The sequence below is a fragment of the Peromyscus maniculatus genome, chromosome 8, assembly GCF_049852395.1.
Source record: "Peromyscus maniculatus bairdii isolate BWxNUB_F1_BW_parent chromosome 8, HU_Pman_BW_mat_3.1, whole genome shotgun sequence".
Classification (NCBI taxonomy): domain Eukaryota; kingdom Metazoa; phylum Chordata; class Mammalia; order Rodentia; family Cricetidae; genus Peromyscus; species Peromyscus maniculatus.
The window spans coordinates 93,138,552-93,254,640 of record NC_134859.1 but is presented as its reverse complement, the minus strand read 5'-3'; the positions used below and the strand labels follow the sequence as shown (position 1 = coordinate 93,254,640).

At 49.2% G+C, this 116,089-nt stretch overlaps 5 protein-coding genes, 1 long non-coding RNA gene and 1 pseudogene across 12 annotated transcripts; 2 read left to right on the top strand and 5 right to left on the bottom strand.

The window, feature by feature from the left end:
• Positions 1-3,690: 3,690 nt before the first annotated feature.
• Taco1 (translational activator of cytochrome c oxidase I) lies at positions 3,691-14,752 on the bottom strand. Its single transcript, XM_006970515.4, has 5 exons — positions 14,269-14,752; positions 11,698-11,804; positions 10,086-10,213; positions 9,421-9,598; positions 3,691-9,050 (listed from the first exon to the last, which is right to left on the bottom strand). The coding sequence occupies exons 1-5, from the start codon at positions 14,537-14,539 to the stop codon at positions 8,850-8,852; spliced, it is 885 nt and encodes a 294-aa protein (XP_006970577.1). The 5' UTR covers positions 14,540-14,752; the 3' UTR covers positions 3,691-8,849.
• Positions 14,753-22,835: 8,083 nt separating this feature from the next.
• Dcaf7 (DDB1 and CUL4 associated factor 7) lies at positions 22,836-51,044 on the bottom strand. Its single transcript, XM_006970516.4, has 7 exons — positions 50,514-51,044; positions 41,598-41,756; positions 40,874-40,985; positions 40,299-40,417; positions 31,979-32,188; positions 29,221-29,338; positions 22,836-27,555 (listed from the first exon to the last, which is right to left on the bottom strand). Exons 1-7 carry the CDS (start codon positions 50,649-50,651, stop codon positions 27,383-27,385), a joined length of 1,029 nt encoding a protein of 342 aa, XP_006970578.1. The 5' UTR covers positions 50,652-51,044; the 3' UTR covers positions 22,836-27,382.
• Positions 32,240-33,296, top strand: LOC107401207 (protein archease pseudogene; annotated as a pseudogene).
• Positions 51,045-53,910: 2,866 nt separating the features above from the next.
• Kcnh6 (potassium voltage-gated channel subfamily H member 6) lies at positions 53,911-75,396 on the bottom strand. 2 transcript variants are annotated; one of them, XM_006970517.4, is made up of 13 exons: positions 75,260-75,396; positions 74,362-74,592; positions 69,249-69,410; positions 68,955-69,160; positions 65,811-66,236; positions 64,208-64,607; positions 63,167-63,366; positions 62,756-63,008; positions 59,105-59,298; positions 56,875-56,968; positions 56,148-56,304; positions 55,301-55,481; positions 53,911-54,315 (listed from the first exon to the last, which is right to left on the bottom strand). In XM_006970517.4, exons 1-13 carry the CDS (start codon positions 75,333-75,335, stop codon positions 54,031-54,033), a joined length of 2,865 nt encoding a protein of 954 aa, XP_006970579.1. In that variant the 5' UTR covers positions 75,336-75,396; the 3' UTR covers positions 53,911-54,030. The 2 variants fall into 2 exon arrangements, with proteins under 2 accessions (XP_006970579.1, XP_042138913.1); XM_042282979.2 differs by lacking the exons at positions 53,911-54,315; positions 55,301-55,481 and having other exon boundaries at positions 56,157-56,304; positions 56,875-56,964.
• Positions 75,397-76,407: 1,011 nt separating this feature from the next.
• LOC102913648 (angiotensin-converting enzyme-like protein Ace3) lies at positions 76,408-90,179 on the bottom strand. Of its 5 annotated transcripts, none has more exons than XM_042282980.2 (15): positions 90,005-90,179; positions 89,775-89,911; positions 89,185-89,406; positions 88,916-89,003; positions 88,649-88,792; positions 87,662-87,853; positions 87,483-87,580; positions 87,223-87,395; positions 86,611-86,834; positions 86,335-86,479; positions 84,161-84,259; positions 83,862-83,984; positions 79,218-79,402; positions 78,367-78,749; positions 76,408-76,748 (listed from the first exon to the last, which is right to left on the bottom strand). In XM_042282980.2, exons 1-14 carry the CDS (start codon positions 90,102-90,104, stop codon positions 78,373-78,375), a joined length of 2,307 nt encoding a protein of 768 aa, XP_042138914.1. In that variant the 5' UTR covers positions 90,105-90,179; the 3' UTR covers positions 76,408-76,748; positions 78,367-78,372. The 5 variants fall into 5 exon arrangements, with proteins under 5 accessions (XP_042138914.1, XP_076399666.1, XP_076399665.1 ...); XM_076543551.1 differs by having other exon boundaries at positions 87,292-87,395; XM_076543550.1 differs by having other exon boundaries at positions 89,194-89,406.
• A 36-nt stretch (positions 90,180-90,215) lies between these two features.
• On the top strand, positions 90,216-92,093 carry LOC121831668 (uncharacterized). The gene is made up of 2 exons (XR_006075178.1): positions 90,216-90,452; positions 91,879-92,093. It is a non-coding gene; the product is annotated as an uncharacterized LOC121831668 (long non-coding RNA).
• Positions 92,094-94,484: 2,391 nt separating this feature from the next.
• Positions 94,485-114,576, bottom strand: Ace (angiotensin I converting enzyme). Of its 2 annotated transcripts, XM_006970518.4 has the most exons (25): positions 114,295-114,576; positions 113,459-113,626; positions 112,617-112,710; positions 111,931-112,074; positions 111,125-111,316; positions 110,498-110,595; positions 110,016-110,188; positions 109,404-109,627; positions 108,965-109,109; positions 108,571-108,669; positions 108,224-108,346; positions 107,660-107,871; positions 106,881-107,017; positions 105,840-105,998; positions 105,528-105,615; positions 103,552-103,695; positions 103,198-103,389; positions 101,340-101,437; positions 100,989-101,161; positions 98,585-98,808; positions 98,149-98,293; positions 97,705-97,803; positions 95,633-95,755; positions 95,130-95,317; positions 94,485-94,944 (listed from the first exon to the last, which is right to left on the bottom strand). In XM_006970518.4, the coding sequence occupies exons 1-25, from the start codon at positions 114,574-114,576 to the stop codon at positions 94,712-94,714; spliced, it is 3,957 nt and encodes a 1,318-aa protein (XP_006970580.1). In that variant the 3' UTR covers positions 94,485-94,711. The 2 variants fall into 2 exon arrangements, with proteins under 2 accessions (XP_006970580.1, XP_042138912.1); XM_042282978.2 differs by lacking the exons at positions 107,660-107,871; positions 108,224-108,346; positions 108,571-108,669; ... (7 more) ...; positions 113,459-113,626; positions 114,295-114,576 and adding an exon at positions 107,150-107,384.
• Positions 114,577-116,089: the final 1,513 nt, after the last annotated feature.

Here is a 116,089-nt window from a genome sequence, read left to right as displayed (position 1 = left end):
GCAAACTTTCAAGTCTCATATTCTCACTTGATTAAGTCCCCAAGTTAATGAAGTTTCTTAATTAGAACAATTCTTTTTTTTTCTGGTGAGGAAAAATGGAGAAAAACATCAGCCATTTCCTAGATGCCAGGCATGTAATCTCACTTAATGTCTCCAGTAACTGAGCTAGACGAGCATCTTCCTTCCACCTTCTCCTCCAGACGCCTTCTTTGCAAATCTCATTTCCACTGTCTGCCCCTTAGCCACCGAAGTCAAACATCTCCATGTGCAGTTACCTTGTGCTGAGGATTCCCACTCGGGCAGGTCTTTGTTCCAAGCCCCAGAGGCACCATTCTTGAGTATCCTACAGACACCTCAAATTCTACAGGTAACTTTCCTCCATTGGTCCGTATTTCCTCTGTTCTTCAGTTCCCCCAAGGAAGACACTGAGTTATCAGTGACCTTTTCTCCATTTTCCTCCCCCAGCCACCAATCTTAACCAGGTCTCCAATCCGTCTGCCTCTCTTCCATCCTAGCCCCACTAGCCCAGATCAAACAATCAAAATCTCTTACTTAAAGTGTGTTCACACCACAGAGCCATCTTTCAGACACGTGGCCCTAGCAAACCCTATTTACAAACTTATCCCATCAGTTTTAAGATGAATCAAATAGGGCTGGAGAGATGGCTCAGTAGTAAAGGGTGCTTGCTGCTCTTCGAGAGAAGCCATCAGGTACCACCAGCACCCACACTGGTCAGCTCACAACTGCCTGTAAGTCCAGCTGCAGGGTATAGGACCTTGTCTAAACTCCACAGGCACCATGCATGCATGTCAGACACATACATACATTCAGACATACACACATACCAATAAATACTTCCTCAAATAATCTCAGCTTTTCAATCTATCCACCCCCTCCCCACATAGTCCTATGTGTACTGTGTTCTCGTATTGAATGTTCTCTGTTTCTGCCCCCACTCTCATTCCTTCGGGGGAGAATTAAGTCCACAGTTCTCCATCACTCCTTGAGGAAGCCTTCCTTACCTCTCAAACGGGGCTAAGGCCTTTGATATGCTCCCAGAGCACCTGGGACTCTTCATCCAGGCACTTACTCTGTTCTAATGTAACTGCACTTTACAAAATAAGCAGAGAAACGGAAGCTGTCCGGTGGGGGGTGTAGGTCAGTGGTAAAGACCTCACCTAGCATGTGCAAGACCCTGGGTTTGCTCCCCTAGCACTTGGGGTGAGGGTAACAAGTGAGCAAGAAAGCAGCTGTCATTCAAATTGGCATGCCTACTGTCTTTAATAGTATATTCGAAATACCTGCTGGGTGAAGTGGTGCACATTCGCCTGTAGTCCTAGCCCTCAGGAAGCAAAGGCAGAAAGATTGCCTGGAGCTGAAGGCCAGCCCCTAGGTCCATTCCTCAGGACCCTATAACATAGCATGACTCTGTCTCAAAACAACCAAGTATGCATGCGTGTGTGTGTGTGTGTGTGTGTGTGTGTGTGTGTGTGTGTGTGTGTTGAATGTCAAATGGGGACACTAGTAATCGAATGTAATTTCCTCAATTACGCTTAGTTATGTATTTATTTCATCTTCCCTCTGTGGTTGCTCTCTCTCCTCCCTTCATTGCTACTGTATGAAGGTTCCTAGCTGGGCCATGCCCTTTAGAGGCTGTCTCCTAGTTTATACTGGCTGGCCTCTGGGTATCTGAGCCACACTCACTCCCAGTGCCAGGGCCTAAGAAAGTGCTGGCCCTCTGGCAGCCCAATTACACACTAGCTGCACACTTTCATTCTTTTCTTTCAAGACCATGGTGACAATGGGACATGGAAGGAACAATAAAAACAATGAATGGATTCTTTTAGGGGAAAGATCAGTGGATTTGATTTACAAAAGAAAAATACCAGTAAACCTATCACCTGATTTATAAAAATTCTTTTTAATTCAGAGATAAAGCAGGGTACATTTTAGATTACCTGTTGAACCAGTTAGTTTACTGTGTCAAGGAATAATATGCATACCTCATAGAAGATTCTTTCAACCATGATGTCTTAAAAAGTATTAATATTTTCTTCTAAGTAAAAATAGTAGCCATGTGGTAGTGGTGCATGCCTTTAATCCCAGCACTTGGGAGGCAGAGACAGGTGGATCTCTCTCTCTGAGTTCAAGGCCAGCCTGGTCTACAAAGTGAGTTCCAGGACAGCCAAGACTATTACACAGAGAAACCCTGTGTCAAAAAAACAAAAAACAAAAAACAAAAAAAAAGTATTCATTTTAAAATCATACTGGTATAAACTTATCCCAAATAGTAGTTTGTAAATAAGCAAAAGTAAAGAAAATCCATTGTAGCCTCTTTGCTATATGGACATCCAAATACATCCAAATACTCACTGATGGGAAGAATGGTTAAACAAATTATAATATAGTAATTAATAAAATAGTATGTTCCCACAAACAAGAATAAAAAGCCTTCCTCTACCAATACCAAAAAGATCCTACATACCCTGTGATGTGTGTGCACATGTGTGGTGGTGGTGGTGGTGGTGGTGGTGGTGGTGGTGGTGGTGGTGAAGCCAGATTATAAAGTACAAAGGGTAACTGTATTTTTGAAAGATTTGTTTTTATTATTTTTAACCATTTGTATGTATGTGGGGGTGAGGGGAATATGTGCATGAATTCAGGAGCCCCAGGAAGCCAGGGGTGTTTTGCCTTATATGTGTATATGTGTACTGGGAGGGGCAGTTTGTGTATACATATGCATTTGTGTAGAGATTAGAGGATGACCTTGGGTTTTACCTTGACTGAGGCAGGATCTCTTTGTTGCTTATGGCTGTGCACTCCAGGCTAGCTGGGCACAAGCATCTAGGGATTCTCCTGTCTATTCCCCATAGGAGCACTGGGATTACAGATATGGGCACTAGCTACCACATAGGGTTCCATCTGGGTTCTGGATTTAAACTCAGGTCCTTGAATTTGCATTGCATCCACTGAGCCAGCTCTGAACACTTACTATTGTCAAGCAATAGTCCTTAACATGTTAAGCAGCCCTATAAGTTAGGCACTATTAACAACTCCTCTTTACAGGGAAGAGTCATGTATAAAGAGGTTAAGTTTTTGTTCAAGACTGGCAGAGCCAGAATTTATTCCCTAGCCAAGGCCAGCTTCAAATTCAGGGGATCCTCCTGCTTCAGTCTCCCCAGTGCTCAGATTATAGGCATATACCACCATTCCCAGTTACTAACTTAAAAAAAAAAAAGTAGGAGAGATAGACGGAAATTTTCACAGTTAAGAGTATTTGCTGCTCTTGTGAAGGACCACAGTTTGGTTCCCAGCACCCATATTGGGCATGGCTCACAAATGCCTGTAACTCCTTCTATGGAATATGATATTCTCTTCTGGTCTCCATGGACACCCACACACATTGTACAGACAGACATACAGACAGACAGACAGACACACACACACACACACACACACACACACACAGAGTAAAATAAAATTTTAAAATAAATAAAAATTACCTTTTTGAAATAAGCAAACGATACAAGAAAGAAGTTAAGGGCGCTACCCTATTCAGTGGCTGAACACAGAACGAAGTCCAAACTAGTGTGGTATTAGCACAGCATTCCCTTCGGCCATTGACTCTTTTCACAGAACATCTCCAAAGGAGTCCATAAGAATTCAAAAGAATACCCAGGAGTCTGAGGCTTGGAGTTTGAAGCTTTATTGTCTGCTTTGCTATAAAATTGAAAGAAAAATAACTTGGGCTGGGGAGAAAGGTCAGTCGGCAAAGTGCTTGCCTTGCAAGTGCAAGAACCCGAGTTTAATCACCAGAACCCAGACACAAATGCCAGCCATAGTGGCATGCCTTTAACCTCAGCACTGGGAAGGCTGACAAGAGGAGCCCTGGAGCTCGCTCACCAGCCAGTCTAACCTAACTGATCAACTCCAGGCAAGTGAGAGATCCTGTCTCAAAGTGGACGGTGTTCCTGAGGATGACAGGGAAGGTTGCCCTTTGCCTAGTGTGCGCATGAGCACGCACAGACTTTAAAAATAGTAACTTAACAGCATTGCAGAATTTCCATAGTTGATTAGAACCATAGCCTTCACTATCCCCTGCGTACACCAGAGCCTCTTGCAAAAGGGCAGCAGTTATACACAAGAACACTGCTTTTTCCCCTCCCAAGTGCTAAGATTATAGGTGTGCTATACCATGCCCAGTTTACATGATGCTAGGGATCACGTCTGGGGCAAATACTCTATCATCTGAATACATCCACAGCCCACAGCAGCACTTCTAGTAAGAGTCAATGTAAGACAGGCTTGCTAGCACAGGCCTATAATTCTATCCATTCAGGAGGCTGAGATAGCAGGATCACAAGTTCAAGGCCAGTGTGGGCAACTTAGTGATACCCTGTCTCAAAAGCAAAAACAGGGCTGGAGATATAGCTTGGTGATCTCTATAGCCTTTGCCTAGCAAGACTTTAGGCTCAGTCCTAACACACACACATATAAGTCAAAGTTGGGCTGTAGACAGAGCCTGTCATAAATACTTTCAGCTCATCAGAACACTTGAACATAACCCTAGTGTGGCTTCAAGGCAGTGAATAACTTTGTATTACTAAGATAATGATCAAAGATAAGGCGATGTAAGTCATCCCAGCCCCATTTTTCAGACGTAAAGGTGAGCCAGAGCCAGGTGTGGTGGCTCACACCTGTAATCAGCACTCCAGCGGCAGAGGCAGGAAGTTCAAGTCCTGGTTTTAAACAAAATAAAACAAAAAACCTCTTATGCTCAGACTTCCAGATGTTGTCTGTCTGCTAGTCAGGCAATAATCTGAGTCGGATGTTGGTTTTGGGCTTTAGCTTTGGTTTTTGGTTTTATTTTCTAACCTCAAACTCCAGATCCTCCTGCTTAGCATCTCTCATGTTGGAATAACTGCTATACAGGGCCACACCCAGCACCTATTGGTTTACTGGTTTCACATATTTCCCCTTGGGCCAGGGATGCAGTTCAGCTGTACAGCCTCATATGTGTGAAGTCCTGGGTTGGATCTCTAACACTGAAAAACAAATGAACAAAAATTTCCTGATAAAAATAATAACATGATTATAGAAAGGAAAACTCAGTAATAATAGCAGACATGGTCATTCATGCCTGTAGTAATCTCAGTACTAGAGAGGGTAAAACAGGAGAATGGCTGTGAGTTCAAGGCCTATATAGTGAGCTTAAGGCCAGCCTGGGCTACAGAGTAAGTCTCTGTCTCATTAACTAAAATAAAACCCCCAAATAAAACAAAGCAAAAAAAAAAAAAAAAAAAGAAAAGAAGAAAAGAAAAGAAAGAAAAGAAAAAAGAAAGAGAGATCAGTGACAACATCACAACTCTAAGATTGCCATTTCTGAAATTCTCATATATTTCCTCCTAGCCATAAATAAACAAACAACAACAAAAACCAAACCTCATATAAGCTCTTGAGAGGAGGATCAGGAGTTCAAAGCCAGTTTTGGCCACATAGCAAATTTGAGGTTAACCTAGATCATATGAGACCCTGTTTCAAAGGAGGCAAAAGAAAGAAAGAAAGAAAGAAAGAAAGAAAGAAAGAAAGAAAGAAAGAAAGAAAGAAAGAAAGAAAGAAAGAAAGAAAGAAAGAGGGAGGGAGGGAGGGAGGGAGGGAGGGAGGGAGGGAGGGAGGGAGGGAGGGAGGGAGGGAGAGAGAGAAAGAAAAAGACCTAACAGACACAGTATTGTTAAATAAATATTTCAAAACTTGAGTTGTACTATATCTAGTACATACGCTTCTTTTTCTAGTGCCAGAGATTGAACTCAGGGACCTCACACATGCTAAGCATATGCTCTGCCACTGAGCTACCCCCTAGCCCAACATACTTGTAATTTTGAATCTTTATAATATTATATTGTAAACATTCTACGATATCAATTATTCTTTTGCTTGTTTTGTTGAGGCAAGGTCTTACTGTGTAGCCTCGGCTGGCCTGGAACTCCATATGGGGACCAAGTTGCCTTAAACCCTCAGCAGTCCCCCCATTGCTGCCTTCTAAGTGCTGGGGTTACAGGCGTGAGTCGCCATAGCCAGCTTGATATAAAGTATTCTGAGAGAGATAACTTTTTTATAGTGAACGTCGGGGCTTTACTATGTAATAGGAAGGGCCATACTTTTGCCTGCCCACTCCCAAACTCTTATTATTGCTCTGAGATTCCTGGAAACCCTTTCATGATCTCCATGGGAATTTCAAAGACAATATAGCAAGGAAAACTCTAAGCTTTCTTCCCTGAAATACAGATGTTCTTGTTATAAAATTCACTTTTATACTGATGAAAATCAGACAGAATTTATCACTAAACTAAATTTTTCCCTTCTTAAGTGCCTTTACTACATATCTTCACAGTCCTGGTGACTTGTTGTTCTTCATTACATTGTATGGCTGTGACTATCTTTATTTATATGTTATGGTCTTAATTAGATCCAGAAATAGCAGGAAAGGTTCAAGTCTGTCCGTTTCTCCTTTTCCTCTTAACAGTGGGAGCGAGAAGGGCACCACCAGGGGTCAGTGCAGAGCCTCCCTCGCAGGCGCCTTCCTGAATAGTCAGCAGGGCCCGGTGGGGGAAACTGGTTCCACAACAATCCATATTAACAAATTCTTCTAGATAGGATGAGGCCTGTTCATAAGAGTAGCCAAGTTCCCTTTAAGAACAAGCTTCCTTCATACAGATTTCTCAGATTAGAAATGATCACATTCCATCAACTTAATTTATATTCAACATTTCTAAAACAGGACTATTTTATAAACAAGCACTATCAACATAAGATGTATTAAGCCCATTCTTCTTTGTTTGGTATGAGATAACTTGAGGGTTTTATTTTGTTTTTTATGAGATTTATTTTCATTTTTTATTATTTATGTGTGTGTGTGTGTGTGTGTGTGTGTGTATCATGTATATGTGAGTGCCCTAAGAGATCAGAAAAAAAATGAGAGCCATCTCTCCAGCCCTAGGTGTGAGATAACTTATACATAAAATAATTATTTTATTTTAATCTTTTTTGTGCATGTACATGTGTACATGGGTGTATATGATGTGCCAGTATGTTTGTGTGTGTAAGTGTGGGCACACATGTGCCATGGCATGTGTGTAGATAGGATGTCAGTGTTCGGCTTCCACTTGTTTGAGACAGGGTCTCTTCTTTGCTGCTATGAACATCAGGCTAGCTGGCTCACAAGCTTCAGGGGATTCTCCTGTCTTAGCCCCCACCTTTCCATAGGAACACTGGGATTACGTACACACTACTGTATCTAGCCTTTACATGACTTCTGGGGATTTGAACTCACATTCTAGGGTCCTCACATTTGCATAGCAAATGCTTTACTCCCTAAGCCCTTGTTCCAGTTCATAGGTTTGTTGTAAAATCAAATAAATGACATATCAATTAGAAAGCAGCTTATCAACATCAAGTTATCCCATTCTGACGATGTACCAATTCAGATCTTTAGATGATTTGTCCCCAGCAAAACTAAAACCCCTAGTTAGTGCTATGACTTTGATATGAGGCATAAGGGCATCTGTTTGGTATGATCTTGGGCTGTTCTGTTCTTTTTGTTTTGTTCTTCCTGGCTTTCAGCTGTCCTTTCCTAGAAGCTAAAGTATCCTTCACAGTATTAGGACTTTTCCACACTTAGTTACCTAAGGCTCCTTCAGAAAGAAATACTCTGAGCTCAGAACTGACTTAACAGCTTGTAAGTTGGTAGATGACCTGGATTCAAATGCCATTCCAGAAGCATTATGCTTGATATACTACAGCACAGGCAGTCGACACTGCTAGACTTTCTAACCCAGAAGTGACTGTTAAGAGCCAAAGGTACAAAGGCTGGGCTCTGGCTCAGCTGTCACTCTTCCTTTTGTCCCCGTCCCCCCTCCAGTTATTGGTGTTCCTATCATTTGCCATCACTGGAAAAGGAGCTAAAAGAAGCCCTCAAGCTCTCAACCCAGGTTAATGTAGCCTTTCAGGAGAACAACCCTACCTGCTGATAGGGCCATTGTTAATCAATATTCAGAACACACATGGGTTGGTCAAAGCAGATCCTGAGGAGGTCCCTTTTGACACCTGACTTCCTATGGCACTAAAGCCTTTAAGCTGACAGAAAAGGGAACAGAAACCACATGAAGAAAAAAAAAAAGATGATAAACACAGTCCACACTACCCTGGGACAGCTCCATGGGTACAGGCCCGTGTCTCCCCTTTGAGGTCCTATATCTTAGAGCAAGATCGAAGCATCAACTGAACAGCCTGGTCTCTGGAAAAGCACAATTCTTATAAAGAAAGATGTTCAAGAAATATGAACTGCATGAGCGAGTGAAAAGACCAGCTCAGTAGGCCACCATTCAACCACAGAGAACAGCCACATTTCTACTGTAAAAAGGAAAGAAAGGGGGGAAAAAAGACAATCTTAGTGTTAAAATAGAGAGACAAGTATGTGGGCCTGAACATTAGTCCAGAAGTTTGAAAACTGGACACAAACTGGGGACAACTCAAGCGTTATACCATCAATGCAACATCCAAGAATAATCAATCACTACTGTTATTATTGATGATCAATTTCCACTCTATAGTACAAGACACTTAGAATCTTGACAAGGGCCAGTCACCTGGGATCAGAGTCAGACCATCTGGCTAGTCTCACCTTGTATCCCAGGTGGCCCTGTGATACCAACAAAGCTAAAAGTCCCTTTTTCTTAAGGCTATGAGCCATGGCATCAGGTCTCTGATAGGTGCCCATCTGTTTCAGTCTCCAAGATTGCTGCACAAGCTCATGAAACCTAGGAAAGAGCCTGGAGACAGGCACAGTCTGGTTATTCGATATTGTCATAAACATGGACCACGTCCTCATGGTTGTTGAGAGCCTGGATGAGGTGAACAGCCTGCTCCAGGTCAGGTTCAGCCAGCTGCACCTTTGAGTTGGGGATGAACTCCAAGGAACAGGATACAGAACACAGACCCAGGGAGTCCAGTTTCTTCCTCACTTGATGCAGTGACGAGGCATCACAAATAAACTAGGGATAAAAGACAGTCAGGAGGTGAGAAGCCAGGAAGCAATGGCACATACCAGGCAGCACTTTGCAAAGTCCTGAGTGGAGCAAGCTGTACTATATTATCATTGGCTTGAAGCTCATAGTTCCAATGCTCAGAACCATCCTCACCAACTCAGAAGAATAGGTCCTAGCCTCCCACTTATCTTAATAACACTGGGCAATTTGTAAATTCTTTGCTTTACCTGTATACTGACACACGGGAAGGAAGAAGCCCAGAGAAGTATACCTTAAGGTATCTATTGGAGACCCCTTGGAAGTCCACCAAACACAAAGGCTTCAGCTTGTAGGGCTTGGCAGCAAGCTGAGCCATCTTACCGGGCCCTGTACTCACTTTAAAAAGGTTCTTTTCTTCTTCATCCTCAGCTTCTCTCACATCCTCGGCTCCTGCTTCGATCGCCAGTTCCAGGGCACGCTCGAGGTTCACAGCCTTCTTCTCTCTGTCCTCTACTCCAACCACAACCACTCCTTTCTTGTCAAAGAAGTGACGCGCTCCTTCAGCCAACATCCCCCTACAGGAAAGGGAAGAGATGACACATGGATGATTTGGGAAGCTCAGTCTCTACAAAGTGCTGCATTCTAACACTATCCCTGACCCATTTGGCCCCTGGAGCATCCAGAGACACCCAAACCTCTCTGCTGGGTAAGAGACTGTCCAAGAGCATCCCCATCTTCTATTTTCTGCATGTATTGGAGCCTGCAGGAAACAACTGTGCTCATTGCTTCCAATTCTATTAAGACTCCTGTCCTGGGGGAATGTTTCAAGACTGGCACATCATACGGCTACAGATGGAATGATGGGGAAAAGACCTCATCTACACCTATGGGATCCTATCTCGTTCAGAAGACATTAAGGGAAAAGCAGTTATTACACTGGATTCCACTAAGGAAGAAGCGTGCTTACAACCTGAAATACTGCTGAGGAACAATGGCATTTGCGTTGCATAGAATTGGAACCTAAAGTTTCTGTCCCCTTTGTCCCTACATACACATACTTACCCATTCTTGTTCATGATATATTTAATGTCCAAATGGCACTTGGGACCACTGTTTGATAATGCCTCAATGAGCAGAGAAGAGCCACCAGGCCCTCGACCCTCGTACAGCAAATGAACTCCCTTGTTTTTCTGCAATTAAAAAAAAAAATCCATTGTCATGTTTCCTAATGTCCCAATGCACCCATGCTAGCACCGACCCACAGGCACTAAGAAGTGACTCCATGTATGACCTCTGAAGACTTTACTTGAGCTTGGGCCCTCAAGTCTTTATTTTTGTCTCTGTCTTCCGGACAGGGGAGGGAGGCCAATGGCATCAACTTCTGACATCAGCGGACGTACTATTCCTTCTGAAAGGGAGCTTTTTCCCGTTCCCAAGCAGCCTCCCCAGCTCTGCCTCCACCCTTCTCTAACCAGATCCCACCTCCACCCCACAGTCACTCCTACTTTTATTCATCTTCCTGTAATCCAGTCCATGTGAGACCTACCTAGGGATTCTCAATGCCACTAGCCCTGGGCTGCTGGGTGCTGCGATAGAAACATCACGTGGAACGTGTCACGGGGGCCACTGAATTCAGCACTGTAGCTAAATTCAAATACTTCACAACTAGTTGCCGGTTTCCTCCAGACTCCCTAGACCTCATCCCCTGTCCACATCACTACTCTAAGCACCTTGCCTGTACCTTTCTAGAGGCTTTCAACTGATGACTCCTCCCATCCACTTTCACAAATGAAATTCAAGCTCCCTGTTGAGCTCTGGGGTCTGGCTGCCTTGATTTGGGTCTGCCATTTTCTGCATGACCTAAATCAAGTCACCAAACTTTTCTGTGCCTTAGTTTCCATTTTAGGTCACTTTCAGGATTCGGTGAGAAATGCATGCAGAGTTTTTATTAAGGGACTTGGTCAGGAACCAGCACCCAATAACTGCCAGCTGTTACAATGATTACTCTAGGGAGTGATGAGACACTTTTGTAGGCTCAGCACTTGTGAGGCTGAGGCAGGAGGATCATGAGTTCCATACTAGCCTGGGCTACACAAAAAGACCTTGTTTCAAAAGAAAACAATAGAAAGAAATTACTAACTCTTCAAATCCTTGCCTGTTCCAGAGGAAGAAGTGTTGGAGCCCAGCATCCCTCCCACTGCCACCATTACCACTGCCTCTTTCTCTGTAGCCCAGGCTGGCCTCGAACTCAGCGATCCTCCTGGCTCTGCCTCCTGAGTACTGGAATTAAAGGCGTGCACCACCACCCATACCATTGCCTCTTTTTCCTGGCTTTTCTCCCTTAGACATAAGCATCTGAGAAGAAAACAAGCCCTCCTCCAACCTAACGTCAGGGCTTTCCCCGTCTCACCTGTCCTTTCTTCTCCCTATCCTCTCCAAGCTTGACAACGCAGCTCTGCCCTCTATGGGTCTCCATACTGTCTACATCGCCTATTCCCAGTCATGTTCCTCTAACCAAAGGTCAAGGAGAGAGAATCCCCAAAGGTCTCTGGGTTGGGATATCAACCATGTTCCTACTCTTCCCTCTGATCATTTGAGGAATTTCTGGTGGCTTTCCAAACATGGAGCCCTGAGGGCTGTGGTCAATAATAACAACATGAAACTGAGGACACACCTCTGTTTTCAGCGCCGTCTCAATAGTTGACTTGGGCATATGCTTGCTCCGACACACCTCTAAGATGTTGGCCAGGTTGCTGTTGTTCTCAGGGTTGGGGCCTCCCTCTGGATAAAGGGAAATGAACGATCAAAGACATCTCACTCAGTATGGAGAAAGAAGTGATTTCCAGCCTCTCCAACCCCAAAACAATGGCAAATTACTCTCCATTAGAGAATGCTATCTAATGAAGACGGCTCAGGGTGCAAAGTGTTTGCCTTGCAAGCAAAGGATCTGAATTTGATCCCTAGATCTCACATATAAGAAAATACCAGCACCAACTTATAATCCCAGAAACAGGGGGGTAGAAACATATCCTGAGACTCTCTGGTCAGCCAGCCTGCCTATTTGGTGAACTCTAGTGTAGTGGGTAGCCATTCCAGCTTTGGTCTGGAAGTTCCAACCCCAAGAGAGGCGGCGCATCCAGATCTCGGGTCTTCTGGGCCCTCTCTTGGCCCGCCTTGTAGGCGTGATAGTTACCGAAGCCTCAATGGGGGTTGGAACTTCCACATCAAAGCTGGAATGGCTACCCACTACACTGTAGGCCAGTAAGAGCCCTACATCAAAAAATAAAAAATAAAGCCAGAGAGGTGATAAAAGTGCTTCTGTACAAGCCTGGTAACCTGAGGCCTATCCCTAGAATCCACACAAACCAGCACCAGAAAGTTGACCTCTGACTTCTGTGTGTGCGCTCTGGCATACACACACATACATGCACATATACACATACAAACACACACACACACACACACACACACACACACACACACACGTACATACTCACACAAAAATAAATAAGGTGGACAGTGGCTGAAGAATACCACCCAAGGTTGTCCTCTGGTCTCTGTATGCATATCCACACAGACCAAACACACACACACACACACACACACACACACACACACACACACACACACGGCAGGCAGAATATTTCATCTAGATAAGCACAGTGGTGTATACTTGCAATCCCAGCACACAGTAGGCTTAGGCAGGAACCTGAACTACATAATGAATTCTGGGTCAGTCTCAGTTAAGAGTGAGATTCTGGCTAGGCATGGTGGTGCTTGCCTTTAACCCCAGCACTTGGGAGGCAGAGGCAGGTGAATCTCTGTGTGTTCGAGACCAGCCTGATCAATAAATGGAGTTCCAGGACAACTAGGGATGTTATACAGAGAAACCCTGTCTTAGGGGACAAAAGTAAGATTCTGTCTCTAACAAACAAAAGATACTTAATCTAGTGATTCCATTAGAATAAGAAGAATTATTTTGGAAAAGAAGTTTCTTTGGTCAGGGATACAGGAAATGGAGCCCAAGGTCTTATCCTTGTGCTTTATCACAGAGCTACATACCCAGCCTAGAAAAAAAGTTCCTAATTCACTCTGCCTGCAGGGACAGTTATCATCTTGCTAGGTTTCAGCAAACTCCACTTCTGTCAGATGAAGTGGTTGACTCATAAGAATACCCTTGCTCTTACTCTATTAATCTCTGAAATGCTCACATGACATTGGACTCCTGCTCAGGCTATGCTGGATGTTCTCTGTAGTACCCGCCCCCCCATCAAAATAACATGTTGGTTAAATCAAAACCTTGTTAGGCAAGGGAAGCATCAGGTACAAGTTGTAGGGGTAAATTGACATCAGCGTAATGCCTTCTGTATGCTGTAAGCCACCTCAAGGTGGGGACTATCCTTGCTTTACAGAACACTGAAGTTCACTAGTTACGCCACTTCTTGAAGGTCTTTGAACCAACCTAGGCAATGAAAGAATTCACGCCTTCTTAACCTCAGACCCACACTTTTCACAGGATGTTTCCCCCTACTCCTACCAGTGCCTGAAACTAAAATGGAAAGAAAAGAAAGAAAAAAGACAGTTGCACCACTGAGCAGATACATGGTTCCAAACCAACCTTCCAAGAAAATGTCTCAGGAGCTCTGGCGAGGAAAAATTAAGCCTAGGCAAGAAATGACTTGACTCAACATGCCTGCCACAGTCTTCAGTGCTAGTAAAAGCAGCTGCAGACGGCTTGGTTTATTCCTTCAAGAAAGACACATACTTGGCTTTAAAAAAAAAAAAAAGATTTGTTTGTGTTTACCTGCATGTATGATGTATGCAGTGCCGGAGGAGGCCAGAAGAGGATGTTGAGTACCCTGGAACTGGAGTGTCAGGTGGTTGCTAGCGATCACGTGTGTGCTGGGAAGCAAACACAGGTCCTCAGCAACAGGTGCCCTTCACCGCTGAGCTCTCTCTCAAGTTCTGACTTGACTCGTTCGGTTTATTTCTATTTTACCTATCTACCTACAGACTTTGGTGGAGTCCTATCTATCTTCCTAAGGGCAGGTCTCTAAAAGGTTTTTGGAAAGGAAAACGGGAATATCCAGTGAAGGTGGGTGCTTTGAGAGTTACGGGTAGGTCACAATGGCAACTGGAAAGCGCAAAGAAAGTAATTGGCCCTAGTCCAGCTTAGGGAGGCAAGTGAAGCCTTAGGCACCAAAAGGGCCTCAGTGATCAGCAGTGGGGACCGACAGGTTCTCACCTTTAACCGCCAGGCGGATACTGAGAGTGAGTTTAGAGAAGATTCGACTCCTTTCCAAGTCCTTGGGGCCCTTGATGTGCCGGACTTTAGACCATTTATTGTGTCCCGCGGAGGCCGCCGCGCTGACACGCAGGGTCCTGTGTGGAGCCGGACCGCAGCCGGGGTTTTCCTGCGGGGAGGCACACCAAGGACCCACGCGGAAGCCGAGGCATCGCGCACGAAAGCATCGGGCAGCTGTCCCTCTCAGGTTGGCAGCAGCCCACGACATCATCTGCCTCGACCGGGGGCGGCAAAGTGCAAAGAGGAGCGGCCAAGGTCAACCTGTCTAACCTGTTACCGGAACAAGCCGGTCTGGACGTTCTGGCCGCTTCTGAGGGTCTCCTGAAACTCAAAGGCTCAGACCCACTTAACCTGCCCAGCCGTGAGTGACCCTGCTGCCGCCGGGCGTGGAGACCCTTATTGACACAGTACACTTCCTGTCCCTGGTCCGTTGCAAAACACGTCCCCAGCGCCTGCAAAGTCGGTTCCGCCGCCTCATCGTACTCGCTCCAACCTTGCCTTGCCAGGAGTGATCCGGACCTCAATTGCTCCCGGTTGCTTGGAGACACCAGATTTCGTTCCATTGAATTAGTAGAGATTCGTGTGACTAATCTTCCTTCCTAACTCTAAACAAGTCCAGAATAACAAATGTTTTGTTGTTCAAAAAGAAATACGTAGTTCAACCGGTTCCTTCTGCAGGTAAAGAAACCTCCGCCAAGGGTGCTTATTAAAAAAAGGGAAGCAACAAATGAAACAGGTCCTAAATGCCGGGAGTGGTAGCCCGTGTCTGTAATTCCAGCACTTGGGAAGCGAAGGGTCGTGACATCAAGACCTTGTCTCAAAACAAACAAACAAACAAAAAACATAAAAATATAAAACCGTAATGTATTTATTTAAAAAAGAATCCTAGCCATCAGTCAGAGAAGTGATTTGCCCAGTTATTTAAGACTTTCTGATTTAGATTTTTATTTCTATAAACAAGGATGACATTGTCTGTTTTGCCAACCCATACTGGAGAGTTGAAAACACAGCATAACCCCCTGGAGTTTGAATAAAAAAGGTATGTAAGTAGCAGCTGTAATCATGATTGGCTCCTAAACCCAAGGCTTGGGGACAGAGTCAGATGAATCACAGGGTTGGGGGAAAGGATGAAAGATCAGACCAGCCTTTGGGTCAAATTGTTATCTTCGTTTTCCATCTGTTGTTTAAAAAAAATATTGTAAATACTTTTAATTTATGTGTATGGTCGTTTTGCCTGCATGTATGTCTGTGTGCCTGGTGCAGTAGAGGCCAGACAAAACATGAAGATAGCCTGGAACTGGAGTTACAGATGATTGTGAGTTGCCGTGTGGGTGCTGGAAGTCGATTCTGGATCCTCAGAAGAGGTACCAATACCCTTGACTGTTGAGCTATCTCCCCAGCCCCTTCCACCTGCTTTCTTGACAGAGGAAACCAGAGAAAGGGGGCGCTATAAAGAATAAAGAAAAAAAAAGTAGCAGCTACTGAATCCCTCTGTAAGAGATCCCCAGGGTGAATTAAGTCCCACGAGCTTAACTCATTAGAAAAGCAGGACAGCGTGAAGGCAGTTTGAAGTTTTGCTCTCTACAGTTAGACCGGATGGATTCAAACTGTGTTTCTGCCATTCACTTGTGCAACCTTGGACAAGTTCCTTTCCTTTCTGCTTCCTTCCGCATACAATAGCCTTGAGAAGAGCGAGCAGGATGGTGGTAGCACGGGCACAGATTTTATATTATTACATAAGTATGTCCATAACTAGCCGGCTCATCCTCCATTCTCATGTTCTGATGCTGCATCTCCATAGGAGGGCATTATGTTGGCTGCTTTTGTCTTCCTAGTTCCAGAATTAGCCGGCAGCCGCCACACACAGCCTGAGCACAAATTCTTGATCACTTTTGTTTCCCTTGAGTGGTCTTCATTGTCTCACTGGTGAAATCCCTGCTTCCAACGTTCAGCTCATGGGGCTGGAGAGATGGTTCAGCATTTAAGAGTGCTGGCTGCTTTTGCAGAGGCCCCGGGTGTGATTCCAGCACCAATATGGTGGCCCAGAGCTTCTGTAACTCCCATCCCAGAAGGTCCGATGCAGCTCTGTAGGCTCTACACACACATGCTGCAGGCAAACACTCATAAAAATCCGTAACTGAGTCTTTAAAAATTATTTATATTTTATGTGTGTGTGGTTTTACAAGTGCTCTTTTTATTTATTTTGTTTTATTTTATTTTTCTTTGAGACAGGGTTTCTCTGTGTAATAGTCCTAGTTGTCCTGGAACTCCCTCTGTAGACCAGGCAGGCCTCTAACTCACAGAGATCCGCCTGCCTCTGCCTTAAGGGGATTAAGGGCATGTGCCACCACCGTCTGGCTTACAAATTCTTAACTGCAATATAGTTCACCTGTTCTTGTTGTGGAGTAAGTTCTGGGGGTCTGAAATCCAGGGCTTCTAGCATGCTAGGCAATGAGCTATCTCCCAGGGGCTCACTCTGCAGGCCAAGCCTAGTTTTGAATTCATGGTGATCCTCCTGCCTTAGCCTCTCAAGTACTGGAATTACAATCAGGAACAACTGCTCCCAGTCAGCACATATCATTTTAATTTATTACATTTTATTTACTTTGTGAGCATGTGTGTGAATATGGGTGTTACAATGCCTATTTAAAGGGCAGAGGATAACATGTTTTCTCCACCATTTAGATCTTGGATATTGAACTCAGGTCACCAGGCTTGGTGACAAGATACCCACTGAGCCATCTTGCTGGCCCCCATGAATTTTTCCGAAATTTCATAATCCAAGCTCCTGAGAGATGGACTGTCCCCTTCCTCCTTGTACTGTGCAAGTCACAGGGATTAAAACTCCTGAAACTTCTCTCAAGTCCTGCATTAAACCCAGACTTGTTTTTGTCCCATTTCACCTGGCTACATTTTACTGTTCCTTAAAAATTCAGCTGGGCATCAAACATCAGACTCCCCATTTAGGTGTGTTAACCTGCGGGTCAATGGTGGTGCACGCCTTTAATCCCAGCACTCGGGAGGCAGAGGCAGGTGGATCTCTGTGAGTTCGAGGCCAGCCTGGTCTACAGAGTGAGATCCAGGAAAAGTGCAAAGCTACACAGAAAAACCCTGTCTCGAAAAACAAAACAAAGCAACACCAACAACAACAAAAATAGATGTGCTAACCTATGTTCCCACCAGCCACCATGCATGCCTATACCTCCGCACTTAGGTTTTCTTAAATTAATCACGTGTGCATTCAGTTTGTGGGAGTGAGTTCTCTCCTTCCATCACATGGGTCCTGGTTCAAATTCAGGTCATCAGGCTTGGTGGCAGGAGCCTTTATCTGCTAAGACATCTGGCTGGGTTAGCACTTACCTGTTTCCTGTCAAAATGTTAATGTCTACCACAGTGCTATAATTCCCACACTCGGTAGTTTTTTTCTTTTTCCTTAAATAAGCTTTATTAACAGATTCTACATAATACAGGGTGTCAACTTAAAGTGTACAATGATTTTTAGTATATTCACTGAGTAGCTATCACCACAACTTAGCCCTTTTATCACTCTGAAGGAAACCCCGTGTCCTTTGCAGTTGCTCCTCATCCCCCTCACAGGTCTAGACAACCTACACTTGCTTCTGTTGAACATTTCATATTAATGAGAGCATGTAATATGTGGTCTTTGTGAATGATTTCCTTCATTTAGCATGTGTCCTAGTGTGGTGGTTTGCATGAGAATGGCCCCCATAGGTTCTTATGCTTGGATGCTTGGTCCCCTGTTGTGGCATGTTTGGGAAGGACTAAGTGGTGGCTTTGTTGGGGAGGAGTGTCACCAAGGGTGGGCTTTGAGCTTTCAAAAGCCCAGACCATTCCCGTTGGTTCTCTGCCTCCAATTTGCAGATCAGGATGGGTGTGAACTCTGAGCCACTGCTCCAGTGGCCACCCGCTTGCTGATGTGCTGCCCGCCACCATGACCATGGACTCTAACCCTCCAGAATCATGAGCATCAGTAAACACTTTCTTTTAAAGTTACCTTGGTCATGATGTCTCTTCGCAGGAAAAGTAACTAAGACCCCTGCTTATCTTTGTCAACCTGACACAGCCTAGAGTCATGTGAAAGGACATCCTCAACCGAGGAATTACCAAATGAGATTGGCATGTGGACATGTCTCTCTGTGTGAATCTTATTTAGACAGGACAGTCCAGACCACTGTGAGCAGCACCATCCCTAGGCAGGTGGTCCTGAGCTACATAAGGAGGCTAGTAGCTAAGGTGCTGGAGAGGTGGCTCAGCAGTTAAGAGCACTGGCTGCTCAACCAGAGCACCTGGGTTTTATTCTCAGCACTCATGTGGTGGCTCACAACCATCTGTGACTCCAGTCCCAGGGATCTGATACCCTCTTCTGGCCTCCACCAGCATGCAAGTGGTACACAGACAAACCCAGGCAAAACACCCAGACACATTTTAAAAAACTATTTTTGCTTATATATTTTTATTTTATATGCTTTGGTGTTTGGGCTGCACTTATGTCTATGTAAGGGTGTCAAATCACTTGGAGCTGGGCTACAGACAGTTATGAGCTGCCATGTGGGTGCTGGGAATTGAACCCAGGTTCTCTGGAAGAGCAGTCAGTACTCTTAAGCCCTGAGCCAACTCTCCAGCCCTCAGACACCTTTTTAAAAAATGGAAAGAAAAATAAAAGTAGCTAAGCATAGCCAAGCATGAGTTTGTCTCAGTCTCTCTTTTACACACACACACACACACACACACACACACACACACACACACACACACACACACACGGAGAGAGAGACAAGAGAGAGAACAAGAGCACAGGTACACTATTCATCTGTGGATTGTTTCAAGCTCCCGTTTGGTTCTTGTCTTGATTTCCCTCAATGATGGACCATGGCCTGAAGTGTAAACCAAATCAATCTTCCTTCATCCTAAGTTGTTTTTGCTCATGGTGTTTGTCATAGCAACCGAAAGGAAACTAGAACAGCATGTTTTCAGGGTTCAGTTGACTGTAACATTAATCAGTATTTCCTTCTATTGCCAAACAATATTCCATTGAATGAACATTTTACTTGTACATTCCTCAGCTGATAGGTGTGTTTCTTCTACCTTGTATTATGAATACCATGAGCCATTTCTCTCTCTCTCTCTCTCTCTCTCTCTCTCTCTCTCTCTCTCTCTCTCTCTCTCTCTCTCTCTCTCTCTCTCTCTCGTTTTTCTGTGTAGCCTTGGCTGTTCCAAGACTCACTCTGTAGATCAGGCTGGCCTCCAACTCAAAGATCTGCCTGCCTCTGCTTTCTGAGTGCTGGGATTAAAGGCGTGTGCCAGCATCATTCTACAAAGAACCCTATTTTTGTTTCTCTTGTATATATGCCTTGGAGTGGAATTTCTGTCATATCATAATCATGCTTAACCTTTCAAGGGAGAGCCAGACTTAAAACAGTTGCATCAATTTACATTCTCACCCTTAATGTTAAGAGGATTCAGCTTCTCTACATATTCACTAAGTATTTCTTTTTGTCTATAGCTATCGACATTCTAGGAGTGTGGTGTTGTTTCATGGTGGAGTTAATTTTGTTTTTATTGTTGTCTTGAGACAGAGTCTCCCTCTGTAGCTCTGGCTAGCCTGGAACTCACTGTGTAGATCAGGCTGACTTCAAACTCACAAAAATCTGCCTGTCTTTGCCTTCAGAGTATTGGGACTAAAGGTATGTACCACCATACACAGCATCCCACGGTTTTAATTGTACTTCATGACTACTGAAGTTGAACATCCCATCTTCTCGTGTGCTTTTATTTATAACATGACTTTTTTTTTTGAGACAAGAGTCTCATGTAGCCCAGGCTGGCATCAAACTCACCTAGCTGAGACTTATCTTTTGCCTCAGCCTCCTGGGTGCTAGTATTACATCTGTGAGCCACTGGGTCCAACACATTTTAAAAACGTATTTTTGTGTTTGAGTGTCTTGCCTATATCTACGTATGTGCATCACATTCATGTCTGTGCCTGAAGAAGCCAGAGAAGAGTGTCAGATTCTCTGGAACTGAAGTTATAGGTGATCGTGAGCCACCATATGGGTGCTGGGAACCAAACCCAGGTCCTCTGCAAGATCAGCAGCAAATGCTTTGAACAGGTGAGCCAACCTCCTCCCCTCTTAAATGTGTGTGTGTGTGTGTGTGTGTGTGTGTGTGTGTGTGTGTGTGTGTGTGTGTGTATGGGTCTCTGTGTGCAGGTACTTACTCCTGGGAGCCAAAGGACTGCACTGAACTCCCTGGAACTGGAATCACAGGCTGTTGTGGGTCACTTGATGTGAGTGAGTGCTGGGAACTCCCAGTGCCCCTCACTGCTTTTTCTCTAGTACCACACTGGTTTTTAAAACTTAAAAACGCAGCCTCTGTTTCTCAAGACAGGGGCTTTAGACCAGGCTGGCCTCAAACTCCCTATGCAGGGAAGGATGACCTTGAACTTCTGATCCTGCTACCTGCCTCCACCTGTCAAGTGATGGGATTACCGGTGTCCACCACCACACCCAGTTTTACACAGTGCCAAGGACTGAACTTGGGGCTTTGTGCATGAGAAGCAAGCCTTCTACCAACTGAGCCGCTCGCTCCCATAGTCCAAGCTTAGGTTATCTAGTAGCAAAAATCAATAAAACAATCACAAATAAGCATAGAGACCAAAACAAGGTTTGCAGTTGCCCTGGGTGGATGACCAAGCTCTCCACAATCTGGCAGCACAGAATAGCATGGCCTGTTGAGATTTCAAGAGATCTCACTCTCCTAGTGTTAACCTTCTAAATATGGCAGAAATCATCTCTCTCTCACAAATGGGGAGGGGTGTGAGAGCTCACACATGTAATATAAATACATGGGAGCCTGAGGTAGGAGGATTACCATAAGCCTAAGGCTGATCTGGGCTACACAGTGAGTTTCAGGTCAACCTGAGTTATAAGATCCTGTCTTAAAAGCAAAAACAAAAACAAGCAAAAGAAAACTCATCCTCTCAGAGGCTCTTTCTTCACTGCTTATCTTTCTAACATGCAAGACAAGTACAGTGGTACACAAATGTAGCCACAGAGGCCGAGTCAGTTCAAGGTCAGCCTGGGCTACATACTGAGTACCAATCCCAAACATCAGCACATAGACCCTGCCTCAAATAAATAAATAAATAAATAAATAAATAAAAAGGAGTGGGTGCTGGGGAATAGTTCAGTTGGTAGAGTGCTTGCCTACTGTGATGTTATCTTGGTTATCCACTTGATTTGGTCTAGAAACATCTAACAGGCATACTTTGTGAGGGCATTTCTAGAAAAGGTTATGAGGGAAGAAAGACCTTCTCCCAGTGTGAAAGATACCTTCTTCCAAGCAGCCCTGATTCTCAGAGGCCTGGAGGTTGGAGGGGGAGCCTTGCTCTGCCTGCCGACTTTCCCTTCTGGCTGGCAAGCACATCTACTCTGCCATTGCTGCTATCCTGCCCTGACACTGAAGAACAGCAGCTCTCCAGGAATCTTCCAGGCTTTCAGTGCCAGAACAGGACTGCTGAGGTGGGCAGCTTTGTGACCTGAGATGGTACTGGGTTTTCAGCTTCTCCAGTGAGCAGATGGCTATTACTGAACTACTCGGCCCTAGTGTATGAGCAAGTCTAATCAGTCTCTTTTCATCATATTCATTCTATCAGTTCTTCTTCTCTAGAGAACCCAATTATCTGTCCCTGGGTTTGATCTCCAGCATTACATAAACTAGATGTGGTGGTGCACATCTGTTATCCCATTACCTTAGAGGCAAGAGGATACAAAATTCTAAGTTATCCTTGGCCACAAGGTAAGACAGGATCTGTGTAACAAGGCTTGCCCTAGTTATACAGATCCTGTCTCAAAAAAGTAAATTTAAAAAAGCAAGTCAGATCCTGATTAACCTCCGTTTTCCAAATTCTCACACGAGTTAAGATCCAAAAGTTTTGCAAAGGACATGACTCGCCCTGATCTGGTTGCTGCCTTCCTCTCTAGTCATGCCGCCCACCATTCTTCCCACACATCCATTAACTGGTAATGCTCTGAATCTGACACTTTCTTATTCATATAAATTTGCATATGACTATTCTCTGCCTTAAGTGGCATTCCCTATTCCCAGACAACTCCTACTTAAGTCTTCAAAACTCAAATCAGACATCCTTCATCTTGTGACGTTTTCCTGAGGCACTCTGGCTCTCACCCTGACAGGAGTGGCCTCAGGGTTCCTAAACACAGCCCCATTACTGCAGAACACTACAAATGTGTGGACAGCCCTCTGACAAAATAGAAGCAATCTGAGGGTCTCGGCCCTCAGCCTGGAGTAGGTGTCCATGTTTTCTTAGTTGCCTAGGAAGTGGGTGAACAAAGAGGAGACACAGGTAACGAGCTGGGCCATCAGAATACTGTGTCGAATGAGGTGGAGTCCAATGCCCTTCCAGTACCTCTGAAACATGACCACAGGAACAAACTGGGAAGAACTGAATTCACCACAAGAAGAAATTCAATCTATACATGTTCAAGTTTTATTACAAAGTATGATGGGCAGAAAATATGGTACTTCTTATACAGGAGGCTGAAACAGAACGAACAGACTTAATGTATGTAGGATGAAGAAAAGTCACAGAAAGAACACTCCACTCACGGCTGCTTTTCAAGTCGCCTCTGGTGGAGAATCCTAAGCTCATTCACAGCACAGTGTTAATATTTTATTACAAGCCCTGTATACAATCAGCCCTGTGAAAATAATATTTATAAAGGAGACATGGTTACAGTACAGTTCTGCAAAGGGGCAGCTTCCTCTCCACCTGAACGAGTGATGCCACAAAAGCTTTAGAAGGGGAGTTTAAATATCTAAGAAAGTAAGTTCACACACAGAGACTAAAGGGCACAGAAACGGACCAGTTAGAGCTTAACATTGTGTAGAACAGGAAATCTCCATTTTCTACATAGAGGTTTATACAATCATGCTGTAAGTCACACACAGGGTAGGGCAAGGGAAAGCCACTGACGGAGGGGTCACAAACACACGGGACCAAAGCAAGTGAGTCATTTGACTAAAGTGATTCAAAGCTTCAGGTCAACAGTTTCCCTAACACGTGGACATTCCACTCAGGCCAAGTGAGAACACTTCTTTCAAATAGTATACAGCACAGTTCGGCTTCGCTGAGTTGTCCCAAAGGTGGCTGCTCGTACATTTTCCAGCTGTCACACAGACTGTCAACATCCTTCTTCTGGAGTTCAAACTTCCCTTAGCTTATTGTTTCTGGCTGACACATTAGTTCAAGCCTCTTGGGAGAAGGCACCTGCATGTTTCCATATTTAAAAAGTGCCATCTAGATAGCGGCCCAAGAAGCTTGTTCATTCCATAATGTCACATGCTTGACTCTGACCATTAGCAGCAATGGCAGTATGGGAGGAAGAGAGAATGTAGCGGGGCGAGGTGAACAAGCTCTGAGACATGAGATACTCAGCTGCAGCCTCCCCAGAGCAGAGAGGACAATTCTGGGAAAGCCTGTTAGGGTTCATGATGACACTGCTCAGGTCAGCTCTTCTCTCAGAAAACCAACCTAAATGCTAAGCACTCTCCACCTCCTCATGGCCGCTCTAAGGAAACATCACTTTGAGGCCTCTACTGCGGTGGTACTCTCCATCTTAAGCCAGGCGATCAAAGGAACTGCCCTATTTTCAAAATAAGGAAAGTGCGGGGCGGTTTGGTAAACTCCAGAGTCCTCCATGTCCTTACAGTCTAGGAACCTAGGGCCTAGGCTACATCGGGGAGAACATTCTACAGTGGAAAGGTATAGGAGAAAAGAAAAACAAAAGAGAAGAGCCTAGAGTGCAGTTCAGTAGAACCCTTGCCTAGCACGTGTGAGGGCCACGCATGCACGCACGCAGGCACGCGCGCGCACACACACACACTGAAAAATGAAAGGGCAAAGGGAAGATAAAGAAAGAGGGGGATCTACAAGAAGAACCATGGGTGCTGGGGACAGGGGCCTGTGATTCCAGCACTCAAGGAGACTGAAATAAGAGGATCCTAAGTTCAAGGACAGACGGCAACAGTATCATCATGTACTGTCACGGGACCCTCCTACTTAGAATTTAACCCCCAGACGTCACCTATAGCAGCCCTGCTGTAGGAAGGGCTCTCGGCCCCTAGCTGTCACCCCCTTCCTAGTTTCCCAGTGCCACATTAACAGCACTGGAAGGCCAGCCTCAGCTGAAGTCCAGGCTCACTTCACAGCTATGAGAGACTCTCAATGCTCCTCCCTCAGCCCCTCTGTGTTCTCTAGTATTTCCCCCTTTGATCCCAAGAACTCATTTTCTCCTACACCCTAAAATACCAATTTCCACTGTAACAATCATCAAAATACTGTAGGATTCTGATTTTTTTCCTGTTCTTCCTGAATTATAGTCAGTTCTCAGAGATCCGATTCTGATTTCGATAGAAAATTATCATCCAGAGAGATCCAATCTCCTGTGGGGAAAAGCCTCAGACCCACTCAGCAGTTCAGCTCTCTGCTAATCTGACTGAGCACGCAACCTCCCACCCCGCACATACAGAAAGCACAGGCCAGAGCCAAGTCCAAACAGCACTACAGCCACGCCGGAGCCTGGAGCTACAGCCCCTGGAGGAGAACACATCTGGAGGTCCTGACCCATCTCCCTGTTAGTCTAAGAACTGCAAATTTAAACAGCCTGGCTTTTGACACTTTAATACATCTGTGCTTCCGGGAGGATGGCACACTAAGTGACTTTCTGTATCTCAAGGCTACAGAAATCTCTTCCTCAGCCACAGGGCCACCAACCCATGCTCTAAAAGGAGGGTGAGGGAGCTGGAGCTTCAAAATGCCAGCACTCCTGTAACGGTGGGTGCATGCATACTTGAAGATGGAGACAGAGAGAGTTTTACCTGGACCGGATGGAGGGCAGAGAAGGCAGGCTAAAGAAAGATGACAAGCGTCCACAGAGCAGGGGAAAAATCATCATGTGGTTGTTTCCAAAGCACAGAGCTACCTCAATCAAATCTATTCTAATAACTACTACTAACTTTAAAAACTTTGTTTTCAAATTCCCGTTGACAAACCCCATCATCCAAGCCCAAGTTAAAGCCCACTCAGAACACAGAGGCCCTTCCCAGCAGGCCCTACTACTGCTCCTGACTTCCACTGTAGACTCGGCACAGGAGAAACTGGGGGCTCCTACAGGAGCAACCTGAATTAGCAAGGCTGCCACCCTCCAGGACTCTGTCCTAGCCAGCAAACACCACCCAAAGCAGAGGTAATCACAATTTGTGCTCTCTGTCTGTAAATGATGCAGGGCAAAGCACATGCTAGTGCAGGAACATTAATCTCAAGCACACAGCCAGCCAGAGACCAGAAATCAGAATGACAAATGAGGAAGGCCCAGGGGAAACACCCTGACTGAAAATGCCTTTCCTGTGGGATGAGCCCCTATGTAGTAAAGCGATCTCAGACTTTGGGCATACAGCTGCAGCAGCTGTAGGAAGCGAGCAGACTCAGAGAGTCCATGTGCACAGAACAATGAGTCAACGTTTACTTCTCCAGCGAAGTGGCCACATCATTACATTTCAGGCCTGCTACTCTCCTCATGTCAGAGAATCTAAGAAACCTTCAGGCAGCTCAGCAGAAAATTACCCTAGAGCATGTCCCAAACTCTGCCAGGGACTCATCTAAAGTCAGAACCATCCAAGTCCCCTCCATGGAACCCATTCATGTAACGGAAACAAACACCTGAGGCCTGGAGGTCAGCACAGCCAACTGCAGCCTACGAAGTCCAATACTGCTCGGAACCTAAACTCAGGGGTGGGCAAGTGTCCCAGATGGAGAGACTCTTGATGACTGGCCTTGGGGCCCAGTATTCCTTTGGAGCCATTTACTTGGTGGCCTGGAATCACCACAGCTGATTAGCCCAGCCTTTAGGAAAACTGCCTGTCTAGCTCAATCTAAAGGTCTTGTTCAGGGTCAGGACAGACGGCACCTCTCAGGAGTCTCTCATTCACAGCACTCAATCCAGAGATGGACCAGAATCCCACCAGGCAGAGGGAACTCAGCAAACAAATACCGAAGCTTAGCTTAGAGATCTTTCCTGCCTATCATTCAAGTTCTAAAAGGGAAAAATAGATTCTGAAAGCAGGTATTGGAAACACAACATAAGTTCAGCTTTCCTGGACTGGTTCTCCCTCAGCCTGGCCCCTAGTCAACTGCTCTCTTAGCTCCACCGGGTACTCATTAGTGAAGCAGGGAGGGGAACTGGAGGGTGGAACAGAGGCTTCCTATGTCTGTCCTGGGCCTGTCAGGTCTTCAGGACCCAGACTGAGAAAGGGGTGAGTCAGAAACCTTGAGAGCACCAATCAGTTCTGAATCCCAGTCGGGTGTGCCGCACAGGCAGTGACACTGGAAAGCAAACTGCTCTTGGGGTCTAGGGACCAGGAGCCACTGCAGGCACTGAGGGAGGAGAGGAAGGTACAAAGAGGGGGGACTGTAAAACCAGGAAACCAGGAAGATGAAATTCCTTTCATAAAAAAATTAGCCGGATAGATAAATATACAAAGTTGAGGTTTGTTAAAAGACACTGATGCCAGGAGGAAAGACAATGTGAAGTTGGCATTTGATCCCACTTAAGTGCTAGCATGGACACGGATGGGGACAAGACATGGACTGCTGCCTCGGGCAGGACACACAGACAGACACGGGGCACACGGACAGACAGAGCCAGTGCTTGTACTGTTCATGAACACAACAGCTGACAAACAGATATACAGAAATGTTTAATTGAAGAAGCAAAGAAGAGGAAAGCAGAGAAATCGTAAAACCCAGCCCTGGGCTGCGGTGCGCCACACAGCACAGTCCTGCACAGACAGCGAGGGGCAACTGGCCTGGACTCCTACAGCAGCTTCTGGACACAGTGGGTGTAAAGCAACAAGAGACATACTGGCCACTGGAAACATGTTCTTCTTACGTGGGGAGGGAGGGGGCAGAGGCTGAAACACACAAGCCCCGGCCCGGCAGGTGAGGCGCCAGAGACTACACACGGAGTATCTCCAGGCAGTTGTTGTAGCAGATGGCGATCCAGTCAGGCTGAGTGGAGGCCCACTGCACATTGTTGATCTCTCCCTCAGCTGTGTAGGCCAGGATTGGGTCCTCGATGGCCCGAGGCATCTGCTGGATGTCCCAGATGAGAGCCTGGTGGTCATCCGCTAGAGAAAAAGCAAGCAAGAATGTCTCAGCTCAGACAACGAGGTAACAATCTTGCATTTGGAGAGTCAGTCACAATTCGCAAAACATTTGCTCATCAAAACTTTGTGAGGGAGGTTTTATTTTAGAGATGAGGAAACCAAGATTTAGCAATATTACGATATGCCCCATCATGCCATGTAGCCATGGCAAGGTCAGGACTCAAATCTAGGTCCTGACTCCACAGTCTCAGTCCTTAAGCTCCATCCACTGCACCGTGGTTAGAGAATTAGATCAGGACACTGGATTCAGGAATCAGGACAGGACACAGGATGCAATGGTCCCAAAACATGATGTCACTTTCAGCCACTAAAAATACTTATGTGAATGAAGATGCTTCTCTGATGACTGCTTCCCATTTTTTGTATATTTACACTTCAATGAGTTGTACAGATGATTGACATAAAGTGCTCAATAGACATGCACCATTAAAAGAAATTCCATCTGTACTTCTGATCCCAACAATAAGGGACTGGAGACATAGCTCAGTGGTAAATTATCTGCCTATCATGGTCAATATCCTTGGTCCAATCCCAGCACCATCAGCAAACAAACAAACAAACAAACAAAAACCTCAACCATTGCCAACTAATGTGTTTTGCTAGGTATAGTGGCACGTGACTATAGTCCTAGCACTTGGGAGGCAGAGACAAGTGGACCGCTCAGCCTGATCAATACAGCAAGTTACAGCCAGACAGTACTACACAGTGCGATCCTGTCTCAACAAAATAAGTAAATAAAAATAAAACAAAATAATAAGGAAAAAAATAGTACTCTGGAAGCAGAAACAGGACTGCCCTGAGTGTGAAGTCAGTCTGGGGTCTACATAGTAAGTTACAGGGCAGCCAGCACTAGAGAATGAGATGCTGACTCCTCCAAGCAGTGTTCTCTCTTGAGATAATGACCAGACACTACAGTCTCTTAGAGCTATGCTCACTGTCTTCTAAAGATCGCGATTAAATCTTTTTTAAAACTTATCCTCAAGCTGAGTGGTGATGGCACAAGCCTTTAATCTCAGCACTTGGGAGGTAGAGGTAGGCGGATCTCTGTGAATTCAAGGCCAGCCTGGGCTACAGAGTGAATTCCAGGACAGCCAGGGCTGTTATACAGAGAAACCCTGTCTTGGGGGGATGGGGGGGGAGCAAATTGAAAAGATGGTTTCTAACCTTTGACTTATTACAGCTCTATATTGTTTTTATTTTAATAACAGATTTGCATTAAACAGCATATTTTTGAGAAGTACCCTCTTTGAGAAAAATAGTAAAATGAGAACTGTAAGTCAAACTACTGACTAGGTAAGCCTTTGTGAAGGTGAAAGACCCAAGGCCCAAGGGAGGTAATTCCTGGTAGTGCCAAAGACCCAGTCACAGTCAAGAGGGTGCTTCTTCTTCTAAGAACCCAGACTCCCGGGGGACTAGTACCTACCCCTATAGGAATACACACCCAGGTCTGTATCTGATACACACCGTCATTAGTCAACGAAAAATGTTCTGAGACCAACTGAATACAAAAGAGCATCTGGAGTGCGGACTGCTTCAATCTCACAAAACTGCCCTGGAAACAGCAAGAATCACACTCCTAGGGAGCCAGGGTCCTCACTCTCTGACACTTGCTGCTGTCATGGTTACCTGCGGTGCAGATGTGGCAGGATGAATGTGGGGCCCAAGCAATGCCATTGACACATGCTCGGTGGTTGTTCAGCCTGGCGACAGGTGTGCAGGGAACTCGAACATCCAGAATTACCACCTGCAGAAACAGAAAAGGGCCAGCAATTGCCGAGTGTGGCAGGAAAAAAAAACAAAATACACTATCATACACACAAATATCAAGCATAATCTTTTCATTTGTGGAATTGAAGAATATTAAAGACAGGATTTCCTAAAGATGGAGAAAGAAAGAAACAAAGAAACAAACACATCTGTGCTGAGAGACACTGGGCTTTAGACTAATGGAGAAGGGGAACAGGAACAGGCAACGTGAGTTTGGATGGTCCATAAACACCTTTGGTAAGTGCCTATAAGAAAATATGATGGTGGCGGCGCACACCTTTAATCCCAGCACTCAGGAGGCAGAGGCAGGCAGATCTCTGTGAGTTCGAGGCCAGCCTGGGCTACAGAGTGAACTCCAGGACAGGCACCAAAACTACACAGAGAAACCCTGTCTCGAAAAACCAATCAATCCTCAACCAATCAATCAACAAAATGAAATGAAAATCCGTGTTATCTTAGCTAGGGAGAATGAGCACCTAACCAAAGCAGAATCTGGAATGTAAGAAGTCTGAGGCACAAGCTTCACCCAAACCAAGGTTACCCACTGCATCCTCTCAACCAACAATCCACCCCTCATAAAACCTAGCAGACCACAGAGCTTTTGTTTGTATGTCTGCAACAGCTGGAGAGCCTGCCTAGAACACCAAGGGGTAGTCTACTTTCTTACTCAGTCCCAGTAACTGTGACTTGGTTTAAATTTTAGTCATTTATATATTACTTGTCTTCTCTTTTTTTTTTTTCCCCGAACCCAGGGCCTTGAGCTTGCTAGGCAAGCGCTCTACCACTGAGCTAAATCCCCAACCTACCTTTTTTTAATTATGAAATTAATGTTTATTTGAATTTTTTGAATCAGCTGTATAACTAATTCATGATAAATTACCAGATGGATTTTTGTATTATTTCTTTAGGACTAGAGTTTTTCAATGACTTCATATTCGGACTCTTCAACTTTGAAGTTAGGAGACACTATTTGTACATTTTAGCTTAGAAGCCTCTTGCTGACACACTGTGGCAGTACAGCAAGTCCTCCCAATGCCTATCACTTTGATCTGGACTTGATCTTATCTCACCCATGAAGTTTCAGTACAGGATTAGCCTCCTTATTAACCACCACTGTTCCTCCACAAAGAGACTCCTGACCACGAGCCAAAAGGGAGCCTGAGGACTCATGGTGATTAGTGTTCCTCACTGAGTCCCCTGCAGTCACGGGGTTCTGTGTTCCTGCACTGAGTCCCCTGCAGTCACGGGGGTTCTGTGTACCTGCACTGAGTCCCCTGCAGAGTCACGGGGGTTCTGTGTACCTGCACTGAGTCCCCTGCAGAGTCACGGGGGTTCTGTGTTCCTCACTGAGTCCCCTGCAGTCACGGGGGTTCTGTGTTCCTCACTGAGTCCCCTGCAGTCACGGGGGTTCTGTGTTCCTGCACTCAGTCCCCTGCAGTCACGGGGGTTCTGTGTTCCTGCACTCAGTCCCCTGCAGTCACGGGGTTCTGTGTACCTGCACTGAGTCCCCTGCAGTCACGGGGGTTCTGTGTTCCTGCACTCAGTCCCCTGCAGTCACGGGGTTCTGTGTTCCTGCACTGAGTCCCCTGCAGTCACGGGGTTCTGTGTACCTGCACTCAGTCCCCTGCAGTCACAGGGGTTCTGTGTTCCTGCACTGAGTCCCCTGCAGAGTCACGGGGGTTCTGTGTACCTGCACTCAGTCCCCTGCAGTCACAGGGGTTCTGTGTTCTTGCACTGAGTCCCCTGCAGAGTCACGGGGGTTCTGTGTACCTGCACTGAGTCCCCTGCAGAGTCACGGGGTTCTGTGTACCTGCACTCAGTCCCCTGCAGTCACCATCACTGTTCTATTTTCTTAGCTTTACTCTATCCGAATTTGTTTGTTTGTTTTTTTAAAAAAAGAAAAGGTTTTTCTATGTGGCCCTTGTTGTCATGGAACTCTATGTAGACCAGGCTAGCCTTGAACTTACGGAGATCCATCTGTCTCTGCCTCCTAAATGCTGGGATTAAGGCATGCCACCACCATACCCAGTGAAAGTTTATTGGTTGTTTTTGTGTGTGGGAGTGTGTGTGTGTGTGTGTGTGTGTGTGTGTGTGTGTGTGTTGTTTTGTTTGTTTTTTGCTTTTGGTACTGGGGATTGAACTCAGGGCCTTGAGCATGCTAGACAAGCACTCTGTCACTAAGCTACATCACCACTGTTATCAGAAATCCATAACACAAAGGCAGTGCAATTGCAGCGAGTTTGTGGCTAGCCTAGGATACACAGTAAGTTCTAAGCCAGCCTGAGCTACAGAAACTCTGTTTCACCAAAGAAGCAGGGAGAAGCCGAACACAGTCCTTTTTGTTGATCGGGTTCCTCAGTCTAGGTCCTTTTGTCGGTCTGAGTAGACTGATACTCTTGGGGATTATTTGTGCACTGCAGGATGATTAGCAGCCTCCCTGATCGTTACCTACTTGATGCCAGGAACACTCTATGCTTCCTCTTTAACTCTTGACAACCAAAAACGTTTCCAGGTATTTCCAAAGATCTACTGGGCACAACACTGCCACCATCTGAGAGCTACTCTTGTAAATACACTAGGCAGACTGGAGTCAAGGGGCAGGGCCAATGGGGCTTACCTCCATTCCATCCATGGCCATGGTGGCAAGGTAGTTAGGGTCCTGCTTGTTCCAGCAGAGGCGAAGCAGTGGGTGATGCTGTGGGTCTTCATAAATGATGGTGCTGTGTTCCAGATGGCGGAGGTCAAACATCCTCACGGAACCATCAGCACCCACAGAGGCAAACATGTCCCTGCCCCCTCCAGCTCGGCTGAATGCAATATCATAGACCTGTTGGTAAGAAGCTTCAGGTCTACATCAGTCGTCTCCTTTTCCCACAGGATGGAAACTTGTCACTTCCCAGTTCCTATGAACCCCAACTTACGACACAAAAGCAGGTAAGTTAGTGGCTTCTCAGAGAATAAAGATCATGATCATGCTACCACAGGTCCTGGCTGACTTCTTCCCATGCCTGACTTCCACTCTTTCCCTTAAAACCCTGTGATAAAACGAAACCTACAAACCCGAAGTCTGAAGGCAGCTATTTTCTGGGCTTTGGTGAGTGTGAACATATGATTCTATGCAATCAGATGCAGGTTCCTGACAAACTACATCATGGTTCTGCCAAGCTGGTTCTGCTATAAAACCTAGACCTGGGACCCATTTGTAAGAAAAAGGTAATTATGATTTCTGTTTTTGTGTTTTTTAAAGGGCACCTGGGAGCTGGAGAGATGGTTTGGTGGTTAAAAGTACTTGTTGCTCTTGCAGAAGACCCAGAGTCAGCTAAAAGTGGTCTGTAACTACAGTTCTGGAGGATCTGACACTCCCTCTGGCCTTCTCGTACTGTGCACACATGTGGTGCAAGGACATACATGTAGGCAAAACACCCATACACATAAAAATAAAAAGAAATAAATCTTGAAAAATAAAATAAGAAGTTGAGCATGTCAGAGACTACAGTATGACGGAGGAACAGAAGGCAATCAAGGACAAGTAATCCAAAGTATGACTATCTGGATCCCACGGCTGATGTCCAGTTACACTCATGGGATATGCTCTGGAGAAAGCATTTGAACAGTGTGCCATGGCCATGGTTACATGACAGACACAGGGACTGTGGAACCCTCCAAACAGTAGAAGTAGAAACCCAAAGAGATGACTTGCAGACTCTGTTCTTTCACTTTTTGGATGAGTGGCTTTACAAGTTCAGTGCTGATGTATACTTCATACCCGGGAAATGAAAGTACTTAATACTGTTCAAAAAATTTCAAGTTATGGTCAATTGTGTGAGAATTTTCACTGTCCAAGCGTCCTCAGGGAACAGAAGTCAAAGCAATACTAGGCAATGCAAGTCTATAATGAAGAGAAACCAGAAGTTTTTGTGATCATTGACATTTAAAATACCTAAATAAACAAACAAATACATAAGAAAGGAAAGAAAGAAAGAGAAAAACTCTTGAAGAAGTGAATTTTTTTTTTCATTTTGAGAAGATGCAATGATTTATTTTCTATAGTGTCTCTGCTAAATGGAAATACAGAACTGGGAATTTAAAGTGTGACTTTCAGAAGTGGAAAACCAGTGTGAAGCCTTATCTATGATTCCTAAATAATGAATTCTGCATTTTCTGAGGAACAGTCTTGTACCTGGTTATTTGCAGCAGTAGCAGCAGGTACCTTACACCTTCCAGTGGATTGCAAGCACTCCAGCATAGTCTCAGAAGGGAATACCCAGTGATGTAAGCAACCACTGGGACCAAATCCAATTTCATACAAAATAATTTGAGCTGGATAATAGACAGTATATGCCTGTGATCCCAATACTCAGGCTCCTGAGTTTGAGGCCAGCTTTGGCTATAAAATGAGTTGGGAGCTAGCCTGGGCAACTTAACACGGACTTGTCTGAAAAAAAGGGAAGTGTAGGGCAGGGAAAACATGCACACAGTCATGTTTTTAGGTTGCTAAGGGACAGAGCTATCCTATTTTCTAGTCAAATCTGAGTAGAACCCTTGAGAAGCTTGATTAGAAGAGCTCTGATTTTGTCTTTCCTTTTGAAGCAGCAACAGTACCTCATATTTTCTTAAAAGAAATATCTGACACTGTACCTTACATATATACCCCCTGGACATATTTGATCTTATTTATTTTCAGTGTTTGGGATTAAGCTCCATCATGTAGCCAATTGCTCTACTACTGAGTTTATAGTCCCAGCCCTATAAGGGAAATTTATTTATTTATTTATTTATTTAAGACAGAGTCTCACTGTTTAGGCTAGGCTAGCCTTGAACTTATAGTGTCTGCCTTCTGAGTACTGGGATTAAAAGTGTGTTGCTGTGGTAGGACCCTTCTGTAGGCTGTGAATGTATGCTGTTCCCATTGGTTGATAATAAAAGCTGATTTGTCCTATAGCCAGGAAAATAAGGCTTCGTAAGAAAGCCAAATGGAGATATAGAAAGGAGGTGAGGTAAGGAGAGATGCAGGGCAGTTGCCCGAGAAGCAAGATGCCAAAGGCTCTACAGGCCATGTGGCAATGTAGAGATTAATAGAAATGAGTTAATTTAAATGTAAGAGCTAGTTAGTAATAAGCCTGGGCCATCAGTCAAGCATTTATAATTAATGTAAGCCTCTGTGTGATAATTTGGGAAGCAGCTGTAGGACAGGGCAGGACAGAAAAAAGCCTACCTTTACATATGGCGCCCAACATGGGACATAGATCCACATAAAACCTGAGAAACCTTAAAAAAGGTTCTAAACGCACAGAAATGGAGCCACACTGGGCTTCCTAGTCTCTCATGCTGGCCTCAGTGCCTGTGAAATGGAGCTGGCCGCCAACCACCATAAGCGAAGCGGCATGGCAGGTTTCCACAGCCTCTCTAAAGGGCCTCAGTACAGAGAGGCGGTTCTCAGCTGCTGCACTTAGACTTGAGCTTCGAGTGCTGCATGAGAGATCTGTGGTTTTGCTCATGCAGACAGAAAAGATTACACAGTAAAAACAGATTCAGACAAAAAGGCCTCTAAACAGGTCACAGTATGTTTAAAAAAAAAAGTATGTAGCTTGGGAGAGAGAAGAGAAAGAGTATATACAGTCTTAGATTTAAAATAATAAAGTCCTTAAAAGAGAGAGGAAAGTAATATGAAGAAAATGGGACATGTAAGAATGGAAAATGCACAAAAAGTCTGTATTATGTATATTATTGTATTATCTTTAAAAGTTTTGACTGTTTAGCCAGGTGGAGGTGGCACACGCCTTTAATCCCAGCTCTCAGGAGGCAGAGGCAGGCAGATCTCTATGAGTTCGAGGCCAGCCTGGTCTACAGAGCGAGATTCAGGACAGGCACCAAAATGACATAGAGAAACCCTGTCTCGAAAAACCAAAATTTTGACTGTTCTGAGACATTTAATTATAAAAGCTGCTGGATTAAACCAACCTATATACTTTAAAAATTCTTGATTCCAAAATCCAAGTCAAAAGTTATGCCACTTTGGGGGAGAGGATATGTTTTTATTTCACAGGAAATTAGAGCCAATGGATTCATTCTGAGTTAAGGAAAATTAGGTTTGATCGAGGAAGACCCCCTGAAATCATAATTACAGATATGAAAAAATAAATCTAAAGTAACTACAAGATCTGTAACACGTATTTTACCTGCTCAGACATAAAACAAAAAATTATCTTTGACTGCCTTATGTAAAATACAGTTTATATTTGTATTAATACAGATATGTATGTCACCCTTAAAAGTTTATGTATTTTCAGAACAAGAGGACCAGACAACAATAAAAATGATGGCCCAGATGATACAGCATCCAAAACAACTTCAAGACTGTTGACTAAGATGATCAAACCTCACAGAATACTACAGCTGTGACTTAAGAATTATTTTAAATTTTCTCAGATCCCAAAAAAATTACCAGCGCCCCCAATCAGCAGGAAGTAGTCTAGAGAACTATCCCCACATTTCCAAAAAACAGATTATGGATGTTTATCTTTGTTTAAAGGGTTGATTATAAATTGTTATTGGTCAGTCAATCTCTTTCCAAAGAAGAGAGGGGAATATGATATAGAAAAGATGGAGAAAAGGGTAGGTTATTGAATCTACTTTAATCCAAAAAACAACTGTTAATCTCAAAATATTTTACACTGTTATGGATTTTAGTTTATTGATACAAATTTAAAGTCAATTTTGTTATACTGAATATATATTTCTACTCTTGTTTAAGGTATTGTGTTTATGCAGCTCATTTAAAAGTGTAATGTGCCGGGCGGTGGTGGCGCACGCCTTTAATCCCAGCACTCTTTTGGGAGGCAGAGCCAGGCGGATCTCTGTGAGTTTGAGGCCAGCCTGGGCTACCAAGTGAGTCCCAGGAAAGGCGCAAAGCTACACAGAGAAACCCTGTCTCGAAAAACCAAAAAAAAAAAAAAAAAAGTGTAATGTATAATTAAAAATAGATTGATATTTAGTCATCTATAATAGTTAAACTTATAGTCATGTTAGTTAGGTTTTCTAGGTATACAAAGATACATTTTTATTAGGTAGATAATCTTCAAACACTTCAAAGACCTACAGAATATGGCATTTTAAATGTTTTAATAACCTAAGGCTTTTCTTTACTGTGAGACATGTCTGCTCCTGGCAGCACTGATCTACTCCCAAGAGGATGATGGGCACCCAAGACACTACATATGAAGTTTGTTTTCTTTTTGGCAAAGCTGACCTTTTGGGCAAGAGAACACCCTTGCCTCGACTGCTTACAGTAAGTACGCCATGCAGTCTGGACAAGTAGGACACAAAGAAAAGCAACTGCTGAACTTTGCCAAGACAGGGTAAAACAATCCTTCAAATTTTCCTGTTTCTAAGAAAGGCCTGTCAGATATTCTAGACCTATAAGCCAAAGTTGGATGCCCCAACATTGCAGAGAAACTTTGAGTGACTGTCCAGGCAGCCAGCTGTTTCTGTTATTTCTTGCATTTTTTGGAAGTCACTTGCTTGCACTTCTAGCTTACTTAGGTAATATTATTTCCTTCCCAGGTCTTTGACGGAGTTAAAGACTAGATAGTTATAATTATAGTTTCCCTTAATTATAATAAAGGGCAAGTTAGATATGAAACTTTAGATTCACCAAGATAAGATGGATAATTAAATGTTTTCTCTGATTTTGTCAAATACAAATAGACTAGATATCATAACTATAATTCTTACTTGATAACTGTTTTGTTGTATGTAATTTTACTATGTTAAAGTTAAAACCTTCCGTTTCAGTTAGACAGAAAGGGGGAGATACTGTGGGTTGATCTTCTGCACACTGTGAAGATTTGTTACTCTGATTGTTTTAATAAACAAGCTGTTAGTTTAGCCAGACAGGATAAGGTTGTCTCAACTTGTTATAATTTTATTAAAGCCAGTCTATTCATCCAGTTAGAGAAAACAAGAAAAAAAAAAGGAAGAAAAACAATCTCATGTGGCCTAGGTTGGCCTTGAACTTGCTATGAGGTAGGGGCTGTGGTATAGAGGTCTTTATGTAGCTGAACAGCACTAGACAAAACCTCTGTCTATCCAGTGTGCCATACCTAAGAAGATAGGGTCTTACTATGTAGCCCAGGATGGTATCAATCTTTAGACTGTTCCATCTTTACCTCCTAAGTACTAGAATTATACACACCCAGGATCCCCTTTTAATCACTCTTTTCCTATTGTTTCAAAACAGTCTCATGTAGCCCAGGTTAGCATGAAAGTTTCTATGTAGCAGAAGATGACCCAGAACTCTTGATCCTGCATCTACCACTCAATGATAGGAGTGCAGGCATGTGTCAGTGTATCTGGCCCTTGTGATCTACTCTTAATCTTTACCATAGAGAAGTATTTCTTCATGGTTAGAGAAAAGGGGGCTTAGCATGTTGAACAGAAATAGATGGGCATCTATTAGCAGTGTTTGTCCCTTAGTATCCAGAGCGTCCAGAGAACTACATTTTTTTAAAAAGATTTTTATTGTATCTGTATGAGTGTTTTGGCTGCTCGTATGTATGTACACTACATGAGTGGCTAGTGCCTACAGAGGCCAGAAGAGGGCATAGTATCCTCTGGAAATATAGTTACAGATGGTTGTGAGCTGCCATGTATGTGCTGGAATTAAATCTGGGTTCTCTAGAAGAGCAATCAATGCTCTTAACCGCTGAGCCATCTCTCCAGTCCCAGACCTGATATTTTTAGTGAGAAATTCTACTTATTCCTCCATCTCAATGTCAGCTGTCATTACTACCCAAGATCCTAAAGTGTGTTTTGTGTTTGGCATCTGTTTTCCTGTTGGTTCTGGAGTATGGCTCAAAGCACAAAGCTCTATCAGCTTAAGGAACTGCTCCTTCATCAGTGCCCCACCTATACAGTTCGTCAGGGAAGAGGGAAGGTGGTAACTCCCAATGTATTAAACTCGTCTCTGCTACATCCACCAGACAGTCATTACACCCCCTACCCCACCCCACCCCGCCTAGGATTTTTCCTCAGGCAGAGCTGCCATCACAGGCTCCTTTCTAGTTTATCATTTGCTCTGATCCATTCCAGGCTCTCCTGCTCTTCTTTCCTATAGGCCAAGTTTGGCTGGGTCACAGGTTTGCTGGCTGCTTCTGGGTGGTTCAGCCAAAGAAATCCAAGGTGGGAAACTGGATGATGGGATAAAGCAGCAGCTGAGTATTTAACCTTCCTTTCTCTGTTCAGAAGCATCTCTGCCAGGTAAAGCCAGACTCTAGGAGCTACAACCTTCAGCCTATAGTTAGTGGTAGCCCCCTGCTCCTACCTTCTCAGTTCCTTCACTGCATAAGCATTCTCTTGGTTTAAATCACTTAGGTTTATTCTTGCAAGATCCTCTTCCCCCATAATGGGGGCTGAACCAAGGGCCTCATGGATGCTAGCAAGCATTCCATCACTGAGCTCTATTCCTAGACACTTTGAGTAGTTCCCTCCTTTGGGTTGGCTCCAGCAGAGAACAGAGGCCTGTCTACTTGACATTTCCACAAGTTCCTTTAGTGGTCATCTCTGCAGAGCACACTCTTAGCTTAGAGGAGTCAAGTCCCAGCGCCCTCCTACTGATCTTATCTCAGGAGTGCAACACGAAAGATCAACCCCTCAGAATGGCGACCTGGCACATGATTCATGACCTGAAGGCATCTTTTTTCTTATACAAATACCGATACCATTAGCTGTGCAGGTAAAGGGGCAGAAAAGGAAAAAAGAACACAGGCATATCTTTAGGAGGAGAGTTATGCCTACTTCCCCCCAAAATCACCAGGATACCCCCTCAGCTTCCAATAAACACAGAAGAAACAATATCAATGAGACATATTTGCCTCCAAACAGGACTGAAAGTAAAAAGATTAAGCAAACATACCAGAGTTTTCACAGAATGGTTTTAGAGAAAAACAGCTAATTAGGATCATCTGTCATGAGATTCCCCTCTTCCTGTTTCCCCCTATCTCCAAGAAGCCATCCTGTTCAGAGAGAAGGGTTACTCTAAAATTATTAACCATATTAGTTCTAGGATGTCTGTAAGAGACTTCATTAAAAAAGCAACTTCCGGCCCCACCCCTCATGGGAGCGCTGGCCTCATCCCCCACCAGCCCACAGCACTGCTGAGGCACGGCACGGGTGGTGGTGTGGATGTGGAGGAGCTAACCCTGCCCACTCCAGACACCGTAAGACTCTCTCAGCTGATGGCTTTTGGTGGTGGATGCAGGCAGAGAAAGACTCATCCTCCCCTGGGGGGCTGACCACTAGGAATTGAACCATGCTCCAGGGAATGCATAGACAACACAAAATGGACTTTTTTGTGTTTTGTTTTTTATGGGGCAGGGAGGGGGGTGTCATGGTAGAAGGAGGTGGACATGGGAAGACTAGGAGGTGAGTGTGATTGAGACACGTTAGATTCCCAAATAATTAATTAAAAAAAATACCCCCAGCAACCTCTAGTATGAAAGGAAAATGAGAGACTGTAGATGAAGTTGTTAGTGTCATTTAACGATGCCTTTGGGCTGGTGAGGGAGCTCAGTCACAGGGTAGAAGGCCTTGTTCTGCAAGACGGACAACCTGAGCTCAATCCTTGGAACCCAGAGCAGAAGGAGACAAATGACTCCCCGAAGTTGTTCTCTGGCTTCCACACATCACTGTGGTACACATGTGCCTGCACAGGCGCACACCCTTACTTTCTCTCTCATAATAATAGTAATAAATAAAACATTTTTAAAAGGTGTATTCAGTTGTGTTGTTTTCTGTTTGAACACATTAAATATCAACTTAGACAAGACACATGCCGACATTATGATCTACATAACCTTCAAAACAGTGAGAGAACAGGACGACCTCTCACCCGCAGGTACAGGAAGTGCCTGCAGAGGAGGAGAGGAAACCATCATTACCTCTTTGTCATGGGCGATCAGCTGGGTCTTCACGTGGCCGGACACAAGGTTCACTCGCCCCAGCACCTGCCCGGTCTCTAGGCCCCAGATGGTGCAGGTTGTGTCAATGCTCGAGGTACCTGCAGACACCAGAGCAAGATGAGGGAGGTCCCACTCGACTCCCCACTCTCTCTGCTTGGCCCAGGGGACAAGAGGCCACAGCATGTCCTCAGCACTGACTTGTTTCTTGTGGAGTGGGGAGAATTTCTTTAAACAGAATACCCTGATAGAGTTAAAGCTGACCTTGAACTCAAGATCATCCAGCCTGCCCCTCCCGAGTGTTGATATTAGAGGTGTGTACCGTCACAACTGCAAGACTTTCGATTTTAGCTGGAGAGATGTGACAGACACACAGAGGAAGCTGCATTCCCCATAAGAAATTAATGACTACTTTCCATAGTTAGCCCATTTCACCCTTGGCTGTTTTAGGACAAGATGTGTGCCTCAAAGTCCCCTGACCCCCATAAAAACAGCCCCAGCCCAAATCTGAGGAAATGTATCTTCATTTTCTTCAAATTGGAAATCAAAGCCCTCACCTAAAAGATAAGGATCCACCTCGTTCCAGTCAAAGGAGGTCAGGGGGGCACAGAAGTCTGAGTTCTTGTTATTGTTTAGCAAGCACTCCAGCCTCGTCTCTGTCTCACCAACCTGAAGGGACAATAATGAGACATGAGCCTGTCTACACACACACACACAGAGTCCTGCTTAGTAAATCGAAGACAAGGGGAGAAAATACTTTTATAATAAGGGGGACTAAAACCCAAAGGAACTCCTGAATTGGGACCTCTTTCAGAATGTGCCCTTCTCCTGGTTTTGCTCTCTAGGTTTTCACCCACGCCTCTTCCTGGCGCTCTACACAGCTGGACCCTAGGCTCCCAAGCACAGTGGATGCCCCTGTGCTGAGCTCAGCTGTAAAGGGAAGATTCACACACCTAACACATTAGAATCAAAAGCCCGGGATGTATTTACTCAAAAATATCTGGACTGTTATTGGAGCAGGAGGTCCCAAGTGTTCTCTGCCTCACAGAAAGAAGTCTGTCCCCATCACACCAGGTTAAATGAGTCTCAAGTTTCAAGGTTCACTGAGGCCAGCAGCAAGACTCCGCAGCAGGCATCTGGACTAGATTTCCTAAAAAACCTTCGGAGCTAAAACAAGATCAGTTCAGACGCATTTCCTTTGTTTCCTCCATGCTGGAACAGTACTACCTGTCGGTTCTTTGGGACCTCACACTGCTGTCTGCTGATAAAGCATCTGCTTACCCTCCACACGCGGAGATAGTCACCACTCGTCGCCAGAAGGTCTGGATAGACGCCTTTTGTGTCAGGAATCCACATGAGTTTTGTGGTGGGGTACGGGTGGTCAAAGGTGTTTCGGCAAATAAACTCTGAACTCTCTTCATCTAAACCAACAAGCTGAACCTGCAGCACACCAAAGTTGGACCACATGAGCACTTGTTTATCTTCAGCAGCATCAAATACATCAGTCATACACATCAGATTCCTGGTCAGTGTCGAGGTCTTAACACTGTACTACATTCAAGTTATTAGAGTGACAGGACCCTAGACTGACCCATACCACAGCCAACACTACAAAGGTAGAAAAAGACAGACAGAGATCTGAATACAGATTTTCTGCCTCTAAATCCTGAACTAACCTCACTCTCAATCTGATCTTCCCATCTCCTCCCAAGTGCTGGGATTACAGGAATGTACAATCATAGCCTATCTAATCAAGTGCTGGGGACTGAACCAGGGCTTCATGGATGCTAGACTAGTACTCCATCAACTGAGCTACATTCCCAGCCTCCTTTTTGCCTTCTTGAGTCAAGGTCTTCCTACATAGACCAGGCTGGCCTCAAACTCACAGAAATTCCACCTCTACCTCCCAAGTGCCTAGATGAAAGGCGTATGCCACCACGCCTAGCTCCATTCTATGAGTTTTAACAAATTAACTACACATATTTGGCATAACAGCATAGTAAAAAGTATTTTCACTTTACTTAAAAGGGGTATTTGAGCCGGATGGTGGCGCACACCTTTAATCTCAGCACTTGGGAGGCAGAGGCAGGCAGATCTCTGTGATTTTGAGGCCAGCTTGGTCTACAGAGCGAGTTCCAGGACAGGCTCCAAAGCTACAAAGAGAAACGCTGTCTTGAAAAAACAAACAAAGGGTTTGGAGACAGAGTTTCATGTCATCTCCACCTTGCGAGGGTTTGCTCTTTTTCTCGGGTCGAGTTGTTTTCTCAGAGTTTTAGTTCTTGGTATACTTTTGATACCATTTCTGTTCTTCTATGCTATTGCCTTTGTGTATGAATTTTTAAGAGCAGTTCTTTAAAATGTACAAAAAGTCTTGAAACTATGGGTCAGTTTGGGAAGAACTGCCAACTTGAGTTGATTTATTTACATCACCTTTAGCTTGTTCAGCAATGCTTTCAAGTTTTGCATGTGCAGATCTTCAACTCTTTTATTAACTTTATTTCTATGTAATTGCATGCTACCGCATATATATCTTTTAGGGTTTTAATTGTATTTCCCCCCTAACCTACCTAGCATGGTTTTAAAATTCCATTTTCAACTGTTTCTTGCTATTATATAAATAGTTTATTTTGTACATTAATCTTAGATCTCTAACTTTGGTAAATTAGTTACCAATGGTTTTTGTACATTTGTAAGGATTTTCCTATGTGTATCTATATACTTAGTCATCAACAGATTTTTTTTAGAAGTTAGGCATAGACGTGCAAGGTCTATGTATGTGTAGGGGAGATAAGGAGTATGGATGCAAAAGAAGACAGAAGGCTGTGTTCTGTCACTCCAGAGCAATGAAAGTGAAGCCAAGGGCAATACACTGCCAATCACTGTTAACAGGCAATTCTCCAATCCCGGAATTCGGTCTGGACGGGGGAGGAAGTGCATCTAAGCAGTCTTCCTCCCAGGTGTAAGTGAAAAACCATAGGTAGGCAGATAACACCTTAAAGAGAAACTGGAAACAGAGGGGTCTACAATCACTTCCAAAGTTGCCTTTCAAATCATGAGACATTTCCCCAAACCTCAAATATCAGATTCTGTGAACATTTCCCACTTTAAGGTCCTCTAGACCCACCATTCAAGGCCCTCTGCAACTCAATGCTAACCTACCTTATCCTCCACATTCCTCATCTAATAATCGTTTTCCACCTTCTCCCTTTCCATCAACCCCAATCCTGCCTAATATAAACACATCAGGAGTATCAGGCTGCCAGGACTCTCCTTACCATTCACTAGCTGCAGGCCCTTACTATTGTTAATCCTGTGTCCCAAACTGTAGAGTTGAGATGTTCATGAGATCTACCTGAATAATTGTGTGTAACTGCCTTTCCCAATGTATGAGCTTCAACATTTGATCTTACTTCCTCCACGAAGCACTGACAGTGTTCCTTGTCCTTTATCTTTCAGTACTTACCAACACCATACATTGGACAGCTAATCCCATAGTGCCTCAGGAGACACTGGCATCACTGTTTTATGTAGTTTCACTTAGATCTCCTTAATCTTACGCGTATGGTTTTTTGTCAGTATGTATGTCTGTGCACCATTTACAAGCATGGTGCACAAGGAGGCCAGAAGAGGCTATCAGATTCCCTGGCACTAAAGTTACAGATGGTTGTGAACTGCCATGTGGGTGCTGGGAATTAAACCTGGGTCCTCTACAAAAGCAGCCAGTGCCTTTAAGCACTAAGCCATCTCTCCAGTTCCCACCCCTAAAAACTATCCTGTTTATTGAGATTAAAGAACCTTAAATCATGCTAATAAGCCGGGCGGTGGTGGCGCATGCCTTTAATCCCAGCACTCGGGAGGCAGAGCCAGGCGGATCTCTGTGAGTTCGAGGCCAGCCTGGGCTACCAAGTGAGTTCCAGGAAAGGCGCAAAGCTACAAAGAGAAACCCTGTCTCGAGAAAAAAAAAAAAGAAAGAAAGAAAGAAAAAAAAAACCCAAAACATTAAAAAAAAAAATCATGCTAATAAAAAAAATGAAAGTAGTATCAGTCTCTGTGAGGACAGAATTGAACCAAGGTAGCTTCATATGTTTTAGGGTAAAAAATCTGTGGGTAGGAGATATGGCTCAGTCAGTAACTTGCTTGTCTCACCAGCATGAGAAACTGAGTATAATTCCCAGGGACCCACATTAAAAGTCTGGTGTGGGCACACCTGTAATCTCAGCTCTGGAGAGGTGGAGGCAGGAAGATCCTTAGGGCTTGTTGGTCAGACATTCTAGCTGAATCCAAGCTCCAGGCTCAAGATCCTGTCCCAAAAAATAAGATGAAGGGCAACTGGGAAAGACACTTGTCAATAACCTTTGGCATCCAATGCATGGTAACACACAGTTTCTAAAAAAATAAAAAAAAAATATTTAAGCACCTTGGAGTTTAAGAGAGCTGACAGCCAGACCACTGCAAGAACTTTCCAGTGCTGAACTTCTTGTGCTGACTAATGTGGGCAAACTCTTACTACATTCTACAATGACTAGTTGATGCATATCTTTCCAATTATTTTCCATATATTTGCATGCATTGGGGGTGTGTGTGGTAGGTTCTTTATAACAAAAACAAACAACAAATCCAAAACATAGACTTGTTCCACATAATTTATTCCACAACTTGAATATCTTCTCAAGTCAATACAAATAGTTCCATCTCTTCTTCTACAGCAGACTGTGGTAAACATAATTTATTCAACTGCTCATTTACTTCAGTTACAGTCCATTGTTTTACTACCATAAACAATGAATACCCTTATTTAATTGTGTATGTGTGTGTGTGTGTGCTCTTATTGAATAGATTCCTAGAAGTGTCATTGTTCTACCTGCTAACTACACAGCTGATAGGGCTATAAAGAATACTGAGAAACCCAAACCCATAAGTCATATCAACAAATGGGAAAACCAATTCAAGTGGCAGTTCTCAAAGTAAAAATGACAAAAGGCCTACAAATACTTGAATATACAAATGAAAACTGCTTACAGACTCCATCTCACCCCATCAGAAAGGCTGTCAGAAAGGAAGTGCCAACAACTACTGGCCAGGGTGGGGAGAAAGCGGAACCGTTACACACAGCTGCTGGGAATGTAAACTGATGCAGCCACTGGGAAAAGCAATGTGGAGGTTCTCCAAAAAGCTAAAATTAAACTGGACATGGTGGCTCATATCCATAATTCTAGCACTTGGGAAACTGAGGCAGGAGAGTCACTCCTAGTTCAAGGCCTGGACTACACAGTGAGAATAAGGGGGAAGAATAAACCCCTAAAAATAGAATTACCATATGACCCACTCCTGGGGATGTACCAGAAGGGTTCTCCGCCAGCACATACAGAGATACTTGCACATTCATAACTACTGCCATACTGTTCACAACAGCAGATACAGAATCAACCTAGAGGTCCATCAGCAGGTGACTGGATAAAGAAAATGTAATGCAAACACAATGGAATTTTATTCAGCTGTAAGAAAAAATGAAATTTGCAGGAAAATCGGTGGAATCCAGTATCATCATCATGTTAGGAGAAACACATCAGACTCAGAAGGACAAATAATGTTTTCTCCCATATGTGATACCTACATTTAAATTTATATAGATACACACACACACACCTGTATATGATACAAAAGTAGAAAAGGGACTATAAGACAAGAGGTCTAAAGGGAGGAAGGGGAGCGAGAGAGGGAAAAGGAAAGTATGTGGATATGTGATATGAAAGCAGAAGTGGGAGGGTTACTCGGGGAAAAGAGGAGACCAGTAAGAAAGGGGAGACAGGGAAGGGAAGTAGGAGGGACAAACAACAACAAAATATAGTGATATGTATGCAAATGTTACAACAAAACCTTCTTTACAATGATAATGAAAAAATTAATTAAAAAAGAGAATTTAAAAGTTGCTTCCATTTATACTTTTATTAACAGTAAATGAGTGCCTATCTCCACACTTCTGTAAACATTAAAAATAAAAATAACTTTCTTGCTCATCTGACAGGAAAAATGGTGCTTTATTTTTACAGCATTGTTTTACTGAGGTTGAACATCTGAACTTACCATGCCAACTCTTTCCCTCAATTCTTTAACTACAGCTCTGAGGCTTTTTCTGTCTCATTTTTTTGATGGGAGCTCTTCTCCGATGATGCCTATACATAGGCCTCCTTTTCCACCATCTATTCTATTCTTTTTCAATGTAATTTTTCTTTTTTTCTGCACAGGAGGTTGAATCCAGGTCATCACCATACATACTATTCAAGAGCTCTACCCACTCAGCTACATCCTCAGGTCTCTTTTTACCTTTTAGGACAGGGTCTAAGTTGACCAGGCTAGCCTTAAATTCGCTCTGTAGCCCAGGCTAGCCTTGACCTCATGCTTCCCTTGCTTCAAGCTCCCAAGTACTTGCCAACCTTTGCTTCCTCTTCTTGTCCCAAAAGACTGATTTCCTTTTTCTTTGCCCAACAAAGTCCTATTTTGGGAACCACAGCTCTTCTGAGTTCGGCATCTACAGCCATAGACACCCTTCTTATCCCCTCCCTAGATCCTGCATCCTAACACTCTTCCTTACATGCTTCGGGAAGGCTGGGAAAACTGCATTCTGACAACTGTCATCTGTTGACAGTGTTGCTCTCCAGTCCCGTCCTGTCACGCCTGTGCCATCTCCTACCTTCAGGGCCTTCTGCAGTCCTTCACACTTCACAACACTTTCTCCAGCATGGGAAACAAAGCCCTGGAGAGGAAAGCTACGAAGCAGGGTCATTTTTACTCACGGAAAAGAAAAGGTTGGCACTTTAAAATACAAACAAACAAACAAACAAACAAAAAACTTGCCATGTATTCCAGGATGGCCTCAAACTCAGAGATCCACCTGCTTCTGCCTCCCAAGTGCTGGGATTAAATGCATGCACCATCAACTGCCTGGCTTTTTAAAGATTGGTTTTTAAAATTTTGTTTATGTGTAAGCATGTGTTTGCCATGTAGTATTCTTTTAAACAAAAATTTTTATTAGATTTACTTATGTGTATGAATGTTTTACCTGCATGTATGCATATATACCTCCTGCATGCCTGTTGGTTCCCCTGGAACTGGTTACGAGCCACCATGCGGGTGCTGAGAATTACCCCAGGTTCTCTGCAAGAGCAACAAGAGCTCTAAACCACTGAGCCATCTCCTCAGCCCCCCATGTGATAATCTTAATCCTTTCATTTCCCAGTTTGTGTGGCTTTGGGTAAGTTGTCCTCTGTGCCTCAGTTTCTTTCTGTGTAAAATGAGGTAATAAGTCAGCTGATTTAGTTAGGAAACTTTTGTTCTTGTGCTGGGGATTGAACCCAGGGCCTCGTGCACAGCTAATTTTGGTTATATCAGCAGTTGTGGGAAAGTGATTGTGGTAGCTTGACTGTAATTGGCCCCCATAAACTCTGATGGAGTGGCCCTATTAGGAGGTGTGGCTTTGGAGTAGGTGTGGCCTTGTTGGAGGCAGTGTGTCACTATGGAGCAGAGCTTTGAGGGCTCATATATGTTCAAGCCACGCTCAGTGTCTCAGTTCACTTCCTGTTGCCAGCATATCAAAATGTAAAACTCTCAGCTCCTTCTCCCAGCACCACATCTGCCTGCAAGGTGCCATGTCCCACCATGATGACAATGGACTGAACCTCTGAACTGTAAGCCACCCTGTTAAATGTTTTCCTTTATAAGAGTTGCCAGGCAGTGGTGGCGTACACCTTTAATCCCAGCACTTGGGAGGCAAAGGCAGCAGGATCTCTGTGAGTTCAAGGCCAGCCTGATCTACAGAGCGAGATTCAGGAAAGGTGCAAAGCTACACAGAGACACCCTCTGTGTGTGTGTGTGTGTGTGTGTGTGTGTGTGTGTGTGTGTGTGTGCGTGTGCGCGCGCGCTGGTGTCTCTTCACAGCAATAGAAACCCTAACTAAGCCAGTGATTTAATGACTCCAAGTGTTGGCTGATTTGAATAACATGGACGTTTATTCCACACTTACAGATGTCCACTGTTGTGTTCCACCTGAGTACTGTGTATCCTGGGATGGATAGATTTTCTTTCTTCAAGGAGCTTGTGGTAACAAAAAAGGAGATACAGCACTTTTCTTTTAAAAAGCAAAACTTACAAGGTAGCTGGACGTGGTGGTATATACAGGTAATTTCTGCGCTTGGGAGGTAGAGGCAGGTGGATAAGGAGTTCAAAGCCTACCTGGGCTACATGAGGCTGTGTCTCAAAAATAATAACCTCATAAGATATGAATAATATATAATGTGCATTATTCACGGAAATAATGAAAGTAAATATGCATGCTTCTGAGGAGTACTTTATTTTTTTGTTTGAGACAAAATTTTGTAACTCAAATGGTTGGGAGCTCACTATGTAGCCCAGGCTAGCCTCAAACTTATAAAAATCCTCCTGCCTCAACCTTTCAAGTGCTGGAATTACAGGTGAGAGCCACCAGGCCCAGCTTGAGGGTTACTTTCTATTACATATTTGCTCCTTAGGAGGCACTGGCCATGTCCACAGTTTTAAAATGAGGTGCTGGAGATAACAGCACTCACGGCTTGTGCAGAAGACCTGAGTTCAGTTCCCAGCACTCACATGGGGTGGCTTACAACAGCCTGTAACTCCAGCTCCGGGGGACTGTGACACCCTCTTCTGGCCTCTGCAGGGACTCAATGTCTCCTCTCTTAGATAAAAGACTCTGGAAGAACTTAAAGGGAAAAAATTTAATTTGTGTGGGAGAGAAAAAAAAAAAAAAACTACGGTCATTTGATGGACATATTTTACATTTATTTCTTATACAAATTCTTAAATAATAGTTGTAGTGGTCTTAACCTTACTAACACTACCCAGACCTGGACCCTGAAACCTGGCCCCAGGTTTTCTGCCACTGTGGGAGAAAGAGTCACCAGAGAAAAGAAATACGGTTCTTATTTAGGAAAAGGAGGATCAGGGCACACTCCCTGGGATTGTAAACTGGTGGTGTATGTGTGATGTCCAGGCAATGGACATCAATCCCTTTCATCCATTTCTCAAAGGCAACCCCAAAGAAATGGGGATCTTTACCCAGAGAAACACATGTGCTCCTGAAATACTATAAACAAACTTAAAAGGTTCAAATGTTTTTATCTGAACCCCTTTCCTCTATCACTGTGGGTTGGAAATAGTAAAATCTGGTCTGTGCAATGCAAATTTGGTCTAGGCAAAGGTGTCTAGCTAAATCCTAAGCCACCCACTTCTTCCACTCCTGCCACCACCCTGTAACTTGTCTGTCTCCATTCTGACGCTCATAGGAGTAAGCCAGAGTACTGGCTTTAAAGACCACGGACCAAGGCTTTCAGGAGCTCTGATCTCTGTCATTCTGTTTCTTTTCTTTTCTCTTCTTTTAACTCAAATTAAAAGAAAAGAATGAAGTGAAGAGATTGGGGAAAGAAAATCCTTCTCATCACTTTCAAAACTATATCCCGAAGTACCAGCTTAAAAGCTCTGGCCTTCTACCAGCGTTTTGGTGAAGTGATGGATGTCCAGCAATGCTGCAAATCAACGAGAAAGGACCCACGAAAAGAACAGGTCAAATGTCATCTTCCTCTATTCAGAAATAATGGCGGGATAATGCCACAGACCGAGGTTTCCAAGGAAAGACTGGGGGGGGAGGGTGAACATCGGGAAGCAAAACCAATGACCAATGACAACCTCGCATTAGGGCTCTGTATCCAAGAGAAACACCTGAGATGGGGAAGATCTTGCAATAAATAGCCCTAACAGAAATCTCGCGTGGCCAGGAATGCACGACCACCAATCCAAGCGCCCGCATCTTCCTCCACTGCCTCTCTCCCGCCCCCCGCCTAGCAACAGAGGCACTGCGGCAGAAGTGGGGGAAACGGGAGGGACGGAGGACGCGCGGCTTAGGGGGATTTAAACTCCGGTTTGAAACCTGCTACTACCACCCAAAATATTAGGTGCCTCAGGCATGTCACAACACTATGCCTCCGTTTCCCCGGCTGTCAGAATTAAACAAGGTAGCGAGTGTGACACCCTCAACAACGGGGCCACAGAGGGACCACCCCCTTGCAATAAAAGCAAGAGAGTTCGCCAGAGAGTTGTGGGATCTGGGGCTACCGCCCACCTCGAGCATTCCCTGCCAGCTGGAAGCGGAGCCCCGGCACGACCCACCTTGTTGTTGTACTCCTCCACGAAGCTGCCCAGCGCCAGGCGAAAGCGCTTGTCGGGCCGCACGCTCCAGTTCATGGCGTAGACAGTCCAGGGCGCTTCATATTTGTAGATCTCCTTCCGTTTGCCGTGCAGGGACATGGTGGCGGCTGGGCCGCAAAGCCGGCCGGAGAGGCGGCGGGCTGGGGCACGAGACGGGCGGGGAGCCCGGCTTGGGTCAGCGAGTCCGAGAGGAGGCGGGGCCGGGGCGCGCCGGAACGGCCTAGCCCTCCAGCGACTCCTCTGCTACACTCACACTCCGCCGAGCCCGACCACCAGTTTCAAACAAGCTCCGGCAGCGACTACCACCTTCCGTTTGGGATGCCGGCCCGCCCTCTCGGAACGGAAGCCACGCGATCCCGTAGCGACGACGAGCGTTGGCTGACGGATACGTCCTTTCCAAACTGTTCCTTCTTCTTATTGGTCAACAGAGCCTTAGCACCAGCGCCCTCCTCACTATTGGCGGAAATGTTTGTCATTCTGCTTGTTCGCCCCGCCCAACTCCCGGAGGCGGGCTCTTTTGAAGTCCCAAAGATCATTGGCTAGCCAAGATGTCAGTCAGACGGATAACGGCGCAGTGCGGGTGAATGGGGGCGTGGGTGGCCTGGGGGCAAGTGTACGCCTCGGCTCGCCCCCAAGTTCTAGGCCAAGGGTCTGAAGCGTGAAGCCTGTCACTTTTTCGCTGCTGCTGCTGCTGTTCTGAATGCCTCTCTCCGCCGCGAGTAACGCGCCAGATCTACCTTAATGGAGTACCTGCTCCGTTTATTTCATCGCCCTGATCCCGGCAAACCGCAGCCTGTGCCAAACGGGAACCCTGTCCAGCCCTACGGACACTCTTAAACTGTTCAGGGCCAGGCCAGCTTGATCCAGACTCCCCTGCGTTGTCCTATAGACACTAGAAAGACTCCCGAATTCTAGGATTGGTTTTCAATGGACCTGGCTATTAGTTACTTACGTTCCTCGCTCTGCCAAACCCAACCTTAAATGTCTGTGTGCCATGAGTTTGAAATGCAGAAAAGCCTGGATCTAGATACATCGTTATAAATTTAAATGCTTTCAACGATACTGAAAGGGTTTGTATTGAATTGTTAGGCAGTATAATAAAACACAACTTAAAAATATTTTTTTATGTGTATTTGTGTGTGCCTGAGTATATGTAAGTGTACCACATGTGTACAGGTACCCACAGTAAATCCACATATATGGGGGTTTTTTCTACATTTTTTTCAGGGGTGGAATATAAACTTTCAGAGTATTCCCTAATGCTCCTCTGGATTTCTTCGCAATCTGTTGTAATGTCCTGTGATGGTTAATATTCCTGACTTAGAGACTCTAGAATGGACTAGGAGACAAGTTTCAGTGCTTGGGAGGGACTATCTAGATTAGGTTCATTGAGGTGGGGAGACTCACCTTAACTGTGGGTGATTCCCTTCCATGAGTTAGGCTTCCAGACTTAAGAGGGAGCGAGCTCTGAATGTGGGCTTTCTGACTAGATGCAATTTGACCATTTGCTTGACAGACTGACTTCCAGCCTTCAACTACTAGTCTGTAGGTGTCTCTGCCAGTGAAATGCGTCCTTTGGAGACAACAGATAGCGGGAACTTGGTTTTTAAATCTTTGTTGGTGAGTTCAGGCTATTTGTATTTAAGATTATTATTGAGAGATACTTGCCAGCGTCTGCAATTGCGTTGGTTGTTTTTCTGGATGGCTGGATTATCTTGTTTGGTTGTTCTGGCTCCTGGCCTGCTACTCATGGCTGTTCTGCCTCAACTTCCCAAGTGCTGGGTTTACAGGCACGAACTACTTTTCTTTGCTTTGTGTGCAGGTGTGTGAGGAGGTACATAAGGAGTGCATCTGTACACATGTGTATGCCAGAGGACGACCTCAGGTGCTGTTCCTCAGGAACACCACCCACCTCCTTTGAGAAGATCTCTCATTGTCCTGGACTTCACCAATTAGGCTGGATTGGCTGGCCAGATCCCTCTTCCTGTCTCAGTGCCAGGATTACAAGTGTATACCATTACTGCAGGGATTTTTGTTGTTGTTGGGTTTTTTGTTTTTGTTTTTCAACACAAGGTTTCTCTGTAGCTTTGGAGCCTGTCCTGGAACTCCCTCTGTAGATCAGGCTGGCCTTGAACTCTCAGAGATCCACTTGCCTCTGCCTCCCGAGTGCTCCACTTAAAGGCGCGTGTGCCACCACCGCCCGGCACTGCGGGGATTTTTATGAGGATTTGGGGCGTTCAGGTCCTCGTGCATTTTACCCACCAGGCCACCTCCCAAGCCCCCATATGTTGTTCTGAACTAGTGTCGAAGTCTTATTAAGGGTACAAAAAGTTAACTTTAAGGTTTCAGTTTGTGTAACACTTGTGAGTATGTGCTGATCTAATCACTAACAGACTCTGAGGCATCAGGTAGATATTGCAAAAGGAGGGGGAAATGGAGGTAAGAGTTAGATTAGAATTATATGCAGAGGAAAAAAAGAATGCTGTTTTAAAAGGTTTCTCAAGTGCAATAGTCTGGGTTGGAATTATGTTCTCCTTTTTCTAGTATATTAAGTTTGACTTTTTATTGAAATATAATTTACATATGGGAGTGCACATGTTTTTCTAACCTGAATAGATCCACGTGCTCATCACCAGATCAGAAAGCAGAACAATACTGGCATGCTCAGAGGGCCACCCATGCTCTGGTAAGTCTCTCTGCTACCGACCCAAGATCTCTCATGTGAGGACAGTAATGCCCACTCCCTGAGGTTGTCTTGAGAGCTAAATGACTATTGTCTTGATTCTCTATGGACACTTAGGCCATATCTCTGTTTCCTTCATCTGGAGATAGCCTCGGGCTATGGAGCTCCTGGACTCAGTTCCACCTTCACGTCTCCAACAGGCTGCATGTGAGAAGGATTTACACCTGCATGATGATGCTCAGACAAGTTACACATCTAGCCCAACATGAAATGTTCAAGACTTTATTAGCTGTGTGACACTGCATGCCTCCAAGGGACCCAGATGTTGTCATGGAACTCTGAACAGTAGAGGAGCTGGGGACTAGAGCTCCATCTTTCAGGTTCACCACAGAGGATACCTCTAACTCCAGCCATGTTAGAGGCTTTTGGTGAAAGCGCTGGTCAACCCTGGCCTTGGTTCTGGGCTTTTGAGGCAAAGGATGATTCTGAGCTGGGAGGTGATCACATGCAGCCCTAAGCAAGACTCCATGTTAGAAGCTTCTCCCTTCTTCACTGGCCCTGTGAAGTAACCCCCCTGCCTGGCTTGCTGGTTACATGGAACCCCCAGGGGTTGGGCCAAGTCCTGAGCCTCTTTGCTCAGGCCAACCTCACCTGGCTCAGCAGTCTGTAGTTTCTCTGCAAAAATGGTTTTCAGAGTTCCATCAGAGGGCTGTCTGGCTCCCCCAAGAGGCTTAACTCTCACCTCACTGTATATCAATTCCCTCATGGTGTCTTTTATCTTGGGGTCCAATGGCCCTAACTCCTTATGAAGCCAGGATCTGAACCATGTCTCTGGAACTCCAGCTGCTTGGGAACAGAGCTGAGGTGTTCAGGAAGGGAGGGAAAGCGGGGACCACTGATGAGTCCCTGGACTTCCAGGGGACACAGAGATGAGGCCAGAGGTGACAGGTGCCCCTCAGGCTGTTCCTGTTCTGAAGATGGTACCAGAGTTTTGTCCATTGCCACAGCCAAGTGACGCATCCTGGGGGAGAAACTCCTGGGCTTCTGAATATGTTTGTCCAAGTCACCATAGCTTAGAGTCTGGGAAAGAGGCGAAAGAGAAGGAGGTATACTGTGTATGGAGCCCTACCCCACCTCCAGGTCAGGCTAGATATTTCCTCATTTTGTGCATGAATGTGTGTGTATGGTGTGTGTGTGTGTGTGTGTGTGTGTGTGTGTGTGTGTGTGTGTGTGAGTATTGTGTATATATGAGTGAGTATGAGTGTTTTTGTTTTGTTTTGTTTTGTTTGCTTGTTTGTTTGTTTGCTTGGTTGGTTTTTCAAGACAGGGTTTCTCTGTGCAGCTTTGTGCCTGTCCTAGATCTCTCTCTCTAGACCAGGCTGGCCTCAAACTCACAGAGATCTGTCTAGCTCTGCCTCCAGAGTGCTGGGATTGAAGGCGTGAGCCACCACCTCCCCCGGCCCCACGTGTGTGAATATTTTTGTGTGTGCAGTGCATAAGTACATAAGTACACAGAGGTCAATCTCAGATGCTGTTTCTCGTGAGATATCTGCCTTGTTTTTTTATGACAGGGTTTCTTACAGGACCTGGGGCTTGTCAACTATGCTTGACTGACTGGCCAGTGAACCCTAGGGATCTACTTGTCTATCTCCCCAGCCTTGGAATTACATGTATATACTGCCATGCCCATCTTTTTACATGGGTGGTGGGGTTCGAACCCAGGTCCTCATACTCGCATGGTAAGCAGTTTCCCAGCTGAGCCATCTCCCCAGTCCCCAGTGGATATCGATCCACTTTGACCTCTGGGATGGAACTAGCAAGAGCTCTACCTGTCCTCCTCAGGGAGATGGTGGGAACCTCAGGTTCTTGTCCCCGTCTGAGCTGTGGGGTCTGTGATCACAGAACTCTGCCAGCAGCCTGTCCAGGCTGCCCCATCAGGTGATGTAAATCATAAACAGGGCAGCAGGAGATGCAGCTTCTAATCCTGCCATAGACGCACCAATGGAGGGTGGGAGAAACTCGAAGCTGCTTTCAGGGAAACCCTGCGGATCCCCTCATCTCTCACCTGTGCAGAGGGCGTATGTCCCACCAGAAGCCTGGGCTCTGGACTCCGAGTCACTGAAGCTTTGGGAAACAAGGCCAGGTCACTGGAGGCAGGGGCACCCAGGATGTAGCTGCTGTGGCCCTGTGGCTGTTGAAGTAGCTGTAGGATGCGGCTGAGGTCTGAGGACATGCGGGACTCCAGTCTGCCAGACAGAGCAGACATGTCAAAGTCAGGGCTCGGAGAGCAGCTCAAATCCCAAAGAAACCTCTCAATTTTGTGACCTGACCTCTTCCCACTGAGTGAAGTGGCAGCCTGAGACCCACCTGAAGTGACTTCCCCACTAGGGTCCACAGCCTTTGCCCAGATTCCCCCTAGCACATCCTTGTCTTTCAGGACATCAGGGACTAGGCATGGTTCATACCACATTCAGTCCTCATGATCCTTTGATGTAGGTATTCTAATTGTAGCTATTTTACAATATGGCAAACTGAGGCACCAGGCTGTTAAGCTCAGAGCTTGCGCACCCTCTAGTTTGTGGGTTACATAATTTGAACCCAGGACTGCCTTCCTTGCCTTCACTACACTATCTGCAAGAAACACCCCCTTCCCCAGGACCTCTGGAATTTGTTCTTGTACACGAATGTGTTGCTGCCCACAAGATGCTTCCTTGGCGTGTAGTAGGGTTTGCTGGAGGAAGCCATCCGAGGGATTATACTTAGTGACATAGAATTAGAAACTTAGGCTGTATGTGTCTGCCATTCTAAAACCCAACCAGGCACCCAGCGATGCCCCAAGGCTGCCAGGAGGCGGCGCCTACACCCAGCCGGATCCTTTGCAGCTGCCCCACCCTAGCCAGGGAGGTTCTCACCTGTTCATCTGGGCCTGGAGCTGCTCTAACTTACAGCCTAGTTCCCGGGGCCAGCAATCCAGGTCCTGATGTGGGTTTGGAGGACTTGGGGGCATTTGCTGTAGCAATTCAGGCCAAAGCCCAGATGCGTCTGAGATGCTTAGGGAAGGGGCTGCACCTTCAGGAGGGAAGGGGACAACCTTTGCTCCGTCTGATTCCACAGGCCTGTTCCTTCTCATCAGAGCCCAAGTGCTCCCCCTACTTGTCATGGGAATACAGTATGAGGAGTGGCTCTCCTTACCTGGGTGCCCTGAGCACAAGGTCCTGTTCTTATGGAAGTCTGGCTTCCAGGACCCAACTGGGTGTATCCCTGGGAGGGGTTGGGGGTGTGGCTCAGCTTGAATGACTGGTCAGGGTGGGGATTTCCAGCCCTGTCTCATTGCTCCTAGAGCTGCAGGCTGGGGAAGGGTGGGGCTCTCCCAGCCCCTTGATATAGAACCTCAGGCACATATGGTACCCAGCCCCGAAAGCATCACCCAGCATCCAGCGAGCTCTCCATCCCTGACTCAGAGGACACGGGCCAGCAGGGCTGGGAAGAGGGATAATGGCTTCTATCCCTTTGCCCAAGGAAGGAAGAATCTTTCCCCACCACCGAGTGGCTGAGAAACCAAGGAGAGGCAGACTAGAGGGGATACTAGGAGGGGATGGAGGCTGGGCAAGGCCCTGGGCAGGGCCTGTCTGGACTCACCTGACTGACTGTCATTGATGCCATTGAGGAAGAAGCCTTGGGAATCTTGGTTGCCTGGGGCCTGTTGGGGTGATGACTGGAGACCCCCATCTGCCTTGTAGGGAACAAGAACAACAAGTAACAGGGAGGAAAGCTGGGACAGGGTCTCGTTCTTTGTTCCTCTCTGTCCTTAGTTCTGGCCCTTGTTAGAGCTAGATGAAAAGGTAGAGACGGGTGTCTGTGCTCACCACGGGAGCTCTAGGTAGCTTCCCGCAGGCTCTCTCCTAAGAGGGCCTCTGGTGAGGAAACAAGTTTGGAGATGATGACCTCATACCAGGTGACCAAGTAGAGTCCCCTGGAAAAGTCTTTGGAGAAGGTTCTACGAATGGCAAGACCTGAGGGTAGACAGCAGAAGGGCTCCTCCCCCACTGTCTCCTCTCCAGTGTCCCAACACCTCACACCTCAGCATGGGCCAGTGAGCACTGTCTTTTGGTGAAGCCTGGGTCTGGAACCCCCAGTCTAGTGGTATCCATGGTAGCATTTCTGACTTGCCCCTTTCAGGCACCATGCGACTTGAGGGCATCTGGAGGTTACAGTTGACTCAGGGCAGCTAAGACCACGGAGACCACATCCCTTCTGCCCTAGGGTTCAGCCACTGGACACAGAGGCCACCAGATGGCTCCCAATAGCCAGGCCAACCAAGCAGGGTACTTATTGGATGCCTCCTGTGCAGTTCAAGAAGAGAACAGAGTCACAGAGGGACCCGCCAGGCAGGGGCAGCCACATAAGAAAATCCACCTTAGCCCCACACTCTAGAGCAGCGCTTCTCAACCTTCCTAACCCTGCGACCCTTTAATTCAGTCGCTTATGTTGGGGTGACCCCAACCATAAAATTCTTTTTGCTACTACTTCATAACTAATTTTGCTAGTGATATGAATCGTAATGTAAATATCTGTGTTTTCTGATGGTCTTAGGTGACCCCTGTGAAAGGGTCATTTGGTCCCCAAAGGGGTCACAACCCACAGGTTGAGGCCTGCTGCTCTAGAAGCTGTATAGCAGGCCTAGGTCATGAGAGCCCTTCTCCTGAGGCTGGGGGATGGTGGTCAAGAAATAATGGAGGTGCCAAGGCTCAGTGTACCCCTGACAGGCAGTCCTTCCCCTCTTTCTTCTAGTTGATTTCAGACTCTTCCTGCAGGAAGGCCCCTCTGAGTTCCCATTGAGTCTGTAGGGCTCACCCTCCTTGGCAAACTGGAGGTGCTGGCTAGTTTCACATCAACTTGACACAAACTGGAGTCATTTGGGAAAAGGGAACCCCAACTGAGGAAATGACCCCCACCAAAGTGGTCCATGGGCAAGCCAACGGTGCGTTATCCTGGTTGATGTGTGAGAGCCCAGCGCTCTGTGGGCGGTGCCACCCCTGGGCTGGTGGTCCTGGGTGCTACATGAAAGCAGACTGAGAAAGTCATGGGAGAAAGCCAGTAAGCAGCGTTCCCCCAGTGCCCCTGCGTCAGCTCCTGATTCTAGGTTCCTGCCCCGACTCTCTTGGCTGATGGACTACAAAGTGTAAGATGAAATGAACCCTTTCCTCCCCAACTGGATTGTGGTCACGGCATTTTATCACAGCAATACTAATCCTAAGGTACCCCAGAAAGTGGATTTCTCTTGCATACCCATGTGGCTTCTTTGGTTCTTTAAACGAATGTCACTTTATTTCTCTTGGATTGCTGAATGATAAGCTTAAAAGACAGCTGTATCACCATGAACCCTCTGGATGTCAGGTCCCATCTTTTTTTTTTTTTTTTTTTTTTTAGGTTAGTGCTGTATGATGGGAAAGCCTGGGTTTCAAAGCCAGACAACTTGAATTCATATTTTTGACTCTTCCATTTTTTAGCCACACAGCTCTGGCCAATTAACTTACCCTCTCTGATCCTCAGTTTATTCACTTAGATAACGGAGATAAGAACATCCACATACAAGGACAAGACTAAATAAAACAACGTAAAAGAAGCCCAGTACGTAGCTCACAATAGCTGCTCATTAAATTGAAGCTATCACCATAGTTAGTGCTATGTTGGCCATAGTAGGTACAGAAGCATCCTAGCAAAGGATGCAGGAGGAGCTGAAGGGAAGGGGAGGGGTCACAGGAGTCCCTTAGGCCAGCAGGCCAACTCCTTAGCAGGCTGGCTGGGTGCTATCGGCAGTTAGTTCCCTGTGAACCTCCACCACCCTGGCCCACAGGCCCAGACTCACGTCCCGCAGGTTGAAGGTGACCTCCAGCTTATTCCAGAAGGTGTCTGCAAAGGCAGGGTACATGTCCAGCACCTCCAGCAGGTCTGCTCGATGGATCTTGTGCAGGTCACAGTAGGTCAGGGCACGCACATCCGCACTAGATTTGCCTGGCCTGGCATGGAGACTAACAGGCTCCCCAAAGATGTCATTCTTCCCTGCCAGCCAGAAGGATGGTGGTCCTTCCAGGGTCTGGCTCCCTTATGAAGAGCTTCTCTCAGGGCCCCTTGACTGTGATCTTCGTACCTCCCACCTCGGAGATCCCACAGAGCTGGGGCCTGGTGCTGAGGGGGTCTGAGGACAGGGCTGCATGGGCTGGCTTTGATGGAGAGGAGGATGAGGAGGGCCTTCACCAGTCCTCAGTTGCCTCAGATCCCCTCAGAGTGCTCCTGCCCTGAGAATATGGGTTCTCTTTTTGTTTCTTACCCTCAGAACCACCTCCCACCAGAATGTCCTTTATTTTGTCTATATTCTTTAGCACAGTTCCCATTCTGGCCCAGGGTACAGGAGGCAGTCAGGACACTAGAGGTTCCTTGCTCAGTTCCCTTTTGTTCCCTTGAGCCACTGACGCTAGGGAGCAGACAACCAGGGACCCAAGGATGGAAGCTTCCAGCTCCCCGGGCAGGACCTGGAGCTTCTGTTCTTGTCTTCCTACTCTGCATTGCACAAGCAGGGCACCAGCATGGCCCAGGCAGGGCGGCCCCGGCAGGGCACCAGCATGGCCCCGGCAGGGCGGCCCCGGCAGGGCACCAGCATGGCCCCGGCAGGGCAACCCTGGCAGGGCAACCCCGGCAGGGCATCTCCCGTCCGCACTAGAGTGTCTCCTACCTTCAAATGGGCGTAACGATGTCACCTACTCCCCTGCTCTGTTTGCAGGGGCAGAGGTGGCCATGTTTGAGAAAGTATCCCTCAACGCAAGAGGCCCTAGGCTAGATCAATGCAAGGCACAAGGAGAGATGGCAGTCACAGGGTGGATGTAGGGTACATAGTCAAGGTATGTGACGCAAGCGCTAGGTCCTTTCAGAGCCAAGGAGCTATGCTGGCAATGGGTTATACACATGAGTAAGAGACTCTCCTATTAGGAACCCTTCAAGTCCCTAAGAGGCGGGCACTTAAGTTGCCAAGGTTACAGAATCATCTATCTTAGAACTGGATGCCACCAAGAGCTCTGGACCATGCAAGAGGGAGGGGCTCATACTGCCTACCGTTGTTAGGACGAGGGGGCAGGGGCTTTCAGAAGGGGTACAGTTCCAAGAGAATCGGGGGCTAGGCCCCCAGAAGGAAGGGAATTTGGGCATAAGAAACAGAATGTGGTCATGCCCGAATAGTCAAGGCTGAGGGAAGAGAGGCCAGAGTCACAAGTGCCATGGACCATAGTTTCTTTGACGCCTCTGCCTTGTGGCACTGTACAAGGGACACTAATAGTTTAGCACAGACAGAGGGATAGACGGAGGCTAGGCATGTACCACCAAGAGAACAGGATGGAAGAGAGGAGACTGGGGCTGAGAGAAAGAAGGGACTTGCCAGGGTCACATATGGAACCCTGAACCTTGATATCTGGGCAGTGTAATACCAACCCTCATTTTTTAACACATGAAAAATTGTGATCTAATGTCTATTTCTACTCGGGACAAGCTGAGAGGATTTCTTGTCTCTCACTGAAACTCAAATTGGACCAGCTTCTTAATTATTAATATTCATCATCCCTCCCATGCAGGTGGCATTCGTAACTGGCTTGGATGAAAGGCAAGGACTCAGGGGAGTCCATGTCCATGCTGTAGGCCAGCCTGGAGAATGCCTGGGTCTGCCTGACGGGCACAGGGTGGGTTCTCAAGTCACCATGGCAGTGTGAACAGAGGCACTGGAGCCACAGGGTGATGAGGCTCGTTGTCTAGCTGCAGCATGGAGGCCTGGACTCACAGAGTGATTTGACTGGGTTTACATTTGTCCACAGGCCATAGGGACCTATCAAAGGGTTCTGAGTGGGAGAGGAATCCCTGCAGATGTGTGTCGGTTGACTTTCAGAAGGCAGAAGAACCCGGATGTACCTCATGCAAGGCCTCAGGACGGAGCTCCTCACACCTGCCCAGGAGGACCAGACCCAGTGGAGGCTGGTGTAGAAAGCAGATCTATCAGCAAGGAAACTGGATGGGGGCAGAGGACCAGAAACTGTCAGGATATTCCTGCAGTTCTTAGCTTTAGCCCAGCCAATGGAAGGGCAGGGGACACTGAAAAGGCTGCCTTTGAGAGACAGTAATGGTGTCAAGTTGGGATCTATTGCACGTGGTCTGGCTTTTTAAAATTTTATTTTATTTTATTATTTTGGACAGGGTCTCTTAGAGCCTAGGCTAGCTTTGAGCATGTATCACCATGCCTGATTAGTGTAGTGCTGGAGATCAAACCCAGGCCTTCATGCGTGCTGGGCAGGCTCTCCGCTAACTGAGCCACATCCCCAGCCATCCACCTGTTTTGCGCTAAGGAGACATTGGGGCTGCGGCACAGCTCTGAGGAGTCTTGTGGCTCAGGCTGTGGACAAGGGGCTGGCCCAGGCGAGGCTGTGGACAAGGGGCTGGCCCAGGCGGGGCTGTGGACAAGGGGCTGGCCTAGGCAGGCCTGTGTAGTGAGGTGAGAGCCAAGTGCTAGCCCTGGGTGACCAGCCACCGAGGGCAGGGTGATGGACAAGGGTGGCCAGAGGGGGCTGGAAGAGAACCAGGTCATGGAGACCAAGCTGAAGTCAGAGACTGGAGCCAAGGACAAGGACGATGCAAATAGAGGATCCTGAGGTACGTAAAGTCAACAGACTTGCCCAAGGTCACATGGCAGGCAAAGGGCTGTATTAAGGATTCTTTAAGCTAAAACTCTCTGGGGCCAGCAAGATGGCTCAGTAAATTGAAGGGCTTGTGGCCAAGCCTGACAGGAACCTAAGTTTGAGTGCCAGAACCCACATGGTAGAAGAAGCCGAAAGGGCCAACTTGTTCTGTGACCTCCACCTGCTGCTGTGTTTCTGCCCACTGGACAAAACAAAACAAAACCTTTAAGGGCTGGAGAGATGGCTCAGCCAATGGCTGCTCTTCCAGAGGTCTTGGGTTCAATTCCCAGCACCAGCAAGGTAGCTCACAACTGTCTGTAATTCCAGTTCCAGGGGATTTGATACCTTCACACAGACACAGAAGCAGCAAAAACTCCAATGTACATAAAATACAAATAAATAAATCTTTAAAAAAACAAAACAAAAGCCGGGCGGTGGTGGCACACGCCTTTAATCCCAGCACTTGGGAGGCAGAGGTAGGCGGATCTCTATGAGTTCGAGGCCAGCCTGGGCTACCAAGTGAGTTCCAGGAAAGGCGCAAAGCTACACAGAGAAACCCTGTCTCAAAAAACCAAAAAACAAAAACAAAAACAAAAACAAACAAACAACAACAACAACAACAACAAAAAAACCAATAACACCAACAAGAAAAAAAAAAACCCAACCTTTAAAAACCTCTCTGCTACTCATCTTGTTGTCCTGGCCCATGGTTGGTCAGTAAAAGGTACCACGATACTCGTTAGGAAAAAGGCGGTCTGGGTTGGGCTTCTCCAGCCTCAATGCCCAGGTCAACCCCCACGACCCACCTAGAATGGCCACGACCACGTCATCGCGCAAGATCTCGATGGAGCCTCGAGAGATGAAGTAGAGCGTGGAGAGCACGTCGCCCAGGTGCACCAGTGTGTCCCCAGGCGGCGCGTGCGTGGTCTTGAACTTGACCGCGAGAGCGCGCAGGCACCCCTTGCTGGCGCCGTGGAAGGCCGGGCAGTGCTGCAGCAGCGCACGGTGCAGGTGCAGGCAGATGTCGGCCTGCAGGCACTCAGGGAAGCCTTTCAGCACCTGTGGGTGGGGGGCGTGGCGAGTCCCTCGGAGCGCAGCTGGGGCTGTGGGTGTGGGGTGCTGTGGGGGTGTGGTGTGGGGAGTCGGGGTGGGGAGCAGCCTGCACCAGGCTCACAGCCGGTGGCCCACCCACTCCCCATCAGGGCCGCAGGGCTCACCGCATTCATGTCGATGCCATTTGTGTAGGACCAGGCATGCTGGAAATACTCTTCCAGGCGCTGCCGCAGCGGGTTGGGGATCTGGTGGAAGCGAATGAACTCCTTGACTCGCAGCATCTGCGTGTGGTAGCGCGCAGTGCCCGAGTACAGGCGCTGGATGATGGCCGACACGTTGCCGAAGATGCTGGCGTACATAAGGGCTGGGGGCGGGGCGAGATGTGAGTGAGGGGCTCTGGAGCGGCTCCTGCCTTCCCAGTCCTTGCAGGACCCCGGGAAAGGCCCCCTTTGCAGAAGCGCCACCACGGACAGCACTAATGCACGCAAGGGACAAAGACCCCGGGGCTACCTGCCCTTCTCACCCTAATTTGTGCCGTCTGGCCTCTTCTGGGCTCAGAGGTCAGACTTCTTCAAAGAAAGAACTAGGGAAAATTATTTTTTCCCCAACCTCAGATTTGTTTTCTCCTTCGAGTTGCAAAAACATAATACCTGGAAAACTCTTGGCCTCCCATTTTCACACATCCCCACCCCCGCACCCCCCCACCCCGTTTCCATTTCCTTGTTTTGTTTTTCTAAATACTTAGAACAAGGCAACCTAATGTGTGAATTTCCACACCACCTCTAGAGTTCTTAAATCAGGCGTTTTGGGAGGCAGGGAGCTCTGTGCCAAGACTGTGAGCACCCAGCTTCCCAGCTGGCTCCTGGGCAGACTCCGGCTAGAGACTTCCTAACTATGGGTCTCCCACAAAGTCAAGACCTTTGGCTTCCCCTCTGGAAACTGAGTGCTTGGGAGGACCAGCTTCATGGCACACAGCCTGTGCTAAGAGCCCAGGTTAGTTCTCAACTGTCACCACCCAAATTTTTAAAAATTATTTTTAAACAAGGGCTCCATGCTTTATTTTACAGTGTGCCCTGCCAATGACTTGGCCTAGAGCAGTGTCTAAACAGCTGCTAAAATCCCTATATGAGTGGTACATACGTACACACAGATCTACATGCGGCACCCAAGGGGTAGTACCCTGCACAGGACCAGGTCACACTCACAGCCAATGAGCATGACGCAGATAGAGAAGACCTTCTCAGAGTTGGTGTTGGGCGACACATTGCCGAAGCCCACACTGGTGAGGCTGCTGAAGGTGAAGTAGAGGGCCGTGACGTACTTGTCCTGTACAGAGGGTCCCGAGGCTGGGTCACTGCCGTTATAGCGCTTGCCGAGCTGTGCTCCCAAGCTATCCAGCCAGCCAATCTTGGGCTCCAAGTAGGGCCGCTCCACGTTGCCGATGGCGTACCAGATGCAGGCCAGCCAGTGCGCAATGAGCGCAAAGGTGCACATGAGCAAGAACAGGACAGCGGCCCCATACTCCGAGTATCGGTCCAGCTTCCGGGCCACACGCACCAGGCGCAGAAGGCGCGCAGTCTTCAGTAACCCGATCAAGGTGGTGGTCTGAGGGCAGGGGAAGGCGGAGAAAGTCAGGGAGAGGCATATTCAAGGCTTACATCTGTTCTTTTGCCTCTGTGATCACATCGTCAGGCTACAGATACTCAGGAAAGTACCAGGCACTAGGCAGTAGAATGTAAGCTAAGAGCCTTAAGGCGTTCTCAGCCAAAGCATAGAACAACATTCAGGCTGCTAGGAGAAATTCAATGGGAGCAAGGAGGAGAGGTCAAGTCTGCAGGAGCAGGTCAAGGGAGACGCATAGAGATGATGCAGCAGTGCATCATGGGAATGAAGCTGGTTCTCCAGGTAGACAGGGAGGAGGGAGGAGGGAGGAGGGAGGAGGGAGGGCCACAGAGGCATGGAGGTATGAAGTGGTGTGGCCCATGTGGGAAACCAAGTATAACCCTGCACCTGAAACTCAGAGCAGGAGGTGACAGAATGGTGAGAAAGTGGGAAGGTGTGTGTGGCCACTTCATTGGGTCTGAGGATCCAGAAAGATCTTGGTTTTACCTCCAAAGGTACTGGGAGCCATAGAAGGTTCTGAGGGAGGTGTGGCAGGGTTGGCTAAGAGATCTGAGACTTGCCCTGGCTGCTGTGTAGAGGGGACAAAGCCTGGGGAAAAGGTAGGGATGAAGACTACTCCGTGTAGGCAGGGGCAGTGGGGTGGGGAAGGAAGGGGAGGACTTAGGGATGGTTCAATGGGGGGGGGGATTTGGGAGGTAGGATATACTTGATATCCCCTGTTGGATAGGCAGGGGCAATTGGAGAATGATTGGAACTCAGAAGGCAGAATGGCATGAAAATGTTCTCCATGCTACCCGCAGGAAGCAGAGTGGCCATAGAGAAGGGCTGAGGCAAGAGGGGCTGAAGGGATGCACAGGGATGCAGCCTGTGTACCCCTTTCTAACTCTATGGCAAGGATGGCTCCCAAGGTAGCATAAGGAGTAGGACTGTAGTGTGTCCATCCCACGGGGAGCAGGATTCTAGACCAACTGGTAGCCTAATCCTCTAATTGGGCTTTGCTAAGAGAGAGGGGCAGAGGGATGGTCCCTAGGGCTGGAGGCATAGCTAGTCTTTCTCTGGGGCTGCGAGATGGCGGATGTCTGAGCCCCTCTGTTTCCATCTGCTGCCTGCCTCAGCGATGTGCCCCGCAGCTGTGAGGCGGGGAGGGGGTCAGCATGGCTGCTGGCATGGATCCGGTGTGCTCACCTCATCGGAGCCAGTGCGGAAGATAAGCAGGTCGAAAGGGATGGCAGCCACCATGTCAATGAGGAACCAGCCCTTGAAGTAGTGCACAGCGATCCGTCGGGGGTGGCTGACCACCTCATCATTGCTGTTGACGTACGTGGTCCGGAAGTTGATGACAATGTCCACCACGAACATGATGTCCACGATGAGGTCCACCACCGTGAGTGGGCTGCAGGTGTAGCCGCAGGTACCGCGCTGCGGTTCATCCTGGTTGCTGAGCAGAAAGGCGGCTGAGTAGGGCGTGAAGACTGCTGTGTAGATGACCAGAAGCAAGATGAGCCAGTCCCACACGGCCTTGAAGGGGCTGTAGTGTAGGATGGTGCCCCGGTGAATGCGCGGTGCCTGCAGCTTGTACTCCGGCAGCACATCTGCACCCAGGGACAGGACCTGGGATGGAAGCCGTGGGTGGTCAGTGGGGACAGCCAACACTAACAAGTCAGGTCTGTGGGGAAGGTCTGGGCTCAGGGAGAAAGCTGTGGGTAAAGTCACAAAGGTCGTGAAAGCCAGGGTGACAAAGGATGGGCACACGAAGGAGCAGGTTCCTAAAGGGACAGGTGTGTCAGGAGGAAGCTGGATAGAGGAGGAGAATACAACTCTGCCACATGGTTGACCCCAGGAAGCTCACAAGCTTTCTCAGAAACAGCCCCTCTTAGGGTGAGCAGGGTCAGACCTAGTGCCATCTTGGTTATTTCCAAGGAAGAGCCTAGATTGAGACAGTTTGGTAGACTATTTGCTTTCAACAGGCTTTGGAGGCCTTCTGGTTCTGTTTGTTTGTTTGTTTGTTTGTTTGTTTGTTTGTTTGTTTTAGTGCTAAAGATTAAACTCAGGACCTTATTATATGTGAAAGACACGTGTTCTACCACTGAGCTAACTTCCCAACCCAAGTTTCGGGTTCTTGATGGGAACTAGTCACTTCCAGATGAGTCTTCACTCCTGAGGGTCCTCCCTGGGCCAATGAGGGTCCTCCCTGGGCCAGCTCTCAGAGCATCCCATGGAAAGAGCCGAATTTGGGTTGGAGTTCAGCCAGTCTGGACACGCATCAGGCCCTGGGCTCCACGGAGCTCCGTCTAGATCACTCAGGAGTCATGACAATCTGTACGGTGCTTCCTTTCGCCCCTGTCCCCTGGCCTCCGAGACCGTAGCAACGGACAGTTGCCAAGACAGAAGCAAACACTCCCCAGGCTCCTCCCAGCGGCCTAGCGTGAAGCAAGGCATCTGGGGTATTAGGAAGGGCATGTGTTTTGAAGCCAGACACCCCATGCTAAATTCCAGGGCTGCTATTTGTTTCATCTGCGCTTAGGGCAAGCCTTGTAACCTGTGACACTCCTGTCCCCCCCCCCCCCCCCCCCCCCCGTGTGTAAGACAGGACAGCCAACTGCATAGGGTTGTGATTAAACAAGATGTACCTGCTTGCTTCTAGGTCATCCCTACTCTGTCATCCTGCTCTGACACTGTTCCAAAGGGCTGGGGTTGATGAGGGATTGACCACTGACTCCTCCATCGTCAGTTAGTTCTGCTCTAAGGAAATCAGCTATGCAAGACTTTGATCTTGCAGACAAGATCATTATTAGTAGATGGGATCACAGGGAGAAAGAAATCGATCTAAGGACTGATTTCCACTCAAGTGGTCCTGATCTGGTGTCCAGACGGAGCCACAGTGTTCAGTTGTGTCCAGCTTTCAGCCTTTGCCCATCATTTTCTTTCCCAGGAACCCACTTGGAATCCCACATGGGCTTGGACCTTCTCTTTTCATTTTTTTTTCTCTACCCCCTTATGCAGCCCTGGCCCCACGGTGACTCAGCTCAGTAGCCTGTGTCTTTTCACCTAGCCAGCTCTGGGTCCATGTGAACTTTCAACCAAGACCCACCAAAGCCTCCCTGGCAGCTGGAACTCTGATGCAAGGTGACAGGTCACGTTGCCACACCCTGGGATGTCAGAACTCTCCTCTCTGCCAGGCCTTTTCTTAGTCCTGTCTGTGAGGCTAAATGGTCTCCTCCATACCTGGGTTCCGGCAGTGGCTGAGCTTCAGATGAGAAGGGGCAGGAAACGGATTGTCCCCTCTTCAGTCTCTTGCTCATCTGTGCCTAGCTCTTCTCTATGGCTTGACAAAGCTCATTCTGTCTCCTGAGTTGGCACTACTTAATGTCACTGGGTCCTCAGAGACCATTTGGCCTAACTCTTTCCTGCATACGATAGCTCTGGGGCCCAAAGGTAGGGGTGTCCTTTGTCCAAGGTCACATAGTGAGTCAGTGCCAGGATCCTGGTTACTTGAGTCTCCAGCAGGGCTCTATTCGTTCCCTCTGGAAGGGACTGTGGGGTCAGCTGAAACAGAGGATCCAGGAAGGGACATTTGCCTTGGGTTGACCAAGCAGAAGCTGCGCAGAAGGGGCATTTAGGAATGGATCCCCAGGATGTTGTTCAAAGTTAGCTAGAGGTACCAGCACAGTCCCACCTCTGCCAGGCATTCTGTACACACACTGAGGGTGGAAATGGCCATCACCCCACAGGCAAAGGGGCAGAGCGGGGGCTCATACCAGCCTTCCTTCCTCACTTTTTTTTTTTTTTTTTTTTTTTTTTTTTTTTGGTTTTTTGAGACAGGGTTTCTCTGTATAGTTTTGGTGCCTGTCCTAGAACTCACAGAGATCCTCCTGGCTCTGCCTCCCGAGCGCTGCGATTAAAGTGTGTGCCACCACAGCCCGGTTCTTTCTTTCTTTTTCTTTGTATGGTCTTGACCTTGTACCACTCCTTTCTTGTGATGGCAGAGCCTTAGGCATGTCCTATGGTGGCCTGTGTGCTCTCTCCTCCAACATTCCTGGCATCTCTAGGCCTAGAAGGTCCTCACAGGCCTTGCTAACCTCAGCCTCTGCCGGTTTCAGGAGCTGGGATTCAGGGCTGTGGTCTCAGGGCAGGCCTTCATGTCTGAAGAATCAGACTCAAACTGTACAGGAGGAGGCTGAGACCTCAGACTAAGATGTGAGGGGGGTTGACAAGTCACATCTCTCTCTGCTTAGTCATAGCCTCAGAAGAACTGAGGTCCAAGACCTTGGAAGGGAGGGACCCTGGAGGTCTGACACAGCCCACCACCCCTGCCCTGTAGACCCATACCTGGGTGACCTTTTCAGTGACATTCTGCGTCCGCTCTACCACCTTGTGGGGAGCGATGATCTCAATCTCTGTGGTGGAGCCCGAGCGGTGCTTCTCCAGGTTGAACTCCACGAAGTTGAGTGTAAACTGTGGGATCTGGCTGACGGTTCTGTACTTGCCCCTGCCTGGGCCAGGCCCCTGTCCACTCGGCCTGCTGTGAGAGCCCTCTGAAATCAGGGTCAGGGTCAGAGCAGCTGGGGCTGGGGGGGTGGCCTTGACTCTCTCTCACCACGGCTGTCCCCTGATAATACTCACCAGAGCCCAGGAAGCTATGTGTCAGCAGTCGCTGGGTCAGGCTTCGGCTGCTGCTCTTGGCCAGGAGCTGGGCCAGGTCCTCAAAATTGAGGATAAACATGATGACGGCCCCGTCCTCATTCTTCACGGGTACCACATCCACCAGGCAGCGGAAACTGGAGGCTGCGAACCCCATTATTGGGGATAGGGTTGGTCACTGAGGAGGCCCTTCCTGCAGTGGCCTGCCTAAGGAAGGGCCTGAGTGAAGGTCACGTGAAGGATATCCACTAGAAAGAAGAGACCTGGACAGTGACCAGAGCTATTTGGAAGAGGATGGGTGAAGCTGTCCAGCAGGTGCCCGCCCCCTCCTTTCCCAGGGCAGAGCTGCTCATTAGGAGATAATATGGCATCAGGTCCAGTTCATGCTCAGCCCTCAGCTCAGGGCTTAGCCCTGAGGTTTGCTTCTGTGGTAATTAAAATTGAGCAGATGGGGGTGGATTAAGGGGGGGGGGGGTGAGGGAGGGCATGTCATCCTCCTCCTGTAGCTCTGGATGGCCCTGGGCTCAGCTCCCATATAGCCATCCCACAAAGATGCCTGCTTCCCTGATGCTGGAAGGACTTGCTAAGAACACATCAAGTGCTGGGCATGGAGCCAGCTGGCACATTAGGCCGCAGGAGGTCCTGGTAGAGGCAAACGGGAGCTCTGGGAAACCGATTTGTCGGAGCTGGCAGGAGACTCGGGGTGAGGACCCCTAGTCTCTTAGCAGATAAGGGGTTGGGAAAAAAGGAAAGGGTCTCATCTTTGAGGATTGAGCTAGAATGACACCCCCAGGCAGAGGCTGGGACCAGGGAGTAGACAGGGCAGTGACCTGGGGGGGGGGGGGCTAAAGAGGGAGGGAGAAGGCATTGTGGAAACAGAACATCGTAGAGTCCCAGATCCAGCTGTTGGCATCATATGCCTCTGGCCACACTATCCTCTCCTTGCTCTAGAGTCTCACCATGGACTTATTGGCAGGTGGATCAATGCGAGTTAAAATGCTGCCTGTCTCAGAGTCCAGCCTGGGACTGGACACCCCTTACGTGTACTATATATATTAGGTGTCAGTTCCCAAAGGCAGGCTCCCTGGGGACAGCAGGCTCAGGTGACCATGCAAATCAGAAAGCCAAGCTGCTTTTGCAGAGGGCAGGTTTGGGTCTGTGTCATCTGGGCCAGGGGTGGTTGATTAACTGGAGAAAGCAAGCCTGAGTGAATGTGAGGGGGCAATGGGTGCAAGCTGTCTAATAGGAAGGCTGCTACTGTGGGGACCACTGGAACCACTCTTCATCAGACTCCTTACTGAGCACCCACATTTGAACCTGGGGTGCAGCTGTGCCTCCCCATTCCTCCCTCCCACTTTTCCTCCAGGGAGCAAGGAATCTCCCAGATCAGATTCCTGGACTCCTAGGCACCAGGCAGCCATCTGCCAGCTGCTGCCTGGGCCCAGGGGAGACATCCACACCAGAGACACTGCCTGCCTGTTGAGCCACACTCCTGGGCTCATAGTGCTACAGTGACTCTGGCCAGCGTGGGGCATGGTGATGTTCCTGTCCCTAAGGCCACACTATACCCCCTGTCTCTCTGGCACTGGGGAAGTCAGCCTCATAACCAAGTGGGGAAGGGGCGGCGCTGGGCGGAAGTGCAGGTGCACCAGACTTTCTATGCCTCTGGGCGTTCCCAGGGCTATCTTCACCTGGTTGTGCCCCACTGATGCAGAGTCTTTGAATGGACCCTTGTACCAGCAAGAGCTGGGAAGTGGGTAGGGTCCTTGTGTGGCTTTCCCTGTTCCGCCCACCATGCCGGCTCCTTTGGTAGTAGAGGGGAGGCTAGGAAGACTGGGAAAAATTCAGGGCACTTTCTCTACCTACAACCTGATCTGGCTATCCTTGTATCCTTGTGGGTTCAGAGCCCACGAGTAACTGGGTGAGTGGGAGAGGGAGTGAATTGTCCTTGTTTGTGCTCAGGAATGGCAGTGTTCCAGCATCCTTGCTCTGTCCCTGGAGGAAAAGCCATTCTCTGCCTGTTTCTTCCTTCCAGGATTTCTGTCAGCACATACTTCTCTGACCAAGATCGGTGAGTCTGTCTGGCCCCTAGGACACCCCACTTCCGCTCTGGCTTCACCCCCTGGCTATGTTTATCTTGTTTCTCATAACTCATATCCCTCCCCCTCTCCATCCTGACCCTCACCCCCTCTTCAACATAGCCTCCTTGTTGTCTTTTACATTTTGGGGTTCTGAGTTTGAAACCCAGAAAGAACCTCATGCATGCAAGACCAGGTCTTTCCCACCAAGCCACACCCCTTGCCCTGCCCTAATCTCTTTATGTGCACCTGCCTAGGACTGGGCTGAGAGCCCTTTGGGGCTGATGCTGTGAGCTGATGCTACCAGGAGGGTGGCTGCATCATCCTGGCTTTCCCATGCTGGCATTTGTGGGTGAGCATGTGGAAGACACAGGGGGAGGGGGAGGACATCCCCTGGTCTCACCCTTGCCCTATCCTCCTTATTAGGAGCTACAGACTAGAAAAAACTCCAGGTCTCCTCTAGTCTAGCTTGGGGACTAGGGACTCTAGTTTGGGCCCATGAGAGTATAGATAGGACTTGGTGAAGGTACGCGGAGCTAGACCCTCTGACAGATGTCCGTTAGGGCAGATGCAGGGGTTAGGGACCTGAGTACGGCCTGTGCCTCCCGCTGGACAATTATTGGTTCTAGCTATGCCATAGCCTTCCTTCCTTAGCTGTTAGGATTTTTCTTTCCTGACAGGGAAATGGAGGAAAGGCTCTGATTTCTAGGGTTCTCTGACAGGGTCATTTTTATCAAGTACCCTGGCCCATGAGCTAGCTATGCAGACACACAACTGTAGCTCGGTGGATACAGACTGTGACTTGAGTTTTCAGTAGATTACCCTTCTAAAGGGAAAGAGGAAGCTGGGCATGGTGGTACATGCCTTTGATACCAGTACTTGGGAGGCAGAGGCAGGTGGATCTCTCAGCGTGAGGTCAGTTTGGGCTACAGAGTGAGTTCAAGGACAGCCAGGGTTACACAGAGAAACCTTGTCTCAAAAAAAGTGGAGGGAATCATAAATAAACCAGCTAGAGATGTGTCCAGGACCCCTTCCTACCTTCCTGCTGTCAGGGGTTGGGGCTGGGAGAAAGAGAAGAAGTCACCATTAGGATGCCTTTCAGCAGGATTGTGTAATGCATATGAATATGACTTTATTAAAAAGAGCCACATGGTCAGAGTGGACTGTTAATGTGAACAAACATAAATTATCTGGGCACCACAAGGCAATGCAGGCTCTTTTTGGTTTCAAGCCAATTAAGGATGGTCCAGGTGGTCAAAGTCTTAGATAACAAGGCAAGAAAGGCCTGAGGGAAAATGGGGAAGGCTGGAACTATGGAGCATCAGATATGTGGGTAATTTTTCTCTTTTTTACCCAGAGCCAATCTCCAAGACTAAAGTACCTTGACAGACATCTGAAGACCTGAATCTTGATCTCAGGGGCCAAGTCTTGGCTTTTAACTCCGATCTTTTCCCAGATACCTACAGGGTCTGAAAGCCCTGACCTCCCTTCCCCAGGAGTCTCTGATTGTCCCTCACTCTCTGGGGTCAAGGAAAGAAACAGAATGGACCTACTCTCTTGCCACCTCTGCTTCTTGAAGTCCCATCTTGTTCCTCCGGGACCCTTCTCACTCCTCCGACTGTCACCTCTTCCTTGCAATGATGTGAAGAGGTGAAGTCACAGCTTTTTAAAAATATTCTGACTTTGTTAACCCTGTGAGTACAGCCCACTTAAGCCAGATTCTTCACAGTCTCCTGCTGTTCTCTGCCTCTGTGGAAGCACTTCCTACCTGCTACTCACTTGGCTAGCAGCAAAAAGGGACAGCCAGGGGGTGGCCAGGATCTGAGAAGCCCATAAACACACACACACACACACACACACACACACACACACACACACACACAAACACACACACACGCACACGCACGTTCCATGCATGCACCAAGCCTCTGGAACTTGGGCTCTTAGCACTGCTTGGTCCCAGTCTAGAGGTGCCTGCCCTGTTTGTGCACTCTGATGGTCCTCATGCTCTTTCCCAAGGGGCACCTTCTCTCTTCTGGGTGTTTCTTTCCCCCACATTCCTGCCTTCAAGCATGGAGAGAGTTGAGGTCTTTTCTTTCTTGGGATTACTCAGAATAAACATTTCCAAGGGAGGGCTCCTGACAATGGGATCTTGAGAAAGGACCTTCCACACCCAGGAAATGAAGGGAGTTATCTAAACCAGTGGTTCTCAAAATTGGCAGCAAATCAGGACCACTGGGGGATTTTTTTCCCCCAGATACACCTGCCTGGCTTCACCTTGCACCCTCTGAGTCAGCCTCTCTCCAGGGAAGGTATGTTTTGCAAAACATGCCTCCGGGTAGTTCCAGTGCAGAACCAGAGTCAGGTGGGGAGACTGGTGATTTCTGAGAAACTTTCAGTTTCCGATTGTAGTTCCACTACCCTCATCCACTCAGGACCCCGTCTCCAGGAGGGAGCCTCAAAGGCTGCTGATCTCTTGGTCCTCAGCTCCTGGCTTGTGTTTATGTCATACTTTCTGAGGACTTGGGCAGCAGTAACAACACTAAGTCCATCTGGGTAAATCACCTGGTTAAGGCAAACCCAAGACTCTCTTCCCAAAGAGCTGGACTTCAGTGAACCAGGTAGCAGCACCCATGCGTTGACTAGCCATAGAGGCCTTGGGGGGCTGGCTCCTCCCTTAATCCCCAGAGCAGACAGAGATGAGGGAAGGTTAATTTCCGTCCCAGCTGCTTGGCAGCTGGGGCTGACAGTGACAGAGTGGAGAGCCAGGAAATGGGGGAGGTAAAGCAGAGCGAGCACCTCCGTTCTAGACCAGTACCAATAGCTGGCTCAGCTCAGTCTCAGGTCCCTTCGAAGATAAGGCATCCAGTGCTCATAACCTTCCTCTACTAACAAAACCCAGGTCCAGAGTGGGGATCGGGTTTGTCCTTGGCTCTCAGCTCAGACCCTTCCCCCAGGCCACTCTGTGACGGATGAGAAAGATGGGCTGCGGAACCCTTGGTCCCACCGCGGCTCACCATCCTTGCGGTAGTAGAGGATGTCCACCTTGCACTCTTCGGCACCAAGCAGGGCCTGTGCCAAGCGAGACACAGCGCTGCTTGGAGTGTTAGGGCCGGTGAGGAAGTCACAGGTACAGGGTCGCTGCATCACCTCCACACGGGAGTAGCCGAAGAGTTCACAGAAGCCGTCATTGCAGTAAATGATGGCACAGTTCTCCATCTGCGCATTGGCGATCAGGAACTTACGACCTGGAGTGGGAGGCAGAAGGCAGGAAGACCCTGGCGGCCAGAGCTGGGAGGCTGGGAGAGAAAGACTATAGGGACCGATGGCAGCTGAGAAGAGGAGTTATGTGCAGGAGCAAACAGGGGCCAGAATGGGGAATCTGGGGGTCAGGGGAGGGAGAGTGGGGGGACCAAAAGTTCTGGGGGAAGGTTATTCCTTCTGGTAGGGAAGAGGAAAGTAGGGGTGCCGGAGTCAGGCCTGGGGGCTGTGGAAAGACCAGGACTGCTAGGGTCAGCAGGGTGGGAGGAAGGCCCCAGGACTCCTGGAACAGTGGAGGAGGCTGGACCAGGAAGCAGGACTGTGACACCGGGAGTCAGACCTGCTCACTGAGTAAAAAGCAGGAAGTCAAGCAAACCTCTAGGGGATAGTCTGGAGGGGTAAGTGGGGGAGGCCAGGATTCGGGACACCAAGAAAACTGCTGTGGGAGGTGTAAGAGCTGCCTTGTGCCCCGGACACAGAACGTATGGAGGAGGTGTTGGGGACATCAAAACGAAACATTTTGTATTCAGAATCTAACTCTTCACATCCTCTCCTTTTCCTTTTACCCCATCAGAAGTTAGTACGGAGTCTGGCCCCTCCTGCCATCCAACTAGCACGCAGATAGTCCCCCACACCCCAAAACCTCACACTTACTCTGGCCCTCGAACTTGCGGATGATGGTGTCCAGGTAAGTGTTTTGGGGAGCGACGTGGCCCCTGCGGACTGGCATCTTTCCGTAGCAGCACTTGCTGGGAGTCACCCGCGACCTGGCTCCTGGTGTCTCCGTCAGTCCTGGGGCTCAGCGGCACCGGGCTGGGGTGGGCGCCGCCCCCAGGGAGGGCTGTCGGGCCCCGCCCGCCCTCCAGCGTCTGCCCTCCCCGCCCTCCCGGGTCCTCCCCCGCCCTGGGCTCAGCGCGCCTCCTCCCTCGCAAGGCTCGCGCCCGCCCGGGAGCTGTCCGCGTCGTGGTACTGAAATAAGGCAAGAGACAGCAGCAAGGCGGGGTCTGGGACCTGGACCGCTTCGCTGATCCAGAAGGGGCTCTGAATCGTCCTAGGGAGAGGGGCAGGGATCCTGAACCTGGGATGTTCTGAAGAACTTCTGCTCATGTCCAAATGGCCAGTGGCCTCAGCATCTCCTTGAACCCTTCTGGTACTGAAGGGTAGTTTCCCAGGCAGCGAAGGGCAGAAGTTGTTAGGTTATCCCCAGGGTTTGAATGCTGGACCTGACTGTGGCAACAGGACACTTAGGCTTCTTGTTCACAAATGCCTTCCAGTAGGTTACCAGTGTCCACGCACATCTAGTGGGAAATCCAGCCGGAGCCTGTTCTAGGAAGTTCTACGAAGATGAGGTAGGATACACATGAAGGTGTACAAAAAATGTTATATTCGGCATTTTCTTCACAGGCCTCGGGCTCTTGGCTCACAGGCAGATCTTCAAGAAGGAACAGATCTAGAACTGCCTATTAGCAAGTGACCACTGATAAAAGTGTCTGAGTACTGATTAAAAATGAGCTCACTAGAAGAAGCAAATTGGAATGAGACAAAGTTTATTGAAAAAGGTTTTTTGGAGAGGAGGCAAGAAGGACCACCACTCACTAAGCACCTGGATGGACTTGGAACTTTACAGAAGGTCCCAAGACCAATTTTGAGCCATGTCTTAGTAGCAAGCATTCAAAGTGGAGCTTGCACCTTAGGCAAAGGCCCAAGGATGGTATCAATGCAAAGGGGCTGAGCCGGGTGACGGGAACAGTGAAAATGCAGAAAAAACAACAAAACAATAACTGATAAACAGCCTCCCGTGCTAATTTGAACATCCAGATTTAATTGACGGACAGCTGAGTTCTTGAGCAGTTTGATGTTCGGAAGGAAATTCGAAGAGGCATTTGAAGCAAATATTCTGGCGGAAATAAATTTTACATAGTGGATGGGGGAGGGTAGATGGCCAAGGAGGCTCAGTGAGGCTTCTGCTGTCGTCCAGGTGGGAGGCATGGAGTCCTGGGCTGGATGTGCCTGTGCCACACAGAGTCACAATACCTGGTGGGGGACCTCGGCCACAGTGGCTGAGAGATGAGAGGGTTGCCAGGCGTGGCCTCCTGGGGGGCAGAGGTGTCTTGGCTGTCCCTGAATGTGGGGAGCAGGCTGGCTGTGGAAGAGAGGTGGGGGGACAGTGTCTCTCATACAGTCAGGGTTTGGGTTGCTGAGCTCTGAGGCTGGAGCTGGGCAGTGAGCTAGTCATTCATTTGCTTATTCATCCAAACCTTTTCCCAGCCCCCATTGTGAATCCAGGCCCGTGCCGATCAGATATTACACAGAGTACTCCTGATGCATGTTAAGCCTTGTGGACCTAACAGCTAAGAGTGGGGACCAATAAAGGCATTATAGTAATAAATAAATAACAGAATGTGTGATAGAGACATCAAGCAGGGTGCTGTAGAGTCTGGTGCTGGAATAGGAAGTGTTTTAGATTAGGAAGAACAAGGGGAGGAGGTCTAGAGTTCTGGGCAGCGATTGAAATCAGGGATCCCAGTCTTTACTGAGTCTCCTCAACCTGTGACATCTGAGTTCAGATATATACTATAAGGAAAGCTGGTCTTATGCTTGGGCCAGCAAGTGCCTCTTCTCTGTGACTTCTGGTTATAACCATTTCCCCTCAAATCTCCCCTTTTCTCTGTCAGATACTGACTCTCAGGCTTCCCAGGGGTCCCTGGATCTTCAGCCCTAACTTACCTGCAAATATTGAGTGAGGTATCACTGTGATCAGGAGGCAGGGGAGAATGAGTTAAAAAGGGCAGGGGCAAGGACCCCTCCCCCCTCTCCCAAGATTATCCTTAGGACATCAAATCCCGAATACCCTCCTCATGGCTGTCTTCTTCCTGTGCTCCCTTCCCCCACTGGGCCTGGAAAGGTGTTGTTTGCCCTGTTCTTTCTCTCCAGGGCAACAGGCCAGGCAGCAGGTGTGTGTGTGTGTTGAACAAGGCTATCTCTGGAGCAGAGTGACTGGAGATGAGCTTTGTTTAAATATTAAAGAAGTCAATCATTAATCATGCCTGGCTCAGTGCCTAGCTACCCACTGTCTCCATTCGTGAGGGCTGGGCTGGGCTGGGGAGAGCAATGGGGCAGTTTGTGAGGTTACTTGCATTTCAGGTGGTCAAACAAAGAGCCTTTTTGGGGCCTGGATTATGCAGACCAAAAGGGCACAACAAAGGATCATTAGAGTGCTGTAGGCTATATACAGAACACAGGACTCAGGAACTGGGCATCAGCAATTCGTAAAGGAATGCCTAGTTCTGCTGAAGGACAGTTTATAAGCAGACTGCAGCAGGATCTTTCTTTAGAGATTCCTTGAATCCTGCAGTCCTAGCCAAACCACATAGCTAAGCTCCTGAAAACACACACACCACACACACACACACACACACACACACACACACACACACACACCAGGATGTGTGGAAAATCAGTGCTCGGTATGACTTGGTGTAGAGGCTGGCTTCCAAGGGACACAGCCACTGACTTCCTAAAACATTGTTTTCCAGCCACCGTGGGTGGGCAAGTCTGGTCGGCCTGGAACCCGGGACACACATGGATCACACAAGGTCAGTCACCTCTGCCTGCCTCATAGCTTTGCAAACACAGTCACACATGGTCACAGATCTGCCACAGCTGCACCCGATTCCAGCTGGGCACTGTGCCTGCAGACCAGAGCCTCCCTGGCTTTCATCCTGTCTCAGCCGCCCTGCTGCCCTGTCCCCCAATCTCACCAGTCTCTATGATGGGTACTCCCAACTCTGTGACTCAGCTGTCATCCAGGGAGGCTTTCTCTGGTGTTGTGTGAGAATCCAAATGAGCAGGCCGATGGAGCACAATATAAGGCTGAAGCAGAGACTCAGCAGGATCCACTGCTTTTGGGCTGCCTGATGGGGTTTCATGGCTATGCCCAGGAAGTAGGTGTAAGGCAGGGTGGTGAGGATCAGAGTGTCCTTGTCCAGTGACTGTTTTTCCAAGTAGTGCAGCCTACAGCCCAGCCCCAGGATGAAGAGGAGCATGACCAAACTAATGCTTAGCAGCACCCACTGGCCGAGCTGTGCCCGGTCAGGCACCAGCTGCATACCCAGGAATGACGCTTTTCTGCTTGTGGTTTTTTCTGTGGGGGGAAAAAAAAGAGTCTTACAGAGCAAGAAAGCCTGAGGAAGGGGCCCTTAGGGTCTCCTGTGGTTGCCAGAAAGGACCTGATGAACACTGTCTTCTCTCTCAGCCTCAGGCCACAGGTGAGGGAATTGCCTTCCAGTGAGGGAGCATAAAAAAGAAGGAAGAGCAGATGTAGGTGGGTGGGGTGACATAACCCACAGACCCCAGTTTGGGGGGCTCCTGCCCACTGACCAGAGGCCAGCTTGGCAGTCTTGCTGGATGATGTACAAGGAAAGCCACTTTGTATGGATGTGGAACTGGCTGAGGTTGTTCCAGACCTGGTACATAGGGGAGTCATCAAACTCTATTTCTGTGCTGGCTCATGCCAGGCCATAACTGACTAGAGTTTAGGATTGACCCAGAACAAGATAGGGCAGGCCCTCAAGCTGCCTCAGAACTAGGGCCAAAGTTAGTTTTGTCCAACCTTCAAAAGAACAGCTGAAGTCTGGCCAGCCGAGGATGTCCCCCTGCTGCACGTTCTCATTCACCAGCCAGGTCAGCAGTGGTTTGAAGTAAGACAGCATGGCCTCGGTGGATATACTGGGCTCTCCAGTCATCTCCATTAGGACCTCCTGCCAAGGCCGGCTGGAGCCCAGCTTCAGGACATCCCTGCAGGAGTGGAGTTAGCTGTGAGGCCATGGCGGAATATCAGCAGGTGCTGCTGGGACCCCCTCAGTATCCACAACTCTAATTCCTGAACTTTGCCAGCCAGGACCCCTGAGCTCAGCATAGTAGATGCGATCACTCTTTTGGAAGCAAGATTCACCTGGGTGTGTCTCTCAGTTCTGTTTCTGAGAGACCTTGGACAAATAACTCATCTGAGGCTCCATTCTCATCTCCATAAGTGGAGGTAACAGGACAGGGTTGCTAGCATTCTGGGAAGCCAAAAACACCAACTGTTGCTGCTGATTGGGGCATTAGTGTCACTGTGGGCATTGTTATTCTCAACTCAAACAGGCAGCCAGCCTGAGCCTCTGTTTACCCTGATGTATTTGAGGTAGCAACAGCCCTTTGGTCTTTCTTGGCCACACAGGGAAGGATTGAGAGAATTCAAGTGCTGGGAGCGTGGGAGGTTCTCTGTGTAACGCCTGCAGGGCTGCACAAATATCAGCTATCTTGAGGCACACCCAGGGCTTGGTGGCAGATGGCAGGCTCACTGCATTCACCATGGGAGGTTGCAGAGGGTGCCAAAGCCAGAGCTCCAGGCTCTTTACCCTGGCCTTGCCAAACAACAGTACTGGGCAGATGTTATTTCTCAACCTGTTGTTCCAGGGTCTGATCAGAAAGAGGTGCGACATGGGAGGTTAGAGGTCACTGTATGGGGCACCCAGGTTCAAAACCCAGCAGTGCTACTTATAGACCATTATAACCCTAGGTATTTAAGAGGTTAAATGAGAGAGGCTCAGCCTTCATTTCCTCATCAGTAACATGACCTCCCATGATGCCCTTCACTGTAGTTAGTATCATGTCACATGCTGATGGAGGAATTTGTAACTTGCCGGATTTGTACATATTACTTCATAAACAGCTGGAGCTGGACATAGGAACTGAAGGCCAGCAGAGACTTGGCAGAAACTATGGAGCACTTTTGCCTAGCGTGTGTGAGGCCCTGGGTTTGATTTCCCCAGCATTTCAAGAAAAGAAACAAAGGAAGAAAGAAAAAAGAAAGGAGATCACCGAGGGAAAATCTGTTAAGATTTAATACTAGAGAACAAAGGTACAGAGTTGTTAAGAGTAGAATAGAAGGAAAACAAAAAATCATGACTCCCAACTGGTTCAAGTTTTTCAGATCCTGGGTAAAGGAAAAAGCTGGTGTGGGCTAGGGTCTCACTATGTAGGCCAGGGTGGCTTTGCACTCAAAATCCTCCAGCCACACACAGCCTCTCGGATGCTGGGAGTACAAACTTGTACCACCACATCCAATTGAGAGAACGGCGTTGACTCCTGAGAATCTGCCTATGTGGAAACCCTCTGCAGGCTGTGGGATGTGTGACCAGGGTCCATCTCCAAGCTGTCAATAAAAGACTGTAGCACTGGTTCTGGGACTGCCTCAGTCTCCAAAATGGTAAGTCCACAGATGATACCAGGCCCACCAAAGCTGGGGGACTTTAAGAAACTATCCGAGGTCCACTTTCACTCTCTATTCCCACCAGAACTCACCCAGTACTTGCATGGAGGATGGGTTCAGATAGCAGAAGCACATGGAAGCTACTAGGCAGAAGACTGGGAAAGAATCTCCCTCTTTTCTGTCCCACCCCATCCTCGTGAACCTGGGGAAACCTGAGTAAACCTTCCAGACTTCAGCTGTTTCGTGTTCTCTTAACCTCCAATCACCTTTCCTCTCCCCAGAACCCATAAATATCTCCATGCTCTATCCTCAGTGTGCTGGGACTTGGTCTCCGACTCCTTGCACTTGGCTGTTTTGTGAATAAACTTTTTCTCTTACAAAATGAGTCCTTTCTGCCATGAGGATATTATGTGGCTGTCAAGGCAGGCCTGGGGACTCCAGCTTCCTGCCCCCTTCACTCCCAAAGCCCCTCCCCACCCCTCCCCTCCTTCTCCTGCATTCCCCTCTGTTGGGAGTTAATCATCCCCCAAAGCTTGTGACACCCCCTTTCTTAGAAGACTCTCATCTGTCCACTGCCCAGAGAATGGTGTACAAGGTGTTCAGCCTAGAATTCAGGGTCTTCTCAGACCAGGGGTGTAGACAGCGAAGCAGGGGACTGATGAACAGTGTCACGTGTTTTGGGCTTAAGTCAAACACGGGGTGGAGGAGAGAAGTGGGGGATGACTGAGGTCAAATGCCTCACCAAGCAAGCGGGATGAAGGCGAGTTAGAAGTGAGCTGATGTGAAGAAAACACACCTTTTTCTTCCATGTCTGCATCTGGGGACAGGCATCTCTCTGGTTTCCGGCTGAACTTCTTAAACCTCGACATAGTCACTAAAGTCTTTTCTACTCTTCAGCCTCCTCGTTAATGCTAGAGGATTCATTTATTTCATGGTCTATTGCCCCCTGCTGGACACAGGGTGGCTAGTCAGCCCTGTTGTAAATAAATACTGAATGAACAAGACAAGCAGCTAGAGCCCAGAGAGAAATCAGAGATGGAGTGATAGCCAGTCAGGCTCTCACTTGTGTATGTACACATATGTACCTCTCCCTATGTATAAAGGAGGGGAGGATTGACAGAGAAGGTGGCTGTCACGCCACCGGCTTTCTCTAGACACAAAGCCCAGAGGACCCGTCCTTCTACTCTATGTGGCCCGGTGATTGCTAAAGTGGATGGAGAAGCCATAGACAAACTCATTGTGAATATAAAGGAAGCCAGACATAGTGGTACATACCCATAATCCCAGCACTCCAGGGAGGCAGGTGTAGGAGGATCTCAAGTTTGAGGCTAGCCTGGTCTATACTACAAGACCATGTCTCAAAAAACAGCATAACTAAAAATCTAAAACACAAGCTGGGGATATTAGGTCATGCATTGCTAATCCTCTAGAAGGCAGAAACAAAGCTCAAAGTGACCTTAAACGGTTAAAGAAACAGACCAAATTCAGCAGCAGTCAAGAGGGCAATGACCTGGCCAGTGGGTAGATGCCCCAATTCAGTGAATGGAGAGCTGATCTTGGAACTGGAAGACCTGATGTGATGTCACCAGGGCCTGTATCTCTAGACTGATGGAGGTGACACCTCCTTTCTTGGAAGCCTCTCCTCTGCCACTGCCCAGAGAATGGTGTCCAAGCCTGGAAATTCAGGCCCTTATCAGACCAGGAGTGTCCATGGTAAAGCAGGGGAACAGATGAACCATCCATTGATTGCAACTGTTTTGCAAGCAGTTCTGGATTCAAAGCATGAACTTCCTTCTTGCTAAATGAATGAACACACCATGAAGTCACTTCTCTGTAAACGGTCAATGACAATTTTCTACCTTCCAAAGTCAAGAGTGGCCAGTGTGAAACATGGAGAAAGAACCCAGAGTCCGTGTCCACCTATCACAAAGAACACTGTGTGTTCAGTTTAGGTCCTCTACCTACCCTTCAAGTTGGCATCAAGGCCAAAAACCAGGGCCACAACAATGGATCTGGGAAGGAATGGGCTAGACACCAAATGCAGGAGAAAAGACTGGAGTGGAGGATTAGAGTGGACCACAGGCTGGCCAGAGGTGTGTCACGAGGCTGAAGTAAAAATAACTTCGGTTGGCCTGGGAGTCAAGCTGAGCATCTCAGGGAAGAGTCAGGAAAGGCAAATGACCAAAGGAGAGGACGGCCAGATGTTCACAAGGGTAGAGGAAGGGGATTCTGGTGGCTAAAGGCTGAGGCAGGTCACTGGCCCTAGCTTTCCATGGGAGACAAGTTGATTGACTGCACGTGTGAATGTGTGTGCATACTCAACATGTCTCTGATCGCAGCAGGGTACAAAAACCAGGCTTGTATCTGCCCCCATCAGTCACTAGATGAAGGCTCTCCCATGACTACCGGAGCCACCAATCTGACCACAGGGGATGGCCAGTTCAGGTTATACATCCACTGCTGCCAGGAGTCTTAGCTGGGGCCATCTTTGTAGACTCATGAAAGTTTCCCTTGCATCAGGCTTTAACCCTACTCTGTAAAGGCCCCCTTTCCAGTCATCTTCCTCAGCACTCTCCCCCTCTGTCCACGCCCCACCATGATCCCTCCAGTTCCCATGCCCACCCGCTCCCAGTCTGAATACAGGGGGAGGTGCTTGGTCTTATGGCAGCTCCATACGCCAGGCTTTGCTAATGCCCTTGGGAGGCCTGCCCCTTTCTGAGGGAATACGGAGGAGGGGTGGACTGGGAGGAGGGGTGGAGGGAAAGTAGGGGAGGGGAGGCTGCAGTCGGGATATAAAATAAATAAATTAAAAAAAAAACGAGCTTGTGTTAATAATGTAGGAAACTGCAGTCGGGCGTGGGAAAGCACTTCCACCAAGATGTCAGCTCAGTGCAGTTGCTCAGGGGGCCCAGGTGGCACCGTGAGGAGGGAGAGTCTGCAGCCAGGCTCGCTTGGAGGGAGACAGTGGGAACCGAGAGAAAATGGGGGGTGTACACTCACCCCAGCATTTTCCCGGCCACCTTGGAGTTAAAAATGTCACAGCGGTGCAGAGGGCCCACGTGGCCTGCGGCCCTGCACAGTGCTTCATGAAGTTGAAACTGGAGTACTAGGCTAAGGAAGTACCTGGGTGGAGGAAGGAGAAGTCAGATTGCAGAGGGGAGGCCGGGTGTGGGAAGCCTAGACCTGCTGGGGCATGGAGTGGTCATAGGAGCCCATCTTTGCACTTTCTGGAACTTCTCCACCCAGCCCCCGTGTCTCCCAGATCCCAGCCAGCTCTGCCAACAGGGCCAGGACTTTACCGGACATAGGGCACACTGGCAGGAATGTGGAACTTGGCCCCTGGGTCAAAATCATCTTCTGACCGAGGAACAGGTGGGCACAGGCCCTGGTACTTCAACCTGGTGGGAGAGAGACAGGGGTGTGGCCGTGGATCCTGGAAGGTTCTCAGGGCCTTTTCTTGTTTGAAACACGTGTGTGTTCAGCCAATCTGGGCCTGGCTTGCAGAGGCCATTCAGTGCATTTTCCTTAACTAGACAAGTGTGAACACATGGAATCAAGACTCGGAAATTGCAGTAACAGTGGTTAACAGTGATTGAGCATGTCCACTGCTCTTCATATGGACTTCCTCTCACTCAGCACTGGCCTGGTCTCTGGAGATACCATCAAGGGATTGAGTGAGGTCAGGTTCTTGCTTGCATCTATCCTAATGATGGAGAGTCAGACTATAGACCGGTAACAGGTCATTTAATCTAAACAGTGCTAAGAAGAAAATAGAAAGCCGGGTGTGGTGCACATGCCTTTAATTCCAGGACTCTGTGAGTTTGGGCCAGCCTGGTCTACAGAGCAAGTTCCAGGACAGCCAAGGCTATACAAAGAAACTCTGTCCCCAGAAGTGTCCCTGTGCTGTTGTAGTATTAGTACTGTTCCCATTTTACAGATCAGTCAAAGTTTTAAGGCCAGGGAACTGGTCGCAGGACACAGGACATAAGTCACTGGCAGACTCCAGTCACCTGGAGCTCTGATGCAGGGCCTCTGAGCTGTGTGACTGTGGGAGACCACACAGCTGAGGGAATCTGAGTTTTGTTGTGAAACAGATGAAATGCCAAGCTCTGGGAGGAAATACCTATGAGAAGGTTCGTTGCTGTATTTTGGCTCACTGGTACCTCTGATCAGTCCCTGGAGTCAAGAGAGCACTGGGGGCATCTTTCCTGAAGGTTCTTTTTATATCCCAAGGAATGGCGGCCCTCACTCTGCCCCTGGGTTTCATTGGCTGATTGATGGTGGGCATGCATGATAGAGGAAGAAAAGGGGCCCCTGTTGGGTGCCCTGATGGCTGGCGTGGCCACACTTGGAGGGCATGGGCAGTCAGCTCTGTCACATGCTAGAATACGGTGTGACCCTGGGCTTGTTATATGACCCTGAGTGTTGGCTGCTGAAAGCACATTGAGCCAGGGCACCCATCAGACAGTTGCAAAGATCTAAATGGGCACAAAGGCCTGGTGCAGAGCTGTACATAGGCCACATGTGTGTCCAGAAGTCTTGGACTTGGTAATCTGATGCCTGATAGACATGGAGAAGCCTTGGTTATGGGCATTTTTTTTTGGTTTTTCGAGACAGGGTTTCTCTATGTAGCTTTGCACCTTTCCTGGAACTCACTTGGTAGCCCAGGCTGGCCTTGAACTCACAGAGATCCGCCTGCCTCTGCCTCCCAAGTGCTGGGTGTGCCACCACCGCCCGGCTCGGTTATGGGCATTTTCTGTCCAGTCAACTGACCTGCTTGGTAGCTGCTGAGCTTTTCTGTAGTCTGAGGATGCTCAGGCTTCATTGTGCATGTGTGTTGGGGTGATGGACCTGCCTTTCTCCCGTGGGAACTCTTTCCAACAAGCAAAGTGCTCAGGCCTCTACCATCCCTTCTCCTGGCCTTCTGTGGAGGGAGCAGGCAGCATAGGCCTGCTTGTTAGTCATTGTTATTTTCTGGGCTTTTTGGTTTTTTTTGAGTTTGTCTTTTGAAGACAGAATCCCATGTGGTCCAGGCTGACCTCCAGCCGGCTATGCAGCCAACAAGCTGCTGGCCATGCCTGCAAGACCCTGTCCTCTCCTCCTGTCTCCTGACCCTCCTGCCTCCACCTCCCAGGTGCTAGGATTACAGGTATGTGCCACCACACCAGCTACCGCTCTGTTCTCGAAGAGGCCTAGATGATTTCATGGTGTGAGACTCCTGGTCACACACAGAGCAGATAGAGCCACTGCCAGGGTCCCCGTTTCACAGATGAGACAAAGGCCTAGGAAAGTTAAAAGACCTGCTCACTGTTGGCACCAGATTCAGAACAAGGCCTCATGGGCACGGTGCTGGCTCTATGCATTTCACTCTGTATGCTTTTGCCTGGTGACAGCAAACAGCACACATGGCATGCTTCTCCAGCTTCCCAGGACATCAACACCCGCACTCTCGCCAGGCACCTGCCTTCCCCACCTGAGGTTCCACCACTCCTGGTTGTAGACGGTCTTCGTAATCGTGCCATCAAAGACCTTCCAACGAAACGCATCTACCATGTAGCTGAACGGGATGAAGGCAATCTTCTCCAAGGCCATGCTCAACAGGTAGTTGACCTCCTCCTCTGGGGATGGGGTTGGGGCAATCAGGAGGCAGCTTCTTGGTCCTCCCTTTCTTCAGCCTTGCCCTGAGGGCTTTAGTCCCCCTCTCCCCAGGCTCAGGCTGCCCTTCCGTTATCCCTTTGATCCCCATCACCTGCATCCAGGTACTGTTGTCCAAGCAGACCTCTGGTGATCAGGTGCTTGTGGGAAGAGGCCGAGAGGGTGATCACTGACCCCACAGCCTCTTCAAAGGCTGGGCTGGCCCCTTCTTGGTAGATTATAGAGAGGTTCTGGAACTGCAAGTAGTACTGGATATGGCCCATCTGGTGGAAGATGGAGAGCAGGTCTTCTATGGTCACCTCGGTGCACTTCTTTACCCTAGGGTTAAAGGGGAGGGGTCAAGGAGCATGGGGATGCCCTGGCGACACTCAAAGCTTCTTCATCCAAACTTCATGAGGGCATCGAGGCCACCAAGCTGGAGGCCAGAGGGCCTTGGCTGCCATATTTTCCCACTCTAGACCCTATATCCACCCAGTGACCACGTCTGCGCCTTCCTGCATCCACTTTTCTTCACCGTGCTCCTGAATCTCATTCCCCTCTCCCCTGCCCTGCTCTCCCCTGCTCTGCTCTCCCCTGCTCTGCTCTCCCCTGCTCTGCTCTCCCCTGCTCTGCTCTCCCCTGCCCGCTCCTTGCTACATGGCCAGTGGAGAAACAGAAGACGGGTGGGAGCAGGGTGCTGGCTGCAAACTATGCTGGCTGTAGACACCTGACGTCGTCAGGTCTGTAGAATTTCCAGGATGAGGCATGGCATTCCACATCCCGCCCGTCAACTGGCCTCTCCAGCATTGATTTTATCCAGAAGTCCGGTGGGACAGGCAGCAGGCCCATAGAGGTAAAGAAGATGTCAGCCTCATGAAACATTTTTTCAGGCTTCCAGTGCTGTGGGGAAAAGGGGTCCCGTGGTTCTGTCAGCCTGTTTGCCCAAAGGGATTGTGGGATGGGGACATCCAAAGGCTCAGCACTGACCTGGCTCTTCATGATCTTTGTGATATCCTCCGGTGGCTTTTTTGGGTAGGGCAGGACCAGGTCTAGGATGTTTTCCCACGACTGAGCCCACATGTTCCCTGGAAAGGGGGTGAAGGGGCTAAGGAGAGGCAAGAGTGGCCTTCCTGCCTGTCTCCCTCGGCCACCAGTCTGGCCCTTACCCAGGAGGTGGGCAGGGATGGGCCCCCGCAGGTTGATGAGCTCAGGCCCATAGTATTGGTACAGTGAGCGGCGCACATAGGCATGCAGGTTCAGGTAGAGCGGTTGCAGCTCCTCATAGAGCTGCTCCAGGTCCTGCTCAAAGGTATCAGACTCGTACTTGGACCTCCACAAAGCCCCCATGTTTTCGTACCCTAAGATAGGAGAAGAAACTCAGCAGTGCCCACCGGACTCACCAGTGCTCACTGTACCATCATGCATTCAATGAGCTGGCAAGAAGGAGACCCAGACACGGTCCAAGGAATCATTTCTACCTTCCTGCTCCTCAGGGGGGTCTTAGGTGCGAACACAACCTCCCAAGGCATTGCCTACTCTAGACTCATTCAGAGGTAGAAAGCATTGAGTGACTCCCACAGTGGGAGCTCCTGGTCATGCCTTATAACGTCTTATCCTTTCCTATGGCCATGTCCCAAACCCCAAGTCACCCGAAGCCCTGTGGTCATGTGGGTTTCTTTCTGATCTCCTAAAACCCTGGTTTCCTCCCATTGTGGTGCAGGGTCTCTGTGAGGATACTTTCTTTCTTCCTGCCGGCCCGCTATTCATCTTTCCAGCATGAGTAAATGTCAGAGTGACCTGACCTTTATATCTGAAGTTCTCCTCTTCCCCTCTAACCTCAGCAGCCCCTTCCTCCACCGCATCATATGAAGCGGCATTAGAGATGCGTGTGTACTGGATGAGGCTCACCTCCCAATCAGACTGCCAGGAGAAAGTCCATAAGGCAGACATCTGTCTTTTCACTTACAAAGTCTCAGGGTCTCCCCAGCACCCAGCCCACAGTGTACTCTATCTTATTATCAGGACCCAGTGACAAGGCTCATGTTCCCCCCCACACTATTCACACCCACTCTGCTGTTGCCTGTACCCTCTGAAGATTTGGCTTCTTTCTTTTCCTGGGCATTGACCTAAGACATCATGCCCAGCCTGCTTACCATTATATTGTGCAGCCTCGTTGCTGAGCTGTACATAGTACTCAAAGATAGGACGAATCTGGCGACCCACGGCATCCCGCCAGCCCTGCCAGGCCCATAGGAGCTCCTTCTGGTCCCTGGAGGTAGCCATGATTTCTTCGAGGTCTGTGCCCGGAATAGGAGCCACACGTAGGACACCATGCCCACCTATCTTTGCTCTCACCCACCCTCGGTGCTTCTTCAGCAAAAGAACACCTTTGAGGTCAGGGGCAGGGCTTGGTTGCTCACCAGGCTCCAGAGACAAGCATGGACCCTCATTCAGGCACACTTCAGCTGTACTATATGTTGTCTCCATGTAGGTCAGAAGTCTGTTGTACTGGGGGGGGCGGCAGGTGTCACCCAGGGCAGGCCCATGCCTGTGGGCCCACTCCCAACACTAGTCCCACCAGCCAAGAGAGGTAACCTGGTTAAAGTACCCCCTCCTCCTCTAGAAGAAGCGCTAGTTCCACCCACCAACACCCCCTCCTGCCCCAGATACTCTTGGTTCCCAAGCAGACCTGACCCACCCTCCCCTGGGGTGCAGAAAGCGTGTGCTTGGAGGCTGGGGCTCTGTCTATCACCTCCCGAAGCTCCTCCGTGGGCAAGGCCGACTTGTCTACGTTCTGCAGCTTACTCAGCATGCGCTTCACTTCCGGGTCCTGGAATTGGTCTGTCTTAAACAAGCGGGCTCGGGTACTAAAGTACAACATGAACTGAGACCTCTCCACCTCCTTCTGCAGCTGGAAAGAAGGTCATCATATTGATTGTGCAGGTTGGGGGATGCAGTACGGGTCCCACACTGAATTCTGAGGCCACAGCCTCAAAGCCTGCTTTAAGGGTCCAGAATTATTGAAGATTTGCTAAAAGGGAGAGGATGCTCAAAGTCCTTAAAAGCAAGGAGGTAAAACTTGCAAGGGCAAAGAATCCAGAAATTCTTACGTAAAGAAAATTCAAGGCCACTGAGATGTAGTAGCCCACTTTGATGTATGATTTGGAGTGTCCCTCTTTCCACATACGATGGACACAGGGCAGGAACTATGATCCCCAACCTCCAGAATCCCTAAGAAGATCAAGGGGAGGGAGGATCTAGGGGGAAATGGTACCACACCATGTTCTCTCGATTTTGCCTGGTGATGTTGGTGACATAGTTCCAAGTGGCCTCCATGAACTCGCTCAACACAACTTGGGCTGTTTGCTCATAAAACTGCAGGAACATCTTCGCTTGAGTTTCATTGTAGAACTCATCTGCAGGGAAGGGGGTCATGTGGGCCTGGGGAAGAGACTGCCCCTTCCCAGTCCTCTTATTTGGTCCTATGCTCCTTCAGGTCCCAGCCATACCTAAGTTTGGCTCTCCCACAGTCCTGAGCCATGACAAGAGCTGCCCATAATAGAGGAGCACAAGTAGGGAAGGTCCAGGGCAAGTCCATCTTGTTCCCATGACCAAGAGAACAGCGGAGCCAGGAGAGGCAATGGCCAATCACGAGTCAGCTCCATATTTGTGACATCAGGGGCCAAAGGGTCTACCATGGAATGTTAGAATAGAAAGACTGCCCACCCAGCTTCTTGTGCAACTGCCCCCATTATGCAGATGAGGACCATTTGAGGCCCAGAAGAGTCAAGTCATGTGACTTGGTGTACGTGGCTCACTAGCGGCAGATCTCAGAGGAGAATTTGACTTTTAAGCCAGAACTTATTCTATTTGGTGACTTTTCCCTGGGTTGGAGGAGCCCTGGGCTTTGGCTAGGGACTGATGAGACATCCCTCTTCATAGGCTGGGGTCACTTGTGTAAGTGGGATGTTGGATGGGGAGAGTTGTTGGATGGATAGATGGATACATGGTGGATGGATGTATGGATGTTACATTTTTGGGTCTTTAGACTGAAAACCTAGTTGTTTCCCAGGTTCTTCTAATTTGGCCTCTTAGACCTATATTTTTGGCCTTTTTCTCTCAGGAGACAAGTGATCAACCCCAGGGCTCCTTTCTCTTCCCCTGATATCTGCTTTAGTAGAAGCCATCAGGACTCTGTGGGGTGTGAAGTGTGGCTGGTCCCCTCCATTCAGGGTCCATACCCATGAATACCTGAGACTGGTTTCCAAACCAACCATGGGACCCTGTTCCCTGGTAGCTCTTGGTGACTCCCAAGTACACTGATGCATAGACTTGGGGAGAGCAGCCCAATCCATTGCACTTTAGGGTTCTTTCTTGGACTCACATCCCTGTGCCTGCAGACTCCTTACACCATGTGTCTCCTTTACCCTCGGCCCAGGACCCCCACCCCTTTTACATGTGCTGACACCGTGGTCACTGACACTGACCACATAACTCCACCCCCAAAGATTAGTCATTGTTGTCAAAACATTTAAAATCTGAGGAAAGAGGGTTGGGCTGCTTAAGCCCTTCTTGCTTCAGGCATAGAGACATTAAGACAGGATTTGGGGCACCGGGCATGATGGTAAATGGCAACACCCCTGTCTAAAAGAAGCATACATTTTTGCATTGTTGAGACGGGGTCTTGCTCTGTAGCCTAAGGCTGGTCTTGAACTAAAAGTGTTTCTGCCTTAACTGAGGGAATTCAGGAAGCCAAAGCATGTATCACCATGCCCAGCAAATGCAAAATGCAGAGCTGAGCTAGAAAAGGAGAAAAGGGACTCCAGACAGTAGTCAAAGGATACAATGGACAAGTGAGTAGCTGCTGGAGCTCCTGGCAATGTTGGGGAGGTCACAACAGTGCCTCTGCCACAAAGCTGCAACACTGGCACCTGGGTCCAGCAGCCAGTCACCACCTACAGTATAGATGTGACATCTTTCATAAACTCAGAAGCCAGAAGGCTTGATTTCTTTTTCCTTCCTTCTTTCCTCCCAGCCACGACCCCTTTACAGGAAGGGTCTCTTGGAGCCCGGTCTGGCCTTGGACTTCCCTAGCTGAGGATGGCTTTGACCTCTTGAACCCCCTCCTCTCCCCTGTGCTGCCAATCCTGGTTTATGTGGTGCTGGGGGTTACATCCAGAGCTTTGTGAATGCTAGGCAGGCACACTATGGCCTGAGCTACCTCTACAGCTCGCATAGATGACTCGGAAGTGAATCTTCTCAGAAGAGAAAATCTAAGGTCAATTGTGGCTACAGTAGCCAGCCCCACAGAGAACTTTGCAGGTACTGGACACTGTGAGGGGACTTTTACCGTCACAGTCCTTGTAACAAACCCCATTTTCAGATGGAGACAAGTAGAGGGGCTATGGACCTTGCTCACAGACACACAGCAGCAAATAATGGAAGTTGGACTCCAATCCAAATGCTCGGGTTCCAGACAATGACAGAGACAGTGAAGTGGAGCAGATCCCATCAAGGAAAGACCTTGAAGTTGTCCTCAGATCTCCCCCAGTGTGCTGTGGTAAGCAACCCCAATAAATAAATGCAATTTAAAATAAACTCATGGATGAGTCATGAAAAATATGTGCTGGCCAGGTGGCCTGGTGTGGTAGTTCATACCTGTAATTCGGTGCTTGGGATGCTGAGGCAGGAGGATCACTACCTCCTCTTTCTCTGCCAACTTTCAGGTGGACTCCACCGCTCCTCACTCACCCAAGTAAACATAAATAGGAGTCTGAACATGTGTAATGTTTGAGAATGTTGGCAGATGCATATCACCCCAGGACTCAGGAGGCTGAGGCAGGAAAACTGAGCATCTGAGGTCAGTCTGGATTACATAGCAAGACTCCTGTCTCAAGACACAAAAAGTCCAAAACAACTATAATGTTTCAAAAAGTGTGAGGGAGGGACTATGATGATGACTCAGTTGGGAAAGCGCTTGCTGTGTGAGCCTAAGGACCTGAGTTCAAATCCCCAGATCCCCTATAAAGGCTGGGCGCGGCATTGCATGTCCAGTCTGGCAGGAGCAGCGACAGCAGGCGCTCTCGGGCTTCCTGGCCAGTAGGTTAGTGGAATTGGTAAGCTCCTGGTTCAGTGAGAAACTTTGTCTCAAAAACTAAAGTGGAGGGCTGATGAACGGACTCGGTAAAGGTGCCAAGCTGACAAGCTGGTCTCCAGGTCCCACACAGTAGAAGGAAAGAACCAGCTTCTGCCAGGTGTTCTCTGACCTCCACGAGTGCTCCATGGTATCTGCATGTGCACATGCCCCGCCCTCCATGCAACAAAAACAAGATAAGATGGGCTCAGGCAAGAGGGCATGGTGGGCAAAGCTCTTGTTGCGCCAGCCTGACAACCGGGAGTTCCGCCCACAGATTCCTTCCGAAGGAGAGAACAGACTCCTGTAAGTTGTCTCCTGAGCCCTACACTGGGTGCTTGAGCGTGTGAGTGCGCACACTTGCGTGCACACACGTGTCCAGGAGATTAGACTTTGCCAGGGTAACCACATGGTGAAATTCTTTGCCCTCAGTCTGGTGACCTCACGTTGCCCACAGCCCTGAAAGGCAGCACCAACCTCTGTAGTTTATAAAAATAGGAAAGGAGGTTACGTGACAATGACCTTCTTCTGGCAAACAAATGACAAAACACAGGTCGGGAAGAGGGCGGGGAGGGGAATTAAAGTCTGTGGTGTACGGACCGGAACAATCTAGAGGCTGTGTTTATGAGTTCATTGTCTTGCTGAATCGTAAACGTCCACCCTCCTTGCAAATCCAAAATTCCTCAACTCCATATCCTGCACAGGAGAGGCCTACACACACACACACACACACACACACACGCTAGAGACTGAGCAGTAAAAACCAGGCTAAGGATATTGGGGGTCGGAAATTGGGGCTGTGAACCCTGTGGGGGTGAAAATATCAGCAAAGCCTAGAGACAGTTTGGGCTGAGGCTCCTAACAGAGGTGGGACCAGGCTGGAAGGCAAGATTCTGTCCCAGAAATCTGACCAATTTCCATTTGGTCAAGAGCTAGGCTTGGTAATTAAAAACTTGAAAAGTAGATGCATTTTATGTTAAAGGAGGGGTATATACAATAATACACTGGTATCCTATTTACGTTGTGTATTGAGCAGGGAAAAGGCTGGGACCATGCACACCAAAGTGTCAACAGTGTTTAAATTTCTTGATGTTGTTATTATGGGCTTTTATTCAGAGTTTTCCAAATTTCCTACGTAAACATGTAGAGAAAAACTATTTTTAAAAAGTTCCTCAAAACAACACCCCTCAAAATCTAAGTAGGCCTTCCAAAAGATGGCTTAGGGTGAGGGCATGCATTCTGGGACGAGCAGGTGGCCTACAGCAGTCAACACACTTGTGTGGTCACTGGTTATTGCTCTGGTTATTGCTCCTTCTCCTGGGCAGTGCCTGTGTGGTGTGGCTCCATCGGGGAACCCAGGCTGGCCACTCACAAAGTGGACAGCAGAGCTGGTGTGGCGGGAATCTTAGTGACGGTGAGGTTTCTGCATGTTCCAGGGCCTTCATCCTGTAGCAGAGGGGCATCCAGGACCTTCCTCCTGAGACACCCACACAGGGGTCCCCGTGGAACAGGATGCGTGGGAACAGGGTAGTCCCTCCATACCCATCCACATGCAAAGCAGGAAGCAGCCCAGGGCATCTGCGTCTTTTCTGCTTCTTCTTGGGACGCCCCACCCCACCCCGATGCTACCTGCTTGCTGTGGCAGGACCTAGCTAGGCCACCTCACCCAGGCTGTTAGGAAGGGGCTGGTGGGGAAGGTCGTAGGGGATGGGGGCCACAGCACTTAGGGTTATTTGGGTTCCTGCTTTGAGAGAGACTGAGAAGAGGCAATTGGTAAAGGGTGCTGCTGGACTGTCAGGAGAAGGCAAGCGGCCCGTCTTGTCCCTGACTTTCCCCACAAGAGACACAGACTCGGGTGTTGGGGAAGACCTTTAATTGTATTCACAGAGACTGGATGGGGAATTCCATGTTAGAAGCTGGGGATCTAGAGAATGGGGGGGGGGCTGGGACTGGGGGGCAGAGAGTGGGTGGGGACAGGGCAGGAGGAGGAAGGCCCAGCTACAGTGTGTTCCACCCACACACCATGTCCCCCATCCAGTTTCTCGTGGGACACTCCGCTGCCGGCCTTGCCAGCAGGGTCACCTCAGGAGTGTCTGAGCTCCACCTCGGACCCAAACTGGGGGCCACGGTGGGGTCGGCGGAGGCTGTGGTGTTGGCGGATGCTGAAGAGCCGATGGGTGAGACCCAAGGTGGCCACAAGCAGGGTGGCGCCCAGGAAGAGCAGCACCCACTGGCCCACACGGGCCTGCTGTGGCTCCAGGTACATGCCCAGGAAGTTGACGCGGCCAGACTCGGGAAAGGGGCCTTCTGAACGAGCTGAGCGAGGAAGCAAGGAGACAGGGCGGTGGGCAGGACGACGGGAAGGCCGGGACCTTGTGTTCTGGTGTCCCTGTCCTTGCTCTGAGGTCAGACTGGAGGCTGTCTGAACTAGGAATGGGGTTCAGCCCTGTGTGATCTCTGGGAGCTGTGCTTGGGGCTGGAGGTGGGGTGGGTGGTAGTACCCGTTTCTGGTGTCCAGTTGTATTGTGGCCAGCCCAGGGTCTCTCCATGTCTCCTGTTCTCAGTGATGAGCCATTCTGTCAGTGGCTTGAAGTAGTTCATCATGGCGGAGGCTGACATATTAGGCTGGCCCGTGATCAGCTTCATGGCTTCTGGCCATGGCTTACTGTGGCCCAGCTTCATGGTATCCCTGGGGGAAGAAGCAGAGAAAGGAAACCTGACTAGAAACCACATGGATCCTCTTGCCCAGTCTGGCATTCTTTTCCCATACCCCGTTTCCCAGCATAAAGGGTCCTCTAGGATTGGGAGAGCCTGAGTAGGGCTGAGGCTGGGATGGAGAGGGGAGGCCTCAGGGCCCAGGGACTCCAGTTTCCTCCTGAAGGTGACAATGTCAAGGGCAGAACAGGTTCTTCTTGGCTGTTCTCTGCCCAAGAAACCAAACAGAAAATGCTCCCAAAATAGATCAGTGGTTTCTCAGGGCCAAAGAGGGTTCAAGGACACTCACGCCAGGAGCTTTCCTGCTTCTTTGGATTGGTAGATGTCACACTTGTGCAGGGGACCTGTGTGCCCAGCGGCACGGCACAGCGCCTCGTGGAACTGGAACTGGATGATGAAGCTGATGAAGTACCTGGAGTGGAGAGAGGAAACGGCTCACGGTGTGGGTAAAGTGCCCAGAGCGGAGGAGAGGCGCAGCGGGGTGTGGGTGCCGGGGAGACCCGGCCTTCTGACAGTCACAGGGGACCGAGCAGGGCAGGATGCAGTCAGGATGTCATTCCAGCCTTTGGGGTCATCGGAGCTCTTCCCAGATGTGCCTGTGTGGATGCTTCCCACCCTCCGGCTGCCTACATTCCTGCTCCAAGGGGATCCAAAGGACAGGCCCAGGCGGAGGTTAATGAGAGAGCCTATGAAGCTGTTGCAGGCTGTGGAGTTTCCATGCCTGGAGCAGAGGCCAGGGGTTGCTGGGCGGAACCTGTGGGTCTGGCAGGGCCTTCTGGGTAGGGAAGGCATTGGGCACCGTCTTATCTGAAGCCGCAGGGATTTCCTGGTAGGAATATCCCAGTTAAGGTCTGGGCAACCACACCAATTCCAGTTTTTAAACACTGTGAGTAGTGGTTCAGGCTCTGCCTTTGGGTCCTGGGCATAAGCCATATGCCACTTGTTCCCCTGGCACTTCCTCAGAGTGCCCAGGCTCAGGCTGCTGGCCAGAATGTGAGATGGGTTTTTCTAGAGAGTCAAGTCCCCCTTGTTCAATTATCCCTGCCTGGATAACTGTGCTAAGCGGGGACCCTGTCACGGGGTCCATCTCAAGGCAAGAGTGAGTGCTGGGACCTCAGAAGGAGATCCAGCAGGTGGTGGTGGCCCCACTGGGAGCCTCCCCCAAAAGGTTCTCTCACTAGGGCACTCTCTAGGTCAAGCCTGACGGGACCTAGCAACAACTCTTCTTGCTCCTTGGCCCTCTGCAGCCTCAGAGTGTGTCTGAGTAGAGTGACAGATGTCTTTTGTCCCAGATTCTGTCCATCCTACCATGTGCTGGACTTTAGTCCTGGTGTCAGGGCCTGCCTCCCCCCAGCTTCCAGAGATTCCTAGAGGCAAGAGCTATCAGAAGCTTAGCCTTCCTGAGAGGCCTTCTTTGTCCTCTGCGCCTTGGCTCCCGGGTAGCCTGGGTACCAGGAACTCTGTCCTGGGGTCTACCCATCACAACTTCTTAGGAGCTCTGTGGATCCCACACCCCTGAGTAAGCTCCCCATAAGAACATAAGGAAGAAAAGGAGCTTCCTTGCCTATCTTATGCTATGGCCACACGATGCACAGGCCAGTGCTGATGCAGTCCCCTTAAGAGAGTAATTCACAATGGAGGACCACAGCTACCAGGTCCCCAGCATGCTCTCTGTAGACAAGTGCCTAAGTTGTTAGCCCTTGTGACCATCCCTGTTGAGATCAAGGCGAGAAAACGGATACCCATAGAGACAGAGGCTGTTGTTCAAGGACATAAGCTCTGACCCCAAACCTGGCAACTAACTTGTCTCCAACCACCTTGCCTCCTCCATAAGCTGGCCTCCTGCCCTGGGCTTCAGACTTATTTCAGGTACAACTCAGCAGATGTTCCAGGCAGTTTGTTCAGCTGCAGCAAAGGGGCCCACAAAGGGATCACGTTTCAAAACTAATCAATCCACAGAACCCAAGTCAGTATACAGCCACACGTGACACTGTTGATGTCAGTGGTAGGTGTGGCGGCAAGACAGGAGGATGGCTGTGAGTTTAAGGCCAGCCTGAATTACACAGTTGGCTCCAGGCCAGCTTGGGCTACAGGGTAAAACCTGTTTTCAAACAAGAATCCTACCCAGACTAGGCCTTGTAACCATTAGCCAATCTTCTGGTGAGGCTTCTGGTTTTTAACGGTTTGGTTGGTGTAAGCTCTCATGCCGTCCGAGGAATACTTAAAGAAAGGGCTTTGCTAGTGGGTGAGTGGACCCAGGCACCGTGTGTCCTGAGCCAGCCCCTGCTGCTCTGATGGGGAGCTCGAGCATTGAGTGGACAGTGCCCCCTTCACGGTGCACCCTGCTCCATTGGCTCTTACCTGATGTACGGCACATTTGCAGGAACGTGGAACTTGGACCCTGGGTCAAAGTCACCTTGAGATCTGGGCACTGGAGGGCAGAGACCCTGATACTTCAGTCTGTCAAACGGGGAAGATATGTTAGAGGGTGATTTTGGGGAGAACCACGTTGGGAGAGGGCTGGCATTTTTTTAAGTGAACAATTGTCCCTGCACCAGAATGCCCTCTGCTGCTGCAGAATGCATGCTGTGTTCCTGCTGCTGCAGAATGCATGCTGTGTTCCTGCTGCTGCAGAATGCATGCTGTGTTCCTGTGTACAACCACCTGGGCGGGGGCAATATGGCTTGTGCATGCGTGCGCGCACACACACATACACTTCACTGGCTCATCTGCAGACACAGCAGCACGTGCAGACACTCTCCGAAAGCCACTCCCATCCACACCCCCACCGGAGTGTTCTAGAACCTGAGGCTCCACCACTCTTGGTTGTAGTTCTCCTTGGTGATGCTTCCGTCAAAGACCCTCCAGCGCCACTGGTCGATGAGGTAGCTGAAGGGGATAAAGGCGATCTTGTCGAGGGCCATCTTCATTAGGAAGTTGATGTCATGCTCTGCCAAGAAGAGCGTGCAGTCTCAGGGCCATGCTGGCCTCTTGTGGGGGGGGGGCTAGCAGCTCAGGCCCGGGGAGGGGAGGGGAGCAAGGTGTTCAATTTCTCCGTCCCTAAAACGTGCCTCTTGGGATGACCTGTGTGTTACCTTGTCAGGTTCATCCTGCTGGGGCCTCTTGCCTTTCTAACGGTCTATCTCAGATCTTTGCCCGGGGGCACCTCTCCCCCCCACCTCCCAAGTATGTTACCCCTTCTGGGTCCGCAACCCACCCACCAGCATCTCTACCCTCTCACCATAGCCGCTGCCCTCACTACTGAGCAGGTTGAGGCTGTAGAGATGTTTCGGGGTAGACACTGACAGAGCCAGCACATCTCCAATAGCCTCATGAAAGCCAGGGTTGGCACCCTCCCGAAAGGCCACAGGCAAGTCTTTGTACTGCATGAAATATTGGATGTGGCCCATTTCATGGTGGGCAATCACCAACTCCTCCATGTTCACAGAGGTACACTGCTTGATCCTAGGAACAGGGGGTGGGGAGAACTCATGTCAGAATGACAAAGGGGCAAAGGGACCATGGTGCATGCGTCACACGAAGCAGACCTTCTCCCCAGGGATGCAAGGAACATGGCATGATGGGAAGGAGAAATCAAGAGGTAGCCTGGGGGCCAGAAGTCTCTAAAGATCATTGCAGCCATCCCTCTGCCCCTAACTTTCCTGAGTTACTCCAATCCACACTACTATGGCTTTCTGACTTGGTCTAAAGGCAGAGACGCTCCATCTGTACTTTGTAGAAAGTGTGTCCAGTGCTTCCCACGTACTTGTCTCTTTCTTCCAGGATTGGGGCTTCCTGGGGAACACATGGGCTGGGCTACGCTGCATCTCATTTAATCCAAAACCAGTCAATAGATTCACTTGAAGAATGGCCTGGACTGAACGACAGCTGCAGAGCCGTCTAAGCCAGAAGGTTCTGCCTCTTTGTGTGGCCTTTAACCTTTTCTACAAGCCAGTTCCAATGACAGGAACTTTCTCCCGGGATCTAAACAGTCTTTCAGTGCAGGTTTACCTCCTGTTTCTTTCTCAGGCAGGGGGGGGAGGGCCTAACATCCTTGACCCACTGAGGATGGGCTCTGCCTACCTTCTCTGACTCATCACAAAAAAGGATTCCCATAGGAATTCTCTCATCTATGATCCCTGAGCCACTTGTCAATCTACCTGGGCCTTACAGCTCCAAGCTCTCATGCCTTTGAAGGGCCAAGGCCAGGCAGTGTTTCCCCAAAGCCCCACCATGAACCCCAACTCGTGTTTCCTGGGTTTGTGTCTATGCCTCTTGTACGGGTGCTTCATCAGCTGGGGACAGCATCTCCACCCCTTCCCGGACACAGTCATTTCTCTCTTCCTTTGAATCTTGGTTGTCCTTGGGATTTTTCAATAGAATATGGCAGATAGGTAGGGTTGAAGATGCCTGTGATCCTCACACTTGGTAGCCCGAGGTAGCAGGAGGATCACAAGTTCAAGGTCAGCCTAAGTTATATAGTGAGACCCTGTCTAAAAGAGGATGGCTGAGGTAGAAGGAATCCACAGTAGACAGGACTCAGTGCCAGTTTTCAATTCAGCCGTTGAGAAACCTGGCTTAATAGGTCTGCCAGCCAGGGACTGTCGAAATAGGAAGGAACCCAAGCCAGCTTGTAACAAAAAGATACCTGACCAACCGCAAGCTGCCCTAATCATCCTAACCAGCTACTCAGTGTGAAAGGCCACCTTGAACATACCACCCTTGACACTACACGTGGGAAAAAACTGAGGAACTCCAGCCAACAGCCAAAATGAGGTTCTGGATAAATGGCTCCAGATGAGCCATTGAAATTAGCCCAGCTGTGCCTAGGGGGGTAACTCAGTGACATAGAGCATTCCTAGAAAGTACAAAGCCCTGAGAGTCACTCTCCTATGCCAATTAATTAATTAAAATTTTAAGAGTTTATATATTCATATGTGCACCTGCCATGGTGTGCCTGTGGTCATTGGAGGACAATGTTTTTTGAAAGTCCATTCTCTCTCTCTACCGTGTGGATTTGGAGGCTCAGACTCATGTCATCAGACTTGGTGGCAAGTACCTTTACTTGCTGAGACATCTTGCTGGACCAATTAAAGTTCGGAAATACTCTGACTGAGATGTCTGTCATTGTGGTGTAAGGACACTCTCACCATGCACTGTCTGAACTGCTGCTTATGGAACCTTGAGGATCAACTGGTCATTTTGTGTCACTAGATTTTTGGAGCAGTCTGTTAGACAGCTGTAGGTAAGTAGCCCCAACTTGATGAAGACAGTGCCTTGTCTGTTAGCAGTGAGAGTGGGGTCTTCCTACGTCACAGTGGTGCACCCATGGGAAGGGCCAGCAACGTGCAAAAGAGGCTGTGCGTTGGACATAGCTTATGTCAGGCCTGCAACCTTCAGCGCCCCACTGACCACTGACAGCTGGCCAGCACTTCTGGCTTTCATTTCTCAGGTGGAATTTCCCCACCTGGTTCTCATGACTAGGACCAAACCCACCTCCTGGACTCTCAGTCCTCCACTTTATCCCAAACTGTCCCCATTTGTCTTGCTCACTCCAGTTGAGGGGACAGCCACAGAGCCTTCACTTGGCTCATACCCTTGTCCCTGTAGCTCAGGATATGGATCCCAGTTCTAACCAGACACACCTGAAGTCTTTGCCATTGTAGAAGTCCCAGGCTGAGGCATGGCACACCACCTCCCGCCCATCAGTTGGCTTCTCCAACATTGACTTGTTCCAGAACTCGGCGGACACAGGTAGCAGCCCCAGAGAGGTAAAAAAATCATCAGCTTCCTTAAATATCCTTCTGGGCGTCCATCCCTGGAAGCAGAGAGAGTTCTTTGCAAACTGAGGTCTCTGATTGACAGACACAATCATGGCAGGCGAGAGGCTGTGAGAGAGCCACACTGGAGGGAGAGGGTTTCGGCCCTCCCCTCTGGGGCCTGCCCTTCCTTGTTCCCTCAGAAGGCCCATGGAGGATGGCCTTGGCTTCACTGACCTGCTTTATCATGGCCTCCGTGGCATCCAGGTTGGGGGCTGAAGGGAAGGGTGCCACCAAGTCATAGATGTTGGACCAGGTCTGCGCCCACATGTTCCCTGGAGGCAAATGGGGGAAAAGGTGGCAGAGAGGAAACACATAACTTTTTAGGCTCAGAGAAATCCTATAGGGAGAGGTGGGCCAATCCCAGTCCTGTCAATCAAGGTGGCATCTCTGGAACATCAACTGTTTGCAAACTGCGCTGGGCATTTGATGTGCGTTGCCTCCTACCTACGTGCCCAGCCCACAAGGTCATTTCCAATATGGGTTACAGGTACAAACCCTGCTGGTCATTAGGAATCAACAGAGTCATCACTGCCCATGAGCAGTGATGGAATCCACAGGAGACCCACAGTCCCTGGAGCATTGACACCCACATGACCACCACTTCCTAAGTGCCACCCCAAGCACACGGAGCAACTTGTAATCCTGCTTGCTCCCTGGCACTGCGTAGCAGAGGAACTTGAGTCTGGAAAGAGTTAAGTAATCCAAACAGGGCTCAAACTCCTAAGAGACTAGGCTGGATTTAAATGTCATCAGGTCACACACACCTTTACAGTGTCTCTTCTGTGTTCTCTGCAGTTGACATGGAAGTCACTAGTTACTCTGACAGGAACCAACCACCTCCTTTGGGAGAGGCTAATGTCCCAGAGTTGAGGGTCATTTAAGAGCCCAGTTCTCCAGGACTGGAGAGAGGAGGGGCATTCAGAATGACTAGAAGGTTCAAAACTCCATGTAGCATCAGGAGTCTTTGGTATCTGAGGCCGAAAGCTCCAGAAGGAGTCAGAGTGGCAGAAGGATGAGAAAAGAACAGGAGTGTTGGGGTGGGGGTGGGGTGGATACCTAAAGAATTCACTCTTCTTTGATCACTGGAGATGAAATGCTAAGCCCCAATCTGGATCCCTGGCCATCTGGAGCACGCTGCTTCCCTCCTGGACCCCCTGTTCTTGGTCACTGAGCTCATGTCTACTTAGTCTTTGGACTGTCCCAATGAGGAATGGAGGAGGACGAGATAGATCTTGGACTGCAGCGATGCTCCAGCTGCATGAGGATCAGGCCCATAGCAGGACCACCTTCTGGGAGGGCGTCTCCCAAATGACCTCTAAATGTGCTCTGTCTGGCTTCGTTGATCACAACACCACCAGGAAAGTGATGGCCCAGTGGGGACGGGAAACTGGTGCCCTCTACTTTCCCCCAGTCCTTTCCACCTCTTCTGTCTTCCTCTCCCCCCTTCATGCACGGAAGACTATTTGAATATTTAAAGCCTTGGAAGAATAAGGGCCCCAAAGTTGAAGTGGATCTGAGCTCCCAGGGCTCCTCTTTGCTGTCATACCTTGACCTAGACCCTGTGTCCTCTCTCCCTGCAACCCCATCCCTGACTTGGCATCTGTCAAAATCTCACATCTTTCAAGGCTCATAGGGAATTTCCTCAGACCCCACATCCAGACTCCCGGATCTGGCTGTCTCAAGGCATGATGGGTAATGTGGTCTAACCCTTAAAAGAAGGTGAAATGCTTGTATAACATGACTCTGTGGCAAACATGGCACCAGAAGAGCTGAGGAGTGTGGCTCAGGGGGAGAGCACTTGCCTGCCACATACAAGGCCCTGAGTTCAATCCTTAGTACCACAGAAGAAAAGCATAAAAACATGGAGTCACTAAGCATGAGCAGGAAGTTCCTCCAACCCCATTCCACTCCAGCCTTGGCCATGCTCCCTCGAGGCTTCAAGTCCCGTCACTCTTCTGGCCTGCTCTCTGCCCTGTGGCCAGCACTATCCTGTCCCTTACTATTGTCCTTGAAGTTGGAGCAGCGTCCTTACCCAGCAGGTGGGCGGGAATGGGGCCGTCCAGGTTGATGTGCTGGGACCCATAGTGGCGGTGCAGGGCACGGCGCACGTAGGCATGCAGGTTCAGGTAGAGTGGCTGCAGCTCCTGGTAGAGTTGTTCCAGGTCTTGCTCCAAGTTTTTAGACTCATATAATGATCTCCACGAGTCCCCTCCATCAGCGTAGCCTGCACAGGAGACACAGCCAAGCTTTTCCCAACAGCAATCATTCACTCAATACACCCGGCACCTCTAGCGCCCTTCCTGCCCCTTCCTGTCGGAGGACCTCTGTGAGGAGCTTGAGGGGACTGGGGAACAGCCAGCCAGTGGTGCCGGCCCTGGGAACTCACCATTGAGGTGGGCGATCTTGTTGGAGAGCTCGACGTACTTTGGGAAAAGGGGGAGGATGGCTCTCCCCACTTTGTCTCGCCAGCCCTTCCACACCCACAGCAGCTCTTCGTATTTCCGGGACGTGGCCATCACATTTGTCAGATCTGGAAGGGAGGGGTCGGAGGGCTTGAGTCTCGGCTCACCTCTCATCTGTTGATATGTGGAACTTGCTCATGGAATTTCAGAGTTGGAGTAAAGCTGGTAAGATCACGTGGAAGTGACAGTGTAGGCAGTAAGTCCAGTGAGAGGGGAGAGAGCTAGGGAGCCAGGGGCCACCAGGAGCTCATAAGGTGCTGCACACACACACACACACACACACACACACACACACACACACACACACACACCACGACCTCAAGACACTTGCAGGGGGTTGATAACTCTGAAAGGGATTTAACTTGTTCCTTTCTTATAAGCAGCTTAATGACATGCTTGTGTACCCACGCAGGAGGTGGCCAGGCTGGAGCAAAACCAAAATGCTCTCCCATGAATTCCCCTTCCCTGGGAGAAAGGGTTTGGGAAGTTTCACAGGCCCGAATTCAAGTTCTATCCCTCTCATGGGATACCTTGAGAGTTACCTTGGGCAGGTCTCTTTCCATATCTACAAACAAGGGAGTAACCCTGGCCTTCCCAGGGACTTGGAAATGTCTGTCCCCAACATCCTTTGCAAATCGTCACTGGACTCAAAGGAATAAAACAATAGCTGTAAGGATTGTGCGAGTACAAGAACTATGTGAGCTGCCCCTAGCAAGGTGGACAGACCCTGGCTTTAGGTCTTGTGAAGCTACTCTGTGTGAGACACCCCAGTAAGAATACAAAGCTGACATCCACCTCTCGGGCCAGGGTGAGGGTCACACAAAACTGCAGGCATCAGTCTTGGAACAGAGGCTTCTCCTCCTGCTCTGCCCTTGGCCTAGATAAAGGAGCCTTGGAGCATCTTAAATTCTTACTGTTGAACTTGGGCTCTATTCTGGAACATTCTGTGTCATATACACTTGTCACAGAAAAGGTAAATTTAATTAGTTTTCTTTGAAAAAATTTGTTTTGAAAATTCTGTGTCTGTCTTCTGATGATGAAAGTCATTGGTCTTCATGGTTTTTTTTTTTTATTTTAATTACCATGTCTATGACCAGATGGCCTAGTCCTGGATTAAAGGCCTGGATGGTGTAGGGATGCCAAATGCTACACGTTTTTTTTTTTTTTTTTGATATCCATATTTAGAAATATACACCCAGACATGCACACGTACCCCAATTGTGCTTGCACGCACACACACATTCACAGAAGCACGCACATGTTCCCTCTTTGCGTGCGTGCCCACACCCACTACCTATGGGCCAGACCCTGCCCTGGAACTGTTTCTTGCTCCTGTTTATTTTCCATTTCCCCTTGTATTTGTCATTGTTCTGACATGGGAGCTAGGCTGGAGGCAGGAAGAAACAACTTCTGGTAACGACTCCTCACAGAGAATGCTTATGACTCTAGCTCACCAACCCTGGAAAGAGATCTGTGTGTGGGTCCTGGGGGAGGGGTCAGAGTGAGCCTTTCCTAAGGAGACAGCCTGAAGAGAAATAAGCAGTGAGAGGTGGTTATGAGCCGGTCATGGCTGTCTGGAGGAAAGGTGCCGTGGAGGAAGGGATGGCGTGGGAATGCTATCAGCAGGGGTCTGTAGCTCTCCTTTTTGGGGCCTGAGCCTTTGAAACACATGTTTGAGATTCTCCTGTTCTGAGGGGCACGCAGAAAGGAAGGAGAGTTGGGGAGTTATGGGCAGGGGGGATGCCCCAGAGGGGCAGAGAATTAGGGAGATGTTGATGAGGTGCAGGATCCCACTGGAGGAAGTGAGTTAGGGAAGCCCATCTCCTCCCTCCCTTGACAGCATCCTCCTCCCTCCCATCAGCCCCCCACCTCTCTCTCTCTCTCTCAGGAGTACTCTCACCAGGCTCCAACGGCAGACAAGTTCCATTCGAGTAGCAAACTTCGGCTATGCTGTAAGTCGTCTCCATGTCCAGCAGGATCTGGTTGTACTGCAAGGGGGGAGAAAGAGTAGTGAAATAACCCCCCCCATTTTGCTCTGGCCTCAGGTGCCATGGATGGGACTCAAGGGAGCATGTGCCCCAAAATGCTGCAGTCATGGGAATTCTGGAGATGTGTGGACATGGCCCACGTCAAGAAAGTAGCAATGGGGGCAGACCCATGATCTGGTTCACTTCCCAGCAGTCTCCACTCCCTGCTCCCCACGGCCACACACCTCTTCCAGCTCCTTGGAGGGCAACACTGCCCGGTCCATGTTCTGAACCTTCCTTATGATTCGCTTGGTGGTAGAGTTCTGGAAGTTGTTCACATCAAACTTCTTGGCCAAGGTGCCATATTTCAGGGTGTAGTTGGCCACCTTCTTATTTTTCTGAAGCTGAGGGCACAAGGGGGGTGGTGTCACAGGCTCAGGAGATTTGGCATGGCCTCTGTGTAGGAGGTTCCATAAAGGTAGTGTTGAGGAGTGTGGTTTGATTAGGCCGATCCCTTTGCCCATACAAACGCCCTCCTCTTCCGCCTGGGTCACCTGCTAATGTCCTGGGTAAAGCATATGTTCCTCAACAGATAGCTGCAGGCTAGCAATATATATCCTGATAGAGTAGGGAAAGGGAGACCAGCCATCCCATAATGTCATTAGGATGAAGGCAGGGTGCTATTAGATAGGAGACACCCCACTCCACCCCCCCAAGCATTCAGGGGTTGCATCTTTGAAGTAGGAAGAATATCACTTTGTATAACTGCCAAAGGATGTACGCAGGAAGAGAAGTTGAGGTGCTAAGGACCCATGGGCAGCACCCAGTGGGTCTTCAAGTAACATTAGCACCCTATGAGTTAGGGTTAGAGCACATGGCCAGAACTGGCTTCCTGTGCTATAATGTACACTCATAGAGGAAGGAACAGGGTGCAGGGGAATGATCCCTCACAGTGCTGACAAACGGGCTGTCAATCTTTTAAAGAGGGATGCTGCTGCCATTGCTTATTTATGTACAACGGATTTCAGTCTCTGGGAATGGTGACTGAGAATGGTATCAGACTAGAGAAATTTGCTCAGGTGGGGACCCAAAGCCACTAAATCCTAAATAGAGTGTTTTAAACATTCTGTTCAGACTTTTCACCAATTTTGGCAGCTTGGTGCTCTCTCTCTCTCTCTCTCTCTCTCTCTCTCTCTCTCTCTCTCTGTGTGTGTGTGTGTGTGTTCTGGGAGTGTGGCTGTGTCTGTGCACATGCTACATGTTGGAGTTGGTGAAGTGGTTCCTACCAGGATCTTGCTGGCCTCTAGGGTAATGTTGGTGTTATAGTGCCAGTTGGCTTCTGCATACTCGTTCCACAACACCTGGGCTGTCCGGTCATACTCCTCCACGAACCTGTTAGCCTCCTCTTCATCAGTCACTAGGTCTGTAGGAGGTGAGGAGGAAAATAGACAGGCCTTGCCTTCCTTGCCACAAAGTGTGGTTTCACTGGAGTCCCCTCTTGTTGTCCCCGGGCTGCTTGACCCCTCGTGGCCCTGCCCTTTTCCAAGAGTCCCACTTGGGTTCTGGGTTGTCTGGATGGTTGTCTGGAGAGTTGCTGTCTGGCTTCGGGTTGTCGGCTGGTTTGTTATCTCCTGGCTGGCTGTCACGTGGTCAGTGGCCACCTGACTGAGGACCAGCAGGGGGTTCCCGTAGCAGAGCAGCAGAAAGAGGAAGCTGGGCAGTCCTGGAGTAGCCCAACCTTGGCCCATGGCCGCGGGAGAGCAGAGCCCTGCAGGCCCCACCACTGGCCAATAAGGGCTGAGTCCGCAGTGTGACCTCATAGAGCAATGTGCCAGCAAGACTGACCCCAGGGGCCCTCGGGCTTGGGCACAGCATCTCTAGGACGCTGGGAGAAAGACATGCCCATCTTTGCTGTAGGGCCCTGGTGATGAGCCCAGGGGTGGGCTGGCATTGCGGCATAGGATACCAGGGCTCAGCTGGAAGGAGCTGACCAGGAACCTGAGGTTTGGGCCCAGGGGCCAGGACTCCTCTTGGTCCCCCCGCCCACCCTCACTTAGGGCTTTACCAATGTTCTCTGGATAGTGGTCAGGTAACGGTGGGCGCCACTGATACTCTGGCCAGCCTAGGACTTCGCCATTCCGCTGATTCTGCTCCTGCAGCCACCGACTGACCGGTTGGAAGTACTCCAGCAGTGCCTGGGCATCCAGGGCATCTGAGCCCACCATATCCTTCAGTACCTCCTGCCAGGGCCTGGAGCCGCCAGCCCGCAGCACCTGCCTGCCAAGGAGAGCGAGCACTATAGGTGTGGGGAACCCAGGCTGGGGTCCGCAACAGTGCTGCTGACCATCTGTCCTCCAGTAGTAAGAGAACTCTAGGGCCAGGGTCTCTGTGAGAGTGGTAGGGGACATTCGCCTGGCCCCATGGCAGCTGAAGGCCAGCTCAATAAATATTTGATATAAAGAAGAGAAAGGGGGAAGAGGGAGGGAGAGAGCTGGGGGAGGGGAGGAAAGAGTTACTCCAGAGCGGTACAGCTTTGTGCTGTCCCAACCAGAACAGTCAGCTACCTGCAGAAATACTGTTCGCCAGCCTCCCCTCAGCCTCAGGCTTTTTTTCCCTTTCTGCCACATACCCGAGCTTGGCCCCAGCCTGGGTAGACTGGTAGATGTCACACTGGTGTAGTGGGCCCTGGTGGCCTGCCTCCTTGCACAGGGCTTGATGGAACTGGAACTGTAGAATGAAGCTCACAAAATACCTGTAGGGACAGAGCAGGTGCTAGGGGGACTGTGGAGAGCGAGACAGAAGCCCCTCGTTCAGGCTCTGTCCTGTGTTTGGCAGGGCGACAGCCGGACTAAGGGCTAGCAGTAGGAAGAAGGGGGAAAAAAAAACTGAGCGTAGCCCAGGAGAAAGGGTGATTCTAATTCTCAGCCCTTGGACCTGAGGGATGACGGAGCGGGGAGGAACACCCAGCCCTGGTACCTGATATACGGTGCCACATTTGGGATATGAAACTTGGCTCCGGCATCAAAATGGGTTTCGTTCCGGACAACTGGAGGGCAGATCCCCTGATACTTGGTTCTAGAAGGGGATGTGTAAAATCTTAAGGCTCTAGGGACGCACAGGCTGCTTGAGATTTGCAGAAGAGGTACTGATTCCATCGTAGCCCACCTCTTCACCCCACCCCCACCTCCACCCCACCCCGCAGCATCCCTTCTACATCCTGGAAGATGGGGAAACTTCCTGGAGGTAAGGTCTCAGCAGGAAGGGAGGAGGCAGTGGGTGGGTGGGGGCAGACATTGTTAAAAAGGAGGGGACAAGACCGGTGGAGGCTGGGGGGTCCCCTGGGTTAGGCTTTTCCTATCTCTCTTCTCACCTAAGATACCACCAGTCAAAATTGTAGCGGGAGGGTGAGATATGTCCACTGAAGACCCCCCAGCGCCACTGGTCCACCAAGTAGCCGAAGGGCAAGAAAGCAATTTTCTCTAGGGCCATCTTGAGCAAGTAATTGATGTCACTTTCTGTCCAGAAACAAGAAGACAGGGAAGGAAGGGGAAGGAAAGAGATTGGCTAGGGTAGAGTGGACCTGGGGGAGGGGAGGGCCACCCAGCAAGGAGGGGAGGCTGGACAGACAGAGGTGAGCCCCCAGTCCTTAGCTCTACGTGGACACGGACTCGGGGTGAGTGCCAAGTTCAGGGTGTATCTGGGGGCCTCAAGTTAAAAATGACAAGGTGGTGTGGGGGGACAGTAGAGATCTGCTATGGTAGAAAATTTGAATGGCTCGGGCTGGATCCTCTCCTGTCCCCAGCCCATACCCATGTCATTGGCATCATGGTCCAGCAAGCCGATCTTGTGCAGATGTGTAGGAGTGGAGACAGACAGTGCCAGCACGTCCCCGATGGCCTCATGGAAGCCGGGGTTGGCACCTCTGCGCAGGGGGAGAGTCAGGTTCTTGTACTGTAGGTAGTACTGCACGTGGCCCATCTCGTGGTGCACCGTGGACAGCTGCTCCATCGTGACCCGTGTGCACTGCTTGATCCTGGGGCATGGGCAGGATGAGGACGAAGGTGAAGGAGAGGGCCGGGGCCAGAGCACTGGGGAGGCCGGGACTGGAGGAACACAGGGTTCAGGAGGACTCTGTCCTGGGGTGAGGAGTACTTAGACACTAGCAACCCTTTGGCCCTAGCCTGGCCTACCACCACTCAGGCCCTCCTCCATTCCAGGGTACCCAGCTGATTGCTTCTCCAAGCTTCAGGGATGGTGAGCTAATGGGATGATGTGCCCTACAGCCCTGGAGTAGAACAGTCCTCCAGTACAGAGGCAGGTCTGAGTCACAGCGGCCTCCTCCTTGGAGCCCCCCACCACACACACACACACACACACACACACACACACACACACACACACTCCTCTTCCCAGGTCTAGACCTGAAGTCCTTTCTGTTGTAGAAGTCCCAGGCTGAGGCATGGCACACCACCTCCCGCCCATCACTTGGCTTCTCCAGCATCGACTCTGCCCAGAACTCAGGAGGCATTGGTGAGAGCCCCAGCGAGGTGAAGAATTCCTCTGCTACCCGGAACATGTGTGTAGCATTCCAGCCCTGGGCAGGAGGTAGGGAAACAGGTCGGGGGGCCAGCCACGTGGGAGCCCCTGGGACCTGCCTTGAGGGCAGGGCTTAGTGATCTCCACCCAGGATAGCTTCTGGCCCAGGAAAGATACCCGAGGCTCAGTGGCCTCACTTCCCAGAGGTAGGGCACTACTGACCACGGCAGATCACTCTGCCACAGGCTGAGACCCAAGGTCGCTGTTGACTGTTGTAGAAAAGGGGAGGGGTCACGCCTATCACATGACCCTTCCTACCCTTCTCCCCATCTCGTTGCCTTACCTGAAGCCTGACTCCAGAGCTTACCTTCTCCACCATTGTACTGGTGACATCGAGGTTGGGTTTATCGGGGAAAGGCACCACCATGTCATACATGTTGTCCCAGCTCTGGGCCCACATGTCTCCTAAATGGAAGAAGCGAATGGGACAACCTGGGCTCCTGCCCAGCCATGCCAATTCCCCATATATGTTACCCTGGGTGGGTGCCAGCACCTGTACCATGGGACCATAGGACAGCTCTCCTGACTGTCTCTAGGCTCCACAGGACTGGTTACTGGTTAGTGGTGTCTTATCTGAATAAACCAGGATCCTTTGCCAAGGGGCCACAAGTTTCCAGGCCTCCAGGCTTGTGTCCTCGGATGTGATCTACAAGTAGGCTGCCTCTTCCCTGAACCCGCAGCCAATGCCATTGGCTTGACCCCCTAGCTCCACCCCATTCTAGTTCTCTGTCGGCTCTAAGTTCCTGACCTCCCCTAAGCCTTGGTGTCCCCACAAAGGCTGCTGGGGACATTGAGCCACAGGGGCTTCTGCATAAGGAAACAAAGGTCATGACATTCCACACATTGGAGGCTTCATGAGGACGGACCATCTTCCCTCTGCTGGGCATCCTCCTGCACCCCAAGTCCCCCTAGGCAGCGAGGTCCAGGTCCTTACCCAGCAGATGAGCAGGAATAGGCCCCCTGAGGTTGACATATTTGTCCCCATAGCGTCGATGCAGTGCGCGGCGGACGTAGGCATGGAGGTTCAGGTAGAGGGGCTCTAGTTGATGGTAGATGTGCTCCAGAGTCTCCACAAAGGAGGGGGAGTCATACAAGGAGCGCCAGTAAGCTCCCGTGTCCGAGAAGCCTAACAGAGTGGGAGAGAGCAGGTCAGGCCCAGGGCTTTGGTCCTCCACATCCTAGTTTTAACTCTGCTATCGTCCTGACTCCAAGCATTGGCTTAAGATCGATGCTCAAATTGGCCTTGACTGAACTCAAGATCCTCCTGCCCCAGTCTCTTGAGTTCTGGGATTACAGTTGTGTGTGACACCCTCCCATCTTTTAGGCATCTATAGCCCAGGCTGGCTTCAAACTCCTCACCCTCCTACTTCAGCCTTTCAAGTACTGGGATTACAGGCCTGGCTCACCATATCAAGGTCTATAATTTCTAAGTAGATGCTACTCTAGCCTCTAGCAAAATAGGTCCCTGAGCACAAAGCTGCAGAGTCTTAGGGCTGGGAGCACTGCCACAAATGGCACCAGGAACAGCAGTAAGAAGGACAGGACAGCAAGGTACTTTGGCTATAGATTTCATGCCATTCCCACTAGCTCTGAGACCCCCTGGGTCAGCCCTGGAGCCACCATACTGGCTGCTTTGTCTGGCTCAGGGACTTGAGGCTCTGGGGACAGCAGACAAGAGCGTCTTATAAGCTAGGAAAGAAAGGCTTGCTGTCCACGGAGTGGAAGAAGATCCAAGCTCACCGTCTCCTTTGTAGGCTTCGTTGCTGAGGATGGTGAAGTCTTCATAGAGGGGTTTCAGTGGGATGCCCACAACATCATGCCAGCTCTCCCAGGCGAACAGCAGCTTGGCATAACTTCGTGAGGAAGCCATAATGGTGTTGAGCTCTGAGACAGGTGAGCAGGGTGAGTGAGGAAACATCTGTGAGTCAGTCCTAACAGGCGTCACCAGAGGTGCACACTGGTCTTGACCATTCCCACCAGCTTCTTCTATACCACAGTATCCCCAGACCAAGGACAGCCTTTGGGCTTGCTGGGGTGGGGCTATACAAAGAAAGCACCCGGCAGGACCCTGCACCCAGGGAAGTGTCTAAGGTAGTGGACACAGAAAGGACATTTAGAAGTTGGAACAGGTGGACCCTCCATGGCTCGTTGCATAGAGTGGCTGACCTTGTGGTGAAACCCCCAGGGACCCAACGCTTTGTGAGAGGCTTTTGGAGAAAGTGAGGGGACCCATTAAAAGGAGAGGTAGCTTAGTGGTGGAGGGGTGGAGCTAGAAGGTTCGTGAAGTAAGTCTGGCAGGAGTATGGGTGCATCTGCACATTCCATCCCCAACGGGGAACCAGCGCCTTTGATTTACCGACAAACAGCATCCTGTAGATGACCCAGAAGGACTAGGAAACCCCAGCAGAGATGGGATGGGCCCGTACCTGGGTCCAGGGACCAGCAGGTGGCAGTCTTGTTGGGGAAGCAGACCTTGCTGGTGGAGTAGATTCTGCTCATGTTGTTTAGCAGGGAGTTGTACTGCCAATTTGGAGTTGAGGAACTATTAGTAAGCAAACTTTGGCCCCTGGAGTTAATCTGCCCACCCACCTCCCTTGGCTGGGAGGAAAAAGTGGCCTGGAGAGGGGATGTGACTCAGACAAGGTCACTCAGCAACCCTCGGCTCCTCCAATTGCCACTGCAATTGTGGAGGCAGCCTTTGCAAGTGCAACTGACCAGAGAGCCAGGGATCTGAGACAAACACCAGCTTGGTACCAGCCCACAGTGAGGGTGAATTCCTGCTATTCTCCAGCCTTGGGGTGGTCTGTCTTCCCAACCTTTCTAATGAAGCCCATATACCAAGTCTGTCTAGAGAGAAATTTACTGGTGACTTTGTGTGTGTGTGTGTGTGTGAGAGAGAGAGACAGAGAGAGACAGAGAGAGAGAGACAGAGAGACAGAGAGAGAGACAGAGAGAGAGACAGAGACAGAGAGAGATAGAGAGAGACAGAGAGAGAAACATCTCTCTTTGCATGTGTAATGTAATTTTGGGTATTAAAGTCTCACACATGCTAGTCTGGTAATTCAACTACATTCCAGCTCATGAATTTGACTTTCTACTTCATAAAATAAAGTAACTGTCACATCACACATCTAGAGGGAAAACCTGTGTTCCTAGCAGCTGTCTGTTTCCCTCCAGATTCCTTACAGCCCTTCCTGTCTTCCAGGCTGCTTTCCCAACCACCACAATAGGGCACTTGGGGCACTCAAGTTTCCACCCTCAGGCCTACCTGCTGCCGCCCGGCCAAGGGCAGGTTGGCAGGTCCTAGGGTGCGTATAGTTTCAATGGCCCTTCGCAGCTTTGAGTCAGTGAAGTTCTGCCAGATGGGGTCATACAGCTCCTTGGCCTTCTTGCCCCAGACCTCTGTAAACTCCTGCTTGATGAGTTCTGTTTCCTCCTGTGGTCACCAGGAGGGTGGGTGGAAAGAGTGGTCCAGCTCAGACAGAGGCCATGTAGGAGAGGCTCCAAGTACTGAGAGCTAGGAAAGTGAAGGGCTTCCAGACCCCTTGGTCCTGCAGAGATTCTGTCCGGGAGATGTGCTTGCAGAGGCACACCCCTCCTCCTGAGCCCTCTGGTTGGGAACTCTGGGAATCTGACTCACGGGAACAATGAAGGAGAAAATTGGGGCCAGAATAAGGGGGCAGTGAGTGGAAGGCCAGGAAAGGAACCTCAACAGGAGGCTGGGCAGCGGCCAGAGAGCAAGGAGCCGAGCAGGGCACCCTATATGCCGACCACTGCTGCCCCGACCACGGCTGCCCCAGCCCTGGACGCCTGCGCGCTGAGAGGATTTGGCCTTGGAGGAGCCAGCTTCATTCCATTCCATTCCTGTGTTGGCATGGATCACGTGCCCAACCCGTACAGGAGCATCACCGCCTGTCTGATGCGCAGGGAGGGTGGGAGTGTCTGGCCGGTGGCAGGGGACCCACTACTAGGGACCTCACTGCTCAGGGCTGAGGCTGGGGGCCCCCTGGTGCCTGCTGCCCGCCCCGGGCGCCTGACTGCAGGCCTGTGATTGGCCGCTGCGCCCTGCCGTGCCCCGCCCCCGCCCGGGCCCCGGGCGCCCACCTGGAGCCGCTCATTCTCCTCGGTGATGTTGGTGTAGTATGCCCAGCTGGCTGCCATGTTCTGGAACATCACCTGCTCGGCACTCGAACTGTAGCTCTCCACGAAGAGCTGCGCTCCTGCCTCATCCGCGGGAAAGTTGCCTGGCTGCAATTCAGGGTCGAGCGCCGCGGTGGGTGACAGCAGTAGCAGCTGCAGCAGCAGCAGCAGCCGCCGCCACAGCCACCACCGCAGCAAGAGAGGCGACGGCGGCCCCTGTCCCCGCTGGCCGGACGCGGCCCCCATAGCGCGGTGCGCGCGGTGCGGCGCTGCCCCTTCTCCCGTGCCGCGACCGCCCTGCGGATTATAAAACCCAGCCACCGCCGCCTCCCGACACACCCCCACCTCCCCGCCCCTCCGCGCTTCCTCCTCGGCTCCAAAGTCCCCGGCGACGCGGGCCCAGCTGAGCGGGGGGCCCGGGAGAGTCCCCAGCCGGCCCCGGGCAGGGGCGCCCAGACCCGGAGGGGTCCAGGAGCAGCCTGGGTGGAGAGATGGTCGGGCTCTTGCAGAGGAAGCTAGAAAGAGGTCCCTGGCCCCCGCAAACACACTGCCGACGCCCGGCCGTGCCCTCTGGCTGCCACCACGTATTCTCAGGCTATAGGGCCCAGCCGGCTCTGACTTCTCAAGGCTTCCCGGCTTAACCCTCCAAGCCTTTCCGGGCTCTTGAGCGACAAAGGGGCAGGAGGCAGGGCTGGCTGGCTGGCTGGTGCCATGGGGGATGATGGACTTGAGGCTGCCAGGTCCTGGAAGAAAGGGGTCGCTCGCCTGGGTGCCAGACAGGCGCCTTGGGTCGGTGCTGCAGATGTCAGCAGCCAGTTCACCTTGGGCTTGGGGTGAGGGACGTCTCGAAATAGCAGAAGAACTGAGGGTCTGTTCTGTTCTACGAGGGGGAGCCATGGAGTGGGCCACAAGCGCTGGCAGTCCTGCCCCCTACCCTTTGGCTACACAGCCGACAGTCGGTGGCATTTCGGCTCACAAGAACCATCATGCATTGTCCCAACGGAGCCCTAAACTTCACAGCCGCACGATGTGAGAGCTACTAAGTGCCTTAGAGATTAGAACAACCCCCTGCTTTTTAAAAACGGAGACATTACCAGAGACGGATTGGCTTCAAGTCACCTCAGGTCTCCACACTCCCAGTCATTTCTCTGTCTCCTCCACCTGCCCCTCAAAGTGACACACGCATGGAGGAAGGAGGATCACAGCCTCTCGAGGCACTAGGAGGCTGTGAAGGCCAACCCCTCAGCACCAGGGCTGTGCCCCCAAAGAGGTGGGAAGACCTTTATCCCTGGTAGATGTGGTGATGGCGTTCATACAGGAGACGGTGTGACCTGGAGACTCGGTGAGATTGTGCCAGCCTGCCAGGTGACGTGCTAGAGGAGAGACCCCAGAGGACTGACAGAGACGGAGAGAGAAGGTGGCGGGCAAGGGGCCACCTGGTGAGAACTGGGTGCGTATTTCCCACCGGTGAGCTGCTGTCTTCTCGGGGAAGCAGCCTGAACTGATGGAGGCCTGGGAGGGGGATTCTGAGGGTGGTACCTATGGGAGTCAGAAGGGGAGGCTGGGTAGACCCAGGTAAGAGTCTGGGGCTGAGCCTGTGCTCAGAGCTCTTCTGTCTTTTCTGTGGGAAACGGAACTGAAAGCAAGAAGGAGAGAGGAAGACAGGGTGGGGCTGGAGGCCCAGCTTGTCTCCGAAGAGTTCCTGAGTCCCTGAGTCCCCGGGCCAGGAGAGTGGAAGAACAGGCAGTTGGCTCTGCTG

What these genes read in the sequence shown, in the direction of transcription:
- Taco1 (XM_006970515.4), bottom strand. Translation starts at nt 14,539, where the DNA reads ATGATGTCGTGGGCTGCTGCCAACCTGAGAGGGACAGCTGCCCGATGC. An exon ending in TATCCGCCTGGCGGTTAAAG is followed by an intron (nt 11,805 to 14,268) that starts GTGAGAACCTGT and finishes CCCTTTATCCAG; the next exon opens with AGGGAGGCCCCAACCCTGAG. An exon ending in AGACGGCGCTGAAAACAGAG is followed by an intron (nt 10,214 to 11,697) that starts GTGTGTCCTCAG and finishes TTTTAATTGCAG; the next exon opens with AAAAACAAGGGAGTTCATTT.
- Dcaf7 (XM_006970516.4), bottom strand. Translation starts at nt 50,651, where the DNA reads ATGTCCCTGCACGGCAAACGGAAGGAGATCTACAAATATGAAGCGCCC. An exon ending in TGGAGGAGTACAACAACAAG is followed by an intron (nt 41,757 to 50,513) that starts GTGGGTCGTGCC and finishes GGTGTGCTGCAG; the next exon opens with GTTCAGCTTGTTGGTTTAGA. An exon ending in ACTATCTCCGCGTGTGGAGG is followed by an intron (nt 40,986 to 41,597) that starts GTAAGCAGATGC and finishes TTGTCCCTTCAG; the next exon opens with GTTGGTGAGACAGAGACGAG.
- Kcnh6 (XM_006970517.4), bottom strand. Translation starts at nt 75,335, where the DNA reads ATGCCAGTCCGCAGGGGCCACGTCGCTCCCCAAAACACTTACCTGGAC. An exon ending in CCGCAAGTTCGAGGGCCAGA is followed by an intron (nt 74,593 to 75,259) that starts GTAAGTGTGAGG and finishes CTCCCACTCCAG; the next exon opens with GTCGTAAGTTCCTGATCGCC. An exon ending in GACATACGCCCTCTGCACAG is followed by an intron (nt 54,316 to 55,300) that starts GTGAGAGATGAG and finishes CCTCTTTCCCAG; the next exon opens with ACTCTAAGCTATGGTGACTT.
- LOC102913648 (XM_042282980.2), bottom strand. Translation starts at nt 90,104, where the DNA reads ATGGGAACAAGATGGACTTGCCCTGGACCTTCCCTACTTGTGCTCCTC. An exon ending in TGTGGGAGAGCCAAACTTAG is followed by an intron (nt 89,912 to 90,004) that starts GTATGGCTGGGA and finishes CCTTCCCTGCAG; the next exon opens with ATGAGTTCTACAATGAAACT. An exon ending in GCCAGTGTGCCCTATGTCCG is followed by an intron (nt 83,985 to 84,160) that starts GTAAAGTCCTGG and finishes TCCTCCACCCAG; the next exon opens with GTACTTCCTTAGCCTAGTAC.
- Ace (XM_006970518.4), bottom strand. Translation starts at nt 114,576, where the DNA reads ATGGGGGCCGCGTCCGGCCAGCGGGGACAGGGGCCGCCGTCGCCTCTC. An exon ending in CCACTATCCAGAGAACATTG is followed by an intron (nt 107,018 to 107,659) that starts GTAAAGCCCTAA and finishes CACCTCCTACAG; the next exon opens with ACCTAGTGACTGATGAAGAG. An exon ending in CGGAGGCCATGATAAAGCAG is followed by an intron (nt 101,162 to 101,339) that starts GTCAGTGAAGCC and finishes CTCTGCTTCCAG; the next exon opens with GGATGGACGCCCAGAAGGAT.